Source organism: Maylandia zebra, linkage group LG11 (assembly GCF_041146795.1).
Source record: "Maylandia zebra isolate NMK-2024a linkage group LG11, Mzebra_GT3a, whole genome shotgun sequence".
In the NCBI taxonomy this organism is placed as follows: Eukaryota; Metazoa; Chordata; class Actinopteri; order Cichliformes; family Cichlidae; genus Maylandia; species Maylandia zebra.
This window is the reverse complement of record NC_135177.1, coordinates 17,719,554-17,861,323: the sequence shown is the minus strand read 5'-3', so window position 1 is coordinate 17,861,323 and position 141,770 is coordinate 17,719,554. Positions and strand designations below refer to the sequence as shown.

At 41.3% G+C, this 141,770-nt stretch overlaps 9 protein-coding genes across 23 annotated transcripts in view; 7 read left to right on the top strand and 2 right to left on the bottom strand.

The window, feature by feature from the left end:
* The first annotated feature begins 3,810 nt into the window (after positions 1 to 3,810).
* Positions 3,811 to 14,206, top strand: LOC106676493 (uncharacterized). 2 transcript variants are annotated; one of them, XM_076889897.1, is made up of 8 exons: positions 3,811 to 3,910; positions 5,658 to 5,776; positions 5,859 to 6,047; positions 8,377 to 8,520; positions 8,610 to 9,611; positions 12,763 to 12,921; positions 13,368 to 13,463; positions 13,542 to 14,206. In XM_076889897.1, exons 4-8 carry the CDS (start codon positions 8,518 to 8,520, stop codon positions 13,860 to 13,862), a joined length of 1,581 nt encoding a protein of 526 aa, XP_076746012.1. In that variant the 5' UTR covers positions 3,811 to 3,910; positions 5,658 to 5,776; positions 5,859 to 6,047; positions 8,377 to 8,517; the 3' UTR covers positions 13,863 to 14,206. The 2 variants fall into 2 exon arrangements, with proteins under 2 accessions (XP_076746012.1, XP_076746013.1); XM_076889898.1 differs by lacking the exon at positions 3,811 to 3,910 and adding an exon at positions 4,493 to 4,651.
* Positions 14,207 to 23,351: 9,145 nt separating this feature from the next.
* Positions 23,352 to 24,631, top strand: LOC101475788 (chemerin-like receptor 1). The gene has a single exon (XM_076889640.1). It carries the CDS (start codon positions 23,352 to 23,354, stop codon positions 24,405 to 24,407), a length of 1,056 nt encoding a protein of 351 aa, XP_076745755.1. The 3' UTR covers positions 24,408 to 24,631.
* Positions 24,632 to 27,364: 2,733 nt separating this feature from the next.
* On the top strand, positions 27,365 to 64,442 carry LOC101466766 (protein spire homolog 1). 4 transcript variants are annotated; one of them, XM_076889896.1, is made up of 18 exons: positions 27,365 to 27,979; positions 31,911 to 31,939; positions 41,061 to 41,294; positions 43,686 to 43,811; positions 50,233 to 50,304; positions 50,540 to 50,704; positions 51,721 to 51,807; positions 52,352 to 52,481; positions 53,100 to 53,141; positions 56,289 to 56,339; positions 57,317 to 57,480; positions 57,578 to 57,671; positions 57,910 to 58,052; positions 59,997 to 60,134; positions 60,351 to 60,421; positions 60,549 to 60,576; positions 60,849 to 61,150; positions 61,700 to 64,442. In XM_076889896.1, the coding sequence occupies exons 1-18, from the start codon at positions 27,637 to 27,639 to the stop codon at positions 61,953 to 61,955; spliced, it is 2,475 nt and encodes an 824-aa protein (XP_076746011.1). In that variant the 5' UTR covers positions 27,365 to 27,636; the 3' UTR covers positions 61,956 to 64,442. The 4 variants fall into 4 exon arrangements, with proteins under 4 accessions (XP_076746011.1, XP_004541651.2, XP_004541652.2 ...); XM_004541594.3 differs by lacking the exon at positions 53,100 to 53,141; XM_004541595.3 differs by lacking the exon at positions 56,289 to 56,339.
* Positions 64,443 to 64,897: 455 nt separating this feature from the next.
* drc9 (dynein regulatory complex subunit 9) lies at positions 64,898 to 72,492 on the top strand. 2 transcript variants are annotated; one of them, XM_004541597.3, is made up of 10 exons: positions 64,898 to 65,019; positions 65,258 to 65,378; positions 65,578 to 65,612; positions 65,707 to 65,813; positions 65,949 to 66,033; positions 66,144 to 66,290; positions 66,390 to 66,464; positions 71,648 to 71,779; positions 71,861 to 71,950; positions 72,318 to 72,492. In XM_004541597.3, the coding sequence occupies exons 1-10, from the start codon at positions 64,984 to 64,986 to the stop codon at positions 72,426 to 72,428; spliced, it is 939 nt and encodes a 312-aa protein (XP_004541654.1). In that variant the 5' UTR covers positions 64,898 to 64,983; the 3' UTR covers positions 72,429 to 72,492. The 2 variants fall into 2 exon arrangements, with proteins under 2 accessions (XP_004541654.1, XP_012779957.1); XM_012924503.2 differs by lacking the exon at positions 64,898 to 65,019 and having other exon boundaries at positions 65,283 to 65,378; positions 65,691 to 65,813.
* On the bottom strand, positions 72,489 to 74,993 carry LOC143421060 (uncharacterized). Its single transcript, XM_076889895.1, has 5 exons — positions 74,857 to 74,993; positions 74,291 to 74,432; positions 74,042 to 74,080; positions 73,643 to 73,786; positions 72,489 to 73,540 (listed from the first exon to the last, which is right to left on the bottom strand). Exons 1-5 carry the CDS (start codon positions 74,938 to 74,940, stop codon positions 73,362 to 73,364), a joined length of 588 nt encoding a protein of 195 aa, XP_076746010.1. The 5' UTR covers positions 74,941 to 74,993; the 3' UTR covers positions 72,489 to 73,361.
* A 2,428-nt stretch (positions 74,994 to 77,421) lies between these two features.
* rnf144b (ring finger protein 144B) lies at positions 77,422 to 90,593 on the top strand. Of its 2 annotated transcripts, XM_004541600.5 has the most exons (9): positions 77,422 to 77,505; positions 78,161 to 78,227; positions 82,892 to 83,158; positions 84,406 to 84,510; positions 85,255 to 85,315; positions 85,977 to 86,184; positions 87,346 to 87,490; positions 87,639 to 87,728; positions 89,501 to 90,593. In XM_004541600.5, exons 3-9 carry the CDS (start codon positions 82,994 to 82,996, stop codon positions 89,672 to 89,674), a joined length of 948 nt encoding a protein of 315 aa, XP_004541657.1. In that variant the 5' UTR covers positions 77,422 to 77,505; positions 78,161 to 78,227; positions 82,892 to 82,993; the 3' UTR covers positions 89,675 to 90,593. The 2 variants fall into 2 exon arrangements, with proteins under 2 accessions (XP_004541657.1, XP_076746009.1); XM_076889894.1 differs by lacking the exon at positions 77,422 to 77,505 and having other exon boundaries at positions 77,924 to 78,227.
* A 10,245-nt stretch (positions 90,594 to 100,838) lies between these two features.
* LOC101468749 (uncharacterized) lies at positions 100,839 to 107,894 on the top strand. 3 transcript variants are annotated; one of them, XM_076889890.1, is made up of 18 exons: positions 100,839 to 100,953; positions 101,288 to 101,407; positions 101,482 to 101,658; positions 101,926 to 101,997; positions 102,506 to 102,614; positions 103,186 to 103,262; positions 103,659 to 103,731; positions 103,895 to 104,007; positions 104,081 to 104,106; positions 104,926 to 105,063; positions 105,194 to 105,303; positions 105,392 to 105,484; positions 105,575 to 105,658; positions 105,743 to 105,857; positions 105,960 to 106,065; positions 107,217 to 107,399; positions 107,481 to 107,555; positions 107,638 to 107,894. In XM_076889890.1, exons 2-18 carry the CDS (start codon positions 101,405 to 101,407, stop codon positions 107,719 to 107,721), a joined length of 1,638 nt encoding a protein of 545 aa, XP_076746005.1. In that variant the 5' UTR covers positions 100,839 to 100,953; positions 101,288 to 101,404; the 3' UTR covers positions 107,722 to 107,894. The 3 variants fall into 3 exon arrangements, with proteins under 3 accessions (XP_076746005.1, XP_076746007.1, XP_076746008.1); XM_076889892.1 differs by having other exon boundaries at positions 101,468 to 101,658; XM_076889893.1 differs by lacking the exon at positions 103,186 to 103,262.
* A 1,300-nt stretch (positions 107,895 to 109,194) lies between these two features.
* On the top strand, positions 109,195 to 116,713 carry sqlea (squalene epoxidase a). Its single transcript, XM_004541603.6, has 11 exons — positions 109,195 to 109,706; positions 110,501 to 110,759; positions 111,980 to 112,157; positions 112,453 to 112,549; positions 112,674 to 112,787; positions 113,342 to 113,513; positions 114,001 to 114,096; positions 114,464 to 114,606; positions 114,876 to 114,972; positions 115,111 to 115,198; positions 115,662 to 116,713. Exons 1-11 carry the CDS (start codon positions 109,428 to 109,430, stop codon positions 115,852 to 115,854), a joined length of 1,716 nt encoding a protein of 571 aa, XP_004541660.1. The 5' UTR covers positions 109,195 to 109,427; the 3' UTR covers positions 115,855 to 116,713.
* A 635-nt stretch (positions 116,714 to 117,348) lies between these two features.
* oxr1a (oxidation resistance 1a) overlaps positions 117,349 to 141,770 on the bottom strand; it is a 182,430-nt gene continuing 158,008 nt past the window's right edge. For 5 of the 7 annotated variants that reach the window (XM_004541604.5, XM_076889886.1, XM_076889888.1 and 2 more), the window contains 11 exons: positions 136,630 to 136,782; positions 134,486 to 134,670; positions 132,456 to 133,132; positions 130,078 to 130,243; positions 127,864 to 128,029; positions 124,823 to 124,903; positions 123,315 to 123,437; positions 120,855 to 121,007; positions 120,661 to 120,756; positions 119,905 to 119,978; positions 117,349 to 119,473 (listed from right to left, as the gene is read on the bottom strand). In XM_004541604.5, coding sequence (XP_004541661.1) covers positions 119,338 to 119,473; positions 119,905 to 119,978; positions 120,661 to 120,756; positions 120,855 to 121,007; positions 123,315 to 123,437; positions 124,823 to 124,903; positions 127,864 to 128,029; positions 130,078 to 130,243; positions 132,456 to 133,132; positions 134,486 to 134,670; positions 136,630 to 136,782 — 2,010 coding nt within the window. In that variant the 3' untranslated portion in view covers positions 117,349 to 119,337. Of the gene's footprint in view, positions 119,474 to 119,904; positions 119,979 to 120,660; positions 120,757 to 120,854; positions 121,008 to 123,314; positions 123,438 to 124,822; positions 124,904 to 126,350; positions 127,836 to 127,863; positions 128,030 to 130,077; positions 130,244 to 132,455; positions 133,133 to 134,485; positions 134,671 to 136,629; positions 136,783 to 141,770 lie in introns of those variants that run through there. The other 2 variants (XM_076889887.1, XM_012924773.5) reach the window with 2 other exon arrangements.

Here is a 141,770-nt window from a genome sequence, read left to right as displayed (position 1 = left end):
GGCCCGGGCCGGGCCTCGGGGGCTTGGGTCCTGGTTGGTGTGTTGCCGGGGTTGTGGGCGGGTGGGTGCATGGGGGCCCAGCCCTGGAGCAGGGTGCCGCCGGTGCATCGAGCCACCTGGGGGGCTCTTCAACTGGTGGGGGAGATTGTCACATCTTGCAGGAGCTTTCCTCTCCTCGGGAGCTCTCCCTGCAGGAGGGGGAGATACAGGAGAGGTGGAGGAAGATCTCAGCCTGGGTGTTTATTGTCTTATGTAGTCTGGAAGATGAGTGGATGGTGGGGTGGGTGCAGTTTTCTCTGTGGTGGGGTTGGGTGGACTGTCCCGGGCTCTGTGGGGCCGGGAGGCGCTGCTGCGCTGGGCCCCGGTCTGGATGGGCCTGGGCCCCCTTTCCCTGGCAGGTCGCGGAGTATGGGGGTGCCTACTGGGGTCAGCGGGGGAGCTGGCCCCAGGGAGGGGTCACTTGCCCCTCCCTTCCTTCCCTCCCCATCTCAAGCTGCCTCCCTCTTCCCGCTCCACCACAACCACCCACACGTGCAGGACCTTGGAGTAGGGGTATGTCACCAGGGTGCAGAGGAGGCTACCCCCCCCCCCCCCCCCCCCTGTCCCCTTTTGGCTGCCTCTGCCTCAATTTTATCCCACAACTTAGACATTCACATTACTCACACTCTCATTACACATACATATAGGATCTTGGGGGTGGGCACGATACACGGAATCCAAAGTACCATCAGGGTGTACACCCCACCCCTGGCGTCATTGCCCACCTCTCAAGGTTACATACACGTAGACATTGAGGGCTAGCAGGAGGGACCATGCGCTTACCTGCTGCTCTCTGGCAGGTAGCTCCATGCACTCCTGGGTTTTAAATGCACCTTAGAACACACATGCATCAACACTACAATGAGCGGGTGGAGGGAGGTTTGGAGTCTTCTCTCACCCCCATTCTCTGCGACCTGCTGGAGCGGGGGGGCTAGGAGGAGGAGTTGGCCGTCCGACTGCGGTCTGGAGTGTGGGGCCTCCCTGCTGCTGCGGAGTCGGGGCGGTCTGCCTCCCCCCACCGCAGGGAAAAGGGTAACACCACCTGGGTCTGGGTGCAGTTCCCCCTCCAGGGGCAAGGGTACCTAGACCCGGTTTGTAGAGTACGCTTGGGGAGTGTGATCGTGTGTACAGCGTCTCTTTATGTCTGTCTCCACGTTGGTTGAGTGTGGAGTAAGTGCATATGAGAGCATGAGGGTGGGAATGGATGTTTGTATATGTGTGTGCCTGTATTTCTGTGTCTATATGTCAGGTTGGGTGTCAGGCGCCACCTCTCTGGGGACATCTTAGGCCCTCCAAGGTTTGGAGGCCTATCTCCCCCTACCACCACTTCCCTGCCAGTGGCGGACTCCCTCAGACATCGGTGCGTTGGCGGTTCTTTGTGTCCGGGGATGGGCGTCCAGGTACACACCGGCTCACTCCTTGGCGGCCGCTTATCGGGGCCTGGAGCCTGGGGCTCGCTCGGGCCACTTCGGAGGTGGGGTGCCCTCGGCCTCTCGGTCTGGGGCTCGGTCACTCAGGCACGGCTGGCTGCCGGCGGAGCTCACGGGCGCGTCACTGCAACTCCCCCTGGCTTCTGCTCCGCGGCTGCTGAGTGAGCCCTCATCTGGGACTCTCCTCAGCTCTTTCTGGGACAGTGGCGCGGCTGCCCCTCTGTTGGTCTTCCTTGGTCTCTTGTGTTCTGGGGGCCTCTGGATGTCTGGAGTTTTGATCTCCTCCATACCTGCTTCATGCCCTGGAGGACGGGGCTGTGGCCCCCCCACACCCTCTAGCAGATCATTACATGAAGGAACCTTTTAAAAAAACAAGCGCGTCCATGCTCACAGGTGTACACACGGGTGATCACACCCACAAACTACACCCTTTTTGGCTCCTACCTCAAAGCACACTGTGTTCTGTTGATCTTATGTGCTGCACAATAATGTTTAATATTTAGTATTTACTGTCATATTCCCATATATCATTGTGATGTTGTTTATTCTATTACTCTTGTTCTCTTCTGCTTGTTTTCTTTTTTCTTTCTCAGCAGGTGATCCAGGTGATCGATATATGCATTTTTTTTCTTTCTTTCTTTTTTTTTTCTCTGCTCATTCTGTTGGTTTTTGTTTTTTGCCCTTCTCCCCCGTCCCTCTTCTCAGCTGTTTCTCTTTCCCTCTTTCTTTCTCCCCTTCTTTCCCCCAGTCCAGTCTGTCCCGTATTCAGTAAGTGAAAATAAAATGAACAATAAAAGGTGAATCAAATGGACCATTACAGCAAGGCTGGGATGGTCAATTTGGTAAAGTAAATCCGTTGGGCATCTTTCTTTGCCTTTAGACAACAATTCTGATGGCAAAAGAGCCAAACGGGACAGGCAAACAAAAAACAAAAAAAACAAATCATCAAACATTGGATAATAATAATCACTTTTAAAAATAAATAATGTAGGACTATCTAGGTGAATAAATATTATATTTATTTATCAGCCGAATTGTGAAAAAAACTTTACAATACTTAACCGTGTGAAATAAAGTATAAACAAGTGTGTGATGCTAAATATTAAGCAGTTGTGAGATACGTAACAATGAGGTATATTTGTATTAAAGATTATTAAATTCCAACACTTGGCCTTATGTGTGAGTATAACATGGTGAATGCTGAAATCCTCCCAAGGTGGGGAATTCCCAGACTGGGAGACCGGGTGCTGATCAGACCAGCTTGACAGCAGTTTAGGTCGAAGGTCGAGCCACTTGGGTTCATGCCAGCTATTGCAAGAAGATTCCACAAACACAGTAATAACCCAAAGGGTGAAAAGATTTCCACATTGACGCTGAAGAAGACAACAATGGTGTACGACGTGCTCTGCCCTTTCAACCTATGGCTCCACTGGAACAAAAGAGTGAGAGGTGAAAGAGCGCCCTCCTCTAACAAGATTGTGCCAAGCTCCAACTCAATGGAGCACTTGTATCAGAGTTAAACAAATAAAAAAACTATGGTTTACACAGGTTCAGTTGCAGGCACTATCCCCTCATAGCAGGTTAGGGGCAGTGTTGAGCTTTTGTTACCTAGTGGCTACACAAGCCAGGAAGTACCAACGACATGATTTGGTGTGTGGTAGTAACAGGTAAATGAACTTTTTTTTAAATTATTTGAATATATATGATTGTTTGTGTATAGATACACAAACCACAATAGCTATGTCACTAGCGATCACCTAGCACATCATTATATACCAGCTAACAACGTCAGTGACCCTACAAAAGTCACTGCTGTTTAGTTTGTGTATAAATACACAGACAATACACATATGCTTTCAATTATGTAATTTAAGTGATCTAGGTAGCTTTGTACGTGCTTTGGAATTTGTACGTGTTTTGGAGTTTGTACGTGCTTTGTCTCTAGGGGCACGGTATATATTTATATATAAACATATATAAATAAAACCACAGGGTTTTTTTAACATTAGTCATTTCTTTTGTGCATAATTTTATATTGGTGTTGATAATAAATTAATTAAAGCAACAACACTGTAAAAAATCAAACTTGCAGTTGTTGAGCTTACAGTCATTTCTTTCACAATTCAACAATAAAAGTTCAGTTGGCCCATAAACTCAAATACATTAAGGGTTTCAACTAATCATTTAACGTTTTGGAGCAAAAGTTGGTCTCAGATGAAATTTATTGCTGGCAAAATGAATGAATTCAAGTTTTACATGAGTTGAAGCTATTGGCGCCTTTCTGTGCCTGAGTACGCATGCGCATCTCATATTTTTGGATGCTACGGGGTCTACTTTGCGCTTTTGCAAGGACTGAAAGCCACCTGGCCGTCTGCCTTAATGAGAACGTGAGGCTTTTTATACCAGGAGCTGGATAGATCGTTCATCTCAAGTTTCTAAAGGCAAGTAATGTTTCTTTTATTATATCAGACAGTATATGTTTGAACAGTCTCAATTTGTCTTTTAGAAATATCACAACTGAAGTTCTTCGTATTTTTCCGAAACTTAGCATAGCATTACTTTCTTGGCTAAGAGGCCTTGTGGCTTATGGGTATGTGTTTACTATATCATTTAAGATTCCATGTCACAAACTACGTGCCATGTCACAAAACAATGAAAATCCGACAAACTTCGCTACTAAAGAGGCGCGCTCATATCTGACAAGCCTCCGCGACACCCCCTATGCGTATTTCATGAAGTGCAGTCTGTGGCCGCCATACCACCTAACGAAACAAAATAGGCTGGCTCACTCATGACCAACGGCAGCAACCCCCCGCCGCTATTTAAATAAAATAAAATTCGGGGGCGCCTGCTGCTATGTCTTAATTTGTTCGAATCACATCTAGCCAATAAAATGTGTGCTTTAGTTTCTGTGTGAACGGGGTGGTGGAGTCCTCATGGCCAGCGAGCTCCACTAAATGAACTAAATGAAATATGAGATGTGACAATATCGTTTATATCGATATAGTCTGTTACATTATAATTATACTCGTGGAGCCGCAAGTTTGCCTCTCTTTCGTCCACTTTTGTCTCTACGCTGTGTTACTCCGCCTCTCTCCTTCACTGAACACAACTCCCCCTCCCCCATCGCTTCACCTGCAGGCAACGACAAGATGGACACGGCAGCTATCAAAGAGGAGCTGGTCGGTAAAAAGAAAACATTTGAAGATTACTATTTTAGTGCTGTCAGCGTAAAGTTAATGCCATAACTGCATTAACGGGGCAAATCTCCGTTAACTAGTTACCGCGGATCACCCCGTGCGTGGGGCTGGGTGGCGTTAGTGAGCTAACCGGGCTAACGCGTTGACGCACGGCCTAAAATCCTTTCATCTCAAAAATCGACAGTCTGCCTTATGTATGAATTCTGGTTGTGCTTACTGACCTCGAACCAATTTTATGTGGTACACAGCTTAAAAAAATGTCAAATGTTTTGGTACGACTTTGGTAAGCTATGAAGCTGCACTGCTTGATGGATTGTTGGAGCATTACGGCTACCGAGGAGCCTCGCAGAGTGATACGTACTCTGCTTCAACGTAATATTACCATATTATGTGTGTAAGGACCATAAATGGCACCTGTAAGAGACACGGTTACAAAGAGGATTTCAAACTCCAGGCTGTCAGTTGCGCAGTAGAACTTGGAAACAGAGCAGCTGCAAAATCTGTCTTTGTTATTATGCTCAGCATCTTTTATTTTACATTTTGACTGCACAATTGTGAGCTTTTTGTTATGCACAAAACAACATTGTTTTGGTTTATTTATTGAGCACCATTAATAAATGCACTGATAATTTAAACAGATGCTTCAGGAGTTTTATCCCACTCATACTCTCAATCCAATGTTTGTCATTCTAAGTTGTAAAACCAATCACACACAATTATCCTTTGCTTACATAATACATCCCAGTATACTGTTGGTGCATTCCATGTAGAATACAATTTGTTAATAATAAATTAAATAAATTAAACATTTGATGTAATGTATGTTTTGTAAATTATTTGTTTTACTGTGTTTCACATGGCATTTTACAAGGCAGAATCAGCTCACTTTAGTGAGCCAAAAAAATTAGGACAGGAGAAAAAAATTCTTAAGTAATGTCAGGAAGCTGGCATTTTATTTTAAAACTAATTGCTATTTTTATTTATTTAGAGAATTAAAAGCCAACTCCAGACCACTGCTTGTCCTGATTTATGAGGGACTGATGAGGAGTTGGTAAGGAGAGGAATCAGAACAGGAGTGCCTGCTCCCCGCCCCAAACACATTATCAGGTAATGTAACTTTGGTAATTTGAGATTAATTCAGGTTTCTTTTGAATTGTTGACACTGTCCTCTCCTCTCTTCTCATTATAGCTTTTGTATGCAGTGCCAGTTCTGCTCTTTTGTCTGTTCAAGCCAAGAAGTACTCTTAAGACATCACCAGCTACGACATAGAAGAGGATTTCATTTGCCCTGTGTTTACAGTGACTGCGTCTGTTCGTTCAGGACACGAGGGGCATTGAAGTCTCACCTCAGCAGATCACACAACAGGGCTAAGAAAAGGCAGGAGATCTCAACATTTTTTTGTGATTTTTGTGAATTTAAGGAAAACTGCTCACAGCATACATTTATTTCACATATTTTAAGGCACTTAAAAAAAAATCAGACTGTATCCTGTCCTTTCCAAAAATGTGACTATGCTACCAACAATTTATCAACCTTTACGTCACACACAAGCAGAAAGCACAAACTCAAAAGATATAAAAAACTGTATTAGACTGATTTCTCATGCAAATGCATGTCCTAGTGAAAGTAGCTCCCCTGATAAATCCTTAAATCCCTCTCAGGAGCCAGAGACATTACCAAGTGGTTCAGGTGTAGCATCAAGTGATAAAGAGGACAATGAGTTTGTAGATTACCAATGTCTTGAACATAAAATAGCTAGACTTTTTCTATGCATGCAAACATTGTTACATGTTTCTAAAAGTGCTTTGCAGAGAATTATTGAGGAAATTAGTGACATTTTAAAATTTTCTCAGGTTCATTCATTTCAAAGAATCAAACAGGTGCTTGCTGAACAGAACATTGAGGCAGATGATGATGTAATTAAAAATATAAATGATGCACTTTTCAAAACCAACCCATTAATTATCTCAACAGAACCAAAAGGTGCATTATCTACTGATTACAAGAGAAATATTTATTTCAAGAATAATTTTCATGTAATTGAGCCTACAGAGTACATCTACAAAGCGAGAACTAGAAATACATTTGTTTATGTCTCAGGTAAACCAGGTCTTGGAGAACTTATTGAAAGAGAAAAGTTTCTTTGAAAAGTTAGCATTTGATAAAGAAATTAGTGAAGGTTACAGATCATTTAGAGATGGGCAGTATTTCAAAAACAACAAGCTTTTAGGATTGCAAGATACTTGCATTAGTTTAGCTTTGTATATTGACGACTTTGAAATATGCAACCCTTTAGGAACATCTCGAAAAATTCATAAAATAACTGCTGTCTATTGGGTTGTACTCAACTTATCTGCAAGGTTTCGTTCTACATTACACTCAATACAGCTTGCTCTTCTTGGTAAAAGTGTAGACGTTAAACAGTTTGGGTATGATGCTTTTCTTTATCCACTCATTGAGGATTTAAAATGTCTTGAAAGCACAGGGGTGTATGTTGAATCTTTAAATAGTTTTTTTTAAAGGGAACTGTATTTTGTGTCTGTGCAGATAACCTTGGGGCTCACAGCCTTGCAGGCTTTTTGGAGTCCTTTAATGTCGACAAATTTTGTCGATTTTGTAGTATTGATAAACATCAGATTGCAGCTCTTGATCCTACAGAATTTCCATTAAGAACTGTGGAACAGCATAACATTTTTCTAGAAGAGCTTGAGGATGGTCAAAGACAAAGTGTGTGTGGTGTCAAAGGTTCCTGTGCCTTAAGTGCGTTGTCCTATTTTCATCCAGTCACTGGATTTCCTCCAGATATATTACATGATTTCTTTGAAGGTGTTGTCCCTGTGGAATTGTGTTTGTGTCTTCAAGATTTAATCAGAAAGGGTTTTATTACATTTGAAGGACTAAACAAACGTATAAAATCATTTCCATATAAATTCTCTGATAAGCTCAACAAGCCACAACGAATTACAAAAGCCAGTTTTGGAACAGGAAGAGTGAGTGGCAATGGACATGAAAACTGGACACTTTTGCGTTTGCTGCCTTTTATCATTGGGACCTGTATACCAGAACATGAGCCATCTTGGGAAGTATTGATGGACCTTAAGGAGCTTGTTGAAATTGTCTCGACAACTCTATCAGAAGAAATATTGTCATACTTGGACACCAAAATATTGGATCATCGACGATTACTAATAGAGACTTTTCCTGATTTTAATTTGAAGCCAAAACACCACTATATTGAACATTATAGTCATCTTGTGCGTTGTTTTGGTCCCTTAGTTGATTTGTGGACTATTCGATTTGAATCCAAGCACAACTTTTTCAAGAAAACTGTGCATGATGTCCAATGCTTTAAGAATATACTACTAACACTTTCTTCAAAGCATCAACAAATGATGGCATACTTCTTAGATGGTCACAGTCTTTTTAAACCAAGTGTGCATGTTGATAATATTGACACAGTTGACATCTGTTTCTTGAATGAAAATCTTCAGAAGTGCTTGAAACTGAAATATCCACAGGTAAAAGCTGTGTCATTTGCTAAATGTGTTTATCTGTATGGGACCCAGTATGTTAAAGGCATGATCATTTCATCAGGACAACTGAGTGGACTACCTGAATTCTACAAGATACTGAACATTTTGGTAGACTCTGGGAAAGTGTCATTTGTTGCTACAAAGCTCTCCTCTTGGTTTATGGAACACTACAGATCATATCGGCTTGACAGCAGCTACAAAGATCTGGAAATACTTGACCCAGAAGATTTGAATGATTACCACCCTTTAGCTGAATACTGCGTAGATGGACAACTGATGGTGACACCTGTTACGTGCCTCCTGCATTGAAAGTGATGGTATGTATTATTCTTAAATAGTTTTCAGTTGATTACTTTGAATTTGTCAATTATTTAGAATTGCGCCCTTTTTTGGTTTGTCTTCACAGGCCCTGTTACTGCGAGTCCACGTCAGTCCAAAACTTATCAGAAAAATCCAACTGTCCACTGTTCCAGAATCTGTGAAGCAGCTTCAAGATGAACTACAAGCAAAGCTTGGACTTGAAGGTGACTTTGCAATACAATATGAAGACCCAGATTTTGGGAACGCACTTTGCAACCTGATGGATATTAAGGAGCTACCTGCTGGACGGGCAGTGTTGCACCTCATTTGGGAGGAAAATGCATCAGCCTCGCCACCACAGACTCCATCTGATCATAGCGCTATCTCATCTATTGATACAGCCAGTGTGAGTTCAGCATCTTCTTTCAGCCCATCCTCATCCACAAAGACCTACATGCGTAGCACTTCACAGTGGCCAAATCCATTTCCTATCCCAACCTTTTCCTATGATGTAGCGTTAAAACTTCACAAGGGCAATGAGGTATATAAGAAAGCAGGGGCAAATTTAAGTGTAACAAGAGACATCAAGATGGAAATTCTAGACAAGCTGGCACAAGAAATGTTTGCAATCAAAGCGTACCCTGACAAGAATGAAATAACATCTGTTGCACAGGAGCTAGTTTCCAAACATCCCTGCCTCAAAGAGCCTGGCAATGGCACAGGATATGATGGTTGGGCAACAAGCATTAAGTTCAAGCTTGGCAACTACCGTTCCAAGCTAAGTCAAGCTGGATGTAGTGAAGTTGCAGTCAATCGAAAAAGAAGAGGGGAAGAAGATGACAGTTGCTCAAATAGATTTTCCTTAAAGAAACCAAAGCGAGGTGAAGTCAACTTTATCCCTGATGGCCCAGAAAACTACAATGATGAGTCTCTTGAAAATGAAAGATGCATTTTGGAAGATGAAATGAAGAAGAGGGATAAGAACATGGCACTCATCACCCAAAAGATGGACATCACATTCTCTCTCAGGAGGAAAGAAGTTGTGGAGATGCAGCCCTTGGTCAAGGAAATGCAGCTCAGATGGCCAGCTCTCTTCTTGAAAGAACAGGTAAGATAATCTCTTAAATATTTAAAGGAAAACTTCCGTTTTTTTTTTTCTTCCCTTTTTCCCCAGTGTGGTCTTATTTCTAGAATGGAAAACGTTCATTTATTCACCCAGAAAAATTTCAAGGCATTTGGAGTTGTTAGAAAGAAATTTTAATCCCAATGTTACGAGTCAGTCGTTTTGCAAGAGAGAGCTGAGCCACGGTTATGGGGAAAGGATTCACTGAGACAACTAAGAAATGCCTGAATTAAGCCAAAAACCACTCTGGAGGGTTTTTAATCTAAGGAAATAACATTAAAATGTGTTTAAAAGCTCCAAAAAGTTGATTTTACATGATATAGGACCTTTAAAATTCCTTCTGAACAACTCCAAATGCCTCGAAACTTGTCTGGGTGAGTAAATGAACGTGAGCTCCATTTCTTGTGCCCTTGAGAAGCATCTGTTTGTATCACTCCAATATCTTGTAGAAAAGGTTGAAGGCTACCGTTGAGCTAACAATGCTAGTGGTAAAATATAAAAAAATACTTGGCTCTAAAACTATGAAGCTAATTTTGGTATTACCAACAACTCTATTGAAGTGAAATCTATTTACTTGTCAACTTACTGTGTATAATAACGGATTGCTTTTATTTCGCTCTTCTCTGGGCACCCAAAGCGCTTTACAATTCCACTACTCACTCACTCACTCACTCACTCTCACACATCGGTGCAGGGAAACCACAGTTGTAGCCACAGCTGCCCTGGGGTAGACTGACAGAAGTGACGCTGCCATATCGCACCACTGGCCCCTCTGGCCAACACCAGTAAGCGGTAGGGTAAAGGGTCTTGCCCAAGGACACAACGACCAGGACAGAGAGAGCTGGGGATAGAACCAGCATCCTTCCGGTTACAGATGAGCTTCCCAACCCCCTGAACTAGGGCTGCTCAATTAATCGAATTTTAATCACGATTACGATCTGGGCTTTCAACGATCATTAAAAATGACTGAGCCGATTATTAGCCCCTCCCTCGTGCTTTACTCTCACGCTGCTCCGTGTGGCAAATCCAGCGCACCTCTCTGCATTTCGAACATGCGTCACAACAATTAAGAGCAGCGGTCCCCAACCCCTGGGCCTTGGTCCGTGAGTCGTTTGGTACCGGGCCGTGAGAGTTGAGGCTCAGGTGTGAAATGTATGGTTTCAGGGTTTTTATCGGTTTTCAGCGTTATTTTGTTATCGTTTTGATCGTTAACTCGGTTTTCCTTGGTCTTTTCACGTGTGTTATGAATAACTCTTCTTTTTTTCGGTACCGGTACTAGTTTTATTTTGTTGCATTTATCCGCGACACCTTAAAGGCCGGTCCGTGAAAATATTGTCGGGCATAAACCGGTCCGTGGCGCAAAAAAGGTTGGAGACCGCTGATTAAGAGGACCCGAGGGAAGCTCGGAAAGCTAAGCAGAAGTTATTTGGAGAGGAGAGTGACTGCTGTTGGTTGAAAAGAGAGGTAAAAAAAAGACTTCAGTGGTGTTGCACACTATTTTATATTATTTTTTAAAGTCATTATTCAATACATTCTTATTGTTAACCCTTTAAAGAGCCGCACGTTCAGTTTTGTGTAACTATTTTTAAATCCCTGTAGAACCTGAACCGCGTAAGCTAGTGCAATAATTTGTTTTGTATATGAAACCGGAGGAGTTGTACTTACATCTTATGCCATCAGCTTGTCCTCGGTCACGGTTTCCTTCCACATAAAACTTTGCAAAAATTGCATAAAAAGCGCTTGCAGGAACAAAAACATAATATTACAGAAACACGCGTTGCCACTTACCACAGTGAAACAGACGTCAGCACGAACTGTCGCATGTCCGCCATTTCCTGCCCTAAACCGGAAGTGACGTCATTTTCGCGGAAAATGTAGTTTTTTTTACTTGTAGGCCTTAAAAGCCTATACTGGTGTTTTTATAAGTCATGTTTGACTTTTCTGAATAGTTTCTGTGATGCTTAGAACTCGAATTACACTGCTGGAAATAGTTTATTTTGATGCACCTGCTGTTTTCTTTGCAAATTTGCATCATAGGATTGTTTTTCGTTTTTCCTGCAGTATATAAAAATTGGTGTATCTCAAAAATAAAACTATGAAGACACTCAAAATAAATTTCCTGTTGTTGTAAACTATTTTTTGCAACTTTTTTGTATTTAAAGTTTTGAGGGATAAGCCTCTTAAATTTCTCCAAGTAGAAATATATGTAACAAAAACGATTTTCAATTTATTTTTTTTGTAGTTTATTGCACTTTTATGCAATTAATGTAGTTACTATGGACTTAATGCATACATATTATTAAATTATGGGCTATAACAGTTGTATTGATGTATAGTAACTTGAAATGCTCCCAGAAATGGCACTACAGCATGTATTAAAAAAAAAAATATATATATATATATATATATATATATTAAAAAAAAAAAAAAGCAAGCAAGCTCTGGCGGACTTGGTTCTATGGTAGGTCTTAAAGGGTTAAATAAATATCGTCAAATAATCGAGATCTCAATTTCAGTGAAAATAATTGTGATTATCATTTTTGCCATAATCGAGCAGCCCTACCCTGAACCACGGTCGCCGCAATGACTTGTCTTCACTGGGCATCTAGAATCTTTTGGTGCTGACCCTTAGCAGGCAACAGCCATGAAACTCACAGAACAGGATTGAGAAAGTCACTTACGTGTTATGAAAGTATACAAATTTGACCACAGGATGTTATTCTTACTTCATTCTTACATAACTATAAAATTAATGGAATTTTTTCAATGAATTTAAAATACAATTTATTGATTTATTTCTTTTCTGCAATGCATCCTGTAACAATTGAAACCATTATTTTGTTTTATCAACATTTGATTAGGTATTCTATAGACTTACTGTAAAATCTGCCGATCAGATTTTTCTTTTTTTTTTTAATACGTCAGTTATAATTTGTACCACCACTACCACTAAAAGAAAAAAAATCCAATCAAGGCCTGACCAATAGATCAACTGAGACTAACTAAATGTTTTGAAATTAAGCTCTTTTAACCAAATTTGAAAACAATGTGATTTTTATATAATGTACCTTTAAAAGTTTTCTAATTTTTTTTTTTTTTTTTTTTTTTTTTTTTTTTTTTTTTTGTTGCTTTGTAGATTTGTGCGGAATTCTCACGCATTACCACCAAGGATCTCATGGGGACCTTCATGACTGCCCTCGACACTTACTCACTTCGGCTGATTAAGCTGTATCGAATTAGAAAAGCTGCTTTCCGCAATGACATGGATTCCCTGTTGCAGAAGTTTGATGAACAGGTAATATATAAAAATGTATTTGTGTCTGGTTTATGAGGAACCTGAAGTTCCCACTGTAACGAAAGATACTTTATTAAATATTTACTAAATTGATGTAAAAATTGTTAGTTTTCAAAAAGTGTGTCCTGAATGGGATTATAAGCTAACAAGTAGCGCTGTGTTTGGCAGATTGCAGGTCATGACAGACAGTTCAACTCTCATCCCACTCATGGCACTTTTTGTTATAAATGTTGAAATAAGTGTGCTACATTTGTTGCACATCAAAATTACTTAAAAAATAAATAAATAAAAAAAACTGACAAAAACATGACCAATTATCTGTAATAACTCATTTCAACATCTTATTTCTTAAGGCTGTATTTTGAGCAACAACACTTAATGTGTTTTAAAAACAAAATGGTAGGTTTATAAATGAGACTGAGTCTTATTTGATTTCCTTGTTTTAGGTCTCAAACATAGTCCAGCATCGACGAACCATCAGTTTGGAAGGGTTACCGATATTTGTTCGCGACGACGAGACCAAACTCTTCTTAACATGTCTGGTGAGTATGCAAATCTACTCAATCTTCATTTTTGGTTTTCAGAGACTTATATGTACTGTTGTTTTTTATTTTGCATAGGATACAGATCCAGTTGAGAGGGCAACCCGAGGTGTTACGGTGGGCATCCTCACTGTTCTGGAGGACTACGTGGGACCCAACTCGCAGTCCACAGTGGTCAACACTGCCATTGTTTTGGAAGAGGACATTATTCTTGATGATCTGCCAGACCTTCCCACTGCCTTTGCCTACTTGTTTGGCCTACTTTATGGGCTCAACATGGAGTTTCCCAAAGAACTCAAGTACACATTTGAAGCTGTGCAACACATTTTTATGGAGTTGACATCTACCTGTTCCCAGAGGATAAGAAGCTTCAAAACCAAGCTCTTAACCAAAGTCTAACCTATTTGACAACATGTTCAACTCAAATGCAACTTGTGTAAAACAGAATGGCAATTTGTTTTGATTTACAGTTTTTGGGTTTCATGGCAAGTTGCTCTGAAAAAAGTTAATTTCTGTCTTTAAGAAAACGGTATGGTGCAGAAAGTTCTGAATCAATGTCTTCTGTTCTAACTTTACCTAATGTAGCTTGCATGGCTGATTGCAGATTTCATGTCTAACATGTTATTATAAGATGTTGAAAGGTTTTATTCTAACTTGAGCTGTTTTAAAAAAAATTTATAATCTGGTTTTATGTACATTTGTACTAGTTTTATAACCAATGTGCCGCGATACTGAACTTCACAGGAAATTGGAGTGTTGATACCATTACTATTAAAAGACAAGCGGTGGAAACATTTGTTTGAAAGTTGTTTGCTGTATGGAAACCAGATAGAAGTTGTTCACATCCTGCCATCTGATGTTTTGAATCTGTTTGTTAGTGACTATCTATCAAGATAGGTTTGATATTCTGTCTGACAACACCACCTTTAAAATTGGATGAGTAACATTTGTTACAAAAAATTTTTTGTGTTTTTGGAAGGACTTTATTTGTGGCTGAATGTTGTCAGTATGTTAAAAATGGCTGATCTCAAAAGTCAACATTGTCAGTGGTGCAGTTGTGTTTGAACACAAAGTTATTTGAAAATCAACTGTGTAAACATTCATTGGTACAACAGGGAGCACCTCATGAAAACTATGAAAGATACTTTTTCTAAACTTTAGGAAATTGATTGGCAAAACAAAAAAAATATGTTGTGTAAACTTTAGGAAATACGTTGCCGAAACTAAAACTAATACCTTGTGTAAACTTTAGGAAATACGTTGCCGAAACTAAAACTAATACCTTGTGTAAACTTTAGGAAATACGTTGCAAAAACAATAAAATATGAGTTGAGAAAAAGGACAATTATTAATTTTGTCAACACAAAAACATTAGCTAAAGCAACTTATCTCCTAAACTTGAAATTATAAGTTATCCATCAGAACCTAAAAACGTAAATGCAGTCGGTTGCCTTGAGTTTTTAAGTTTTAGCAACGTTTTTTTTTTGTTTTTTTTGTTTTTTTAACAGTGAACCTGAAGAGCCGGTTGGGAGCCGAAAGAGCCGGCTCTTTCCAGTGAGCGGAGCCGAAAGAGGTGGTTCTCTAAAAAGAGACGGAATTCCCATCACTATATCCAAGTGTCTTCATCAGTTCACAAAAAGAATGCGTTGAATAAAGTTTGACTTATCTGACTGTTTTGTTTTGCTTAATGCACCTTGTAATCCGTTGTGCCTTATGATATATTGTGGTAATGTGAAGTTCTAGTATTTTTATTAGTTTGTCGTAGTTGAGTGTGGTCTAGTTTATGTTATCATCCATGTCTTCTTGTTTGAGTCTTTTCTTGTTTGTCATATGTTATGTTAACTCCGGGTCCAATAACAGGCACCACACCCGCAGTAGATGTGCTCGGTCTTGCAGCAAGCTATCAAATACGTGCATTTCTCGGCTTTTAACAAAATGCTATACGTCGCTAGGTGTTTCATCAGATTCGAGGTGTTACCTCTTTTGCACAGTATCACCCTAAAGCACTTATTGCAGGCTGCTGAGTTCGCATTTTTTGCTGTGAAGTACAGCCAGACTTTTGACCGCTTTGCCTTGGGCATTTTTAATCTGTAGCTCTGCTCTAAAAGAACTACGTTCCTGGCCCCGCCTACTATCCTTGGAAAGGTAAAATGATTGGCTAGAATCCAAAGTGTATGACATCTCAGGAAAAAAAAGCACCGAAATAAAGCACTGAAATGTGCGCTGTTTTTCAGTCTGGTTACTACTGTTATGGATACCGGTACCCATCCCTACTCTGGACATCTTCTGCTTACACATTTTATATGCTAAGTTATCGCTAAGCTAAGCTAAGATTGGCGAGGCCAAGCTAAGTTTTGGCTAAGCCAGTGTGGGCATTCTCAGTCTACGTAGGGTTGCCAACCGTCCCTTAAAAAACGGAATCGTCCCGTATTTCGAAACAAAAGTACACGTCCCGTATTGAGCTAATAAGGGACGCACTTTGTCCCGTAATACAGTGAGAATCAAAAGTAGTCTATAACTTTTAATGGAATTAACGCTTTGTTTGAAAACATAATTCCCAGCCCCTCTCCTGCTTTGTGACCAATGAGCTGACAGCACACTTTGACAATTCGAGTATGACAATTCAGATTACCGCTCATCTCATTGGTCGAGGAAAGGTCGCTTACGGAGAAAATACCGGAAGACAACAGATGACCACAACAAGAAGCATAGCCAACAGGGAAACAAATGCAGACACTGCGGTGCAAGTCTCGGATGACAGTACACCTAAAGCTGGGCAGACACTGTGCGATTTTTTTCAGTCACGTTATTCAGCTCCTGCTCAAACTGCACGATTGACTCGCAGGGGTTAGAAGTTCGTAGGTCACGATGCAGGTCTCACACTATACCGCCCGATGCTCTGATGTGACCTGAGTGCTCACACTGTGCCTCCATAAAATGAAGGTTATTGTCATGTATTGATATGGCTATGTCTTAAGGTGATGACCTTTGAACCGGATGTTGTTGTCCGGAGGAAGCCCCATTAAGTGGCTAGTTGTAAGATGGACAGTGTTCAATAAAGCAACATAAAGACATTATGTCCTGATTCAATTCGGAGTGCTCCGCCTAATTTAGTAATAAGGTGGGCACACAACAGTTATAACAGAAAATCTGTCGCTCGCTCTCCCTCTCTGTCTTTCACTCACACAGACACACACACCACCACCATCAACTTTGCTAAATTGCTAATGAAAAACATTGATCAGGCAGCTGTGATTGAGCAGCAGTGTAAATCCAACTATTTTCACGGTTGTTGTGGTCGTGATAATTTTGTGATGCCACATCGAAAAGGCTCGGATGAGCTTTCCAAAGTTCTACAAGTTGTGCCTCCATCGCCTGTGTCCAGATCACAGGCTGCACAGCTGTGCTGCTCCATCTTTTTCACCGACGTTTACGTGTTTGTGCGTGAGCAGTGTGAGCACCTGTGGTGACACCCTCACGAGCGATTGATGATCGGGAGCTGGTCGTGAGGTGTTAATCGCTTCTCGTTACCCCACGTATACTACACGATGCACGATGAAGGCCAAAATCGGGCCGATCACCAAATCGGTCGCACGACTCAAAAATCGTCTCAAAATGGGCCAAAAATCGCACAGTGTAAGCCCAGCATTAGAGCAGCAATGTTTGTTCCCCTCAGAGAAAGAAAAATAGGCTGCAAAAGTACAGGGAGGAATGGGAAAAGGAAAACACCTGGCTGGAAAAGTGCACGATAACACCTATAAAGCGCACTGCACTGTGTGCCGGCGCACTTTTTCCATAGGCATGCTTCTAGTGGTGGGCACATGAAGAACATGAGGGGCGTGAAAGCTCGGGGAACCCTTAACCAATTTTTTGTCCACCAGGCCACGGCAGAAGCAGATATGGTATGTAAACACTGGTTTATTTTTTTTAAACCCTCTGGTTAAGGTTAATATGGGCATGTGCAGTGAATATCAGCGCTATGTGGCCAGAAGTGTGATAATATAATTTATTTTGTGTAATAAACAACTGCAAGGATAGATGATTACAACAAATAGACGACTAATACATAAAAGTAATACATAGATGAATAATGATGATGAGTTATGATGCGTAATCATGGGAACAAGCGGGTTTACAAACAGGAGCAGCTGATTAGCATTAGAAAAGCTGAAATAATATCTCAACTGAAGCCAATTGTACTAAATGCACTATATGTGCACTGTTACAAGAATATTTTTGTTCTATTGCTTTCTATTAATTTATATAATTTTAAGTTAAGCAGGACAGAGTTCTTTTAAAGAAAGATTTACTTATATTCTCGAAGTTAAGCATGACAGGCTTCTGTTTAAGAAAGAGACCTGTTTTACTGTGTTAATGTTGTCATTTTGAGCTAAAAATAAATGGCTAAATGATCATCACACCTGAATCACATGATTAGTTCATTACCAGGCCTCTGGAGAACTTCAGGACATGTTGAGGAGCTAATTTAGCCATTTAAATCAGCTGTGTTGGTTTGAGGACACATCTAAAACCTACAGGGACACCAGCCCTCATGGACTGAGATTGCCCACCCCTGGGCTAGACTAAGCTAAGTTTTAGTTTGAGTTGGTGATTTTTATCATGTTTATTTGCCTCATTTTACTTTATTTAACATCATAAGTAATGGAAAGATGATTACATCTTTCCATTTCCATCCTACTACAAGCAAAGGCCATCAGCGTAGTAATAAGGTCCATAATAGAAGTATGTGGCTGTAATATGTTATGTAGCCTACTAACGTGATTATTGGTGTTTACATTAGATTGTAATCTGTGTTGTTTTCTTCATTCTGTTTTGTAGAACCCCACACACATACACTCACACACATTGTCGGCGTGCTGACGCCTCTCCCGATCCTTTGAATCTGACCTGGTGAAAGACCACAACGACTGACTCAACAAACGACTCGAGACAGACTCCTTCAATTCATCAACTTCTTTATTTCAACCCCTGCGCAGGAGGGAATCAGCTCAGCATGAAGCATCTTGCAGATTCGAAGGGCAGTTCTTCGAACCTTATTTACCTCCCACCTTTCCTGTTATTCTGTTATCACGTTCACCGATACGTCATGCACAGTTTCGATCAAAACAACTTCTTCCTCATCTCTCATCTTCTACCTTTTCTTTTAAGGTCTTGCCCTATCTTTAACCCCTTTCTTAATTGCATATCTTAATTGTGCATGTGTGTGTGTGATGTACATGTCTCTGCCTGCAATGTGTGTGTTCCTGTCTGTACTGTGGGAGTGTGCGTGGGTCATGTCAGTGTGCGATTCGTAGGTGTCAAGTGTGTGTTGCGCCAGGGGTTTATGCTCTCCTCCTTAGTTCTGCTTTTCTAGTCTATACTTATCCAAGGTGTTAAACTGTTCTTCACACTGCCCTTTTGCCCCCCTCTTGTCTACAACTTTTGTACTATAAGTATCCCGTCTGTGCATCTTGTTCCTGTAATGTTGCTTCAACTATTCTTGCTCCTAAGGTCACACAGAGGCCTGCTTAAACGTATAATGCTGAAAAGTATAATGCTAAAAAGCTATATAATGCTATATAATTCCACAACATACACACACATATGCCCACGTATGCAAGTGTTCCACTAAATCTGACAATTAAAGCAATGGAAGATCATCACCTGGCTTTGTCATTTGCTTTGAGGGTCATACTGGCATTTAACCAGTGTGATCACCACCACAGGAAACTGAGCTCTAGCATCAGAAATCAACATAACGGGATTATTTTCAAAATCAAGTACTTTCTTCTTAAAAATTTATTTTGGAATACTTTTTGAATTAGGGTTTGTAAAACAAATTGAATTAACCAGTATGTATTTTCTGTCTGAAAACTGAATTTTGACAGTGTAAGACTCAACAAATGAAGAAGACATTGAGAGACAGTACACATAGTCACAGAAAAATACCATTCGTGTTTTTTCAAAAAAAAAAGTTGAGAATACCGCCTGCAGAAAAAAACATTATATATCTACATCAGTAAATATCAAAACACTAATGCCATCATTCAAAGTACTATGCAGAGTTGCAGTGCAGCAAACCAAATGATACCAGACCAGCTCAAATGCCCCGCAGCTTTAGATATGATTTAGATAAGATGGGTGCTGCAAAAATGAAGGCTGTTGGTCTGTCTAATAACAGAGCTGCAAGGAAGTATAGAGGAAGTATAAGAGGGCAGAGAGTTGAGGGTTTGCCTCCCTTTTCCATATCCTATCTCTGTGACATACAATTTTGTGCTGTTTATGTCATTGAAGTCTATATCAGTAAAGATATAGACTGAACATTAAATATGATGTGAAAGTGCCAGTATAAAGCTGCAAGCTGTTTAGTTTGTCTCTGATTTTTGAAAGAGCGCTAATGAATCAATCAAGCATGTAAAATGTCAAAAAAAAAGTTTTGGGGAAGTCACAAGTGTTTATTTGGACAACAAAAAAGTTACTGAAAAAATTAATGTTAATCAGTTTGATGTTATTTTAGTGAAGTTAAACCTAGGCTATTTCTGATTCATTGGTGTAGAGGCAAAAGAGAAACTGACTCAGGACACAGCCCTAAAATCTAGTTATAAATAGTTCTAATAATAAGTAGCTATAAAAACTTTTACAAGAATTTTGCCCATGTGTTCGATTTATGTTACTAAGCAGGACATCACAACTGTGGTCTGAAACAGGAAATGGTTTTCAGTTTGCAAAGTAAACAGTACATTTGCATTATGACTGAAACTAGCACTGGCACAAAACAGACATCTCGACACAGTATAGACTCGACTATAAATACACTAAGAGTTTTCTGTGGAGAACAAGCACAACAAACAAAAGGTGAAAACATTGACACTGACATTAAAAAAATTAAAAATTAAAACAGAAAAAAAAAAGAGAGAAACCCAGGACGTCAGAGATATTGTAAACGACACTAAGATGTCAAGATGTTGATACAGAAATTAAACAAAAAGAGGCACAAACAGGAACACTTAGGTGACTATTGCTGGGAATAATAACACCTGACGTAAACCAAAGCAAGAAATATCATAAAAATTAAGATACAACACTAGAATAACGATAAAATAGACACACAGGAATCAAAGATTACAATCAAAACAAGAATATTAACATTTCAAATGGAAAAACAAAACAACAAAACGCCAATTATGAGGTATAAGCTATCTAAATACAAGCTATATAACGAAGAAGTCAAGACAATCTGAATTGCCCATGGTATCGATTCAAATTGTCCTCTGGCACAGTTATAGGTATTAGTTGCTACTAAAAACAAATAAAGCAGTTGGAAGCAACGGGCTGAACCATTTTTAAATTAAGTGGGGGGGGGGGGGGGGTATTATGCAATATATTAGAAAGATTATTTTATGACGACACATGCCACCACAGTAGATCCTCCCCTGATTAGTCTGAGTTATATTAACCAGTCAGTTTGATCAGTCATTTTTCTGTATTCATCAACAGCCAAACAGGAGCACTTCACCAAAGGTATGCAATCTTGTTATTTTGTACAACCGTAAAATCCATGGTTATTTTCTATTCAGGAAAACACTAATCTTGTAAAATAAGCTAATTAACTAATATTAGGTAAATTAGCTAAACTGCTTGAGAGCACTGATGTGAGGACTTCACTGTTTTTTTCTGTCATAAATACAACTTGTCTAAAAAGCCTCAGACAGTGGCAGTGCGGTATGTACTTGCTGTAAAACTCCAGATATTATCTGTTATGGTGCATTTAAACCAAATTTAGAAAGTGGTTTTAGTTACATACTATGTCTACCTAATGAGGAGAATTTATGCAAAATCGTGGTGAGTGAAATAAATATAAGCGAATGTTTGTATTAAAATAGTTCAGCTTTTGTTAAAAAAAATTGTTTGGGCTGTAACATCAAAAATGTCTGTCTGTTTTTATGTGAATTAAGCGCATACAATGCAAAGGTCCAAAATGACCAAGGTATTGTGCTTCTTCAAAGACTACAATGTACCTCCTCTACCATTTAAGGTGTCTTTATATTTTGAGATTAGGATGTAGTTTTTTGTTTTGTTTTAATTTTTTTAAGTAGTCTGTCAGGCTTCGTTGAAACACAGGTGTGTCAAACGAACTGCAAGCCGGCTATATACAATTACATCTGTAATGATAACAGCAAAGTATCATGTTTTATGTTGTTAATACTCCTAGACTGTAGGGGGAGCTAGAGAGCTAGAGGGAGTTACCTCTGGGCAGAATGTGATGGCAAAGCGTTGTTTTACATTTACAAATACCTTCTCTTCAAGTAATGGTGTCATTCTTGAGAACCCCCAACAACATAAAGAAACAAGACAGCATCCAGCCCATGAGATTATTTCATGTCAATTATTAATGGCCAGTTTGTATGTGGGACTGCTGAAACCATGCAGGCAGGGACGGGTATTTATTTTGATAAGCAAATCATGCAACCATTCACATACAAAGACAGAACAGACTCATACCATTTTGTGAAAAAAGGCAGGAAGGCAGACATTCCAAAGACAAGTGTAGTGGTACAGGCCAGGTACACAGAGAGAAGGGAATTTTTTTAAATCCAAGCACATCTGGAAAAAGTGAATATGCAGGACTGTGTGCATGTAGCATAGAGCCATGGCTCAGTGTCTGGGTGTCTGGCTTCTAAAAGGCCTGAATGAGCACTTGAAGCCATTTATAGTATTGACTTGTTTGAATACAGTTTAAAAAAAACCAAAAACAACAACAACAACTGGACAGTATGGGTAATGAGCTACCAGAAAGGTCTGAGCAGCATTTCCTGCTTTTTAAAGTACTGATGATGTCATATTTGACATGAGCAGGTTAAACCAAGAGGAGGGGTTTCTTTTACCATAGGAATGCTTCCTTTTGTTTGTTTCATGATACAAAGGGATTTGTTGAATATTTTTTCTTAGATAGAGCCATTTAGTTTTAGTTTTAGATTCCTCAGCTCAAGCTAGTGGTAGTGGCTACTTGAAGGGAAATTGATAGCCCTATATATAGTCAGTCTCTGATTCAGAGGAGGAAGGAAAGGTAAGCTGTGTCACTGAATCCATGTGCGTTTGATTTTTGTTAATTGAGTTAATTATGAAGGGTTTTAGCAAGTTTCACATGTGATGGAGGTCACTGTAAATATATTGCTCATTCCACTTTCCTTATCACTCGAGTCAGACTATCTTACAGTGACATAGAATTGGGTACTAATAAAGTACTGCATTTCTTTCATAGTTATAACTTGTCTACAAACTCTCAGAGAGTGACAGTGTATGTTTTTCTGCCTAATAGTTGAAAAAATGCAGGTGTACCGTTTAAGGTGTATTCAAACCAAACACAAAGGTCATTACAGTTCATTACAAGAACAGATGGTGATTCATTTGTGTCATGCTGCTTCATGAAAATCCATCATCTATGGATTTTTGTTTATTTACACCACTGATTATTTTCCTGCACCTTTTATTGATAACTTGAGTTAAAAACAAGCATGTCCCAGTCATCCCCATTACTTTTTTTTTGTAAGCCCTGTATCATAACTATAATTTAGTTTGAGATATGCAATCTTATAACAAATTGCTAATAATAAATTAGTTGGTATACCTCTTTTTTTCATGACTGCTCTTAAATTTCTTCAATTACTTCTTGGCTCACCTGAAATCTAGACCTTAATCTGCCTTAACGTTTAAATCTGTAAGTGAATTCATTACTGTTCATGTTGATTTAACTCTAAGGTCTGATATGGACAGTCTTCATTTGTGTCATAACTTCAGCTGTACTAGACTCAAGCAGAAATTTAAAACACACTTGTTCACTTGTTTTGTTTTTGTTCTGTTGCTGCAGGTCTCAAAGCAATGATTGCAATGACCCCAGAAAATTTCAGTCCAAGCAATACAAGTGCCGCACCTGATGTAGATGAGTCTTTGGATAACTTGCGTCAGTCTTTCAACATCATATCTATCGCTGTTTTCTCCCTGGTCTCTCTCCTCGGTCTGCTCGGGAATGGACTGGTTATCTGGGTGACCGGGTTCAGGATGAAGAAAACTGTTAACACAGTTTGGTACCTCAACCTTGCTGTGGCTGACTTCATCTTTGCAGCATTTCTGCCCTTTAGTGTAACATTCCTGGCTTTGCGGTTTCACTGGCCTTTCGGTAATTTCATGTGCAAGCTGGACGCCACTACAATCTCTCTGAACATGTTTGCCAGTGTCTACATTCTGGTGGTGATCAGTGTGGACAGGTGCATGTCTGTGGTGTGTCCTGTCTGGACTCAGAACCACCGAAATGTACGCAACGCATTCTATGTGAGTCTGTGTGTTTGGGTGTTGGCTTTGATTGTCAACATTCAATTTTTTTTTTTCATGCACACAGAGGAAGTGTCTAAAAACACAACTTACTGCTTCAGCAGTGTTGAGGATTTTAAATATGCAACACCATCTGTCTTTCATACCATTTCAATCACCCACTTCCTTTTAGGATTTGCAGTCCCCTTCACTGTCATTGTCGCTTGTTATGCTGTCATCATCCATCGTCTCAGGACAAACCGCAACCTGGCCAGCCAATCAAGTCGCCCCTTTAAAGTTATTGCTTCCATTATCGTCACTTTTTTTCTGTGCTGGGGGCCCTATTACATCATTGATCTAATTCAGCTGGTGGTATTTATTCCACCAAATGAAACATTTCACTATGCCTTCCGAATTGTGTTGTATGTCTCCGAGAATTTGGTCATTCTTCACTGCTGCTTGAATCCACTGCTGTATGTCTTCTTGAGACAAGATTTTAAGGCTGAAATACAAAAATCCATCCTGAATGTGCTGGAGAGTGCCTTCCAAGAAGAGGAGACACGCTCTCCCAGTGACATGAAGTCAGTGAACACCAGGCAGAGCAGAGAGAAGTCAGATTTGATTACTGAGGTATAAGGCTGTATATGATGTATTTTGGTTACTGTATTCTGTACTACTTATCCAGCCCTGGAAAAGTGGATGAAGATGGATGGATTATTTTACTTTAACTAACTCACAAAGTCTACCATTCATTTCTAGTTATTAATAATCATTTTGTTTTGTTAATATCTTATTATGAGCTCACCACTGAGTTCTTACCAATATTATGTAAACATTTACATTTTATATTAAATATTTGGCATTCCTACAGTTCACTCTATTCATTATTATTATATGTGAATATTATATAATTATCATGATGTTACTATGCTAAACAGTCTCTCTAATAGTTTCTTTCTGTCTTTCAACTTTTTTAGGAATGTCAATAAATAATGACAGTAGTGATCATTCTTGCTCATATAATCACTGTTCTTGTGTTGTGTTATAAATATACTTTGATATGTGTATCAGTAGTATTAAATGAACACACAAAGCATTGGATAATAATAACAATATTTAATCATATGCAAACAGCTAAAAGACATTACAATTATAATTTGTGATATATTGAGAATAGGAGACACATCAACAACACACCTCTTCCAATTAATGGCTAATTAATATTATGCTGAACACAGTCCAAAAGATTCAATAAGCCACATCTCAGTGGCTACTGTCAGTTTACTGTTTTACTATCATAGCCAAGTGGCTAAAGGTAAACAGAAATTTATCACTATCCCTACTAATGAATATTCTCTTGTTTCAGGATGCATAATAAGTGCCATTATCCAATGACACATCTGCTTAACTCTATCTTTTGCTCGTTTTTCCTCCTCTTCTTTTCTTTTTTTCTAAACTGAGGACCTGCTGGCTTTGACCTTTTCTTGTCCATCTTCCATTTGAATATTATGAATGAAATGTGCTCTATTTGGAAGCAGCCCGCCCCCTCCCCTTTTGGCAGGTTGTGTGTGAGACTTAAGCACAGCAGTAGCAAGAAGGCGCACCGAGGGATCTCACATTTACTTTTCGCGTATATGTGTGTGATAGAATTTAGAAAACACATCGGTGCCAATTATAAGTCTATATCATAATGTCTGTTATTTTTGTATTTGGTGGTTTGTTTTTATTTCCTTTTATTTTGCAAGCTGGTTTTTAGATGCCACTTCGGCCACCCAGAGAATCCCTGGCCGCTTCGCCCCTCTCCTCCCTGCACGGCAAGAGCTCCTCGCAAATGGAGGGAGCTCTTATTAGAAAACCGATCGGTGCCTATGCAATCCCCAAAATGCGCTGGCTTGATGTCAAGGCAGCATGGGTGCGAGCAACTTGTTTTGTTAATGCCCACCATGATGCCACCTTGATCAATAACCCATGTCGCCCATATCAAAAACTGCCACTGCATGAAGTAAGCCATAGTGAAGGGAGCAGTAAACAGTCTAGCGCAACCTAGAAGTGCAAGTGCCTGTTCGATTCTAATGAGAGGGCTAATCAGAAAAAGACCTGAGATGATACACAACAGCTAAAAGTAGGGCCTTTTAGACAAATAACTATAAGACGGTAATCATAGACTGCTAATCCAACTAAAATAAGAGCAGTGGATACACTTCGAAAGGGAAACAAAGACTTATGTTTGAATGAAGGTGTTGAATCTTTCCAGCCAATTGCTTCACCAAAGGGCAGATCACATGAAGCCCGGTTCAACAGCACAGTACTGACACCTGCTGCTCATTCGATTTACAGCAGCCCTGCTCTGATAATACATGTGGACTCGAGTGGATATGTAATGATGTATCACTTGTAGAATACCCATATGTGTATGTTTAATATAAATACACAAACAGACACACACACACACACATCTACCCATCCTCTCTGAGAATGATTAATGTTATTAGTAGGCGATAGCATGTCAAAATGTTCCTTAACTGCTGACATTATCCACCTTTTTGGTTAGAAGTAGAAATAAAAGGAACTAAGCCATGCTAGACACACTAAAAGGATAAAGAGAAGCACTGTTAAAGGACTGAGTGGGCTTATACACACACACACACACACACACACACACACACACACTGAAGAATGGTGCACACAATTCAAATAGCAGGTGACAAAGTAAATACCAAACACAGGAGACAACTAACTAGCAAACTAAAACAGGAAATGAATGGCAATAATTAAACAGGGAACTTGGATAAAAAAGTAAACATAACATGAGGAAATGGCATTGAAAGAAACAACAAAACCTTAAAAGTGGGAAAATACAGGGGAGAAAGGATATCACAAAACTCGTGGAATTAGGTACAAAATGAAACTAGACAGCAAAAAGGGACAGAATTTAAAAGAAAACCCATCTATATAAACATGGTGAACCAAACAGGGAATATCAACTAGAAAACAAAACACCATAAACACCAAACAATCAGCAACAATTCAAAACTTAGGCATAAAACCTAGTGCCCATGACAGACTCACTCTCCACCTGCATTTCTGCATTTCAGTTTTCCCCTTTTAAACTGTTGTATAAATGGTGTATAAAAGCACTGCTATTTATACACTGTTAGATGTATAAATAGCTGGGGGGGGAATGGCAGATATGCGTTCAAACGTTCTGTTCAGGCCAAACAGAAGAAAGTTATGAACTGGGAGTCTACTCCAAAAAGGATATTAAGAAAGCAGCAGTAAACGAGCAGAGTAGGTACATTTTATGTTTACATCAGTCACAGAGACCAACTTCAGAAAGGACTATTAGACCTCAGATTCTACAGGGACACATGTGAACACGTGTGAACAGGTAATAACGGAGAGCAGACATTAGTTTATATTGCAGACCCTTTGCGATTACTCAAAATACCAAACAACTCACTGTGTTACAGGGGCCACAGTTCTTTAACTTGATGCCAGTCCACACTCAGGACTTTGAGAGAAAAAGAAAGCGAGAGAGAGAGAGAGAGAGAGAGAGAGAGAGAGAGAGATCATGTGACAAATGACTGAGCCTAGCTTGCTGAATTGCGATGTGAGACAAACCCACACACACCGAGCCGGGCTTAATCGCATAAACACACCGTATCTTATGACTGCTGGTAGCAAAGCCTGAACATCAGGCGGGCGGGGAAAGATCCAGATCCAGTGCTGTGCTGATTGACTGGCTGCTGCTGCTGCTGTTACCTGGGGAGACAAGAGGGAAGCATCGATGCCTCCGGGTCAGTACTCGCTCATGAGACTGGACCTGTTCTCGCCATCGGGCCTCCTGCACTGAGATAATGAAAGGATGGATGGACGACGATGCGGCGGGGACAACAGAGGGCTGAAGGATGCTGCTGCAGCGACTCGCCGGGATGAGGAGCAGCATCACAACACGATGAACTCGCCGGAAGAAGCGGGAGCGGATGATCTGTCTCTGGAGGAGATACTGAGGCTTTATAACCAGCCCATCAACGAGGAACAGGCATGGGCGGTGTGCTACCAGTGCTGCAGAACACTGGCGACGGAGCACCGGGGCGCTGCCGCCACCGGAGCATCATCAGCGGCTACACCGAGGAGGATATCCGGACCGGGGGGTGTTAGGATACAGAAGGACGGGTCTGTGAGGGTGGACCACCAGGGCTGTGAAGGTAAAATATTATTGTGCCTAGAGCTACTCAGATCTAGGCCAAACCATCACTGGTCTTTTAAATAATATACGTGTGTTGTTCCAACACGTTCTAGTATAATGTTAACAATAAACCTAAAAGAAAGGGCCCCAGTGAGACTATTATAGAGGTGCGATGCAAAAATATCCTGTAAATAGCTCCGCACATGTTTTTGAGCTCACACGTGAAAGATTCATAAGTGTGTGTGTGTGTGTGTGTGTGTGTGTGTGTGTGTGTGTGTGTGTGTGTGTGTGTGTGTGTGTGTGTGTGTGTGTGTGTTTCCTGACCAGGTGCTCAGTTTGCATGTCAGGATTAGTCCATAATCTGCATCATGTAGCACCAAAACAACCAGTACTTAAGGCTCCATGACCTGATCTCATCTGCACAAAGACATACCATCACAAACCCCCGCCGCTCTCTCCCTCACATGGCTTCATGCGTCTCCGCTCATTTTCACTGTTTCCTCCTCAGCAAACACACGTGTGTGGGCATCATGTGGTTTCATCTCTTTTATTTATTTATTTTTATGAAGAGCCCGTCAGCCTGTTTTGTCACCTCGTATCAGATCAGTCTGTTCATCTCGCTTCATCTGATTAAAGCATGTGATTACGAGCCGAAATGCGGGCACTGATCAGATCAAGGCGTGGACTGTTGCCCTGCTTGTGCCTGAACAGAACAGGGACCATTAGTGATACATCACCCTTGTTTTTTTCATTTAGGTCTTGGTTATATTTAGTTGTTACTTCTACCTGTGGGAGCCACATTCATTGGCTACAATTAATGAGAGGCAATAAAACAAAAAGAGCTAGTTAGAGTTAAAGCAGTGTTAGTGCCATGCTGGAAATATAACAGAGTCAGAGAGAGAGTAGTAGCAGTGTGCCAACTGAAAAACCGCTGTAATATTCTCAAGCTACCCCTACGGGCCTTTAAAGTGTGTCTATAGTGTTGTAATCCTGATGTTATTGTACTTTATGGTGGGTCATGTGTAACATGAGGCAGAGTTAGTGTTTGTGGATATTTTTTCTAGCACGGTCGAGCTTTTAAATTGAGGGATAAGCCTGGAATCCAACCAAAACAAAACAGGTGACACTGCATGCTATGTGATATTTGTATTGCCTTATTCTGTGGGTGCGTCTGTGAACATTTGCTTAAACTAAGCACCTGATGTTGTTAGACTAAGAGCTGGTGTGTTCATGTTCGTCTATATTTACATTTGCCCAAAGAGTGCAGAGCAGACTGACTTAATGCCTATCCATCTCTGTCTTTGTAATTGACTACCTGAGGGCCTGAGGGAAGTGCTCTCAACTCAGCTCCGACGTACACACACTGTTACACAACCCTGCTGAGTCAGTGTTATGGCCTTTGATTCAATACATTTCACATCCTGCTTTGTCTTTGAGCAAATCTGAGAGGCTCAGCTGTGATGCTCATGCTGGTTTTGGCCTGTATGTCTATATGGTTATAGAATGAATGGGTTATTTTTAGGAACATGGATGTAACCACTGGAGAGGGGAGTCATCCTAGCCTTTATTCCTCTGTTGCCTGTGTACTGTGACATCATGCTGCAAATAGTGGCTGCATATCAATATGTTTTTTGGATTTGTTTGTTCTTGTACTATTTTTTAAGTTTGTCAGAGAAAAGTAGAGGGTTATTTTTTTAAATATATACCCCTATGGTTCTTCAGATGATCCCCAGACTGCTTTATTGGCTCCGCCTACATACATAACACACCAAATGCTTTCATATGAACAGATTTTGAACTTATCGAGTGCAATCGCATAAATATTATTATGTAACAGTTGTTAAACGGTTTTAAATGGTTAATGTAGGCTATACAGTATTCAGCATTCTACTTCTACTCAACTTCTACTGTTTGGAGTCATAGTTGGGATTTTCATTCAGTTATCCATTATATTCTGTAATTTTGAGAATGTGTTTGCATGTTTATTGATTAATAGAGCTAAACTGTTTTACTAAGTGCTGTGCTTTTGTCTTCCTAATGCACAAGCTTAATAATCAAAGCAATTCATGTAAATAATGAGATAAATGTGTGGTAAAGGTTTTAAAGGTTAAGGACTTTTGAAGCTATCATCTGCTAACATGGCTTCAAGTTAAATCCTAACACAGTTTGTTTTAGACTCCGTTGCCGTTTAACCCACATCATGTCTGCTATGTAATACAGCATTTAACCAGGCCACCTGACACTTTTTATTACATCTCAATGACTGTAAATGTTTTTGCTCATGCCTGTTAGAAATAGATGGAATTTCATGCCAGTACTCTCCTTGACTGATTCATCTTGAAGGCACATTTGATTGTCTGCTCATTTTAGATGCAGTTGACACATCTTCACCTCAGCAGCACGGCATTCAAATCTACTGATGCGAGTTAAAGTTGTGGGCTGATGTCAGTGGTGCCATGATGTTGCATTCCTGCGTATTACAATACAAAACAGGGGTTTGTTTAGAGGGTCATCTGTTTACAGGCTGTTTACTCATGATGTAAAAGCTCTGCTGATGTAGCCGGGAGAAATGTTACATTCTTCCTTTTGAAGGGAGCGCATTCATCCAACGCGGGTTCTCGACTGGAGAATTTTGTCGTCACTGGTCATGATACTCAAAGTGATAAATAAGTTACAGCTTAGAGATTTTGTTGAAATTGATTCCAGCTTGCATAATGATGGCAAGAACAAAGAGGGCCAAAATCAGTTTATTGAGAAATCAAACTTGTTATCACTGATAAATAGGAGGTGCTTGACCACAGAGGAACTGCATATAAGTCCCAAGTGCTACATATTAAAAATCCTGTGATGATACTTTACTCTACTGTAAAATGTGACATCTGAAACAATAACACTGGTGATTATTATGCCCCAAATCTATACAACAAATAAGAGTAAGACAGATGAATTAATATTATTGTCAAGCAGACTAACATCTCATCTCACCTGATGCTTGGACAGTTTGCCAGTCCATAGGGATGGAGAAAACTGTAATGCACGTATCTAATCAGTCAATCACTGGTCAGCAATCTAAAGTATTTAGACATGTAGATATGGTCAAGACAGCCTGCTGAAGTTCAAACTAAGCATCAGAATGTGGAAGATCACGGATACAAGCGGCGGGAATGAGCTTCCTCCAAAGGGTGGATGGCCTCTCCCTTAGAGATAGGGTGAGAAGTTCTGCCATCCGGGAAGAGCTCAGAATAGAGCTGCTGCTCCTCCACATCGAAAGGAGCTAGCTGAGGTAGTTTGTGGCATCTGACAAGGATGCCTCCTGGGTGAGGTGTTCCGGACATGTCCCACCGGGAGGAGGCCCTGGGGCAAACCCAGGACACGCTGGAGAGATTATATCTCTCGGCTGGCCTGGGAATGCCTTGGTGTTCCCCCGGATAAGCTAGAGGAGGTAGCTGGGGAGAGGGAGGTCTGGGCTTCTCTGCTTAGGCTGCTGCCCCCGCGACCCGGCCCCGGATAAAGTGGAAGAAGATGGATGGATGGATGGATGGATGGATGGATGGATGATGGATGGATGGATAGACGGATGGATGGATGGATGGATGGATGGATGGATGGATGGATGAATGGATGGATGGATGGATGGATGGATGGATGGATGGATGGATGGATGGATGGATGAAGCACTGTGAGATAAGAGCACTAACAACTACACCACTGTACCAGTAATATTATGTTCTCTGAGAATTTCTCATCCTTGATATTAAAGACGTAAATCAGTTTTCGTAGTTGGTTGGAAGTCCTGTCAGTGCTGTTTTATTCCTAGAAAAAGAACTTTTGTAGCTGAACCGGGATTTGTAGCTGAATAATATGCTACCTTTCATTTATGCATCAAAGTTCGAGTACCTCATGCTTCTTTGCTGCTCATGATAACAGTGCTTTCTTTTTTTAATCTGCAGGTAAATACAGCCCTTGCACAACAACAGAGGTGAGTAACTGCACTCTAATACTGCTGTTGTTGTTTTTATTTCATCATCACACACTTGCACATGTTTTGTATGTGGATGTATTTACTTGTTTATAGAGTAGCAGGTGAATAGAATTTGGTATCTATTTTTTTATTTGGTATTTATATATGTTGTGGAATCCGCTTGTTGAGTGGAAATAAATGATAAATAAATTTAATTTCAAACGTGTTTTAAATGAGCGTACTCACACAAAGTGATTACTTTGGGTGGAGTTGGTTTGTGAATATTGTTTGCAGTTGATTAAATCTGAGACTTGAGCAAATGCAGATTTTCTGGAACACAACCAATCATTCAATTAGCGAGTTACTTATGAAGAGAAATATGTGGCTGTACGTACAAATAATGGCTTCTTGTCCACAATAATGACATGATAATCTTTTTAAATATTTACTCTTTGTGAATGGTTTCATTAGCTACTTACAGTAAGCTAGCAGTCAGTCACAACAACAGAGATATCATTCAGATTACAGTGCGGACACCCTGTAGGATTATTTCAAGTGTCAGATAGTGCTATGGTTGAAACTGTCGTAAGCCCTGGGTGTGTGTTAATCCTAATGTTTGCACTGCCACTGCTCTGGCTCCCCTGCCTCTAAAACTAATACCTTTAACAAATGAAACAAGTTCAAAATGTGCTTTCATTTTCTCAGTAAGGAATGGATTTCACTTTAGGCTTTACAAAGACCTGAACAGTCCAACAAAGCAAATACCAGACTGTCTCCAGTCTGAGGTATTTACACATTTTTTGCATGTTCAGCAGCGAAATTGTGGTTAGTGTCCTGATGTCATGACAACCGCTGACAGCTGGGCATTTTTTGATACAGGAATGAGATGTGCTTTTTAATACCTTGAAGTAATTTCAGATTTACAAAACTATTTAAATTTTGAGAAGAATTCATACGGAAAAAAACGCACTGCGAAAAAAATGGAGTCGACATCATGCTATGATGAGCCGGTCCTGATAGAAAAAGGATGAAACTAAGATTCTGGGTTTATCCACTTGTCACGAGCAGGGAGAGTTTCGTGGTTTGTTGTTAGTTTATGAGAAATTAAGGAGAAAACTTCTGTGTTTCATTTGCATTTAATATCTCTGCTTCTAGGTATGTGACTGCAGAATTATTAAGGGTGGTCAAATCATCTTTTTCATTGTTAAAAAATCTATATAAACTTGTGAGGCCCAGTAACGCCATAAGCCCTGAAGGACAACTAAAGACTAAAGTAGATAGAAGAGCAGTGCTCTGTCATTGGTCTACCTTAGGGTGCAAACCACAGGTAACACTGAAAAAATAGTAGCCAGGTGGTGAAAACATAAACTAGGGTGTTGATCTTGGCCAGTGATGTTCTCTCCAAGTGTCCTTGTAGCTGATGATGAGACCTCAGCTCGAGGTATCAGGATGAACTCTTAATCGTATAGGTCCTTACTTTCTGTTCTTACTTTCTGTCAGTTGTTGAAAAGGCGTGCTGGACATGACATCACAGTACAGATGGATAATGAGCCTTGATCGCTGGTATTAAGAGGCAAAGTAATGAATTATGAACCAAGCGAACAGTTATCATCAGCTCTGATGTGGAGGAAAAACTGAACATTCCTCTAAATTAACCTTCAAGCAAAAGGAAACTGTAGTATTTCTTTAAACTTTAAAGTAAACTTTGTAGTATTTCTGTAAGGTATTACTCGACAAATGTACCATTACATAAATCTAGGTTTATTACAATGAAATAAAGAAACAAAAGCTAAAATAGCTTGATTTTTAGTCGCTATAGGTAAAGCTTGTGTAGCCTCACTGCTGCCTCACAAACTCCTGTAATTTTCCAAACTCTGGGGTCTGTGTACAGTTTTTTGTTCTAAATCTGCAGCCGTTAATCCAAAGCCAGGGGTTATTTTCTCAGGAACTGAAAATCTCCTGAAGATCGACAGGACATTTTACAGAACTGTTTTCACAGGCTGAGCAAGACTTACCGTGATGAGTCTTCCAAAGCTGATATGTAAACTGACCGTTTGAAACACAGAGCGGCTGTAGCAGTTATTCTGTTTTGGTTACTTTTACAGTTCATGCCAACAGCAGTTTGACTGTCAAATATGCACACATGATAAATACCTACAAACAAATGCATGTATATATATCATTCCCACTGCACTTAATGTACATGTAAAAAAAATATCTCTGTGACATGTCTTCCAGTGTATCATACTATGTGAAGTCAAATTTGTACACAGTAAAAATTACTATTATATAGTATTTTATTGATTCTGCATTTTTAGCAGTTTGGGGTTTTTATTACTTTATTTTTCTTACTTACTTTTTTATTTTATTATTTTCTAATATATCACTAATTCTCTTTTCCTTTCCTTTCCTTGTGCTGCTGTAATAAATTGAATATGGGATTAATAAAGTCTGTATCTACTGTATGTCTGTCTATTCTACCAACCTATTTCCTCTTTCGGCTGCAGAGTTCCCAGCTGGCTACTCTGATTGACTAGTTAAAATGTCACCCAGCAAGGCCTCCTCCTTTGATGAGCGCTCTGGGAGAATGTTCACCCTTAATTAAATGTCTTTGTAAAACTGACAGTGTGCACTCTCACTGCACTATTATCAGCTGCTCTTAATGATCGTGATAATAGCTTCTGGAAATGTCTTACAGTACGGAGGGGTTGGCGTCTCTGCTATTTAGTTTTAGGAACTGTTTTGTCACTGCAGTTACCACACTTTTTCGTCCCAGTTTATTAGAGATAGCGCGCAGTAGCTTTCAAGGCGTTGAGGACTTGGATTGCCGTGTAATAGAGCTGCAATAACAGATGGACTGTCAGGAAATAACCCGAGCACATACACATGCAGTCCGCTGTAGAAGCAGTGAATGGGAAACTGTATAGACAAATCCCCGCTAAGCAGCTTTGCACCACAAATGAGTTCTCACAATGCAGTGTGTGGCAGAATGGATCAGAAAGCTACTGCAAGTTGGTGGAGCTGCTTGATGCTTGACAGGACTGAAGGCGTTCTGCTATAGCATGCAGTGTGGAATTAGCCCAGAGCTAGCTGAACAAGAGCATATGTGTGATGGGCATTATCTGCACACGGCTTCAAACAGCAGGAACTCTTGCAAATGATCTGGCTGTGAATGTCAGATGATTTGCTTCTCTTCATAGCCAGTGAACTGGATTCACCGACACGGCATAAGGCAGCCTAACGCTGTTTGCCTGATAATCAGAATAGATGAGTTCACTAAAAATGGATCATTTTTTGTTTTGGAGTTGCAGATATTTTGACATAAATATGATGATTATGTGCGCCAGCTTTAGCAAAAAGGCTGTTGTTGACTCCTCAGTGGAGCATCCTAGTCCTGTGACTCTGTGTAACCTCAGGCATTTGTGGATTATGCTTCATCACATTCCCCTCTGCCAAAGTTTAACCGTGCATACCTTGTGCTCTTTCAAGTCCTGAGCTTTAACGCCATGAAAGGGATTAGAGTTTAACATCACATCCAGTGTTTAATGTAAACAGAAAATTCAGTCAGATGTTATGTGTCTTTTCTCTGCGAGTTTAATGTTCATTTGCATTTACTCTCCCATTAAGGCTTGTGCTGCCATGAAAGAAGAGAAACAGACAGCATAAAAGTAGAGGCAAACTACTAAGGGGGAAAGAATGTTGTGTGGTTCAAAGGTTTTCTCTGTTCTATATGTGAACTCACTGGGTTCTACATCTCCAAGAAAACCAAGGTAATTGTTCCCAGTCATATGATAGTCAGAGCCCAGAGCAGCGTGGCCAGGAAACTGGATAAAAATTATGCCTAAGAGGAAAAAGCCTATGCTTCGACATATGACGTTTTGTCATCTGCACTATTTCTTATTACTCAACTTTTATGTAATCATGTGAATTTCACTGAATTCACTTGTTTTAAAATAGGTTCGATGTAGAGAACTGCACTGACATATATTATTATTATTATGTTGGTCAGTATCAGAAGCAAAAAAAAGTTCAGATTTCTGTTGTCAGACTTTGCAGGTGTGGCAGACATGCTGCTGTGGTACAGCTTGGACATGCCACCTACAAACTAACAGTTTTAGTTTTCATCTGATTTCAGCCATGCCAATATATAATGTGTTTTACACATTATATATTTTGTGTTACTTTTTTGAAGTAATCTAGTTTGTTACTTAATTACTCACTGGAGAAAGTAATTTGTTACACTTTGCATCACGTTACTTTTGTGTTTGAATTACCTGAAACAAATTGTTAGTTAACAATATAAACCTTAGACTTCAGTTCCACATGCCAACACAAATCCTTATCCTGATGAGGACACATATATGATCTTTTGCTTTTAAATTTCTGTAATACGTAGATAAAGGTGAAAACAAGCCCAAGGAGACTGAAGTGATCGCCACTGCCACTGCTTTTGTTACCTGCTGAATTTGAGTGATGGCTGCTGCTTAAGTGTCTTACTCAGCTTAATAACAAGCTAGCTTTTTAAAAATCTATTTGCTAAGTGTGCAAATAACTGAAGAATGAATGTAGTACAGTAGTTACATTAGTCTGTTACTGAAAAATGTAAGGTGACCCAACACCGGTCTTGGAAGACCCGCAAGTGGTCTGAAAAGAAATAGAGGGATGTAACATCATTCAGTGAACCACTCATATTAAAACTGAAATACTCGATGACTATTGAAAAGGTTGCCATGGTCTGGCATGTTGATTTCCCTCGTATAATGAAGTATTACTATTTGGTTTCCCTCTGACCTTTTAAAACTAATATTAATAAAATAGATTAGACACATATTTTTCTTTCTGACAGCAGAAAGGATATTCCACTCAGCCCCGACTCTATATCACTAGCATGTCACTGGCATGTTGATGTTAGCAAGTTGCTCAAAATGTAGCCATTAAGAAAGGCGTTGTTGGCATCAAAATCATGATAAGTATATTTTTTCCAAAGAATGAGTAAAACATGTAAGCTTTAACATTTGATGTGCTATCTTAAGGCTTTTTAGGTGACACAGTTCCCTAACTTAGAAGGAAAACAGGACACTACAGCACAAAGCACCTGTTATCTTTGCATTTTGTGCTGTTCAGCAATTGTAATAATTCAGCAGCCAATAATAAAGGTAAACTCCTAAGAAAAAGACCCAAAATAAAGACACTCTCTTTTCCCCAACTTAAATATACAGTCTTCACTTGTGAAGTAGAAGTTGGTGCACATTGTGCATAGCATAACTTTATGAGGGAGTGATTAATGAGAGAAATGTTCGATTAAAAAATGAAATAGTGGACCCTATAGGAGATATGCCAGTAGGATGGGTAGAAGCCTCAGCTGAGGCTGTAGCTAATGTGAGCTAGCCCTGAGATCAGCTGGTGTGACTGTGACTTCCTGGCCTGGAACTAATGCTATACTTGATTTCAGTCATGACGATTATAACCAAAAGGAGACTGTTGTCTTTATTTGCAGTTATTTATTATTGAATGGTTTAGGTCTTTTTTGAAATGTTGTTGCTATTTCGCACTCATATGTGGGCCCTATGTTTGAAACCCTTGCCCTAAGAACACCATACCAGGCAAACCCACGATGGCTTTGTAAAATAAAATGACACCAGGTGGACTGTCACTGATCCTAAATTCCACCTGTCGTTGTCAAAAAGGTATATGAAATAAGCTTTTATGGTACAATTCCTAACACAATATTCTGAAAACACTGAAATCGACCGTAGTGCTAGTAATTAGTTTTTAAAAATAAAGGATTCCCAGTTCTTGTTTCCTGTTTACTGCCACAGACATGACCTAATTTCTCTGCTCCCTCTAATTAAGACATGTAAGTATTTAAAATCCCCACATTGTTCCTACAATCCTCCAAATTTCAAAGGCTTTACTAGGTAATTAGACTATGGCCCTTTGCTGAGTGCTTTTGCATATTAGAGAGCAGAGCTCGCACATTTCAGCCGTTGTTCAATTTGTAAAGCTGGAACTGGTGTTTGGCCACCCAAAGCCAAATATCTCAAGCTAGTGTGAGTCACTGTCTCTTACAGCTGTTATTCATTGCCACATTCATAGGCATTGTTACCGCCAGCCTCCTCTCCATCTGTGGTCCTTCCTAGCCTTCCTCAGTCAGACACTGTTGTCTGGAGTTTGTTTTTACCTGAACTGGTTATTCACACATACATGTCTAACTAAATTTGCTACATATTAATAAAATGGATTGAATTGTGTGTATTGATATATGGTGCTGAAAATATTAATTGGCTAAGTGGACTGTTAGTTAACTTTATTTTATCTCCAGATAGGAGATGTATGTTAACAAAAAGGAGTCATATTTCTAACAGAGACACAGATCATAGAAATGTAAGCAACTTTAACAAGTTAAGCTGTGATATACTGGACTCCAGACTGCAGGAACCTTTATGTTAAAACAGTGAAGAAGTGGCAGCAGAAACCTGGTCATATTCACAGACATACATCAATAATGTACTTAATTAGGACAGAGGCTAAATGTTTCATGATCCATGTAAATATAAGGGTCTGTGCTCGCATCATATCCTGCTAGATGTTTGGTGCTTGTATCTGAGGTCAGGTTCTATACAAAGCTGTAGCATTACTCCCCCTGCTTCCTCCTTTCCATCTCATCATTCCGCTTGGTCGCCCGAAAGCCTGGGAACCATTCAGGGAGACTTTAAAGTAGAATGGAGACATGTTTGCTTTAGCCTCACAGTCACAGGGACAGCTCAGGTTTGTCCATTAGTCGCAATTTGTAGTTTATTATTTGTCAAGAACGTGTTAGTCTCCTTTACCTTAAATGATGAGCTCATTTTGAAAGTTTTGTTTTTCAAGTTGCAATTCAAGGAAAAGTTCGAGAGAAATTACATAAATTTATAAACATATTATTTTTAATAAAGAGACGCTAGGATTGTAAAATACTGGAATATCTGTTTGCTCTGTAATGCCAATTTTATGCCAAGGATTGTTTAGATTATTTGTCATAATTCTCTGTAACCAAACTTCATTGCCTGGTTTTCTTACAGCCTATAAAGATGAGCCTTTTGTTCTTTAAATGAGCACCATTCTGGTCCTGATGCTGGTTTAAACTAAACACCCACTCCAGCAAAATACAGAATAATATATCTCAATGTGAGTCCCTCGATGCTCTTAATCTTTGCTGTGAAGAAAAAAGTGTGATTGAATCCGCTGTAGTCCGTCTTGTTCCATTTAATCTCATTTTGCAGATCAAATGCTGTTTCAGACCTTGACTTTAAGGCGTGGCTTTTTATGATGGAGGAGGAGGAGATAAGAAACAGGAGCCTAAAAATCCACAAACTGAACACGTACTGTTAAAACATTATTGAGTAAAACATACTGTGGGGTGAACTATGCATTGATAATTGGTTAAATCGGGGTGTGGGGTGTGTTCATCCTGGGTTGAATATGTCTCATCTGTCAGTGGGTGTGGGCCCAGGTGGAGCTGAGACAAAGAGGTCGCATTCATTTCCCCCTGAGAAAACTCAGCCATTACCCACTGATGGGGGGGGGATGTCTCATATGACTCCTCCTTCCATGAGCAATCATTGATTTGCCCTTGATCTTCATGTCTACACACACACACACTTGATCCTTGTGCCTGACCTTTCTACTGCCCCCTTTGACCTCTCAACATATCATTTTCTGTTTTTTTTATCTGTTTTTTTCCTCTTTTCCTGTCTCCTGATATTTGACCTCCCCTAATTCCCTCTGATTTCATCCCATGTCTTTCTTGCTGTCTTTTCTCTCAGTGTTTTGCTTTGGTTTTTGCCCCTCTCAGTCTTGTCTAAGTGCTCAGGGCTGCAGAATAATCCTCTCTGTGATTTCTCACTCTTTTATCTTGGCTTTGGCAATGTCTGCTTTATCCACCATGACTCCCCAATTCCAGGAAAACTCAAGCGCACCATCTCCTGACCTACATGCATCAGCCTGAGAAAAAGAAAATAATATATGATTTTTTAAAGTAATTTTCTGTGATTTTTTAAGCTTTTGCTGCTGTTGCCACTGTTGGTCTGACAAAAGCTATTCACCTAGTAAGAATTTTTTGTTTAATTTTGTTTAAACACTCTAATGTTTATCCTTTTTGTCAAGTGTGTATTATTGTTGAATGAGGTATGGTCACAACAGGCTGATTCTTGCTAAACCTGTTAAATATTAATGTGTGTTTATTGCTTGTGTTTACAACCCAAACATGTGATGAAGCCACAGAAAGTAGTATAGTGTCTTAAAAGTGTTTTGATTGGTTTGCATACAGCTGCATAAAGGTTATTGCTCTCTCATTCACAGAAACGTTCACGTAAATGACCAGCTGAAACTGCTCGAATCATTAATTTTACACTAATATACAATTATTGTACATAAAAGGTGTGACTCTTTATGAAAAAAGACAATTTATTGTTCTCGCTGACGTGGAGTATTTTACAGTCATTTCCAGCCAATAGAGATGGCTGTTTAAAGGAGATGAAGCCACTTTATGCTACACACACAAGACATGGTAAGAGGCAAGCAAGCAGCTAGTTACAGTCTTAGTGACTGATCATATATCATCTGCCTGACAAACATGAGGATACTGCAGGTTAAAATGGGAGGAGCTTAAAAAGTAGCCACACCCTAAATAAAGCCTGCTTTACTGTTCTTTTTCTTTACATGGGACCAGACTGGGACCTGACTGTATGCATATGATATTGATTGTGCATATGATCTTCATGAGGGAGTGTTTGTGTGGTGACAGAGGAAGCTGTCTCTGCAAAGAGCCGTGCAGTCAACACATCACACGTGTTCCGCTCAGGCCTGATACACTAGAGGGGATCATGTTGAATAACAAAGGGACAAATCTATATTTGTTTTTATTATGTGACAAATAGTTAACAGTTATAAAGAGTAAATGTATAATAAAGAGTATCATTTTTATTATGATCTTTATTATCAGATACAACATATTTATAGATGAATTTTATTTTAAATGATCGAGGCATGTTAGATGTACAAATGTTACATTTTATTTATTAATGAAAACAGATGATTCTAATAAACATATAGACATGAGTTAGTAATAGCATATAAACTAGTTGTTTTTGTCTTGCAGGTGATCGAGTCTCTGGGGATCATGATTTACAAGGCTCTGGACTACGGGCTGAAGGAGAATGAGGAAAGGGAGCTGAGTCCTCCTCTAGAGCAGCTCATTGATCTCATGACTAACATGGCTGAGGCTGAGAGGGAAGCATGCCTTGACGAAGGCTACGAGGCCACAGAGGAAGAGGACGAGGTGGAGGACTCTGATAACGTCTCTGGCATTCGTGGCTACAGAGATATTTTCAATGTAAGAAGCTGGTGGACGCTAATATGTATGTTCAGCCACTGATGGCTGGTGGTTAAAAAGGATACTGCCAAGAGATAAAGTAATTTTAGTTAATAAGTGTTAAGTATGTAAAAGTAATCCCCTCAAAAGCAGAGGCTTCCAGCTGCTCTGCATACTGATATACTAACAGTTTCTCTGAGCTGATATCTACTCCTCAAAGGTCATCTCTGCAAGGCACCAAACGGCTAAGAAACACAGGCACACAAGCACTATGTACAGACGTTGGCCAATTAAGAGAAAGCTGTCTTAAAGTGGGCTGATACTGTAAAAGACATGAGCTAAAACAGCTTTTTTAAATAGTGGACAAAGTGGTCACCCATGAAAACATTAATCCTATAGGGCAGAATGGAGGTGCAGTAGTTAGTGCTGGGTAAGAGCTAGAGGGTCCACCAATCAGCTATTATTGTTATTGTATCTTTATTTCACACATACACAGTATAAAACGACATATACAATTACACATACTTGCATTTACATCTACAAATATGAATATATATGTAAATACACACACGTATGTGCTCAGACAAAACAAAAAATGACTAAATGACTCGGGTAAAGTTTGTAGCATGCATGCTTGTTGTTTTTGTCTGCTTCCACTTGTCTTTGCACTAGGATGATGTCGGCGTAAATGTGCAGTCATATTCGTTGTGTTCCCACTAGTGTAAAATAGTAACGCGCATTTTCTTGTTAGTAACTGTAACGGCGTTGTAACGATAGGAATAGTAATTAATTAGATTACTCGTTACTGAAAAAAGTAACGCCGTTATTCCCATCACTGTCAGTCACATATAAAATATTTTTTGATCAAGGATTCCTGCAACAGCTGGGAGAAAACAGAACTTAATGATTCCAGTAATGGAAGACGTAGGCGATGTAATTCCCACTTAGAGCAGGTAATCACTCGTTTGCAAGTGAAAATCCATAATTCCAAATCTAAGGAAAGTGAAATAAAATAGTAATCTCTCCAAACAGACATGAGTGGTGTAAGTGTTTGGAACTATACACACTTATAAAACATTTTCTCTACTATGTGTGAAGCTAAAACAGTTCTCCAGTTCTTGAGGAAAACATCATCTACCAAGGTATTCCAGGAACAGATGCAAACAAAGAGGGCAAGTGTTTAGGAAAAATTAAACTATTAAATATTCAACATATTAAACTCAGCAGTGAAAGCAGAGCTCAGAACCACAGTGCACTCGGGCTGCCAGGCTCATCTTTGCTGGGAGGCATGCATCTCTGTTGTCCAATGGAGCAGAGTCACTGTGTCAGTCCTCGCATGCCTGTGCACTGTTTACGTAATAACTATGTACCCAGTCACACACACAAGTGCACACATGCACACCAACACTGCTCTCCAAGGAGATGCATGGGAGCGGTGTGGCAGTCTGGCCTGTGGCTTTCTAGCTGTCAGTTTGAATTGTTTTCCCCCTGAGACCATTCACCCCCTGTGCTCCTTGGTTTACCTTTTGTCCTACTGTACTAACCCCCGATGACACTATTTTAGATTAGAGCCATATTTATCCACTCAATGGAACTGTTTTGATTTTGTATTTAAAAAATATGAATTTTATGTACACTTAACTGAACCCATTATTTTCTGTTACTCCCACACTTATTGGCAGGTTAAAGTTTCTAAAATGAGACAGTTGTCTGGTGTTTTCCATGTTTAGTGAAATTTTTGCAGTCTGGACAAACGGATGCCAAGAGCATGCAGAGCGTTGGCCAAAGGTACCTTCTGTTCCTCTGAGAGAAACAAGGGCATATTTTGTCATCGCTGTGTGTGTGTTTGTGGAGCAGCAGTGTGGCTGACCTCAGGCAGAGCTGTCTTGTGAATTGTGTTCATCAGTCAATAACAGCTGTTTACAAGTGTCTTTTGGTTGGTATTTTGCTTTTATATAATGCCACTGAGCTCCATTAGCTAAGTGCTAGCTTGATACGACTATCTATACTTCATTTAAAGCCTAAACGCGTGCTGTTGTTGTAGCCGTGAAACCAGCAATCAAAATAGTCAGATTAATTATTGTCATTGTCATGCCAGCTTTTGTTAGATTGCTATACTTTAAATTATCTGATCTAATACAATGCTTTGCAAAATAATAGCTTGTTATTGTCTTAGCACAAAATCAATCAATTAATAAAGTCCTAAATGACCTGAAAACCTGATCAGGCTGTCAAATAAACAAACAAATCACAAAGAAAATCTTGAAACTTAATGAAGTGAATGTAAGAGCGTGAAATTTAGAAATGAATTGTGTGTCACCGAAAATGTATTGTTGATTGTTGTTTTTGATTTTCTTTCAGTGCAGCTGTGTGAAGTGTGAACTGAAAATCCTTTTGCTTCCTCTGTTTTAGCTGTGCACAGCTCATCTACCCAGTGTGTCAGATGCGCCCAGTCATTACCAGGCAGTGTGCCGAGCCCTGTACACAGAAACCAGAGAGCTGCGCACTTTCTTGGAGAAGATCAAGAGTGCCAAAGAGGTAGGGTCCTATGATAAAACAGATCAGGCATAACATTATGGCTATCTGCCTAATATTGTGTGAGTCCTTTTGCTGTCAAAACAGCCCTGACCCATCGAGTCTTGCTGTGGTATCTTCACCAAGATGTTAGCAACAGATTCTTTAACTCCTGCAAGTTGCAAGGTGGGACTTGTTTGTCCAGCACATCCCACACATGCTCAATTGGATTGAGATTTTGGAATTTGGAGGCCAAGATTTCAAATATCTCAACATCTCAAACGTGTGGTTGTGTTCCTCAAACCATTTCTGAACCATTACTGCTTTGTGTTACACATTATCCTGCTGAGAGAGGCCACAGCCATAAGGGAGTATTGTTTCCATTAAACAGTGTACATGGTCTGTAACGATGCTTAGGTAGGTGATACGTGTAAAAGTACCATCCACATGGACCCAGAAGAAACACTGCCCAAAGCATCACACTGCCTCTGCCAGCTTCCTTTCTTCCCATTGGTGCCAGGTGTTCCTCAGGTTAGCCACAGCCATGCACCCGGCCAGCCATGTGATGCAAAGGAAAACGTGATTCTTCAGACCAAACCTGTTACGGCCGAGAGGGCCAGGCAGTGGGTGTGGACTCAAATGCAGACACAGAGGGAGGCAAAACGGGCGTGAGCACAGAGTTTATTTACAGAGCTGAGCGAAGTTACAAAACAGAAAACTAAGAATGCTATAACCTATGCATGCTATGAACTGTGAAAGCTATGAGCGGAAAACTGTGAGGCAAAACTGTGAACGAGAAACTCTGAGGGCTGGATTCCACAGAGGGATCCAGGGAATGGAGAAAGGGGGCAGCGGCTTGGAGGGAGGTGTGAAGTCACTATGATGAGAGGAGGAAAGTAGTCAGTGGTAGTCTCAATGAATCACAGCTGGAGGATTAGGCTATGGTGGTTTGGGCTTACGCGTCGCAGATTTGGAGTGTCAATCGAGGAGGGAGTGTCCAGGGGGTTCCGAGTGAGGAGTGTCCAAAGCAGATCCAGAATAGGCTTGGAGTGGGGAGCTGAGCAGGGAGGCAGGCAGATGGGTCCTATGGCGAAAAAGGAAAGAAAACACGGTGAGGAGAAAAAACAGTAATCCAGAGTTCTCGCAAGGGCTTGGCGGCCTAGCACTAACATGTGTTAGCAGAAGATCTGGCAGGGGTCTGTCGTGAACGCTGGTCTTATATGCAGGTGACTTGATTGGAACCAGGTGTGGAAGCTGATTGGAGTCTCCGTCTGAAGGTGGAGCCCAGCAGAGTGGAAACACCCCGTATTCACCCGGACCATGACAAAACCACCTTCTTTGATTGCTCCGTGGTCCAGTTCTGATGCTCTCGCGCCCATTGTTGATGCTTTTGCTGGTGTACAGGGGTCAGCATGGGCACCCTGGCTGTTCTGCAGCTATGTAGCCTCATCTGTTACAGCCTAATTTGATGATGGACTGGCTCACAGATTTCTTCATGCTCGGAAGCTAGCTGTCTGCCTAAGATGACTGATGTCATTGACAAATTGTGCTGTGTCCAAATTAAACAAGAATTTCCGTCAGCCAAAAGTCAGAAAGGCAATAAAAGACAAAACGGAGGAAAATCTGCATAACTTAAATTTTTAATGATGGATAATAACGTTATGACTCACAGCTAATTATTTAGCTGACCACTTGGCTAGCCCTGAGAACAACTAACTAACTATTGACAGAGAAGACAATTTTTATGTAACAACCATAAATCTTATCTTAAGTATCAAAGATTCTTATAAACCACCTGAATGGTTTTTAGTTATATCACCATCACTAGGCTTGACTGTAGCTTACAATACACATGAATGTGACTCACAAAGACATGAAGACAGTATGTGTGTGAAAGCCCTGTTTACTGTGTGACAGCGCAGAAGGCAGTCAGCTGATGCAGAAAGGCATCCGTGGGAATGGCTGGGGAAAGAGCGAATGAATTAATATACATGCGTGCTCAACCTACATTACTCATACTGTGATATAACCACAAATGATTCTGACTCACAGCTTTAAAAATGAAGATTTTATTGTCTTCATTTTATGGGCCACTCATTAATTCTAATATACATGAATACATGGAATAGAATGAGAACAGAAATAAAACTACTGATTTCCTTATACAAGAACAAGCTATGAGGTTACAAAGTAGCAACACATTTATGGTGACAGTGATGATTAAGAGCAAAACACTTGCAGTAGCAATTTTGATATAAACTGGTAAGGCAAGGGTGCTGTGTGCGGGTGACATGCCATGTACTGACACCCTCCCAGCTGACAGGTTGAAGTGAGCCACCATGAAAAAAATAGTGACATGTTTGTCGTGCATGTCAGACATAGATGACTAAATCTGCAGACATGCTGACTCTCAGTCTTCCAAGAGTGCTGAGTTCAGGTTCTCATAGCTAGCCTTCAGCCTGGCATGATCATGAAAACAGTCCTATTGTAGTGGCTGGATGGTTTGCACCATAATATTTTAACAAGTTGTTCTCATACCACCGAAGATTAATTCTCTCCACAGCATTTTGTTGGTGTAATGCCTGTTGTAGGCAGGGATCCTGGCAGGTGATTTCTAATAATGTTCCCTAGAGATCGATGATTAGCAGGTTTGCACAGACACAATGCAGATCTTTCTAAATCTTTCTAAAGAAAAGTCTTTGAGAGCAAATGTAATGCCAGTTGACAACGTGATTCTTTTACCAAAGATGTCTTATTGACTCATTTTTTTATTTCAAGTCATGTCTCGTTGCTCTGTTTTTATTTTATTTTTCTACCCAACCATTAAGATCACAGGCAGGAGTCATTGTGGACTTTGTTTTCCTTGGGAGCATTTTGGAGCTCAGCTGTGGGTTGGAACAGTTTCCTTAAGGAGCTGTGTGCATGTGTTTGTACGTCTCACCTCAGGGTTCCTTCCTGCTATGCACTACTGCTGCTGCCCTTTCACTGCGTGTAATGCAGCTGAATGAATACAGGGGAGGATTAGGTCAGTTACGCAACTCTGAGGAAAGGAGAGTTTTATTGCAGAGTGGAACAGGCTAAGACAGAAACTTAAATTTGAGGAAAGTTGGGGGTTGCAGTAATTGTAAACTGAAGTTGTTACCATCGCTGTGTTTGTCATTTGTTAAAACTCAATAGCATACAGACGTATTTCTTGTAGTCAGTTTTTTTTACGTGCCAAAAGAACTAGAGTCCATTGTATAGCTTTGCGATGGTTCTTGTACCACATAAAATGTTGTACCATTTATACAGAACTCATGTGTGGAACCTATAATGCTAATGCTAATGAATGAGCTTTCCATCAGCCTCAGCTCTACTTTTTGTTTTGTGCTAATTAACAAGTTTAGTAATGCTAACACATATTTAAAATAGTTAAAACTATGAATAATATACCTGTTAAACATCACCTTAGCATTGTCATTGTGACCACCTATGCCATTCTTCTCATGCAATGTCAAAAGACCTTAGCATGCTAAAGTGCTAAAGCAAGATGGTAAACATAACATGCTAAACATCAAAATGTCACCACAAATAAATTAAAAAAGTTAACATGGTAAACAGATTTTATTAACAGTTATTTACCATAAGTAAGATTAACAATTCCAGTAGCAGTTATATTTTCAAACCCCATATATATGTGAGAGGCACTAGCAAGTGAAAATCTGCGAGCCACTTCAAGGTACACTCCTGTCTAATACCCATTATACTGTTTTTTGCTAAGACATTCCTTACTAGCAGTGTTGCCAACTTAGCGACTTTGTCGCTATATTTAGCGAGTTTTCAGACCCCCTTGGGCGACTTTTTTTTCCTAAAAAGCGACTAGCGACAAATCTGGCGACTTCTTCTGGTGTTATTGGAGCCTTATTTATGACTTTTTGACGTGAAAACGCGTATCGCTCTTACTCTCAATAAGCAGCGGGTGCTGCCATGGGCACCTTGCCCATGCCAAAGCGCTCACAGGCGGAGGATAGTCCTCCCCCAGCTGCTATCAGGGCAGGAGACGTTCAAACCTATGCGTCCAAACTGCAAATGAATCGCGCAGGAACGAACAGTAAAAGAACTGACTGTAATGCAGTCAGTTCTTTTACTGTTCAGTTGTTTTGTGGACCACAAGGTTTTAAAATATTTATAAACACACACACACACACACACACAAAGTAACTCCACCAGAGTGCCTATTTCGGGTCACTTTTGCCGGTCCAAGCCCGGATAAAGCAGCAGGGTTGGAATTGTGACATTAAAAAACAATAATTACTAAAAGATATAAATTATAAATGGATTTAAGACGTTTTTTACTGACTTTATCTCTCTTTCACGATGTTATTTCTCTCTCCAACAGCGTAGGTTGCAATTACATTAGCATGACCAATTATGCAAATTAGGCGATGATGTCATTTAGCGACTTCTAGCGACTGTTAGGACAGCCAATAGCGATTTTCCTTACTGAGGAGTTGGCAACACTGCTTACTAGTGTCCTTTGAGGCAAGAAAAATAGAATAGGATAGCCAACTGTGCAGGAATACAATCTAGGCTATTCAGCAAATGCAACAGAGGAAGTCAATAAGGGGCAGATTTAATAATGTGTTGCATTAAAAAAAAAAAATACTATCAGTACTTACAAAGAGAGCACAGTGACAAGTTTGCATGTAAAAGATGGGAACTCACAGATTTTTGTGCTGAAGCTGTTGCAAATGTTTTTTCAGGATTTTCTTTCTTAAGGCAAAAATGATGGATACATTTGCAATATGCACTTTACTGTTTATTGCTCAAACTTTTAGCACCAAAACAAAAGCATGTCTTATTTTGTTTGTGCTTGATGGTGAAATTAACTGTGATTAAGTAAAAATGATGCTATTTTAGCTATTTTGGCCCGTTAAAGAAATTTGGCCCTAAGAATTAATAGTAAGCTGATATAAGAAGCAGCAGCATAAAATGAGCGGCATCTGCCATTTCCCCTAATGACATATAGATTCATCCCTATTTAATCTAAACACATCAATCAGCGTTTAGTCCGTGTACAGACTCGTATACCTGCTACCTAACTGTAGACTCTCAGTAATTATTCTGTAAAGAACCAAATGTGCCTAAATTCCTTTCAAACCCATTGTCCTGTTTGTGTGTTTTGGTGTTCTTTGTTAAACACATTTCAGAAAAGTCCATCTTCATCCAACCACTGCTACCAGACATCGCTGCCAAATATCTTTCCACAGACATGCCTCCTGCTGCTGAACAGCAACTGAATTAGTGGTGATTCACAGACAACTTGTGCTCCTATTTGCTCAGGGTTGCGTGCTTCTTGTCAGCTGTTAAGAGAGAAAATGAATGAATAATATCAACAGAAGGCAGAATTACTAAGGTTTTACATGCAGTTGGCAAATGCCCTGAATATTTTATTTTGTGGCCCCTTTAGCAGCAAAAAGGTTTCGTTCACATTGTGGATTACTTTTCATGATTTAATTAATGCAGAACACGTGGAAGAAGCTGCTCAAGTGGAATGGAAAATATGTTGCTTTGATCTGATCTGGAGTTTTGCTGTCCATCCAAATGAGATAATGGTGTTTTACAGCAGTTGAACTAAGCTGTTGTTATGCTCTTCACTGGCTAGATTATCAGTTATTTATTTTGATGGGCTATCATAAAGCATCAGGGACCATCTTGTTATCTTTTGATTGGAGTACTGTACGCACTGTAGACATATTGACTTGTGATGCACCAAAAAGCCTGTTGCGAGTGATATTATGTAAGCAGTCAGTCAACACAGCTGTGCCCCCGTAGGATGATGGTGAATTCTAATTTCCCCTGTGGCCTGAGGTTTTAACTCGGCAGTCAGCTGGGCAAACTCCCGTGATTGTCTTACCAAACTTTCCCCTCCGGTGACATGATCAGGACAGCATCACTGCAAAGATTAACCAGAGGAAACACATTTTCAGTCTGTCTACTGCTTTTTACAAGCTTGTTATGGTCTCATCCTGTTAATATAAAAGTTAAAGGGGAGCATTAAAGGGGACTTGCTTCCATACTTCATACTTCTTGTCATAATGTCTCAAATTATTAAATTATTAAATTATAATGTCTTAAATTATTATTATTTTCCAATAATAATAATAATAAAGATATGCATTAAGCTTACAGTTCTTACAGCTTGAGTTTCTGTGAAACTTTCCAGTAAGAAAACTATGATTTTACAGAGGGGGATCTTTAAAAGTCTGGAACTAATAGTGATTGTTTGAAGCCAGAGACTAACATCAGGAGCTGCATAACAGGCAGCATGAGAGAAATAAAGATTTGTGTAGCTGTGAATTCAAAGCTATTTGAGTGAAGCCACTTAACAGCTTACATATGGGAACATGTCTTGTTATTTACCAAAACAGCACTTTTTATATTTGATCTTGTTCTTTTTCACCAGAACCTCCGTAAGATGGAGGAGTCATCAGAGGAGCCTGGCCGAGACCTGAACGAGTTACAGAATGCTGACTGGGTATGCAATGTTCAACCTTTGGCTGTAGCCTCAAATGTTCACGTGAAGATATCTCCATGAATTCATATATCACGGTAAACACACAGTAATCAAAGAACTTCTCAGGAACCATGCTGAGATTGATATGGCCACTGCACATGATGATGGCGCCCTGTTTCCCTGTTCTGTGTGCAAGCAGAGGCTAGCCTCTCTTTTCTACACTGGGTTCCTCTTTCACTAGTTCTTCTCCTCTCAGGCTCGATTCTGGGTTCAGGTGATGAGGGACCTGCGTGAAGGAGTCAAGCTGAAGAAGGTGCAGGAGCGTCAGTACAACCCTCTGCCTATTGAGTACCAGCTCACTCCCTATGAGATGCTCATGGATGACATCAGGTCCAAACGCTACAAACTACGTAAAGTCATGGTCAGTGTCAAAACACGTGTTGCAGCTTTGAAAATATTACTCGAATGCTGCACTCAGTGCTGCACTGTTGTTTTGATCCAGCAGGGAAACGCTTGCTTCATGAAAATCATAAGGTTGCATTGATTATTATTGGATACTGTATAACTGTGACTTTCACTAATGTGATGAAATGATGACTGCATACACTCATAAAATGCTATGTTACATTTAATGGCATCTAGTCAATGGAAATTTCACTTGATTGTTTTAGATTCTTTTTATACCAAACATATTTTCCTTAATGATTTAAATAAATAAACCTTTGATTTTATATATTTCAGCTGCATTTTACTCAAACATGGCTTCATGTTTACGAGGGCAAATAATCACTTTTTTAGTATACTGTTGACTTTTGTTTTTAGTCTTTTAAGGCTTCAGTGTGATACCTGAAGTTGTTGTGTAAGTCCACATCTAGAAAACACACCACCACAGTTCAAATCATTTAATGAAATGCTCCAGAAAACGGTACCATAACGGGTTGCTTTGGTGTAAACTTGCATATGCATGACTTTACTCTTCCATTTGGCATTATTCATAGCAAAACTGAAAACTTCAAATAATATTTTGTAACTATTGTGATCGCTGATTAAAGTCTTTCTATTTAGCAGTGAGGAGTTGCTGCTTTTATATTAGAACCATTATTGAATATTACTAGTTTTTTGACTGTCAGATGACCCAAGCATGATTAAACTTCTTGGGCTCTGAGAACAACGCTGGAAAATTTGACAGCCTTGATGATAATTAAAAATAATCATCAATCTCAGCCTTATGTATGTGGTCTTGGGTTTGGTTGTCTTGCAACAGAAAATTTAAAAATGTCCATATATACTTTTTTTGATATTGTGGTTTTTTTTTTATTTGAGTTTGGATTATTTAATTTTTCCGTCCATCATGTTCTCCATCTAGTAAATGACCTCCTGAAAGAAGCAGCGTTTGTCTGAGCTAATATAAGCAGACCAATTGTTCCTTTGCTTCAGGTCAATGGAGACATCCCACCAAGATTAAAGAAAAGTGCTCATGAAGTCATCCTGGAGTTCATCAGGTCCAGACCCCCTCTCAATCCTGTGAGTACTAACAAATCTGATTGATTTAAACATTAAAACTGAGATTAAACCCATAATCCCTCTACACATTTGCAAATTAGTAAACACTCTGAAAAAATAAGGATTTTTAACAAAGACATTTCCTGCTTCTAACCTGGTGTTATTTGTGGGAAACACTGTGACTCTCATGTCAGGAGATGGTTTATAGGTTGATTTGCTGTTGCTAAAGCCAAAATCATCCCGATGATTAGACTTGACTATTTCCACTACATGTGATCGACTGTAAATTCAGACTCTGTAAAGCACACGGGTGTTCACGTCTCACTGCAGCCTGAATTTGGAGAAATAATGGATTCTGTGCTGATATCAATCTTGCAGCAGGATTAGCAGGCTGCTTTTTCAGCAGTGCTCTCATCTCTCAGCAATCAGGTGAACAATCAGTCAAAGTAGACCCGAAGAGGCGAAGAGAAGCAGGCCTGCGGGCTACAGCCCTGTACATTTGTGTCAGTGTTGGTATGCTCCCTTTTTCACTCTGTGCCACCCATCATCAACCCACACTACTTAGGTGTCAGCTCGGAAGCTGAAGCCACAGACTCAGCCTCCTCCCACGCTGCACGAGCGGATCCTGGAGGAGATCAAAGCAGAGCGGAAACTTCGCCCGGTCTCTCCTGACGAGGTCCGCAGAGGAAGGCTGGGTAAGGAGGTGTCCCACTTCATTGTCCCTGCTCTTGGTATCTTTTAGTCCCGTTAGTGCACACTCACGTGCACACTCCCATACACATGCAACCATACTTCGCTCTAAAATTTTAAGACGTTTTAAGCTGAAGTATGGATCTGATGCCTGCACCTCAGAATCACATAAGAAGTGTGCACTAGCTTCATTACTTTGAGCTGTTTCTGTTCTTTTATATGTTCCTACTTTGTGCCTATGCTCTGTGCTATTGTAGCTGCTGCTGCCTAACCGTTCATATTTGTGTTGCAACTAATGCCTATTATTGTTTTGTGGCTTATATTGTTTGCAACAGAGTATAAGTCGTATGCCACAATAATGCTAAGTGTCTGCAACTTCTATTAACACACTGAACCCAGTACTGTGTTGTCTGCAGTGTCTCCCCATTGGCTGACTTATTCAAAAATCCTCTTATTGCTCGTCATGAAAGCAATGAAACCTTTGGGATCTGAAATAAGACAATAAGCATGCCATTTCAATTCTTTTCTCACTAAATACCAACTTCTTGTATGTACAGTAGTAAGTCTTGACTTGATGTGCCTCTATCACAAACAATAACTGTCCATGACGTTTCTCGTTGCAGTAATTCGGCCACTTAGCATGTCTTTCAGTTTTGACGCGTCAGGTAAAGTCTCCCTCGCTGCTTACCTGGCTTTTCATCACTTTCTGTTCCCCGCTTTGTTGTGGCTGCTCATCTGTTCTGTCAGCACGAACAAACACACAGACACAGATACACACTTTTAATGCATCAATCTGCATATTGTACACACATTTCATGTTGTGCTTCATCGTTTGGTGATTGCCTCCTTTGGAGGTGAAAAATGGACCCGTGGGACACTGGGCAGTAGGAGGATGCTGATGAGAGCGAGGTGACATGAGTGGCATGCTGAACTACATCCACAGGCCATGCTTTAAACTTGTTAACCTTAAAACCAGGGAAATCAAATGAACGTTCAGACCAATTTTTTGCACGTTGAAACCTGAGGCAAAGCTTGAACATGAAAATCTCGAAAACCTTTAAAGATAAAAACCTCCTGAACCTGTCTGAGTATTGGCTAGTTAAAATATGAGGAAAACAAACAATCGGTCCTGTAAAGTCTCATATTTTAGCACACACTGATCTCAATGTGATCTCAAATATTTAAAAAAAAAAGGTCTTCATGTTCAAACTTTGCCTTATATTTCAGTGTGCAAAACAAAAGAAAATTCAAAAAATAATAGAAAATATATGAACAGATCATTTAAAAGAAATCTTGAAAAGTATTTGATGTGACTTTATCCTACAGACCAGCAAAAAATGAGCTTATGTTCAAAACTCACTGCCTTTCATTTGTCATAAAAGGAATCTTTACTTTGTGTAATACATGTCTTCGATTGGAAGAGATTACATCGCCTCACAGCCAGACTGAGATATTTAAAGTGTTTAGAGGTGCTACAAAACAAGAAGAATTTTATTCACAATGTTGCTGTTTTTTTTTTTTTTTGCATGTAGCGTTCTGAAGGAAGGATGGTAAAATTACATCACTGCTTTCTATACAAACAACATCTTCTTCTTTTTTAAAAAGAAAAAATACTGTTGGCTGTTAAAATGATTGCAGCCTTGAGGAAACAGTTTATTCTAGTCAGTCTTCATGAAATTCCTGTACCTCCTGAAAAATATTCCTGCTGTTGCTTCTTGGGAAAAGTGTCACCTTTTCCAAGCACTTAGTTTCTTAAAGGTTCCTCTATAATGTGAAACTTCAGTAGAAATGAGCTGCCAGCTATCTAATCAAGGGTTGGCAAGGAACAGCCAAAAGCATACGTGACACCGTCAACGTCTCCAAGAATCTATACAAAAGAGTCTTTCGTGTGCAGCAGTGACTTTGCAGAATCGAGCCAGTGCGCAGGTGGACCGGTGCGCAGCCACATGCTCTGCACAGCATAGTAAAATATATAGTCTAAGATGACGAGCTACAGGCTACCAGCAGTGGAACATGCCCAACACTGTCTCCAAATTTGGAGATAGTGTTGTGATTGCGATGAGGGAATAGTGCTCAGGTGGCCAATTTAGAATAATCCTGTGCTCCACTTTCTCTCCTACTGAAGCCAGTGTCTCTCAAAACAGCTCCCTCATTTGTGTTGTCTGTTGACCTGTGTAAAACCTTCCCTGTATAATCACTCATTCCCATATGATGTGACCATATTGATAACTCTGTACTTTGTGGGGATTTTACATTCCCGCTGACAAATTAATGAGTATGGCTAAGGGGAAATAGATTTCATGAGATTAAATGCTGTGATCACAAGTCTCAGTGAGGTATCATGTCGCTGCGCGCAGCGTTGGGCCTTCGTGATAGCTTATTGTTTTAAAGGCAACGTGAGCAGGCGGTGCTGCTTGGTTCTAATTAAATTGTCATTAAAATGTGACATTAAGTATTTTGTTGTAGTTGTGCATTAGTTGAGAAGGTTGATGCCACTCTCTCTGTGCTTCTGTTTAATGCTAGAGTCAGCAGGTGATTAGATTAGCAACAAGGGTGTGACTTGGGTAATTTGATTGGCTCCCTGGGGTCCCCTACAAAAAATTGAAAGGAAAATGTCAACTTAATCGATCCGTAATGGGAGTGATGTTTCAAATTACATAACGCTAGAATAAATTACATAACGCTGGCAAAGACCTGACACAGAGGGTAGCTGTTAAGAAACCATTCTTAAAGAAGGGAAACTGGGAGAAATGGCAGGTAGGTTTGCCAAATTATACAAGGACTGGACTTAAAATCAGTAGAAATAAGTCTGATGAATGAAACTTGAAAATCTGACATTTTCAGGAGGAGGGACGTAAAACCGCGAGTGTTCATAGTTATCTGTAAAACACGTTGGAGGCTCTGTCATGGTTTTGTGCTGCATTCCAGACAGTGTTTTTAAAATCTTGTTAAAATTGATGGAATTACAAAGAAAAACACCACAAATTTTTGATCCACCATCCAATACCAGCTAGAAATTGGCTGACAGCATGACAATGATCCCAAACAAACCAAACTCTCAAATCAGAACTCTTGCATGGTATGCAATGCAAGTGTTTGTTCTATTTACTGCAAAACTACACAGCAGATGTGCTGCCCCTCCCCGAGCCTGGTTCTGCTGGAGGTCACTTCTTGTTAAAAGGAAGGTCTTTTACCCCTCTATCTCTGAGTGCCTGCTAGTAGGGGACCAGTCGATCACTGGAGTTCTCTCTCTCTGGAGCCTATTCCATCTACCATACAGCGAGAGCTGGGCTACACCCTGGTCATGTCGTTGATCTGAAGCATGGCTAAGATGCTTAAACATTAGACATAAAAAAATCAAATGAAACCTTAACTGAACTGAAAGCTGTGGCCTTTATGCTGAACTAAGCTGAACCATCTTGACTTAGCCAGGCAACATGAGAGTGATACTAAACTTCTTCTAACCCACACAAAGACAGATAATATGTTAAAAACCATGTCTATTTTAAATCATTTTATAGACAAAATAAAAACATTTAATATCAGATTTTGCACTAAATACTTTAGAATCAAAATGACTCCTTTGTAGGGTCAGTATTTTAACATTGAGCAGTTATACGTTTCATGATGTAATCCAGACAACAGACCATTTCCCTGTAGCTGTACACGTACACAAAGTATCCCAAAGTATTCTGTCAAACACAAATCTGTTTACTACTTCAGTCACTCCATTTTATTTGGATATAAACGGCAGGTGTACTGAGTGGTCAATTTACTTGTAGCCATCTTATTAAAGGAGGTCTCCCTTTTAGGTTTCGGCAAAACTCGCAGTATGCCGCAGGATTTATTCCGTACTGGAATAGGTAACGTATGAGCAATGCTGTGGTTTGGAAGGCCATGTTTGCATTTTAACCTAATGGTCTTGTCTGTTTTGTCTCCCCCCTGCCCGCCAGCTTTAAACTAATATCTCCTCTTTTTGAATATGTGAATGCTGAGACTTGGGTGAAACAAAGAAAGGGTTTAGAATGATGGCTGAATAGAGAAAAACTGGTGATGTAGGTTCTTAGGAATCTTTGGTCATAAAAAGACTGGGCAGCAGGAACAGAGCTCGTGTTGAGACGATGAGCTCATGTGGATGCTTTTCCCACAAACAAGAGGCTGAAGGGAGAAAGGAGAGTTTCAGGGTTCCCACCAATCCTATCAGCTGTGTTTTTTATCTGTCTCTTGCAGCACTCGCTTGTCTGCTTTTCCCATACTCCCTGCCTCCAAACCCTCTCATCAGGTTGTCTTTTTGCTTTACCCAGAAATTAGTCAGAATCAGGCAGCTTGGTATTGTAGGTGGTTGATTTTAATGTTGTCTTTTCTACTTTTAGACTTTAGCCAGTAAAGAGTGTCTGTTTAGTAAATTGGGAAATTTGGTTTCAAGGACTTAGCTTTCCCTAAAAACGTTCCCTGGGGGTTGATATGGGAGAGAAGCTTTTTTTTTTAGGAGTCCACAGTTTAAATATTTCATGAAGAAGGCATCCATGCTCTGCGTGTAACACCGCCCTGCTCCTATGCTTCCCCTTAGGAAAAACTTAACCTTCGCCAACCTCTTTAACCTTTCGGCGACTCTCAAAACTCAGTCCTCTGTAACATCATTCATTGCATCCTTTCACCTCACCACCCACTGAAACCCACTACAACTTGAAAAATCTGTTCCCCCATATAACAAATGGGATAGTAAAAGAAAGATGCAAAGTATAACCTGTTTGGATGCAAAGAATCCAGAGAGGATGTGTTTTGGGTTTCGTTTCAACTGCTGTGTCTGAATGACACTCTCCTGTGTGGCTCTATGCAGATGAGTTCAGCCCACGTATGGGCAGGAGGACATCCAGCTCTTTGTCTCTCACCAACGGATCTGGATCACCCAGAGTCGAATCCTCTGGATCTCAGTCAGTTCCTCAGAGAAAGCGGCTCCTGAAGGCTCCCAGCCTCGCTGAACTGGACAGCTCTGACTCTGAAGTGCGTTTCTGTGTATTAGAATTTTATTTTTCCTAGATGCATTTACTTTGTGCAGAAAAAGTGACGACTGAAGTGCATGTGTATTCTGTGCATTCAGGATGAGATTGTTGGACGCAAATCAGCGAGCAGCTCCAGCGTGGCGACATCTCTGATGGATGACACTTCCCCAGAATCTGTGCTGGGGAAGAAAAGTGAGTCAGGAAGCCTTTCGACGCCCCCTGCCTCCTTAACTAAGCTATCTGCTGGCAGTGATCGATGGCTTTTAATCTTGCAGCCTTGCCAGTCACGTTTCCCAAAGTCTTTTCATTTGAAAGATTATTTATAATCAGTAGGTCTTGAGCTAAAGATTAACCAATCAATTGCTTCTTTGCAGTTAAACTTGCTCTTTTTTTCTCTCTCTCTCTCTTACGTTCTATCTATGAACACCAGCTCCACCCATGTTCCTGCCCATCTCCTCTACACCTCAACCAGAGAGGCGTAAGACCCCCCAGAGAAGACACTCTATTGAGAAGGAAACGCCCACAAATGTCCGACCGTTTCAGCCGCCCTCCAAGCAGAGCTCCAAGTCCCTGGTGAGTCAGAGCTTCGTGTATCATTTAAAAATAAACATTTGGAAATAGGATTCAGTTCAGTTCAATTCAGTTTTATTTATATAGTGCCAAATCACAACAACAGTCACCTCAGGGCGCTTTATGTTATAAGTTAAATACACTACAGGGGCAGCCAACTGTCACGACTGATTGGGGGGTTAGGGGAGAAAGACAAGACAAACGACACACTTTGGAAGAGAGTCACAACTGGACCAGATTGAAATCAAAAACAAATCTACTAATGCGTTAGTTTCAAAGGATATTCCATCGATTGCTGTTTTGACTTGTTCCAGTGGCTGTCAGTGTCCAGTGTGGTCAAATAACTTAATAATCAAAAGAAGCAGAGGGAGAACGAGATAAGTACGTAGAGCATCAAGATCTGTAGGGAAATGAGGAAGGATTGAAACTAAACACACATGCTGTCATCTCTCTTCTGTTTGCCCCTTTCTCAGGATTTCTTCCCTCCTTCTTTTACCAGAACCATCGAGTCCCTGTATCTCTGTTAAATTGCAGGCTTTCTGTTCTTCCTCCCTCCCACACACACACACACACACACCTCCACCTTCTCTTGCTCAGGTTGGAATCGAAATCTCACATCACTCCTGGATTCCCTTCCTTCTCCACCCTTCTCCCTCTACTCTGTGCCCTTTGTGGAGCTCCAACCCTATCGAGGTGTTTGTGTTGGGGTTGGTGAAGACACTTTTTGCTCTGTGCAGGAAGGTTTACATCCTTCGAAGAGACTCGGCCGAGGTTTGCCCGTCTCCCATCAGTCTGTCCCGTCATAATAACTGTAGCTGCTCATCCTCCTAATTCTTCACTAGATATCATTCACCTAGAGCAGGCTGAGGACATTGCTTTGGATATCTAACACAGTGGCTCAAACGTATAGCAACATAGAACTAACAAAGAACTGTCAGAGCGTTTACAGGAAGTAACAGGAAAGACGAACATAGGATCAAAGATCTCTTTTTTTCATGTTTCTGAACACTAAAAAGTGAATTTGAAGTTTCCTCTCCTCTGTGTTTCTGGTAACAGAGAGAAATGGGAAGAACCACGGTGCGTTAACTTGTCCTTCAGCAGTCAATCAAGGATTCATAATGTGCGACTGTTACAAAGGCCCTGAGGATGCCCTGAGTAGCAGACAAACACACCTTGTGGCTACAAACATATACAGCCTCCCCTTACAATAAAACCACAGTCATCTAGGAGTTCCCCTTATTTAATATTGCTCTCTTTGTTCCTTGAGTTCCATGTAGACATGGTCAAGACCACATTAGGTGCCCCTCCTATGGGCTAAGAACAGGAAACTGAGGGCCCAATTCACACTGGCTCACCAAGATTGCACAATAGAAGAACAGGTTGGAAAAACGGCGCATGGTCTGACGAGTTTCTGTTTCTGCTGCCACAATGTCTGTATAAATACTTAAGCCTGCTGAGGGTGTAATGGTTTGGGGGATATTTTCTTGGCACACATTTTGCCCCTTAGGACCAACTGAGCATTGTTTTAATGCCACAGCCTGCCTGAGTATTGTTGCTGACCATGTCCATCCCTTATGCCCTTATGAGTGTATCATGTTCTGATGGCTGCTTCCAGCTGGATAACAAATATAAAAAGAAATTCTCTTTTTTTAGCCAGTTCTTGAAGACAATCATTGCACGCTTTGTGAACACTATTTCTCGGCACTGCTGCAGGAAAAAAGTGTTCACTGTTTTTCCCACATCACGATTCTACTCTGAGCTGCCGTTTCTTTCACTGAACAATGAGGATATTTTTATGACCCAATTGTAGCCTGGACCCACTCTCAGTGCTCTTAAAGGTGCAGGAGAGTTGTGCATGTGTATGCTGAATGAAAAACACTGAGTCCTGTGTTTTGAGTCTGCTGGGTCCACTGACTGCTGTGCGTATAATTCTTGTTGTTGCTGCAGGAGGAGTTTTGTTTTCCTGTGGAGTGTCTGTCTCTGACGGTGGAGGAAGTGATGCACATCAGACAGGTGCTGGTGAAGGCAGAGCTGGAGAAGTTCCAGCAGTACAAAGACATCTACAATGCCATGAAGAAGGGGAAGGTAATACATCTTTTTATTGCCTAGGCTAATTCTATTATAAAGAAGTAATCTCTCTTTAATAAACAGGGATTACTTACTCTTTCTAAATGAGCACAGTTAAATTATAACACCATAAGTGGGTTAGGGAAACAGTATAACTTTTATCCTGAGAAAAATGTTTTTTTGGTTCCAAATACCTTCTTTATATTTACTGCGATCTCTATATTTCTGTTGCAGCTTTGCTTCTGTTGTCGAGCCAAAAGGTTTTCCTTCTTCACCTGGTCCTACACCTGCCAGTTCTGCAAAAAGTAAACAATTTCAGATGATTATCTTCATCTTTTTCATTAATACTCTTCTGTTTATAATTATTTAAGGATCTATGGCTGCTTTCGTTTATTCCTTCTCCTGTAACTTCTGTCAATCGTCTCTTTGCAGGCCTGTGTGCGCACAGTGCTGCAAAAAGGTAAGGCACGTGGGATAAATAAGTCCTCTTCTGCAGTATCACATCTTTGTGCTGGTGACAATAAAGTGGACCTCTTTAAAATAAATAAGTAAATAGTGTAAGATACTTCCTAATGTGGCAAATGGTGGTCACTGATCTTTGGCTAATTGCTTCCCAATCAACCAAATTCAAACTGACGACACTCTTCTCTCTTGTTTTGCATCATTACTGTGCTTCCATACGCATTGTGAGGAAGTTTTATCTCTTTCATACATGCCTTCCATCTCTGACAGATGCGGCTGCCATCCAAACCTTATTCCAGCTTGCCCATCTACTCCATTGGCTCCACCAACACTCTCCCCAGGGAGAGAATAAGTGCCATGGCTTCTGTAGGACAAGGACTGTCAGTGGCTGGAGCCCCAGGTCCATCTAAACCAGGAGGGGCTGCTGCATCCCCCGCTTTGAAAGAACCTGCAAAAGGAGCATCTAAAGGTCCCAGAAAAGCTCCTGGGGCAGCGACAACAGCAGCAGCTGCTAAAACTGACAAGTCCTCCAGTAACCCACAGCGCCACAGCATCCAGAAGACTATGTCTAAGTAAGAGCTATGAACAACACTATTCAAACTAGAAATAGCAGTGCAATAATCAAAAGGAGGAGATCATACATCTCGTGTTCGTCATCACAAACTGCACACACAATGCAAAGTAAAGGCCTTGTTCATTGTAGCTACTACTGCTTGGTACAGCGTGTCCTCTTCAGTCAGAAGATTTGTTGGGTGTTGCTGACATCTAGTGGATAAAATTGCAACTACCACATCAGAAACTGCTTGGCTGATTGTCAAACTTTACCAAATTATTCAGCGTCCTTATCAGAAAAGCAGCAAGACAATCATGAAGTTTGGATTTAATTTACCTGTATTATCATGCATGACTGAACTTTTCATTAAGTCTTTTCAGGATGAGTTGTTTCATGTGTTTTTTTGTTTTTAAACACATTTAATTGATATCCCATGGATTAAGTTAGCTATGAATGCACATTTTAGATAATTTGAAACCAAAGCTAATTCACATTGTTAATATATCAAAACAATGTTGTGTTTCGCTCCCGTTCAAGCCGAGCTCCTCTGCTGTTTCTGTCTCTGTAGGTTTTCGAAGCACGGCTCTTTAAAGTCTCATGAAGAACTGGAGCTTCCCCCAGAGCTGACGGAGGACTGGGCTACCATGGAGGTCTGTGTGGACTGCAAGAAGTTCATCTGTGACATAATCGCCTCCAGCAAACACAGTCTGTCACTGGCCACCAAGAGGGCTCGCTTAAAACGCAAGACACAGTCATTCTACATGTCCTCCCCTAAAGATAGGGAGGAGTACCATCCCTCTGAACGAACAATCAGTGAAATCTGAAACTCTGTATCTCTCCTTCTGGCTGCTTCCAGCTCCAATGGCACAACACTGGATATGATCTTACTGTATTAGTGGACGTGAGTCGGAGAAGGCTGCCTGAATGGCTGTAAGAACCTTGGTGGTGGATAGTGAGGTTTCTGGCTGCTGTGTCCTGATCGTGATCAGCTTCTCTAGACAGTACTGTAGATCTGCCAGTCTTTTTTGTGTTTTTTTTTTTTTAATAATATCATCAATATATCAGAAATACCTTTAATGTGTGGACACAGGCATTTGACTCAACAGAGACAAAGTGCAAAGGGGACTGACTTCCTTCCTCCATGATGGTGCCACGGTCTGCTCCACCTAAACTCGCGTTCACATAAAAAGCACAAAACAGAAAAGCGATCGTATTGTAAACGAAGAGTGACGGTCATCAAAAAGAAGATAAAACTGTACATTTTGTATGGGCTATAATTTAGTTTTTTACATGTATGTACAGTAAATAATTACTCGATAAAATGTCACCCTCTGTTTTCAGTTCAGACTTTTGCTGATGATGCTCAGGGAGACTCTCACTCCTCTCTGCTATTGACAGCGCTCTTGAAACCATGCTTCCTTGAGGAATTCAAGCTAAATTACCCGTTTTATTTTCCTCCAAAGGTTGCTACACAAAGAGAAATATCACCTGCTTTTATGTTGACTATAGTGCCAAATAATAACTCCTTAAATAAATATGTCACCTGATGTAGTTATTGATTTATGCAGTGGTCTTGCTAATGGAGGAAGACCACCTCAAGCGCTCCAGTCTCTGTTAAAATGAAATATTCATGTGTAATTAGACAATGATCAAAGTTCTTTAAAACACTCCTGTCATGCTTTTTATTTTGCCATCTATAGATTGTTGTAATATATTAAACATTGCCACGCTTCAAATACTGATACCAGCCTATGTCTAAATAATCTCTCGGAGTCAAAAGCTCATGCAAACGTTGTGTTTGTGAGGGGCAGCCAATCAGAATAAAGTTGATCTGGCTCCATCAAGGCCCAGTATATGATAAACAAGGATTTTAACAAAAATATAGAGATTAAAATAAGCCCTCTGAAAAACAAAGAAAAACATTTATCAGTGTTTAATGCTAATAAATATTATAAATGTACTTGATCAGATCTGTGCAGGTGGTTTCGATCAGGGATAAGTGACAGCAGTGTGGTGCTCCAGTTATTTAGTTTTGCCTTTCTCAGAAATATCTTATCAAAGGTGCTTTAGGGGGAAAAAAGGTCAAAACACAGCTGAGGCTATGTTATTGAGATTTCTAGTCCCTACCATTAACTGGTAAATGCCTTTTAAAATCTCTTAAACTGCACACCACTTGGTATGCACAGATGTCTCTAAGGTGCTTTTTTTTGTTAATTTGTGTGGTATAAATAAAGCTGATTTGAACTTTTTCAAAAGACAAGTTATAACATTAATTAATTCTCCAATCAGTCTAAAATTATGATCTCACCACAATCTATCCCAGCTTACTTTTGTGATGAACCAGTTTTGATCAGTTGTGAAGTTACGCTTGCACCCTGACGAGCTTCTATAGGCAAAAATCTCCAACTATCATTAAATACCGACTTGGAAATGGAAGCATTTGAATGACATCACCTGTTTCTAGGCAGAAGCAAAAGCACAAGCAAAGTATCTTTGATTAAAGGGAATCAAAACATCTAACAAATGTTGAGTTCACCTGCGATCCCCTCACTCCTACTCAGAGGCTGACTGAGGAAAAACACAATTTTAGGACTGTAACAATAATAATAATAATAATAATTTCAGACATTACTATGACCCAGATGGTTCAGATTTGCCTTTAAGTATTTTACCTGAAATATGTCCATTACAGCATCTTTTCAAAACATACCTTAAACTGATGCAACGCTCTTGCTTTCCCATGAATCAAGTTAATGATTTGTTTCTGTATGTTTGCAAAGATGAATCATAATACATAAAATAACAGCACGCTGCCCAGCTTTCAGTCACTCAGAGTTAATGTTAATACAATGCCTTTATGATTTCTTTTTTGTCATTCATAGTCTCACTGGCAGAGAGATATAACTTCCTCATAGCCCGGATGTTTATTTTACACTTCATCGCATTCCACGTCTTTTCATATTTTGCCTTAAAAGATGCCTTTTGTTATCGCTCTCATCTGTTGAACAGTCGTCTGCTGTTACTGTACATACATCGTTTCAAAGGGTTTGTTCTAACGTTCAGGTGTGTTGCCTCAAAGATGACAGTGCTGACAATGAGACTGCTGTAGAGCTGAGAGGGAAATTGTCCATGTGTGAAGAACAGGAGGGCTGCGAAGTCTTCAGAAGAAACCTCTCGGTGTGACAGACAGCATCATGCATGTACTACAGTGTAGCTTGTACCTTCAGTCTGTATTACCTTCAAGCTGTAACTCCCTGCAGAGAGTGCAACAAATGACAAGTATAAACAATAAACTGTAATGCAATAGCTGACCACAGCCTCATCATTTATTTATCCTCATCATTTATTTATTCATCTTTTATTTTAAAGTATCCAAAAACATAATGCCTTGTTTTTTCAAGTGTCTCCAAGTGTCTAATAGAGTTGGTAGGAAGTCTTTATTCAGTCCTGGATCATAATTTGATACCCATGAGGGTTACTAACGAAAAGAATTCAATTTCTTTTTAACTATAAAACACCAAATCATAAAACACAACAACAACAATAATAATAATAGTAGTAGTAGTAGTAATGGTGTTGTAAATAGACAATCAGAAGAAGGGAATTGTGTATATTTTGTATAATTTTGTATGTTATAATCTTTTATAATGCCTGATTGACCGGGGAAAAACAAGTTGTTCCTTTAGATTTTATTTATTAATTAATACATCATTTGAAGTTAACAAAAGGAGTGTTAAACAGGTCTGTAAATGTTTTATTCTGTCAATAAAGTTACAAGGGGAAAAAAGTGGCATTGTTACCATAGTAACATAAAGCCTGAACTTTATCTCCGGCTCTGGTTTCGTGTTAGAAATGGTTACTGGTATTCACAAAGCGAGAAAGAGAGAAGTAAGCCACAGTTTTTGCCTGGTACCCCTGCCACGTTCTTTGTCGTGAAGCGGAAATGTTAGCTAGCGCCGAGCCTAACGTTTAGCCTTCAGACACCAGTGCCAATGTCTCCGAGGTTCAAAGAGCTTGTGGTTTATTTCCGCAAGCAAGCTCTTAGACAGCGCCATGCTAAAAATAACCCATCTTTAAGAGTGTAACTTTGAATCTATCTGTTCATCGCTGCCTTCATTTTCTACAGGATGTGTTTATCCAGGATTCAGAGTCTGAGACTGGTAGCAGTACTGGAGGACTGTTCACACCAGCTGGAAATACTGGGACATATTCTCGCAATGCGGATACGCAGGGAAAGACCTGCACAGGTGATTTCACAGTATTACCACGATAACATCTGTCAACAGCTGCCTGCTGCTTTGATCTAGCAGTGTTGTGAAAAACTGTGTTTTGGGCGTTATTACATGACTGTGTGTGTGTGTGTGTGTGTGTGTGTGTGTGTGTGTGTGTGTGTGTGTGTGTGTGTGTGTGTGTGTGTGTGTGTGTGTGTGTGTGTGTGTGGTGCAGGAGAAAGCCAAGCTCAGGAAGTTGACAAGGGATTGGTAAGAAGCACAGAACACACTGAAAACAAACAAATAAACAAAGCCATTATTTATTCTCAATAATTCATCTCACTGCAGTGAATACATCTCACAGCTGATGTCCAAGCTACATTTGGAGCTGGAGGAGAAACAGTGTTTTAGCTCTCTGCTGCAGGCTGTGGAGGAAGTCGAGCAGAGGAGAAGGGATACGAACATGAAAAGGTTCTTCTTTGAATGATTTGCCAGTAATCCTGACCTTGGTGGTAAAAAAGAAGGGGGTGTTCTAAATAGAGGACAAGGAGAAAAAACACATGGAGAAATAATCAGCATCTATAATGTAAGTCACTCTCCTTTCAGGGAGGAAATGAAACAAGTGGACAAGAGAAGACAGACTCTTCTGAAACAACAAGAGGAGCTCCAACAGAAAACTCTCAAACTGCAGGTAAGAAACTGACCCATAGGGAACAACTGTGAATGAATAGCTGTAAGGGTCGAAAAAATAAGAGTTCAGTAATCCCACTACTTGGTCTCCATCCGGACCTGTATCTGCAGGTCATACACCATGAAGCAAACAAGAAAGATCATTTGTTAAAGATGAGAAGCAAAGAGAACATTAAGGAGAACGACACTGGGCTGCAGCTCAGGAAGATCCAGAGTGAGACCAGTCAGGCTGAGGCACTGCTGGAAGGGCAGCTGGAGGTAGGTCCAAATATAAGACACGCTCGGCTCTACATTTTAGATTTAAAGTCAAATGTTTAATGACTAAATAATCACCTTCATTGGCTCATCCTGTCTCAGCTGCTGAAGAAACAGTTGAAGGAGGAGGTGAGAGTTCACGAGGAGTCTCAGAAATTCCTGCTGAAGCAGCATGAGGTTGGTGAAGTAATACTATATGCAGCGTTGTGCAGCTGTGTGGCTTAGAGGCTGTACTTCAAAAAGGAGTTTTTCCTTCCCACTTTTGCCAAGTGCGTGCTCATGGGCGGTCATGTAGTTGTTGGGGTTTTCTCTGTATTATTGTGGGGTCTTTACCATACTGTATAAAGCACCTTCAGACAACTGTGTTGGGATTTGGTGCTACATAAATAAAACTAAATTGAAATTAATTAAATTAGCTTTGGAGCAGTTCACTTGAGATCGCTCGCTATTCAAAAGAAGATTTCCATCTGCTGTAATTTTTTCCCTGGTATTTTATCTGTATCCATGGAGAGCACAAGGAAGTCGCTAGCACAGAACAGGGTAGGCATCGATGACAACAAATATGACATTTGTTATAGATAAAGTCAGAAATACTATCACAGAGAGACGCGGCGGCGGAGTTGGGTTGCAAAGCAGCTTTGAGATGAACTGTGTCAAGGCTAAAGCAGCTTGAATAACTTGAATTCGCCATGTGATTGGATTCATAAGCCATCAGGAGATTTAACTAAACCAACACGCGGCCACGTCCAGATGCCTTCCTGACCGCTCCGCTCCGACTATCCACTTTTCTTGTTTTTTACCTATTTTTTGCTCTGGTTTACATCCCAAAATCCTCTAGTCTTATAGTATACGACAGCGGATCACTTGTAAACATCGGTGCCAAGGTTGCACATCTAATCTTGGACACTTTTAATCCTGACCCTTCCTGGCCGCCAGAGATTCTACGCGGCGCGGAGAACAACAAAGGACGGGCCGCTCATCCGAGGCACAGAACAAAGAAGCGCCGGGGAAAACGCGCTGGTATTAGGAACAGACTGAGACAGCAGGCGCATCGCGCACCACTGCCCAGTATCCTACTGGCCAATGTACAATCCATGGAGAACAAGCTCGATGACCTAAGAGCAAGGGTCACCTTCCAACGTGACATGAGGGACTGCAACATTCTGTGCTTCACGGAGACATGGCTGACCCCCACCGTGCCGGACCAGGCCGTAACTCCGTCGGATTCATTCTTTGTGCTCCGCGCGGACAGAACGGCAGAGTCGAACAAAACCAAAGGTGGGGGAGTGTGTTTCATGATAAACAGAAAGTGGTGTGATGTCAGGAGCATTTCTACTCTCTCCAGCGGCTGCTCGCCACATCTGGAGTTCCTGAGCATTAAGTGCCGCCCTTTCTATCTGCCCCGTGAGTTCACCTCAGTCATCGCCACGGCGGTCTACATCCCACCCCAAGCGGACACAGGTATGGCTTTGTCCGAATTACATGATGTGCTGAGCTCGCTTCAAAACAAGGACCCGGGAGCAGCCCTCATTGTAGCAGGAGACTTTAACAAAGCGAACCTCAGACAAGTCATGCCAAACTTTTACCAGCATGTCTCGTGTCCAACGAGAGGGGATCGGATTTTGGATCACTGCTACACGCCATACAAGCAGGGCTACAAAGCTGTCTCACACCCGGCTTTTGGGAAGTCTGACCACAACGCCATCTTCCTCATTCCCCAGTATAAACAAAGCATACGGAGGGAAGACGTGACCAAGAGGGAGGTAAAACGGTGGACTGCCCAATCAGAAGCTACGCTACAGGACGCACTCAACGACGTAGACTGGGACATGTTCAGAGCATGCGCAGTCGACATCAACGAGTTTACGGAAGTAGCAGTATGCTTCGTCAATATGCTAGCGGAGGAGATTATCCCCACTGCGAGAGTCACCACATTCCCAAACCAGAAACCGTGGATGGACAGATCGATCCGCACTGCAGTAAACGCCAGGACCGCCTCCTACAACGCGGGTCTCGCCACTGGCGATATGAGCGCCTACAAAGCGGCATCATACGGCGTGCGGCGCGCGGTGAGAGATGCCAAACGCAGGTACCGGGAACGTGTGGAGTCCCGCTTCCACCAGGGCGACACACGGAGTATGTGGCACGGACTACGCACCATTACGGACTACAAAGCCAGGGACACTGCGCCGATCAACGCCGACTCTGCATTCACCAACAAGCTGAATCGGTTCTACGGCCGTTTCGAGGTTAGCCAGGCGGCTAATGCTATCTACCGCCTGACTACCGAGGACAGTGACGTCATCAGCGAGAGACCGGTGACCAGCATCGCGGAGCATGACGTCCGAGCGGCACTGAGGAGAGTGAACACAAGGAAAGCGGCGGGGCCAGACGGCATCACCGGCCGTCTGCTGCGCTGCTGTGCTGACCAGCTAGCAGGTGTGTTCACTTACATCTTCAACGAGTCCCTGGCGAAGTCTGTGGTCCCCACATGCTTCAAAAGATCCACCATCATCCCTGTGCCCAAGAACAGCAACCCCTCATCCCTGAACGATTACCGGCCAGTTGCACTGACCTCGGTAGTAATGAAGGTGTTTGAGAGGCTGCTGAAGAACATCATCTCCTCCTCCATCCCAGACACCACAGATCCGCTGCAGTTCGCCTACAGATCCGACAGATCCACAGAGGATGCCATCGCCCACGTCCTACACACCACTCTCAGCCACGTGGACAAGAAACAGGGTAACTATGTGCGAATGCTGTTTGTTGATTACAGTTCAGCGTTTAACACAATAGTGCCCTGCAGACTGTTCACAAAGCTGAGGGATCTGGGACTTAACAGCCGTCTGTGTGCATGGGTGTTGGACTTCCTCACTGGCAGAACTCAGGTGGTGAGGGTGGGCAGGTGCTTCTCCAACAGCATCACCATCAACACAGGAGCCCCTCAGGGATGTGTCCTCTCGCCACTGCTCTACTCCCTCTACACTTCAGACTGTGTGGCCACCCATGGCTCCAACACCATTGTGAAGTTTGCTGACGACACAGTGGTGTTGGGTGCCATCTCCAACAACGATGAGGCGGCCTACATGGATGAAGTGAAGAATCTGGCATCGTGGTGCCAGGACAACCACCTCCAGCTGAACGTCAGCAAGACCAAGGAGCTGGTGGTGGACTTCAGAAGGGGTCAGCACAGAGACTACAAGCCCATCATCATCAATGGAGCGCCAGTGGAGAGGGTGCAGTCCTTCAAGTATCTTGGTGTCCACATCTCCTCAGACCTGACATGGACTGCCCACATTCAGGTCCAGACCAAAAAGGCTAGGCAGCGCCTGTATCACCTACTAGGGCTGGGCGATATGACCCAAAATTCATATCTCGATATTTTTTAGCTGGATGGCGATATAAGATATATATCTCGATTTTTTTTTTTAAGCCATAAAGTAAGAACAAAAAGAGAGTTCTTAGTCAAAGCTGTGTCCCAGATGTCACACAGGCACTTTTATTAACATACAGCACAGATGTACATGAAAAATTACTCAAAATTAAATTATGAGAATTCATTAAATAATAATGCTCCATAAATAAAAGAAAACAAGGTTGTTTTTGTGCTAAACAAAGAGCTCACAATTGTGCAGTCAAAATGTAAACTAAAAGACACTGAGCGTAATAACAAAGACAGATTTCACAGCTGCTCTGTTCCCAAGTTTTACTGTGTGACTGATAGCCTGGAGTTTGAAATCCGCTTCATAACCACCTCTCTTACAGGTGCCATTTATGGTCCTTATACACACACAATACGGTAATATTACGTTGATGCACAGTACGTATCACTCCGCGAAGCTCCTCGGTAGCCGTAATGCGCCGACAATCTATCAAGCGGTGCAGCTCCGTAGCTTACCAAAGTCGTACTCAAACATTTTTGACAGATTGCTGAGCGCCGTGTACCACATAAAATCGGTTCGCGGCCATCAAGCACAACCAGAATTCATACATAAGGCGCGCTATCAACTTTTGAGAGAATGAAAGGATTTTAGGGTTAGCGCTGTTAGCTCGTTAGCATGTTTAGCTCGTTAGCACGTTGACGCCGTCCAGCCCCACGCATGGGGCGATGCGCAGTAACTCGTTAACGGAGATTTGCCGTGTCCGTCTTGTCGCTGCCTGCACGTGAAGCGATGGGGGAGGAGGGGGAGTTGTCTTCAGTGAAGGCGAGGCGGAGTAACGTTGTGTAGAGACAAAAGTGGACGAAAGAGAGGCAAACTTGCGGCTCCACAACTATAATTATAACGTAACATAGACTATATCGATATAAAGGATATTGTCACATCTTATATCTCGTATAAAAATATATCGATATGTTTTAAAAACTCGATATATCGCCCAGCTCTATCACCTACGACAACTGAGGAAGTTCAGGGTCTCTCCAAAGATCCTCAGGATTTTCTATACAGGCGCTGTGGAGAGCATCCTCACACAGAACATGACATCGTGGTTTGGGAACAGCTGTGTGAAGGACCAAAAAGCTCTCCAGAGAGTGATCCGTACAGCAGAACGCTGCTGCAGGATTGCTCTCCCCCCGCTTCAGGACACCTACACCAGGAGATGCCGGACTAGAGCAGCGCAGATACTGAAGGACCCGTCCCATCCTGGCAGCAAACTGTTCCAACTTCTGCAATCTGGTAGAAGGTTCCGCATCTTCCGGGCAAGGACAGAGAGACTCAAGAGGAGCTTCTATCCCCAAGCCATCCGTGCCCTAAACACACACACCCGCCCTCTCACATCATCTATAATTGACTGAGACAGGACTCTTCCAGACACTAAACCAAGGAACAATGTACATTTCAATTCCTTTAATTTTAAATATGTTTATATTGTCTATCCTGTAAAATAGTCAGATGTCTATTCATATTAATGTACAGAATTCACCTGCTTGCTGCTACTACTGCACATTCACCCAGTGTATATACTATATGTATGTATATATATATATATATATATATATATATAATGTTCTTCCTCTACAACCCCCCCCCCCCCAATTTTTGCACATGTCGAGGAGCGTGTCAGGCTACATTTCACTGTGTGTTATACTTGTATAACTATGCATGTGACAAATAAAGAACCTTGAACTTGAACACTGTGCTCAGTTTTGTGTGTGTGTGTGTGTGTCCTTTCAGTTTCTCTAAAACTAAAAAGCTCTTTCCTGGTTTGTCGCTTGTATGGATTCATAGTTTCTGTGGTTTGGGCTCATCTTTATCAAGTAGCTGATCTTTTTGTGTTTGTCATTCTCCAGAAGACTGTTTATCTCATTAATTTGATTGCTGATAATATGGTGAACCTAACTTTGCACTGTTGCTGATCAGGAGCTGCAGCAGCTGCTGCATGAGCTGCAGAAGCACACAGAGCAGATGGTGCAGGAGAAGAGCAAGCAGCTCCACAACATGTGCTTCAAAAAGGACCTGAACTTAGACAGGCTGGAGGACATGAAAATGAAGGTTGGCGGCTCACGGTGCTGAACAGATGCAGATGCTAATTAGTTCGTTATTAAGTGAATGTCAATTACTTCCTGATTTCAGTTCAAGGAGATGGAGCAGATGGTGATGGAGGACAGGGAGGAGCAAGAGAAACTGTACCAACAGCAGGCACGGATCAGAGCTGCCACCAAGGTAACAGTATCCAACACAGTTCATGCTCTTTAAGTTCGGTTGTTCTCGTATTCAAGAACAACGCTAAGGAATACGAGGGTATTCAGCAGGCAGAATGAACATGGACTGCGGCATATTCATTCCCAACCACGGCAGACGGCTGCCCCTCTCTGAGTCTGGTTCTGCTGGAGGTTTCTTCCTGTTAAAAGGGAGTTTTCCCTTTCCACTGTTGCCAAAGTGCTTGCTCATAGTGGGTCATATGACTGTTGGTTTTTGCTGTATGTATTATTGTACGGTCTACCTTACGATATAAAGCACCTTGAGGTGACTGTTGTTTTGATTTGCCGCTGTATAAATACAACTGAACTGAATCCCTGTTTCTGTGCAGCTGCAGGCCTGGTGGAGAGGCTGCATCGTACGCCGAGGACTCTGCGGTTTTAAAAAAGCTGAGAAAGGCAAGAAAGGGAACAAGAAGGAAAGAAGGAAAAAGAAGAAATGACTTTTTGATAGTGCTGCCGAATGTCATTGACATGATCATCTGAATAAAAACAAACACTAATGCAGTATGTGAAGTCTTTATTATAAATATAATAGCAGTTACCGTTACAACAGTTAAAACTCATTCATTCATAGTCCTCTTACTCAGTTTTATGTACATAACAAAGTCACAGTTATTTTATATTAAGCAATATCAAATATAGAGACACAGGAAATCAAAATCACCTCTGGTAATAAATACTACTAAATAGTCTACTTTTAATGACCATAGGCCATACATTTTAACCCAAGCCCATATCATGACGTGACAGACATAAGATAACATTTGGTAAATGGCCTGTATTTGTATAGCGCTTTACTAGTCCCTAAGGACCCCAAAGCACTTTACACAACCTGTCATCCACCCATTCACACACTGGTGATGGCAAGCTACATTGTAGCCACAGACACCCTGGGGCGCACTGACAGAAGCGAGGCTGCCGGACACTGGCGCAACCGGGCCCTCTGACCACCACCAGTAGGCAACGAGTGAAGTGTCTTGCTCAAGGACACAACGACCGAGACTGTCCAAGCTGGGGCTTGAACCAGCAACCTTCCGATTACAAGGCGAACTCCCAACTCTTGAGCCATGATTGCCCCCGATTAGAACATTTACATAACAAACAAAAAGCTTTCCCTCATGTCAACTAAAAGAGACCAGAGCGAAAAATCAACAGTCATGATGGTCAAAATGCCCACAAAACAGCTCTTTTTTGTGTTTTATAATAATAAACTGCTTATCTGGCAGAGTTTTTGATTAGCAGAGACATTGTTACCTCTCACCTCCAGACTGAAAATGTTTGCCCTGATACTAAGCTGAAGTTATAATCGTGGCTACAGTGTTTCTTGAGTCTGCATGTGTGTGTACATGTGGCACACTTGTGAATCTTCCGTTTTAGCTGGACGGCTGGCTCATATCAACATGCATGCTGTTGTTGTCTCCAATGATGGTGTAGCTGACGTGGGAGCTGTGGATGCTGACACTTGGATGCTCTTCTGATGGAGGAAGTGGTGGCAAAGCAGCATCCTGTGCTGACTCCTGTTTCCCACCGTAGCAGCTAAACCTCATCTGACCTGTAACACAACTCAAATTAAAAGCTTGCACTTCACATGAGTGCAGTCGGCATAGCGTATTTTAAAGAGATGTTCAGCTGGCCAGGCTTTGCTGTTACACACCTTTCATGTGGCGCTCAGTTTCCTGCATGAGAGGCTGACACTCGGCCACTGTATGGGTGCCGTTTCCAATGACGCAGTCAATCAACGTGGAGTTGCTGATGTTGACGATCAGTATTGTTGACGGCGGACTCTGAAGGGCCATTGCTGTGTGACGGGGAAAGCAGGAGAAAAGGGAAGAGAAAATGAGAAGTTGTTGATCCATAGTGATGTCACAGTTTTAAGTTCCTGAATGTGCGGCGAACGTCAAAAAAAAAACTTCCATCACGCAGTACGCCTCCAGGCTCGTGAAAAATAAGTAATGGAAAACATAAAGATGGGGAAAAGGGGAAGCAAAAGATTTTACCAAAAAAGATTTAAGGAAGCCAACGTTTTATTGAACATATAAAGTTAAAATGTTACCTTGAATGTTTTTATTCTCCTTGGGCTGATGAGTTTTAGCTGTAAAGGCAATAAGAGAGGGAAGGTTACTTTTTTACTAATGACACATTATCTTTCCAGCTTACACAGACAAACTGAAAGTTCATCGTGATTATAACGACAAAACACAAATAAACAGATGTATTCATGCAATTATAGTTATGTAAAGAATAAATGTAAAATCTACCTCCAATAAAGTCATTTTTGTTCGGTTTTGTTTTTGTTTTTTACCTGAGCAACATGTGACTTTTTCACACATCACAGGGTCAAAAGGCAGGCAGAGCAGCTGACAGGCCCTTATGCAGCTCTTCTGCACCGCTCTTTGCACCAATTGGATCACGGTGGCCACGGTGGAGGTTTTAGATGGCATCACCTGGAGGGAGGGGGCACAAAAAAATACATTAAAAAAATATGAGTATGGATGACATGACGTCTTTTAAAATGAAAACGTGTTTTTCTGCAGAGGCAACTGAGTCGGCGGTTTTTTCGTCTGCAAACCACATCCCACCCGGACAGGCCACCTGTGTATTATATCTAGGTCACGTGACGTCTTCCCTACAACAAGTCGATGAGAATTTTCTTTCTTCACGAACAAAACACGGAAACCGTGCTACATCCCAAAGAAGTTTTAAACTTAAGCAAAACTACTTTAAAAGTATTTCCCCCACATTACAAATAGTGAAATGAAATACATGGTATTCTACAATAGGACATGATAACTTAGAAGAGAGGCATACTCAGATTTCAGACATGACATCCCGCCCGTTATTGAAGCAGAAAGCTCTAAATAATCTCACCTGATTTAACAAGCTTCCTTCTTTCGTCTTTGCAAAGCTGTTGTTAATAAAAGGAGACAGTGGCAGAGGGTCAGTGCTATCCATCTTTCGCCAGTTTGTGATACTGTCCTTGTGAGACGCGCTCGTACTCACGCCGACTGATAAACCGTAGTTTGGGAAAAGCCCCTGCGCATGCGCACTTTAACTCGGGGTTTCCATGCAGTTAACTTCAGGTTCAGAGGGGTTTCTCTGTAATGTTTGTATTGCTGTGGACATTATTCTGTTACACTTTTGTGTTTTATGTGATTGTGATGAGACAGTAACATTAGAGATGCTGTTAAACACTAAGTTAAAGATTTCCTTCTTTATTTTCACGCAGATGCGACCTTCACTAAACCTCGGACTTTTTATTTTCCCCTTGAAATCCAAAACATGTCCTAATGATTTATTAACAAAAAAGACACGATCAAATCTAAATTACTTATATTTTGCACTGTAGCATCGAGGCCGATAGCATGAAATGATGCAACTTCGTGCAAGTAGGTTTTGGTTTGTGGTTAGCCTGCTGAGGCTGCTAGCAGGGTAGCCTAACAGAGAAATCTTTTCAATGTGTGAGTGAAATCTTTTTAAATGCGCCCAATAAAGTCAGATATCAACCATTTGTTCTTCTAAATTATGGTATTACATGAAATAAGTATAGTTATAGATGTATATAAAGCAGATAAAGACTGTTAACAAGATAAACAATAACCGGTCATTCTCATGAGGTAATGGGGCATCCCCGCACACGCATACTGTTTCAGTGGCGAGGCAAACTGTGGGCATCTACCGTAAGCTAATATGGCACACAGCAACAAAGACCCAGAAATTAGTGTAAAATCACGAATCAACTTTTAAAATGTTTTCTTGTAATGTATTAAAGCTTATTCTAGCCCCCATGTCCGATTATTATATAAGTAGCATTTACCTGTCGAAGCTGGGCGGGTTAGAGCAGATGTTTCACAATATGTCTGATTTCTAACCCCTTGAGAGTATAAAGCTACTATAAAAAGGAAATCTAATCATCATTGCCTTAAATATAAATCGATGCCTGCTACCCGTCATGTAACCTAACAATGACCACAAACCCCTTGTTTAGCTTTTGTCAGTTAAACATGGCTCATCATAAACTTGACCACAAAACTCTAAAATTGGTTATTGCATTACAAGTAAGATGATATCTTTCTTACATCTTTCTCCATTTCTGCACACCTGTATACATCCAGGACACAGACGGGCAAGGAAGATTACTGCAGGGGGCTGCAGTCCATCAGGAGGTTGCAATCTATCGGGACCAGAGATGGGCAGTAATGCGTTACAAGTAACGTGTTACTGTAATCTGATTACTTTTTTAGAGCAATAGAGCAACAGGACCGCTTAGTCTTTGACTTTATTTATTTTCTGCTGTGTTTTACTTGCATCTATTTGAAAGAGTGAGTGTAAACACAAAAAATATTTTATTTTATGTGCTGGAATGTGTAGAAAATAGGTTTAAATGTTAAACTAATTTATTCAAGTCAGAGAATGTTGCATATAATTAAATTTTTGCTTGATGCATAAAGTTAAAAGATTAAAACTGATAAAACAAGTTAAAAAAAGAGACTTTTCCATTTGATTACATTTTGTATGATGGATTATGTAGAAAAAGTAGAATTGGGCTGAAAGCTCTATCGCTTTATCACCTATTCAGGTTGAAAATCGTGTTTTTAAAAAGTAACTAAGTAAGTAAGTAATTAATTACTTTTGAAAATAAGTAATCAGTAAAGTAACGGGATTACTTTTTTGGGGACGTAATCAGTAATTAGTTACTGATTACTTTTTCAAGTAACTTGACCAACACTGATCGGGACCAGTACCTCAGGGCACTGAGCAGTTGGAGTAACAATCTTAACAAACTAACAGGCCTAATAATAATGTCATAAAGACAAGAAAATGCAAACAAAAATGCGTTTATAACCAAAAATGATATTGTTACTTATTAAGCAAATAACAAGCTGAAATAACAGTCCTTATTCACACATAATAATCGAAGAATATAATATTTCCTATAGCCTCCTTTGGCCTTGACAGCAGCTCGCATTCTTGCTGCCATTATTTTATGTACTTTTCACAAGTTTCTTTGCTTCCTTCTTTTGGATGAAACTTTTTTTGCGATCCATCTTTAAGACCACTAAATTCCAAATCTGTTCAATAGGATTTAAGTCCAGACTTTGACGTGCCCAATCCATCAGTTCCAGTACTCCAGATTCCGTTGAAGTATGCTTGGTGTCATTGTCTCGTTGGTGTACGACCCAATCAATTCCCTTATAGAAGGGTTTCCATGTTTCCAGAAACTTTCCAGAAATTTTCTGAACGGTAAATTTAAAAATAACATGGATAACAACAATAATTATATGTTATCATTAAACATATTGTTCTGATTAAAGAGCATCTGCATACAGGTGGATTTTGTATGTATTGAGCACCATAATCTGTTTTTCATTTTTGTACCACTGTTTGCACCACAACGCCAAGGCAACAGAGGCCATTCTGATTTGTTTTATGAGGCTGTGGTTGCTAGGTGAACCAGAACCCTAGAGGAAGTTGTTGCACTGTGAACTAAGTGTTTTTCTGTCTGGGGGGCTAGAAGAGGTAAGGATTTGTAGATATGCTGAATATTTATTCTAAGAGTAATCATTAAAACTGCATTTGTTTTCCTTTGTCTTCCTTTTTTAGCTAGAATTTGTTTCGTAAAGTCACAAGCTATGGCTCAGCTAGCTCGTGCACAAGTAGCTCCGAAAAATGTCCCAAAATGCAAATAGCCCCTTTACTCAAGTAATGCCCACATTTTAAGATTGTAAATTCTGATAGCCTGAGCTTGAATTGATGACATGAACTTGACATAGTTATTTCTACTACAGACAATAACCGTGCCATCAAAAATTTATGCTGCAGGAATATCGTTTATGTCAAGCCTTCTTTTTGTTCCTGCGGGATCATTTCCGACAGTACTTGAAAGCAGCATGAGTTTATTGAAGCAGCCAGCAGGCGCAGTCGAGAGTCCAGATAAGTGGAGAGCAAAGAGCGCTGCTTCCTGGATGGGGACGAGAGGCAGGAGAACCGAAACTCAGACACAAGCAGAGAGCAGGACAGGAGAGAGCAGGAGGGTTAAACATGATTTAGATTTTCTTTAATCCCGCAACGCACTTGGAGGAGGCGGTATCGAGACGGTCGCAGTGGCATTAGGCGTTGACAGCAGGTTATTACAGCACCAGACTGTGTTATAACACATGTGTCTGTACCACAGTAACAAGAGCACTGCGGCTGTGGATCTGGACTCAGACTGCTTCTACGCCCAGTGGTCCACAGGGAAGGTAGGTTCCGCACCATTTGTACCTGTACTGTCCACCCTCAAAGATGTTCATTAAGGTGGTATCATAGAAAAAAGCGTATGAAAAAAGCGCTCTGTGACCTGTGCTGGTCTACAACCTTGACACAGCTGCAGATGTCTCAGATTTCACGTGTGTGTTTGTGGTTGATCGCAGTGCAGAAAGACCAGATATCAGCAGTCTGGGAATATGCATGCACAAAGGCAGCCTTTAAATCATATCTGTACCGAGCACACTTGTGATTAACTGGTGTGCATTACCATCAAGGCTTGCATTTTCCCACACTGTCATTTCCTTCTGCTATGTTTCAACTTTATGTGCCATTTTATTCTATGCACCACCCACACACACACACACACACACAAACACAAACAAAACCCCCAAAAAGACACACACACACATGGTGTGATTGGAAACGTACAAATGATGCCATATAAATTCTACTACCCCAGTGCACACTCTCTGCTGTCTCCTTCCACAGAACAGTGACAGTCTGTGTGAAAGCAGCAGCAGCTTTTTACCAGGCAGATCTGGTTTTTCCGTTTCTGCCTCCCAGGTCAACAATGATGCTTTGATCCCCACCACCTCACCCCACTTCACCCTGCCCTCAATGTCTGGAATGCCATTTAGACCTTGATCCGTGAAGGGTTTTAATCGCTGAATGGCCAGCTTCCACACGGAAAAAGAAAGCAATTGCACACAAAAGCATTCTAATTAAGGAAGTGCTGCAACAGTGGAGATTCGAGGTTGAATGTGAGCTTTTGGATTACAATCAGAAAGGTTTTTTTGTGTGTTTTTTTGAAGGACAGTTCTGAAAGTAAAGGCTTTGGATTAAAGATTCCGGTTGTTAGGACTTTGCATTGATACTTATTTAAATTTAGGTGCAAAGTAATCATTTGTTCCACCGTACACTCGCTGTGTGTGCAGCACTGAAAACATCACAATTACTTTTTATCCATGATCTGAAAGGCAGATGACAATCACAAATGTGATTTATCAAATTTTCTAAGATATGAAGCCTTCCGCCTGATATGTTGACTGAAAGTTACCCAGGTAATCTTAAATTCTAAACTTTGAAGTTGCTTCGGGATGAAGGCTTCACTTTGTTAATAATGCTGGAGTTTCCATGAAGCAAGGCTAGCAGGCACGAAAGCTGTAATTTCCCATGCGAAACCACAGGGGTGGTTATGCTCAGGCAGGACAGGACAGGCTGACGGCATTGTGGGACGATGACTGCAGCCGGCTCAGCACGTCTGCCTGAAAGTAGTGCAGGAGAGCAGACTATGACTGTGCAAAAATAGCAACGTGCACAGAGCTCAGCATGCCCAGCTATCGTGTGTGTTACCAGGGAATGATCATTAACACACTACAAAGGAGGACACCAGTGGCGGAGTTTGCTATATTGATTGAACGGCTCCAAAGTTTCCAGCCAACATTGATAGGCTGCTGAAGCAGAGAACATCATGTACAAGATCATGTGTGATTTCAGCAGCTGCTCAGGCTGCACAGTGTGTTTTTTAACGCCACAGTTTCCTGTGTGACCCTGTTCTCTGTCCAACCACTGTTGTCCATGCGATTAATCTCAAATCCCAGATTATGGGGTTATTATTTCTCATGCTTTTTGGAACAGGGCTGAACCAAAAGGGATTTTTTGGAGGGTGACTTGAGTTTCCTTTAAGTTCAGACTAGAGTTTTACTCACCTTTGTCTTGCTGTCCTAAAATAAGTCGTCCATAATTATTTTTATTTTTTTCATAAGCAAAGAAGGTTTGCATTGTGGCTTTGTAGATGGTAATATGTTGGTATTGGCTGGTTAGCCAGTTCACTAATTTGGTCCAGACTGAAATCACTGGGAATCTCACATGTCATTTAGACTAATAATAATGATGTGATAATACACACACTGAAAGGCATTTCAGAGAATAAAATACATATTTCCTAGTTTTGTTTTGTTTTGTATTGGTTTTTTTTTTTTTGTCTTTCTCTCTTTGTTAGCTCGGAGAAAGCTCTCTCCCATTTGTGGCAGTGGGCGCTACAGAGGGTGTCACCATAAACGCAAAAACAAGGTCACCATGCTGCTCCTACAAAGCCCGATTCAGAGGTTCAGCTTCAACTAAATACTGAAGCAAAGACGACGTGAAGCATCACCATTCTCCATCCATCCCATCCATTCGCTTCCGCTTATCCTTTTTCAGGGTCGCGGGGGGCGCTGGAGCCTATCCCAGCTGTCATAGGGCGAGAGGCAGGCTACACCCTGGACAGGTCGCCAGTCTGTCGCAGGGCTAACACACAAGGACAGACAACCATTCACACTCATTCGCACATTCACACCTAGTGACAATTTGGATTATCCAATCAACCTATCCCCACAAGCGTGTGGGGCATCACCATTCTGTCTCGGCTAATTGCTTTTAATACTTTTTAAACTTAACTACAGTTCAGAGTGTTCAAAACCACCTTTCCCCTGATGTAATTTAGTCTCTTGAGGCATTATGTTCACAAAATCCCAACCTATAATTACACAAGACTTTGCCGTGTTTCTGTAAAGTGGACGTGACAGTCAGTAGCCAGTTCTTCCTGTCAGGATAAATGAAGCGCTGCTCAATAACTGCGGGCTTAGTAAACACACGCCTTGGACTCTGGACTTGAAAATGGCAAGAATATATGGAGACACAACAAAGGATAATGAGGCTGTTTTCATATTACTGTAGCAATAACACATACTGTAACTCAAATTTGCTTCGTACATCACGCAGCTTTAAGCTGTGAGTAATCGTCACTCCTTTAACAAAACAATCAAAGGCCTTGCTGCAGGCATAGCTGAAATCATCAGAGTTGCTACATCAGTTATCAGAATGGGATGGCGGTTTTTAGAAAGAGGGTGCAGTGTTGTCTGACAGGGAAGGGAAAGCAAAGAGTTACACCCAGAGGTGTGGACTCGAGTCATATGACTTGGACTCGAGTCAGACTCGAGTCATTAATTTTATGACTTTAGACTTGACTTGAAAAAATGTTCTAAGACTTGTGACTTGACTTGGACTTTTACACCAATGACTTGGGACTTGAATTGGACTTGAACCGGTTTACTTGAAAAGACTTGATATTTTACCCCAAATATAAAATTTAACATGCATATTATATGGAGATTGAAAATGTGACGTCATTCACGGGTAGAACCGCAAAGGATTCTGGGAACTCGTGGCAAGCGGTACTAGCTCACGCAGGCTTTCAATTAAAATCAGTCACACAGCGATAAAAAGAAACACAAAAATGTCAAGAAGCTGTTGTATTATTAACTGCAATAGCCGGTCGCATGACAGCCACGGGAAGCCGACGGGTAAAGAGATCGGTTGTTATCGGATTACGTCGTTGAAGAGAAATTGTTCGAGCCATGTTTCCGAAGTAACAAAGAGGCGACTGGATTGCAGCCATTCAAAGATCAAATATAACGTCCTAGAACACTCCAGCTCACAGGTTAGTCTGCTCCAAGCATTTACACAAAGGTCAGTCTGCTGTTGTAGTTAATGCGTCATTTTTTTAACATAATTGGTGATATAGGTTACAAGCAAGTCTGGCGCTGAACAGAAATTGTCGCGCTATGCTCCTTTGTTTATTGTGCATGAATAGTGAATTGTCCTGACACAATATTGCGTTTCGCCTCTGTTATTATGGTACACTGACAAAAACATATACTTTTATTCACAGGATAAAACAGTTGTTTTGTATCACTAATTGCCCAGTACGATTACAGCATACAGTATTATTGTCACTGCTACATTTCTGTGATGCTACCAGAAATTATTTCCACTACTAATTAATTACCGTTGAGCTCAAAGGTCCTATTAATAAACGGTTAACGAATGTGTATTTATGAAGACGATTTGTGAGACTGGTAAACTTATGATACGTACGATGGTCTTTCGTTCTACACGGTGCATTTCAAGGTCCTGCACCCATCCGTCGGTAAACTGTACCTGGGCTTGTTGCAGTGACCTGAAGTTACTAAACTTCATGAGTGTATGCACTCACTCCAAGAACCGTATAATTATAAATATGCATATAAATATGCTAAGATGAGATAGCTGACTTCATCTAACTAGCAAATGTTGTCCAGGCTACGTTGGTGATACAGTTTTTTTTAATGTGTATGATATTTTTGTCATGCGATTTTAAAGCTGGTCCTACAACCGCATCCAAGAATAACATGCAGCGTATCTCAGAACTGTCGGTGAAAATTATTCTTGGAGCTAGGTTTAATTGAGCTGCATTTTAAAGAGGTGCAATTTCACAATTTGTGTATATTTTCTAAGTTCACTATTTTGTCATGTGTTGAGAAAAACACAGATTTTAAAATTACATGGTCTAATATTTACATTTAGCATAACTGCAACATTATTTTTTCGTTTGTTTTTTTTAAAGACTCGAAAGGACTTGAAATTCAAAGTTTCAGACTTGTGACTTGACTCGGACTTTTACACCAGTGACTTGAGACTCGACTCTGACTTGCCTGACATTACTTGAGACTTGACTTGAGACTTGAGGATAAAGACTTGAGACTTACTTGAGACTTGCAAAACAATGACTTGGTCCCACCTCTGGTTACACCCATACTGAATAGACAAATAGATTAGTGCTGTTTCTGCTTTTTAGGAACATGGAGGCCATGGCTGCTCTCCGTTCCCAGCAGAAAGGCTAAGAGAGGCTTGATTCGTCCTCGTGACTTCTTTTCCTGCCGGCCGGCCTCGCCTCGTCATGGCCAGCGGGAGTCCCACCGTGAGCCGGGAAGCCCGGGAGTCAGCTCCGGAGACGCCCGAGGCTGCCGCCAACCTGCAGGTGTTCTGCAAACTGTGCCTCAGCGAGCAGCCATCGACAGCCACCACAGGACTGCAGAGCTGCAAGTGCATCTACTGCACAGCGGTAGGTACAGATGATGCATTCAGGTTTTTTCAGGAGCTGCTTCTCATCGTGTCCAGGTCTTCATTTGAGTCAGTGACTCAGAGTGCATGTGTCAAGCTATATAAATATATTTATTTCATTTCTCATGCGTTTAATCATTTCCTGCAGGTGCTGAAAATTTCAGGACAGTGATCCAAAACCAGCTTTTTACAATTTGGGCAATTTAGGCAAATGTCCGGCGTTTAAATTACTTGGAATGAGATTTTTTTTTTCTTTTATTATTACAACACCACTTCCTCCTTTATGACCGTATACAGTAATAGATCCTTTTATAGGCAAATCTATCACACTTCCATTCCAGTAAAATTATGCTGATTTCAACACAGGGCTGTCTGTCTTTCACATTTACCGTCTTTGAATTGTCCATGGAATTTTTTTTTCTCATGTGCTTTATCGCTTCTCTCTTTGTTTTTAAACTCACAAACTTATCCTGAGTTTCAGTTTCACTCCTTCATGTGAGATGATGAGAAGCGCTATCTTTAGATAACAGAGCTGTAATATTTATAACAGGAGTGCAAAGGTCCGCTGCTGCACTGTTCTGGTCTCAAGCGTGCCTGCCTGCATATCAAAACGGAGCCAGATAGTGGCAGGTGTTAATCTCTTTCCAAGCTCGCTGCATTTGTCAGAGCAGCACGCACAAGGTCGCACAGATAAACCTCACGTACATGCGCAGGGTACGACACAGCGAGGGAAATTGATACTGAAACACGTACTTATCTTTAGTATAAAAATGTGAACCATCTCCTTCTGTCTGCTTAAAGAGCACACCGTGTTCCTGGTGTTGTTCCAGCTCTGTTTGTGTGATCAGTGCTTCATGCTGTGTTAGGGCTGTATTCACACAGGAAGCACAGGTTTGTGCTCATGCAAAAGTTTTTCTTCTTTAAAGAATTTTTTAACTTTAATTTTTGAAAACAGCACTGCTTTTATGAACAGTGCTTCCACAGTTTCTCCTGCCTTACTCAATGTCATGGCTTGGGCAACACATGACTTTTGACTCTGTGAGCACTCGTGAGGAAGCTCTCTATCTGTGACATTTCAGCTGCCCGGTTTAACCCAACATCTTCCTTTCATTTCGTCCTGAGTAACATTGTGGCTCTCTGAGCTCCTGCACTTGTTTCAGATAAAATGCTGCTGGCGAGCATATGACAGTTCTCCCTGTCTGATTAAACGTCCAGTCTAATGCCCTATTGTCCTTCTTCCCTCTCCAGTGTTTGCAGCAGTATGTTCAGCTAGCCATAATGGAGGGTGGGGGGGCACCAATCACCTGCCCCGACATGGCGTGCCGAAAGACTGGAGTGCTGCTGGACTCAGAGGTACGGCCTGTGCAACAATGCACATAGCAGAAAAAATGATGAGAGGAGATAAAATGCAAACATGATCAGTGATCTGCGTTTTTGTTGTTGCACATTCCTCGAATGTCCCAGGTTGGTGGTTCAACCGGTTTGGTTTCAGACATAAAGGCCATTGCCGTACTTCTCAAGAAATAGGAAGCTGGACTTTCACGCTTGTCTTTTTACAGTGTGTAAATTGTGTAAATACTGCACATCCACCCTTAATCACAGTTCTGAAGAAACTAGTTTTGGTTTCAGGAGTGAATCGCTATAAATGAAATGACGTCAGATGGAAACATTAAAACAATACATAGTAAACGTTTCAGTGGGGAGGCTGAAAATGCTGACTCAAAACCACATGAAAAGTGCCCCTTCCTTAATCTTCTGCTAATCAGAATACAACTTTATTAAGACTCTTGTGCTAGGAAGTCCATCCTTTAGTAGTGTTTTTCTGGAAAATACTGCAAAGTGTGTCATTTTTAACAGCTTATGAGTTTTAGAAAATAATGCTGCAAATTGCAGATGACTTGAAGCGTCAGATTGTCAACTATGATGGTAAACAACCTCATTTTTATCTAGAGCACCATGAAAGATTTTGGTTTTGAACATGTTATCACAAGCTTCAGGAAGTCTAGTATCCAAAGTGCTGTTTTTTCCACATCTCTGAAATCTGCATCATAAAATCTGAGTCAGTAAAATAATTGAAGTACCTCTGTGTGATTGCAGATAGCTGCTTTGGCAGCAGCAGGTCAGGTGGAGCTGTATCTGCGTCTCAAGTTTGAGAGAGGTAAGCACTGTTGTGTTTACATGCTATTGTCTGATGACAGGCAGGTCACACAAACAGTCCCAGCCAGTATTTATCTTAACATGCCTGGCATATTGTGAGGCTTTTTTTGTGTTCTGTTTAATTCTGGTACAGTTTTAGCCTAGAGGTTACTTAAATTCTAGCTATCAAACAATAAAGGGGTTACTACTATAAGACACCCATGTTAATAATCTGTTAATCTGAAGAAAAGAGATTCTCAGTGGAGATAAATTGTGTACTACTGGTTAGGTAAATGTTTGTGAAGGCAAACAGCACCTCTGTGGGAAACACTGTTGACATTTATAAGCTGCAAACAAAGGGGTAGTTTGCTGTGCAGCTATATTGACATTTTCTATTTGCACAGCAATAATACACTGCAAATCCAATAACAGTTATTGTTTACTCCGTCCATAAATCATAAAACTCGTGTTATTGTAAGAACAAAAAAGTGCAAAGTGCAGTCGGTCTTACTACAGTTGTCCCTTTTGTTATGATTCATAGTGAAAGCATGTGCTGGGAGTGTAAAGGGTTTGAGTCAGCTCACAGTGATTGCTTTTGTTTTGTCTGCGACACGTCACGCTCATTTTCTTCAGAAAGGGAAAATCTTGACTATGTGCCTCATCCGTTCTTTTCCTCTCCACAGGAGTGAAGCTTGACCCCAGTAAAGCCTGGTGCCCGGTGCTTGAATGTCAGGCTGTGTGTAATGTGGAGCAGAGCACCGAAGGCCACCCCGCCGCTGTGCCCTGCCCGACCTGTCACACCGTCTTCTGCTCCGGCTGCAGAGGGCCCTGGCAGGATGGCCACGCTTGCCCCGAGCGGCAGGCCATGATGACGCCTTCTCATCAAAGCAGGTCAGTAAAGCCAGCCTCTTGGTCCGCTGCCCACTGCCTGCAGCCACAGAGCTGCACTTTGGAAATGATACTGGGCTAAAAGCTGGAGGAGGGTATTAGGTCAGGACACTGAGATAGACTTGCTGTAACCAAACTGGTGAGCAATGCATGATTGCACAAATCAGTTGCCATGCATGTGATGAAATGACAGAGGCAGATGAATTTTTCTCTGACATTACGTGGATTACATTTATTTTCAATTGTGGTGTTTTACACCATGAGGAAAATCCCAGACTTTCCTTTGACATAAAAGACCTAACTTTCACCGGTGTAGGATGTTCACAGCACACTGAATGAATCACATAAGTGATGGGTAGCTCCTCATCTCTCTGTAGAAACCCTTTGCTCTATAAAAACATTATTTCAGGATTAATAACTTAGTGTGCCTCAGAAGCGTCCCAGTTGAGCAGGGACATTACTGCGCTGCGCTGAGCTGTGACTCTGCCAGACTGACTGATGTCACTGGGGAGTCACTGAGTTATATCGGAATTCCATTGTCTCTGTGCCAAACAGAGGAGGAGGAGGATGGGCACCGATCCAATTACCTCACTGTACAGCAGTGAAGTGATGATCCCTGCGCTGGGGATGAGAAAGATGAGTTAAAATCCACTTTTGAGTCAAACGTGGCAGCATAATATCTGGGGGGTTTTCAGCCTGCAGAGGCTTTCAGTAGTTTTTACATTTGCATTTTATCTTATATCTTATAGTTTTATTTCCCAAAACAATGCTCAATTTCCTCTTTTAAAACAAGGAACTGGTCTCTGTCTCCTGCTGACTTTGTGTTTTTGAGCAGATTTGTTGTTTGTGTTTTTTGCAGTATTATTTTCTGACATCACATGAGCTGCGATAGCTTCTGCTATCTCGTATTAATCAAAAACAGGGTTTTTTGAGGGCTGCATGACATCTAGAATGAGAGAGATGTTACCTTTAGCGCGTTTAAAGAAACGGCCTTGAGAAATATGTATTTGTAAACTCTTAACCATAACTTCAAGACTCTGCTTCCCACTTTACATTGAATAACAACCCTTCACCTTTGCCTCTAAATAAAGATTGCACGCACTGCCTGGAGGGCCTCGCGGCATTAACGGCATTCCTCGTGTGTGCCTTTGTTCCAATTCACAGGACACGCTCAGACAGTGACTCTGACATGCCCATCAAGCAGTGTCCTATGTGTGGTATCTACATCGAGAGAAACCAAGGCTGTGCACAGATGCTGTGTAAAAGCTGCAAACACACCTTCTGCTGGTACTGTCTGCAGAATCTGGATGTAAGTCTCCCCTGCTAACTAAACAATAGCTGTGATGCATTTTTCTTTTTTTCTTTCTTTTTTTCCAAATTCAAATGGAATATTTCCTTTGCTGCATAGTCACCTGTTCACGTCTTTGCATGCATGTGTATGTTGTGTTTAAATGCAGGGTGATATCTTTTTGAGACATTATGATAAGGGGCCATGCAGAAACAAGCTGGGACACTCCAGGGCCTCGGTTATGTGGAACAGAACGCAGGTGAGCCCAGTTGTAAGGCAGCAGTGCGTGGCATTTTGTGATGTTGTTATTGTCTGAATGGATTAGACCACAGAACCACCTGGTTGTTGTATACAGGGACTGGATTTGAGTCAAATCATACCAGCACATAACCTGGATTTTGGACTTCAACCCAGCTCTCAATCACCATGAGACATGGGACATAATTACTGTCTTTCAGTTTATCAGCTGCTTGGTTTATTACTATATATCACTTTAAGAATATTAAAGCCTCACATAGTTTGCTGTTTACGACTTCTTGTTTTCCCACAGTTCATTGAAGAAATCCTTTAAACTCAGCAAATCCCTAAGCTAATCTCAAATTCCTGGCCCATAACGACACCAACTATGCAACAAAAAGATTACAACTGCCCACCAGACCTACTTTCCTTCTGCTTTCTCCTCCTCTAATGCCATTATCACATGATAAGTTTGCTTGGGATCTCCAGATTGCGTCTCGGTGTGTACAGGTCGCTAAGTATGTGAAGAGCTGAAGTACAGCAGCGAAGTTGTTTCGTGCAAAACAACTCATTATAGAGCTGGTTACACCCTTGCCTAACAGGTCCTCTAAGTATGTTCACCTTAAATTATTTTTCCACCGCTGCATTTAAGTACTTGAGTCTGTTAGATTTAACCTGCGATGTTTTTTGCCGACCCTTAGTGTAACTACATATCCAAAACAATGTTGACATCGGTATATGACATGTATCTGTGGTTATTTAACATGTCACATCCACTACCACAGCTATTACTGTCTGCCCTGCTACGGCAGCATACAGTCATCCAAAGAATTATTGAGGTAAGCTGCTGAGGTTGACTGATAAAGATTGAGTCACAGTTTGGCATTCCTGTTCATCTCAAATGTGCTGTATCTGATTAAGTGGAGGCCATGCCTTTTCACTCCAAAACATGTCTCCACGGACCTCAGCTTGTGCATGGGAGTGTTGTCAAAGGGAAACAGAAAACCAGGAAGTCCACGAAGATATGTAAATATATATGTGTGCCTTATTTGTTTACACATACAGGGATTATTCATATAATGGTATGTGTATCAAGTTTACTGAATGAATGATTTAACAATTTAACATGAATAAAGTCTATCAGGTTTTAACAGTTACAGTAATTTAAAACTACAGACTGTATATAAAAGAGGAACTTTGTTAAAACAACATCATTCGTTTCTTTTAGGCTTCACACTTTGAAACTTCAGCGTTGCATTTTAGCCGCCACCAGGTTGGTTTTATGGGGTCAAAAGTGAACTTAATGTGAATTAACGAGTGTTACGTTATCGGCAAAGTTAGCAAGCTTAGTTAGCAAAATACACTCATAAGCCACACAGCAAGCCCTAGTATTCGAAAAGCGACTGAGTTCTTTAGTCGCTTTTCTTGACAGTTGAAGTCCTGGTTCTGTCTTGCTGGTAAATGTAAGTTCACTTTCATTAATTTCATTTTTTTTAAGTCTCCATAGTTCCCAAAAGTTCAGTTGTGTTTACCAGCTGCCTGTTAATGTTTTCCGAATGTTTATTGCTGGGTAGGTGATGTAAAGAAGGTTTGCACCAGAACTGAATCTAAACAGAAAATGAAGACAGTAAAGTTACAAACTATAAAACCAAAACAGGGAACTGAACAACTTCTGTAGGGAGAGTCAGATGATGAATCTCTGATGCCATTATGACCAAGTCCTTTGACACAGTCATTTGACCCAGTGCTAATAAGAAGAGTAATTACAGTATTTATTGCTGTGTCTCTGCTCAGGTGGTGGGGATCCTGGTGGGAGTCAGTATCATTGTGCTGGTGACGTCACCTCTCCTCCTGCTGGCCTCGCCCTGCATCCTGTGCTGTGTTTGCAAGCCCTGCAAAGGGGACAAGAAGAAGAAGAAGAACAAGAGCAAGAAGGACCTCAGCCAGTCAGACACCTCCACATCATAGCAGCTCCCTGCTTTCATCTGTCCGCACAGGATCACTCTGCTAACCTCATGAATGCCAAGGAAAGTTTAAGCGCTGCATGATGGGAATAAAAAACACTCATGAACTAATGGATTACCTTTTTTTTCTTTTTTTTTTGGAAGCCCTCTAAGTGAGCGGGTTTTCCGGACTTTTACATTATGCCTCAGTGAGAGGGCTGCTCAAAAATCACTCTTGAATCACGAGAGTGCGTACTTTATATGGTGGGTGTGTAAATGTGAGGAGAATGAATGTAAGTCACTTGTCTAGCCAGTTTTCAGAGGCACAACAAGATAATTAGGAGACAGCAATAGGTGTGAATCTCCCTCGACAGGGCTCTCTTTTTCTCACCAACACACCTACACAAACACATACATGCAGTTTAAAGTGCAAAGCCACCCTCATGTGCCAAATGTCATGAAGCCAAACCAGAAGTGTTGGGCGCTCAAGTGCCTCGCTCTACAGTGCCTGGTGCTTGGTTCGATTTGCTTTGCCTTTCATTCTGTCTTATGCAAATAATTTTAGCGTTATGGAAATGGACAACCATCAGGATCCTGCATGGTTATAAACGCCGCAGTGATGCAAAACATTCTAAGGTGTTAGGAGAAGGCATCTGGAACCATGTGTGCACTGTATAATCTTTACTCATACGAAACACGATAAGGCTTCAATGGTGCACAGAGAGAACTCTTCTTCTGCAGATGCTTGTTGTTTCCACCTGGTGTATGTTCCAGACCAAAGGCTCTAAAGAGGACAGTGTGTACTTTTCTAAAGTGTGTTAATATGTATTCATGGGGAATGTGTGTATGGTGTCATTTCTACATTTGTTTTGATGTTTCGGCATCAAATATTTTATAAAAGCGCCATTGTAAATGGAAAATAAACACGATGAACTGAACATGCATTGGACAGTGACTTTGACGTTTATCATTTCTAGCCCAAACAACCCAAGGTTTCCTAGCAGAACACTGCACTGTAAGATGGTTTAAGTTATTCGCTTGTCAGTTTAATGGTATAAGTGTGTACCATAAGAACTTTGACCCATTATCTGGTCTTTTTACATCGTTGATATCTTGTAAATAGCATTATGTGGCTCTGCTCTTCAGCTGCTAAACATGCTGTGCATCTAGAGATGCTCTTCTGCTTCCTTTGGCTGCAACAACAAACGCAGATGCCTGATCAACCAGTCACATGGCAGCAACTTAATCCATGTAGTCATGTAGCCATTATCAAGACAACTTGCTGAATTCGAACTGAGCAACTGCTGGGATTTTCCTGAGAAACCGTTTTCAGGGTTTAGCCAAACTACTATTCTCTTAACAGTAACACAAATAACTACTTCTTACACCCAAGGTATGCTGAAGAGAGCATCTCTGAATAGACAACACATTGAACCTCGATAGGCTACAGCGGCTCACTAAAACTGGACAATAGAAGATTGAAAAAAACATTGCCTGGTCTCACGAGTCTCAATTTCTCCTGAGACATTCAGATGGTGGGGTCAGAATTCATATCACAAAGCGGACTTTTGATTGAACATAAGTAAGAATATCTGTGATTTCAACTTTGTACAATTGTAGTGTCACACACCAAAAGCAATGTCATGCAGTGTCAGGGGTTAAAAGACCACATGACTCGTGCAGTTAGAAACACAGTATATATTTCATATAAATGTAAATTCAAGAGGAAATGGGTCAAAGTTGTAAATTAAGTTACCCACAAAAGCAAAGCTAGGAGCTAGGAGAAACAGCGACTGACTTGGAAGTAGGAGTCACAAATGTTGGAGTGGACAAAACCACTCCAACATCCATGGCACTCAAAATGAAGGTGAGTGTGAAGATCACAGGTCACCCCACTCTAACCTTAGATAGAAGAATTTGCTACAAAGACCCAACTAGAATTAGAAAACAGCACAGGGAGTAATAAAGTGAGTTTAGCGGCGTATAAATGTGCGGGCAGTTCAGGGTCGACCCAAAGACCGAGGTAAATGTAGCAGAGGCTAAACAGGTTACCTTCAAAGGGATTTCAGTGGCACCCTGTGTGTGAACAAGAAACTGCACTCAGTTCAGTCTGAGAAGCTAAGTGGGCATTTCAGGCAGAACATTTCCACGTCACAAGACCAACAAGAGATGTAGAAAGACAGTTTGCTGTTAATGTCATATGATTGGGGGGGTCTGTGGTCAGAGGCGAACCCACAGAGAGGAGTCACTTGATGTTTTTGATTATTAGGCATAAACTGATGGGGAAACAATAGCATGGGGAAGGACATTTTTTTCACAAGATTAAAGCAAAGGCTGAGAAAGAAGAGCTACGGAGGATAGACAAAAGTCTAATGATGTCAAGACAGAGTTGGATCCATTTGATGTGGTGTCAGAGAAACCGAGCAGAAAGAAGGCAAATAATCATTTAAAAAGATTAGACTGCGTATATAAAGGAAATATGTTAGTCAGTCAGAGGCAAACAGTGGATCCTGAGAATAAAATTTATTGTTTAACATGAAAACCTGATTTTTCTCTTTAGTAGACAGATTTTCTTGTAAGTATAAAAACAACTTTTAGGACAGTCTGCAGACTTGATAAATGGATGTCTTTGTACGAAGCAGAGATGCTTTTTTGTTTTTCTATTTTTTGTCTGATTGACAAGTTGAGCGCACAGTAAGGAAAAACAGATGTAGTGTTTCTGGTGTTTATAAGAAGCAGACCGTGGTGGCAGCATAACTTTATTGCTGACTGCAGCACACAGACACATGTGACCATTGCATTGCTTCTCTGCCAATTATTTTTTATTCCTCTAGTGTCCACTAGGTAGTGTAATTTTTCACACAAGACACAACATTCTTGTGAATATAACGACAGATTATATGCCCATAAGATTATACCGACGCACTGACACACTTGCAACGACATTGCTACTTCAGAAACTGTTATGCTGCACAAAACTTCATGGTATTGTGTTGCAGAGTTCATTTCTCTTAATTAATCTTGAAAATTAATTAAACAGGAAAAGCAGCTGCTTGTTATTCCAGTACTTATTTGTGCACATGCAAGCTATAAATAAACACAAAATGCTTTGCCTCAATTATCATCTGTCACAACTGCTGTAAACTGAGACTCATTCTTCTGCACTGCTGCTTTCTTTGTGTGATCATCTAAAGGCGCAAAACAAGCACCACTAGGAGGCAACAGCTCAGCAGGTAGATCGTTTGGTAAATGGTCTGTATTTGTATAGCGCTTTTCTAGTCCCTAAGGGGGCCCAAAGTGCTTTACACAACCAGTCATCCACCCACTCACACACACATTCACTGTGAATGTGTGTGTGTCTGCAATTAATACAATACAAAATACTACATAGAGTGCACTATACAGGTCATCGGATGTTCAAGATGGGCTTTACATCTTCCAACAACTGCTCACACTGTCAAGGCAATACACCAGACAATTACATCCACGCTCTTTGGTTCTGTCCACCAGTGCAAAAGTTTTGGCGCGAGATATGTGAAGACTTATCAAAGTGTCTGAAATGTAACATTCCAACTTCCCCCTTAGTGTGTCTACTGGGCAGCTTAGATAATGTCACTTCAGAAAAGAATATAGCCCATATGATCTTCACTGCCCTATGCATAGCCAAGAAAACAGTCCTCATGAACTGGAAAAATAAAAATAATCTTAATTCTAACCAATATAGAAATTATCTATTAGATTACATTAGTCTTGACACAGCCTCTGCCACCACATTAGATCAATTGCTCTGGGCCCCTTTTATCAGCTCCATCACCTAGTGGGGGTGGGGGGTCATAGTTTGGTCCCGCCTTCACTGTTGTGATTGGTGAGGGGGTAGGGACAGGCTTAGGGCGTCGGGGGGTTCCCCGGAGGCATCTTCCTTGGGGGGCTCAACCCGGGGTAGCGGTCACGTCCGGTTGGGGGCTCTGTTGGCTCTCAGGTGACTGTTTCCTCGCGGCTGCGTGCAGCGGGGCTAGGGGAGGGTCTGTGCTGACGGACGTGGGTTACTGACCTGGCAACCTGGCTGCCCCTGGGTGGGTCCGGGATGGGCGTGAGGTTCTGGGGGCGCTCCGTCTCTGGGCTGGGGCCCGGGCCGGGCCTCGGGGGCTTGGGTCCTGGTTGGTGTGTTGCCGGGGTTGTGGGCGGGTGGGTGCATGGGGGCCCGGCCCTGGAGCAGGGTGCCGCCGGTGCGTCGAGCCGCCTGGGGGGCTCTTCAACTGGTGGGGGGGATGGTCACATCTTGCAGGAGCTTTCTTCTCTTCAGGAACTCTCTGCAGGAGGGGGAGATACAGGAGAGGTGGAGGAAGATCTCAGCCTGGGCGTTTACCGTCTTATGTAGTCTGGAAGATGTGTGGATGGTGGGGTGGGTGCAGTTTTCTCTGTGGTGGGGTTGGGTGGACTGTCCAGGGCTCTGTGGAGCCGGGGGGCGCTACTGCACTGGGCCCCGGTCTGATGGGCCTGGGCCCCCCTTCCCTGGCGGGTCGCGAAGGGTGGGAGTGCCTACTGGGGTCAGCGGGGGAGCTGGCCCCAGGGAGGGGTTACCTGCCCCTCCCTTCCTTCCCTCCCCATCTCCAGCTGCCTCCCTCTTCCCGCTCCTCCACAACCACTCACACATGCAGGGCCTTGGAGTGGGGGTATGTCACCAGGGTGCAGAGGAGGCTACCCCCCCCCGTCCCCTTCTGGCTGCCTCTGCCTCAATTTTATCCCACAACTTAGACATTCACATTATTCACACTCTCATTACACATACATATAGGATCTTGGGGGTGGGCACAATCACAGAGTCCAAATTACCATCAGGGTGTATACCTCACCCCTGACGTCGTTGCCCACCTCTCAATTTTAAATACACTTAGTCATTGAGGGCTAGCAGGAGGGACTATGCGCTTACCTGCTGCTCCTTGGCAGGTAGCTCCATGCCCTCCTGGGTTTTAATTGCACCTTAGAACACATATGCATCAACACTACAATGAGCGGGTGGAGGGAGGTTTGGAGTCTTCTCCCACCCCCATTCTCTGCGGCCTGCTGGAGCGGGAGGGCTAGTAGGAGGAGTTGGCCGTCCGACTGCGGTCTGGGGTGTGGGGCCTCCCTGCTGCTGCGGAGTCGGGGTGGTCTGCCTCTCCCCACCGCAGGGAAAAGGGTAACACCACCTGGGTCTGGGTGCAATTCCCCCCTCCAGGGGCAAGGGTACCTAGACCCGGTTTGTAGAGTACGCTTGGGGAGTGTGATTGTGTGTACAGCGTCTCTTTATGTCTGTCCCCACGTTGGTTGAGTGTGGAGTGAGTGCATATGAGAGCATGAGGGTGGGAATGGATGTTTGTGTCTGTGTGTGCCCGTATGTCTGTGTCTATATGTCAGGTTGGGTATCAGACGCCACCTCTCTGGGGACACCTCAGGCCCTCCAAGGTTTGGAGGCCTATCTCCACCCACCACCACTTCCCCTGCCGGTGGCGGACTCCCTCAGGTGTCGGTGTGTTGGTGGTTCTTTGTATCTGGGGATGGGCGTCCAGGTACACACCGGCTCACTCCTTGGCGGCCGCTTGTCGGGGCCTGGGGCTCGCTCGGGCCCCTTTGGAGGTGGGGTGCCCCCGGCCTCTCGGCCTGGGGCTCGGTCACTCAGGCACAGCTGGGGGCCGGCGGAGCTCACGGGCGCGTCACTGCAACTCCCCCTGACTTCTGCTCCGCGGCTGCTGGGCGAGCCCTCATCTGGGACTCTCCTCAGCTCTTACTGGAACAGTGGCGCGGCTGCCCCTCTGTTGGTCTTCCATGGTCTCTTGTGTTCTGGGGGCCTCTGGATGTCTGGAGTTTTGATCTCCTCCATACCCACTTCACACCCTGGAGGACGGGGCTGTGGCCCCCCCACACTCCCTAGCAGATCATTACATGGAGAAACCTTTGGAATGCAAGCATGCTGATCCACACAGGTATGCACACATGGGTATTCACAGACGCGGACTAAAGCTTTCTTGGCTGCTGCCTCAAAGCACACTGTGCGCTGTCTATCTTGCGTGCTGCACAATATCGTTTATTATTTAGTAAATACTGATATCTATGACTAGCTAGTTTATTATGATGGTGCTTTGTTTTCTCTATTATTATGTTGCTCTTTGTTGTTTGCTGTCTCCTCTGTTTGTTTTTTTTGTTTGTTTTTTTTTTTCTCCATACAGGTGACCCAGGAGTTCTTTTTTTTTTTTCTCTCTCTTCCCCCCCCTTCTCACCGTCTCTTCTCCCCTTTGGTTTTCTTTCTTTCTCTCCCCCTCTTTCTCTCATTCATTCCCCCTGTCCTATTTATTAAAAAAAAAAAAAAAAAAAAAATGACAAAGGATGAACTGAAGCTCTGCCATCACGTAATGTCGCATACTGCTGTTTCTGATGTCATTTAAAAAAAAAAACAAAAAAACAAAAAAAAACAAAAAAAAACAAAAGCAAAGCTAGGAGCTAGGAGAAACAGCGACTGACTTGGAAGTAGGAGTCACAAATGTTGGAGTGGACAAAACCACTCCAACATCCATGGCACTCAAAATGAAGGTGAGTGTGAAGATCACAGGTCACCCCACTCTAACCTTAGATAGAAGAATTTGCTACAAAGACCCAACTAGAATTAGAAAACAGCACAGGGAGTAATAAAGTGAGTTTAGCGGCGTATAAATGTGCGGGCAGTTCAGGGTCGACCCAAAGACCGAGGTAAATGTAGCAGAGGCTAAACAGGTTACCTTCAAAGGGATTTCAGTGGCACCCTGTGTGTGAACAAGAAACTGCACTCAGTTCAGTCTGAGAAGCTAAGTGGGCATTTCAGGCAGAACATTTCCACGTCACAAGACCAACAAGAGATGTAGAAAGACAGTTTGCTGTTAATGTCATATGATTGGGGGGGGTCTGTGGTCAGAGGCGAACCCACAGAGAGGAGTCACTTGATGTTTTTGATTATTAGGCATAAACTGATGGGGAAACAATAGCATGGGGAAGGACATTTTTTTCACAAGATTAAAGCAAAGGCTGAGAAAGAAGAGCTACGGAGGATAGACAAAAGTCTAATGATGTCAAGACAGAGTTGGATCCATTTGATGTGGTGTCAGAGAAACCGAGCAGAAAGAAGGCAAATAATCATTTAAAAAGATTAGACTGCGTATATAAAGGAAATATGTTAGTCAGTCAGAGGCAAACAGTGGATCCTGAGAATAAAATTTATTGTTTAACATGAAAACCTGATTTTTCTCTTTAGTAGACAGATTTTCTTGTAAGTATAAAAACAACTTTTAGGACAGTCTGCAGACTTGATAAATGGATGTCTTTGTACGAAGCAGAGATGCTTTTTTGTTTTTCTATTTTTTGTCTGATTGACAAGTTGAGCGCACAGTAAGGAAAAACAGATGTAGTGTTTCTGGTGTTTATAAGAAGCAGACCGTGGTGGCAGCATAACTTTATTGCTGACTGCAGCACACAGACACATGTGACCATTGCATTGCTTCTCTGCCAATTATTTTTTATTCCTCTAGTGTCCACTAGGTAGTGTAATTTTTCACACAAGACACAACATTCTTGTGAATATAACGACAGATTATATGCCCATAAGATTATACCGACGCACTGACACACTTGCAACGACATTGCTACTTCAGAAACTGTTATGCTGCACAAAACTTCATGGTATTGTGTTGCAGAGTTCATTTCTCTTAATTAATCTTGAAAATTAATTAAACAGGAAAAGCAGCTGCTTGTTATTCCAGTACTTATTTGTGCACATGCAAGCTATAAATAAACACAAAATGCTTTGCCTCAATTATCATCTGTCACAACTGCTGTAAACTGAGACTCATTCTTCTGCACTGCTGCTTTCTTTGTGTGATCATCTAAAGGCGCAAAACAAGCACCACTAGGAGGCAACAGCTCAGCAGGTAGATCGTTTGGTAAATGGTCTGTATTTGTATAGCGCTTTTCTAGTCCCTAAGGGGGCCCAAAGTGCTTTACACAACCAGTCATCCACCCACTCACACACACATTCACACACTGGTGATGGCAACCACCCTGGGGCACACTGACAGAGGCGAGGCTGCTAGACACTGGCGCCACCGGGCCCTCTGAACACCACCAGTAGGCAACGGGTGACGTGTCTTGCCCAAGGACACAACGACCGAGACTGTCCAAGCTGGGGCTCAAACCAGCAACCTTCTGATTACAAGGCGAACTCCCAACTCTTGAGCCATGATCGCCCCAATTTGTCCCATGATCGGAAGGTCCGGGGTTCAAATCTACCGAATGGCTACCCTGAGGTACCTGAGCAAGGTACTGTCCCTACACACACCGGGCGTTAGATTGGTGGCTGCCCACTCCTTAAATACAAAGAGTAAGTTAATAAACTATACAAAAAAGCACTTGTATTTCTGTCTGCTGCTACCATCAAGCATCACTCAGCAAAAAATAAAACAAATGAAAATCCATCAGGATTCTTCTAATATACTTCACTTTTGCCTTACAGTCAGTAACATTTTCTGCATCAGTTTTAAACAATCCAACTCTCAGATATGTACAGAAAACCCCAGGTGCAAGTCACTAACAAGTGCTTTATTAGCTCTGCCATACATAAGGCTACCAAATTTATACTAGCCCTGCCAGAAGCTAAGGCTACCAAATTTTAAACTATACCTTCACAGACAAAGGTGTCATAGTTTCTGTATCCTGCAGTAAACGGTGTTGTCAGGTACCAACAGGAGTTCCTGTCATTGTCCCACAATGAGCGCCCAAAAGACATCTTGCAGAGTCTTCTGTGAGGACTAAAAGTGGAGTTTAAACGTAAAGTTAAAGGAGCTGACTCGCTATGACTTTCCATTTCCATTCCTATGGAAGCTGATGCCTCATGTGGAGAATGCTAACTCCTAGTAGTTCCTGTCCACATTTCTCCTGGCTGAAGAGCTGAGCCCTGAAGTCGATGGTTAGAGACTTCTCGGGTTGTTCATCAGCTCTCTATATTTTTTCACACCTATTTACCTGCTCAGGACAGATCTCTTCCCTGTTCCTCTTTGTGGTGGTGCTGATGCCTGAGGTTGAGAGAGCAGCCTCTTCTAACCTCTGAGTGACTGAAGGTTCTTGGTGTAGAACATGTTGCCCATTATCCTTTACATGTTACATGTTGCAAGTAGAACAAGTACATGTGGAGCATCGACAAGATGGTCACAGCAATCTCATAACCCTGCCAAAAAATGTCTCATGCTAACTGCTGTATGAGAGAAGACCAAAATTAGATCTCTCATCCTCATTTAGTGAGTAATATCCAGAGTCCTCACTGAGCCAGACATCATAATTTATGACTTCATTGTCCGCATCTCTTTCCATTACGTGATCTTACTCAAAATTGTCATCAAGGAGTGGAAGGATACCCTCAGGTTCAGCTTCGATCTGGACTTTTCCATCCTCAACCTCAGCATCTTACTCGCCACCTGAAGAGATGTCGACTGATCAAGATCAATAATCCTGATGAATTCGATGAGGCTACCTTCTGCAGGATGATGTCGTTTCCTCAACCTGCAAGTAAACACACTCATCTGCTATTATTAGTTCGGGGATTTTCAATCATTGGCAAGTGCTAAAGCATGCCTAAATTTCATCAGAGTAATAGTAGGAATAAAACTACTGTAAACTTGTCTGTACAAACTTGTCTACTGATGACAGTATAGGTTACAACAAAAACAGGTTTAAATGTCCAGTTCTAGATGTTACAGTGCAGGCACACAAAGGTGTTGCATGCTTCAGCAGCGCTGCTCGTCATTAATGTATAAAACTTTTGTAGCTGTCCCTGAAAGAAGACAAAGAGGTAACTTCATGATACATATCTGTGGTGCTGATTTAAAACACATTTTACCTGAAACATTGGCAAGCAAATGTAAAAATTGCTCTGATAATGCGAGGTTATTTATGTGACTTAAAAAGCGTTTGCTTATCCACCTTTGTTCTCTCAACAGCACCAAGAACATAAGCTAATCACTGGAGAATATTAGCTTATTTTAGCTTTTTAGCTAATTCTAGCCACAAGTCAGGTGATACATCACTTGTTGGCAGCCAAGGAGCTGATGTACTTTATTAGTTTCCTATTTTGGTTGAATTCAGCGTCACTGTGTGTTTATAGTACAGCACAGTTCCACTGAGCAACAATGATGTTGGAGGTAAATGTCTATAAATATCTACCTGACTGTCATTATTTCTGTAGGAAATAGGGATGAGTAAAGCTACCATGGTGATAAAAACTAATATTTGACTGAATGGGATTTTAATCCAGTGACTGAGTCCACATCCCTCTGACAGAAATGAACATTAAACTTATTTCTGTAACCTGGTTGTTTTCTTAGCCAGTTTTTGTCTCTGATGCAGATTGTTTGGGGTTTTTTGTTGTTGTTTTGTTATGTTTTTTGAAGAAACTGCTTTTCAGATACATTTTTTTTCTGTGCACTCTGGCATTCTTCCTGCTGCTGCCATTTAATGGCATGCCGTTGGGCAAAAGTGTGCCACTTTCAGCAGCAGTGAGGGCGACCTGTCATGTCATATGTTTAGTCCACCAATGATTTCTCAAGTTTCATAGGATCTTCTCACTCTCCTGTTAGTTCTACGATATTTATGTTTTCTCTGCACTTTCAACACTGGCTGAACTGATGGTTACACACTCACTCATCCTTTATGTATGAGCAATGAACGTGTAAGGAAAGAAAAACAAGATTTGGAAGCACTGTGTTGCTTGGATTATATTTTTATTGTCTATTATTATATTACTATTGGCCTATGAATGTGTAAGCATTTGCGCTATAGTGGGCTTCAAGTAGCAGTGCTAAAAAGATGGACGATGGATACCTTGCAATTCTACCCCTCCGGGAAATGCAGATGTTGTAATGTTTCCAATTTAAGAGAATATGAACGCTTCTTGTTTGTTATTCCCACTCCCTGCCAGTTGGTGGCGGTAAAGCACCATTTCGTTTTAGCCATCAAAAAGAACAAGTGGTTTCTGTAGTTGTTCATGTAAAAAAAGGGACGGGCGGATATAGTAGAAAGAAAAATGAATGAATTTGTTTCACTAATTCTCTTTACAGGTTATAAAATTTACAACTGCCACTTAAAATGTGCAAACCTTCATCTGCAGCGATGATGCGGTTGTGTTCTGATAATCCATCCTACCCATTGCTTCTGCGCATGAGCTGCGCATGCGCACAACACAAAACCGGAATTTTCAGGGATAGCGTCCGCCTGTAATTTCATGCTACGTTTTTGATATTTGGAAAATAGGTAAGTATTGATACTTTATTGCCGTGGATACTTGGTTTTTTTAAGCCATTGTGAATGTTTGTTAATTTTAAAGTGAACGTGCTGTCTGCGTTTTCCACAAAATTATCGAATTTGCAGCTTCGGTTAAGTCTAGTTTCAAGTCATGATTTAAGCTTGTACACATATGATGTTATCTAGAAAGTTAGAAAGTTTGCAGTGCATTCTTGCTGAGTGATAAGACCGTTATATTCTGTTAAGTCTACTTAGGTAATGTGGTTATTTAATAGGTTAAATTGTATGCATTGTTTGCTGCACATATTGAAGCTCAAAAGAAAATGTCTGTTTACGTTTGTAGATATGGAGAAGAAATGGGAAGAGATATACTCGTTACTTTCTGCTGGGTCCTACCCTTCAGAATATGACAAGGCTCAGAGGCAAAACCTCAGAAGATATGCCTCAAAATTCAAACTGAATGGTCAGTAATTTTTTGTTAATATTAACAAATCACATATTTGATTAAATACATTGTAAATAGTTTTTTTTCTGTAGATGGAGAACTCTTTTTTTGGAACCAGAAGAGTAGTTAAAACCATGGACGATGCCAGGAGGATCTTTCATGAGTTTCATTCATGTCCAATAGGAGGACACACTGGCATACAGAAAACGCTAGCAGCAGTGTGTTCCGGATTTTACTGGTTTAGTATGACGGTTGACATTAAAAATTGGGTATGTATTAACTGTTTGTGTTGTAGTTAAATAGTGTTTAAAATCAGCAATTTTTTTATTAGCAACTAAAAGACAAACAGTACATTAGCAAAATAGAAATAAATATGTTTAAGTAATTACATTAATAACCTGTAGACCTGGCAGAGATTTTAAGACATCCATATCAAGTACTGTTGCTAGATTGATTGATTTTCAGAGAAAACGCCATTAAGTAATTTTATTACATAAGAATAAAAACTCATACTTTATAAATATTTTATCTTAAAGATTCTGGAATGGGACCAGTGTCAAAAAGATGGGAACCCACTGGCTGCTGTGCAGCCGTTGCAGTGTATTAAGGTAAATATTATGCCCCTTTTCCACTATAGTACTGTATACTTTATATAGGTAAAAGTTCATAGATGACATTATAAGTCTGTGTGACTAAAATGTGTTAGAACCTAAAGCCAGGTATATAATTGTTCAAGTAACCCTGACATTTGTCAGCATGCAGTCTCAAATGTCTTATTTTGTACAGATGTACAAGTGGCACTTAAAATGCACTCTATATCCAATAGTTGCATCACTTTGTGACCATTATGAAGTTTTTTTGACTCATTAAAGCTAGATCAAACCTTGACCAGTGAATGAAAAATAAATTGATGTCCAAATGAACAGTGTGCCCATTTTGCAGTGTGACTGTGAACAAGCAAAACATGTAGATTCAAATTCAAAGACGATACGGGTCGCCACATTCGGATGTAATTATATATATCACTGTTTTCAAATAATATGCACTGATAATAGTTAAGGTAATTTTGGTATTGCACGAACTTTTGCTGAATCTTGAAAACCTGTACATGTTCAGAGGCCGCGTAGTGGAACCAACGAGGGAGGAAGACAAAAGAAATTAGCGCCTGCTGGCAGGGCTCGTAGTGCGGACCGAAAAATGGCAGCGCAGGAGAAGTTCTTTGCAGGTAAACAGAGATTTTTGAAACGGTAAAGTGTGTGTGAGGGAGGGAGGCCAAAAGGGTTTATAGACCTTAAAGCTTAGTGTCCTGCTGCAGTCTGTGGTCTTTTACCACTCTTATATGATCTTCACTCTGAGTTAAATAACTTGTTTAAAAATGTATTTCTTCCCATCTTCCCAAGATGAATAATAATAATAATGAACTACCAGAACAGAGATCACAAAGTACTTTGGCAAACAGACAAAAGGAATACTCACAGGGAACAATTTAAACAAATAGACGATGCCTGCACACAGATTATTAAAAAAGAAAAAAACAATTAAAAATGTAAATAAATCAATGAAAGGTTAGATGCAGGCAATAAGAAAGGTAACTGAAATATGATAACAAGAAGATAAAAGATAAAATGGAATCATGTAAAAACAAGTCTGTAAAATGTGTTTTACATGTGATTTGATGGCAGTAACTAAATCTGTGAGCCTTTTTATCCTCAGGCTGGTCTTTCCAAAGTTAATATTGAAAGAGCTGTCACTCCTTAGGATGTTTTAAAACAAATATTAAAAAACATGTTGCACAGGAATTCCCAAAATCCAGTATAAACCCGATGCTGGACCTGGTGATGTCATGTGTTTTAAACACTACAGTGCAGAAGAGGTAGGTGAGAGACACACACACACTCACACACACACACAGATATGTCAAGCAGACTCAGGGGTAGAAAACCAAAGTGGGCAAATAATTGGAATTTGATGTAATTATTTCTTGTTTGTTATTAAAGTGCGACATTAATAATGGCATGCTCCAGGACACACTGTTTCAAAATCCAATTAACTGCACAGTACAACCTAAACTGCTTTATCTATGCAGATGTTTTTAGTCGTCTTAGTTTGATATTGGAAAAAACCATAATGTCAGCTGTACATTTTTGCTCCGGGGCCACTCAGGAGGTTAATACAATAACATGCTGACCTAACTCTGTTTGTGTCATGGTTTTGACTGCACAGTTAGAGTTGTGTAAGGCTGTGTGGAGCTCGGTGTTCCTGTGTGCAGGTGCTGATGGGGAGGACGATGGAGGACTGGTTGAGGTTTTCAGTCTGCTACTGGCACTCTTTCTGTGGACCGGGTAATGTTGCGATTTAGCCAACACTCGTGCAACTCATTAAACAGTCTGAAGGTCGATGGTTACAAATGTGTCCCGCAGGCTTTGACTCATGCACACATACAGTTTTACTTTTCTCAGATCAGCACATCTCCTTTGTAATATTGCCTTGTTTTCTGTTTGGTAGGTGCCGGTCCTTTTGGAGTTCCAACCCACCACCGGCTCTGGAATAAAGGGTCTCCTATGAAATCAGCCAGGAAGCGACTCTGTGCAGTCTTTGAGTTTTTCACCAAGCTTGGAGTGAGGCTTTTAATATCTCAGAGCTGACCAGATCACAGTATAATTCCTCATTGACGTCTGTTTGTTTTCACAGGTAAAATATTACACTTTCCATGACAGGTAAGAAAGCTGAAGTTATCTTGATTTCACCCTGACCTGAAAAAGTTCTGGTGGAATGTAGAAGAACATAATGTACCATGTTTATGGGGTGCATGTAGTTATACATTGAATTCATGAAAATAGCCAGTGCAGTCTGGGCTGTAGTTTTCTTCAGATATACTTAGAACTACCAGGATGCTTTGATTAGGCTCAAAATATGGTTGGAACTTCATCCATGTCACAATTATGGACAGACACAAACTCAGCTCTTACATGGCGTGGACATCTGAGTTTGGGAATGCGATAACTTGAGAATGAGGTGAGATAGGATTTTCACATTCATTCCAAAGCTGCATCTACTAACAATCAGAAGAGTTTCAGTCTCGGTGGCCTTGAATTCAAGGTCAGAGGTCAGGTTTTCTCAAAATGACCTAACATTATCTAATTTATACTGTAGGTGCATCTACGATGAGGCTGAGGGGTAGCACTGGCAGCCACCAGTATTTTTGTAGACCTGCTTCTGCACACTACCATCATGATTTTAAAATGAAAAGGTCCTGATGTGACTAAAGTGCAGACTTTCAGTTTTAATTGAAGGGTTTTAACAAAAGTATTGCATTAACTATATGAGGATTACGAACATTTTTATCCACATTCCCTGATTATCTACAGTATAATCACCTCATATGCTTTTATTTCTACATGTTTTCTGCGACAATTTTATGTATAATTGTACGGTCTGGGAGATAAGAGGGTATTTTCACTCAGTGGTAATAGTATCTGTATACTGTATTATTCTGGTGCTCTGAAATTGAGTGCTTAGCCCTGTGCCCCCGACAGAGACATTGCCCCTGAGGGCTCCACGCTGGAGGAGTCCAACCGCAATCTGGATGAAATAACAGACCTGGCTCTCAAGCTACAGAACCAGACTGGAGTGAAGTTGCTGTGGATCACCTGTAACCTCTTTACTCACTTAAGGTTAACACTGTAGTCATACCTTAAACCTCACTTTTTTCTTTTTTTGTTAAACCTGAGTTTCAGGAGCACAGAAAGTTATGAATGGTTCAGTCAGTTATGCAGATTTCTGTCTATAAACATCGTACTACAGGTACATGAATGGTGCAGCCACTAACCCTGACTGCCATGTGCTGGCCTATGCTGGTGCTCAGGTGAAAAAAAGTCTGGAAATCGCCAAGAAGCTGGGTGCAGAAAACTTTGGTATGATGGATTTGATGGTTACGATCTTGTAATGTTGTGACTCTTCTGTGTAAGTGGCGCTTTAATCGGCACATTTTTGGCTTTTTAGTTTTTTGGGGAGGAAGAGGTTTCCACTCCATCCATAACACTGATGTTGCTGTTGAACTCAATCACATGGCCATCTTCTTCAAAATGGCTGTCAGTAAGTGTGCACGTGAACAGCAGACAGGCTTTGAGTTTTGAGTTTGTCAGCTGTGTCTGTTCTGTTTCATGTCTGCGTGTTTGTCTGCAGACTACAAAGAGAAGATTGGGTTGAGTTGTCAGTTTCTGATTGCGCCCCAACAAAAGGAGCCCAGCAAACACCAGTATGATTACGGTGAGGCTTCCAAAGCTCATCATAAAGTAACCTAAGCCAATACGCTTCTTCAGTGTTGCATCTTATGTCTGTTGTTTTCTGTAGATGCAATGAGTCTTATAGGATTCCTAAAGCATTTTGGTTTGGACAGTGACTTTAAGTTAAAAATTGAGCCCAACCACACCACTCTAGGAGGACACGATATTGTCATGGCATCTGCGTGAGTCACTCTCTTGTGAAGTAACCGAAGTCTAACTTTGTAGCATGTTCATGCTTTTTGTTTGTTTTGTTTTTTTAATCATTCTTGCTTGCTGGTGCACAGTTTTGGGATGCTGGGATCGATTGACTCCAACACAGGCTATCCTTACCTGGGGTGGGACACAGATCAGTGCCCCCTGGACATCAGGAACACCACCTTGGTCATGAAAGTAAGCTAACTAAATATATAACGGTTTATTTAAAGTGATGTTAGTCAATATAAGTTAAGTTTGCTATATTTTAGGTGAAATTTACAAGATTTGGTAAACTGCAGCAGTTGGAATGATTAAATAGGTGGTTACACTTTCTTGATGCCTCGCATGTACAACAATATACAACAAATATAAATCCAGCGATCACTCTTCCTTTAGAGGTAGTGTAGGTTGGTTGGGGTCCAGTAAAAATATGTATTACTATTAGCTGAGTCCTCTGTTCACTAGCTAGCTGCTGACTGGAAATTTCTGTCAGGCAGGCACTTTTCTTCCTTCCTCATTAGGAAAGTGTAGAAAAAGTCTTTAGCAGCTAAGTGCTGTGGCATGTTTATTGTTAGCTAGGTAGTTGCTAGCTTTATAATCTGATTTGTGCTTGGGAGATGGCATACAGTAATGCTCATCAAAAGAATTGGTCTGCCTGCCTCTGATAAAATGAAATTCTAAGTAAATGTTGCAGACTGGACAGAAGATGACAGTAATTTGAGAGCTTATTAGGTTGGTTGTTGATTTGGCTACTTGGAGCAGTAGCCAGTGTTTTGTTTTTTTTTTAATCTCTTCCAGTGTTGCCTGGCTACAAGTGAATATCTGATGATTGCGATCCATATTGACCGTTTAGTGTGAAACTAAAGCCTACTCAAAGATGATTGGTCAACAGAACTCTGGTCACTTACAATAGTATATTATTAGAAAATGACCAGAAAGCTTCCAGTACCAGAGATTATCTAGTGCAGTCTGTGTTGAAGCTTGGCATGTGCATTACTGGCAGTGAGCCTTTTTCAGATAATACATTAGTACTGGACAACAAGTCAATACTTAACATTAGCTATGCATTGCTGGGTCCCCACAATATGACATGTACTCTTTATGTCTAAATCTATGTGAGCTCAAAACAATAAAAATTCTAAAACTGCACTTTATGAGTTACTATGGCTAGTTTAGATGAATCAATCATTAATCTAGCATCTGTTAGAATGATGCTAGATTAGATTAAAACAAAGCTTGGCTTGAATGAATTGGATGAAAAAGGATGAATTTTTAGATCAATGGTTTCACTGTTAATAACATTAGATGAGAGATAATCGAACTTCCTCGTTCCTCTGTGTGTCCAGGTGATTGTTGAACAAGGCGGCCTGCATCCAGGAGGATTGAACTTTGTTGCAAAGGCGCACATAGAGTCCACTGACCTCGAGGACCTGTTCATTAGTCACATCAGAGTCATGGACGCCTTTGCAAGAGGACTCAGGAACGCCGTTCACATCATTGAGGATGGGGTTATTGCTAGTATGATGCAGGTATGTGTGCAGCTACTTGAGTGTAAAGTATACGTTAATAATATTAATAGGAAAATGCAAGTTATGTGTAATGTTAAACAGGAGCGGTACTCAAGCTTTAGTCATGGCCTCGGACAGAAGGTGGAGAATGGTACTGCCACCTTAGAGGAGATGGAGGTAAGACTCAGCTTGAGCTTCTATTTAAACTGGAGTTTATATTTGTAGCAACTCTACATGATGTGTCTTTTTGTTATTTCAGGATTTCATCAAGCAGAACGGTGAGCCAGAAGTAACATCAGGGAAGCAAGAAAAGTATGACTCCGTCTTTAACCACTACATATGATCAAAACACCTCTGCATATGCAGCATTGGCCGTCAGGTGATGCCTTACTTGTAGGAAAGCCCACTCATTTTCAACACTGTACTTTATTTAGTCCTGTCATGCATTTGTAGTCACGCAAACTTTTGAAGTGACACTTAAATTCAATAAAAATGTTGTCAATATGTGTTTGAGGAGTTGTTGGCATGCGTTATTATTGTCATACACTGTTATTTCATGGTTTCTATAGCACAGTGTGTACCTGGTGAATTTACATTGCTCAGATATATTAATCATTGACTAACAATTTAGTCATTTTATAGATTCAACACTAGTGGAAGTAATATTCAGAGCGTTTAATCACACAAAAATACTAAAATCACACAACAAAAGTATTCATAAGTCTATAAAAACAAAGGCCCCTTCCAGAGCTGAAGCTAACAGCATAAATACCTCTTACCTGTTATGTGTTGGTGTAGTTTATGGACTGATCGAGTAGTTAGTTTCTTGATTAGTTTGAAATATTTAAGAAAAAAGGAGTGAAATAGACACTATTATTAGTCCCAAGTAACACCTTCAGACAGTTACAAGGACATGTTTTAATTAGCAGTGTTTAAAAAAACACTTCTAGTGAGAAATGCAGCAAATGATTTAGAGGCTGGAGTTATAAAATACTGCGCATTTCTGCATGAAAACAGACTTCAATAAAGATCTAATCTAACATATGCAGGCTGACTTAGGTGTTTACATGTGAGATGAAGGCATTTTAACTCAGACTGTGTCGTATGTATTAGAACATCACACTTTGTAACTCTTCATATATTTTTTCTATATAATTTGAACTCTTACAGACTGAAGCAGCTTTTTAATCCTACCCAAACAAACACGACTCATTATCACAGCTTCTCCAGCTGTGTGATATCGTCGATTTGATTGATCGATTGATTGGATGTGTATTACGTAAACAGCGCTGACAGCGCTGTCTTCAGTAAGAGCTCTCACTCTGCACCTTTTCCCGGATAACAGGGCGTGTGATTCAGGGTTTAAACCTGGACTGTGAAGTACCGCTTTGACGTGAAGACGGTCGACGTTAAAACTCTCACTATGGTGTGTTTTAGTCCAGGCTAGTTATATTTGTGATTTACTCCGTACTGGCGGCTTTTCTTATCTGCTCGGGTCAGAGCGCGTGGGCAGCGGTTATGAGTGACGCGGAGCAGGACTCCTGTCCCACATGAACACTCTTTGCTCCCACTCAGCCTCTGAACTGTAGAAAAGAAAGAAAGCGCACCTTTTCCACTGACATCAAATCATACTACCATCCTACTGGACCGCCGTCCAATCAGCAGGCCAGAAGAGGCCCGGTGCCGGCGTGATCAACCAATCAGCTCGTAGCGTGAGCTCTGCTCACCATCACGTCTGTCCTGATTGGAGGGCTGAGCAATGGGAGCGGCGGAATGTGAAAGCAGCCAATCGAAAGTGGTCCGTGTTTGTCATTGTCATAAAATATTCAGCAGCATCACTCCGGCTGTCTGTGACCCGGTGACCATGACTTACAAAGATACCTGCTGGTTCCGGGCTCACTAATTTACTCCAGAGGAACCTAAAAAAAATATACAATACAACAATTATTATTTGAACCTTTTTGTCAGCCTAAAACTTTTTTTTCTTCTTCCTACTTTTGAACTTTAGCCTTAATTTACTTTTTTGTAAATCAAAAAAAAAGAAAAAAGATGTGGACTTTCCTGGGAATAGCAAGCTTTACGTACCTTTATAAGAAGTCCAACATGGTGTTGAGTTTTGCTCAGAGAGACCTTGCGATGGTTGCAGCCTTATTCTTCACAGCCGGCCTGCTGCTCTCGTATATCGCCTATTTTCACGGCCAGAAGCTCCGAGTCTCTCGGGTGCTTAATTTCTTCCTGAGCAGCCTGTCTTTGTTACCTGTTATCAACCACTTAATCCCCCAAACTGCAACGCCGAGGAGCGAGAAAACAGAGAAGAGCTGCAAGAAGGTAAGACACCTCAGCTGGACTCCTCCAGGTTTAATTATGGGAACAAAGGGACACACGGGGTGATAACAGTCAGAAAACTAGATTCATTTTCTATTCAGGTCAACTTATGTTTTATAGAGAGAGTAAAAAAAAAATCACAGAGATTTAACACAAAGTCGGTTAAACTTGCTTTGGTACTCATGAAGAAGATCAGCAGGTGCCGGATAGGGAATAATCCACCCCCCACCCCACCCAAAATAGAAGAGTTTAAAGGTGGTGGCCCAAACCACTTCTCTTCTTCCTCTCCAGACTTGTTTGTTGCTAGTGTAATTGTCACTGCTGGCGGAATAATAGTGGGGTTGCACAGGTAGCCCAGAACCTTCAGGATGGCAAATTCATACGTGCCTCTACAAAAAGGTTCGCTGTGTCCCCCAGAACAGCCTCAAGAATGTGGATGAGGTACCAGGAGACAGCCGCTGTTGGGAGACTTTTGGCCTGAGTTTGAATCCAGCCCCCACTGTCGTGTCATTTTGTTCTCAACAGATTACACGGTGTGAAGATTTTCAGCCTGTTCACCAAGAGCTGGTGTTTAATTTAAGTGTCCCCCTCCTTCTTTTTTTTTGCCTCTTTTTTTGCCTCTTTTTTTGTTTTTTTGAGCAGCTGTATTGAACTCTTCTTCCCCCCCCCCCCCCCCCCCCCCTCTCTCTCTCTCTCTCTCTCTCTCGCTCTCCCGAAAGCCTGGAAGTTTTGAAGTGTGTCCGGTCAGAGCTTATATGACTGTTTTACACCTACATTGAAAGTGTGGTTGTTCTTAGGGCCGGAGAACAAGGAACAGAGTGGAAACGGGCTCCTCTGCCTCACTCGGTGCCTCAGCATCTGGCTCACCTGGGGAGCGGGACCCGGATGTGGTGATAGTTGGGGCAGGGGTTTTGGGCTCGGCGATGGCGGCCGTCCTGGCCCGGGATGGCAGGAGTGTTACGGTGGTGGAGAGGGACCTGAAGGAGCCGGACAGGATAGTGGGGGAGCTGCTGCAGCCTGGAGGATATAAAGCACTCAGAGAGCTCGGACTGGAAGGTCTGTTACTTCACAAGCACTCACCTGTATGACAGTTTAAGCCTTTCGCCTCGGAAACTATTTTTCAAAAGCAATGAGGTCAAAAGCCGATTATTATTTCTTTCTTTGTGGCTTTAAAATATTTATCATGCCCGTCATATATTTTTGCTTTGCTGTGTTCCCTGAGTGGGCCTCACTGAAAGGTGATATCGCGTATTTCCATACACCTATCAGAATTAAGCAGTAAATTTAAGGTAAAGTTAAATGAAGATAAAGTTTCACGTTATCATAAAATGTTTCATTTCTTAACCTCCTAAGACCGAACTCTTCCATGGCATGCATTTTTAATTTCTCTTTGATATTTGGGCTGATTGGGACCTGATGAATGTAAAAACAAAGAATTATCAGATTTTTTTAAACTTAATTTTTGTTTCTAAGATAAATGAGAGCCACATATGAGGATATTTGTTTAAAACTTCGATAGAACAGTAGTATAATGTCCTTGTAAGTGGATATCAGGCCCTTGTAAACAAAAATTGAGCATTTTTGAACCAAAATTGAGTATAAATAACCCAAAATGTGATGTCCTCATAGGGTCCTAGGAGGTTAAAGAAAAGAAAAACAAAGCATAACATGGTTCCAACACCAATACTAGCGCTGATACTAGCGATATTTGGCTCGATCCTCCCACCTTTTAGAGAATAACTGTTAAAGACAGAAGAAGATAAAGATAAAAAACTTTTCATATTTCCCATTTGATCTTCATTTAGTCGTTTTTTCAGCACTCAGCATGATGTTGGCTGGTTACTTTTTGCTGGGGGTCCGTCTAACGTTGTGTTTGGGGCTCCATCTTGCTGTAAATGATACTGTTAGAAACTTAAAGCTGCGGCAGATATTTAGAAAAAGCTGCTGCTTTCCCCTCTCTGTTCTAAACGCACTAGTGTAGAGTATGCATACATGATATGAACTTTTATTAATAAATATAATCCAGCAGCTCCCTCAAAGCTTTATGAAATTATACTTGGAGCAATACTTCTAGATCTCGATGTCACTCTTTAAGGACATCAAATGTATCCTGTCAGTAACTTTGGACTTTCAGTGCGCACCAGTCATTTCAACCTGATCCTGTGTTATTTGACCCACCGTAGCCACTTTTAACCTTTGCGCCGAGTCATCTGTGGACTAAATAAATAGCGAATATGCGATGTGTAATAGTTATCTGTTTCTGTGTTCGGCTTCAGGTTCAGTGGAGGGTCTGGATGCTCATCTGGTGCACGGCTATGTGATCCACGACATAGACAGTGGCGCCGAGGTGGAGATCCCCTACCCAGAGCAGGAGAAAAACATCCACTGTGGCCGAGCTTTTCATCACGGCCGATTCATCATGGGCCTGAGGAGAGCCGCCATGGCCGAGCCAAAGTAAGCAGAGTCACGAATAAGAAATATTTTAGGTGCCAAGTGGCTGATATGAACAGAAGAATATAGGACCTGCTCTTCTGTCCTACATGATTGCTCTGAGTAATAATAAGAATCTTGGTTTACTCACTGTATGTCTTTAAACACAATGACAGACTTTCAGTTAGAGAGATTTAACATTCAGCTAAATCAGAGACACATATTGCGCTTAAGGAGTCAGTCTTTACTTTTCTATGATCTCTCTGCTCTGTGGGCAGGAAAGTCCAGACGTTTCTAACTGTCTAATTGCGCCCCCTAGTGTCACATTCATAGAAGGCACCGTGACCAGTTTGCAGGAAGAGGACGGCTGCGTAACTGGAGTCCAGTACAAGGATAAAGAAACTGGAGACATCAAGGTGAGAAGAGGGAGCTCAGTGGTACCAGCAGAACTGTTAGACACCGCCTCGTGTTTCCCTCTTGCCTGCTGAAAGAAATACCATATTTACATCAGAGGGTGTGTGATGACTGTGTGTCCCGCAGGAGGTCCACGCGGCTTTGACTGTGGTGGCCGACGGCTGCTTCTCCAAATTCAGAAAGAGCTTGGTGTCCGGGAAGGCTCGCATCTCCTCTCACTTTGTTGGATGCCTGATGAAGGTACGTGGAGCTCAGGCTGAAAGAGTGACGCGCTGAAATGTGTTCTGTTACTGATGAATCCTATTCATTTTTTTCCCCAAGAGTATATTTTTCAATTTTAAAACAAGAATTACAAATCACACAAAGGTGCACAAAACTAGAAGAAGATGAAAAGCAGTCTGCAACCAGCTGTAAGAAACTGTTGTGACTGCCTTTCCATTAGAGCTCCCACAGAAAACTGAAAACAACGTCCCAGAACTGTAAAACTCATAACCAAAACTTTTAGGGGTGTAGGGTGGGGTCATGTTGGCAATCCATGAAAATATGGCATACATCCTCCCAAGGTCTTCAAGGTCAGCCCAATGATTTATTGGTTGAAAATCAATGCAAAGCCTTATTACTTCAAACCTTTTACATTTCATACCTGCCTTTCTTTCAAGTTCACCACAAAATATGTTATATTTTTAAAGACTGTATAGTAAAGAGAAATACCTAGTTAGTTAGCATTAATATGTAGTATAATAATAATATATGATAAACAATAATAATAATGAATCCACCACTTTTCTCTGCAGGACTGTCCGCAGTTTAAGGCAAACCACGCTGAGCTGGTCCTGGCCAATCCCAGCCCAGTGCTCATCTACCAGATCTCCTCCTCTCAAACCAGAGTTCTCGTGGATATCAGGGGGGAGATGCCTCGTAACCTGCCAGAGTACATGGCTGAGAAAATCTACCCACAGCTGCCAGGTGAATGATAAAGAATTTATTTATTCTTGAAGGGTTGTGTCTTTGTGTGACAATCCCTGATAAGCAGAGAGAGAAGAGAGAAAAAAACACTGCTGAGTGACAAATGAAGGTTATGTGGAGATCAGAACAGTCAGACCGTGGTGCCAGAAGCAGGAAACCATTCAGAGTGCTGCTGGTGAGGAGAAGGTGCGCACCTCCCAGGAAGCTGCAGTCGACAGAACTGACATTCACGGTGTGCTCTGCTATTCAGCTGAAATATCAAAGCCACAGTATTAAAGCAGCCACCCCAGTAACCTTGACACAGGTCCAGCTGGAATGCTGGAGTCAGGCTCACTGATGAATTGATAAATGTACATTCAGAAACCAAAAAAAAGCTTTTTCTTTTTTTTCCCCTGTGCATGTGCGCAGCGTGCACCTTTGGGCTTTCATCCACAGAGCTGGCTCACTGACCGACCTCCTGCATTCTCCCTTTCTCTCCTTCCTTCAGAGCATCTAAAGGAGCCTTTCATGATGGCGCTACAGAACGATCGACTCAGGTCCATGCCTGCCAGCTTCCTACCGCCCTCCCCTGTCAACAAGCCAGGTACTGAAGTCTTATTGACTGACTGATTTCTGCTGGAAGTGGCCCGAGGTGTGTTTGTGATTTTGTGATTATGTATGTTTCCATGTAAGGTGAAAGAAACAAAAGAAAAGAGCTCTTTGGACTAATTAACAGTTCATTTGTATTTGAGGTAAATAAGGATTTTATTGACCTTTTAGGAAACAAGTAGAATCCGGGGTAAGAAAGGCTTAACTTAGAGAAACCATTTTTTTGGAATGCGTCAAAGAGAGACAAGTATAACTCTTAAAGATGTGCTTCGCTTCCAGCTGAGATGTTTGCTAAAGTGCCGAAAATTAAAAAGACCATCTGGAGATAAGATTCGAGACAAACAGCTGTCTGTTGTTCGCAGGCGTGCTCCTCCTGGGTGATGCTTACAACATGAGGCACCCTCTGACGGGAGGAGGGATGAGTGTTGCTCTTAATGACGTTCGTATCTGGAGGAGTCTGCTGAAGAGCATTACCGATCTATATGACGACAGGGCCGTGCTGCAGGTGAGCACACATTTGCTTGCTGTAACTAGAACACCTTTCCCCAAATTCAAAGGATTATTAAAAACAAAACAAAACTGTGTAGTGTAAAAATAACAGAAAGCACATTCATTGATTTGTTTTTTCTAAGTCACATTTTGTGTGACTGCAAGCCGCAGCTATATTTATGCTGTCAGATTTTCTGTGTCCTTTTATTTCCTCTGCTGTTGGTAAGAAGCTGCAGCCCAATGTGTGCAATATCACACTTTTTTCCCCCCTCCTCTTCTCAACAGGCAAAGAAAAAATTCGACTGGGAACGCAAGTCATCACATTCTTTTGTGGTGAATGTGTTGGCCCAGGCGCTGTATGAGTTGTTTGCAGCCACTGACAGTGAGTGTCTGCCTGCCTCCGTCTAATGGCACATGAAAAGCACTGATGGAAGATAATAAATGTTGGCTTTTAGTACTAAATTCAAAATCTGCATTAATTGTACTTTGGATTCTCATCCATGTTTTTCCTGTTATTCAGATTCTCTTCATGAGCTGAGAAAGGCCTGCTTCCAGTACTTTAAGCTCGGTGGAGAGTGCGTTGCTGGGCCTATTGGACTCCTCTCAGTGTAAGTGCTAAACGCTTTCCTCCACAGCAAACCAAACTGAACAGAAGAGTTTGACATTTGCGGAAGTTTACCTGGTTGCCTTCACTATCCCTATTCAGTATAGGAATAGTGAGACTTGTGACATGTGACATTACAACAGGTACACTGCTAGCTTAGCCTAGCATAAAAGCTTGTTTCTGCTGTCAGATCCTCCAGAGCTCACACTGCATCTCTTTCAACTGCTGCTGGGAGGTAGTTAATGTCTGATCACATAAAGAGTTTCTCATGTAACACCCAGCAAGTGTTTACATATACTACACATTTATCAGTGAGCTTTAGAGGAATCTGTGTTCAGAGAGCCATGCTGGCTTTTTCCTCACTGCTTCAATTTTGTTTGTCTTTGATAATTTTCAAAATCTAAAAGCATTTTTAGATATACGATTTAGGGGGTTGTAAGTTTGACTTTTTTCTTTTTTTTGGACAGATTGTCGCCCAAACCCCTGACCCTTATTGGACACTTCTTTGCCGTGGCGCTGTATGCAATCTACTTCAACTTCAAGTCTGAATCCTGGAGCACCAAACCCCGAGCTTTATTTAAGAGCACAGCCATCCTGTACCGAGCCTGCACAGTCATGTTTCCTCTCATCTACTCTGAAGTCAAGTACCTGGTGTACTAGAAATAAACTGCGGGAACACTTAATGGGCTCAACTGGAAGAAAAAAAGTTGACTTCCTGCTGAAAATGGCACTTTTAGCCAGAATTGTTCTCTTGATGATTTTCTACAATATTCTTCTGCCTTACTGAAGATGGTTCTACATAATGCCTTTTTCAGCTCTGCGGTAGCTTCGTTTTGTGCTCACCCACAGTCTGCCCTGTCTCCCAAGAGGACCGGGGACTACATTAGTGACAGTTATTCCTGCCAAACCTGAATTTGATGAAAATACATTGCCTCTTTTTTTTTTGATGATGCGGTGTTTGGGTAATTTGGACAGTATTTAACGTGAGAATCATTCTGCTTCACTTGAGATCTACTGCACTGATGATGACAGTGTCCTACAGAGGATGTTGTGGAAATTGCCTGTAAATTGCACTTTAAGTGAATCTAGTGTTGTGCCTGTTTTCGTGGAGGAAAAAGTCTAAAGACTGTCAAACTTTGTCTTCTACTGTTTCCCCTTTAAACAAGACTGTTGCTTTAACCTTATTGTTGTAATGCAGGACGTTTTATAAGACATTTGTTTCTTTACTCTGACTGTGCAGCTATTTGCCAGAAGATTATAATTTCAGAACCCAATAATGATCCCCAAACTGTTTTACTCGTGCTGGATGTCCATAAAGACCTGACACAGCACGAATGAATGCCTCGGGGGACATTTGGATTGTGTGGGACCTGAAACATCAGGAACAAGTATGAAGCATGAAGCTCAGGCATTTGTTTCCTCTGAGCTGACGGACAAGGAACTCGAGAAGATTCAGCACTGCTGTTTACCCGTGTTTGCCCGTTTTGTTGAAATAAATCAGGACACAATTTTGTCAGTGTATCATTTTTACTGCAACTTAATTTGTTTGTCATTTTTTTTAATACTAAGATGTCTAATAACAAAAAGAGTGACTATACCAAGGACACAAATGGACACTATTAACTGTGATCAGTAGGTGAGGCTCACTCACAGCTGCAGGATCCATCGTAGCAGCACAGCACTTAATATCCATTAGAATATGATGAGGTTTTCAAAATTAAAATGGTGTCACATTTTATTTTATATATAAACGATGTATAAATATACAACTGTAGGGAGACCAAACCAAGTTTTGTTTATTAAACCAGATCGGAGGAGAGTCCCCTGTGATTTAAAAATACTTGATATGTAAAATTAAAAACTCAAAAACACAGAAATGAATATTGGATTGACTGAATTGGTCAGTCTAGTTGCATAACTTAGCTTTAAAAGTATTTCTCCCCGAGTAGCTGCACCAGGTAACACTGAAACACGATCATGACAAGACAAAGTTTATGATTTTGCATTCAACACGTAGCAAATAATAATCTGAAACTGCATGAGTGTCATTACCACAGTGGCACACTCCAGACAGCAAACACCTGCAACCTTATCCTTATCAATCGGTGCAGCCTTAACCACACGAAAGACAAAAAATTAAAACAGAAAACAAGGTTAGAACAATTACTTCAGCTTTATTGGTATTTATACATCACTGGTACATCATAGTCTGGTGAAAGAATTGGAAGAATTATCCATATTATTCTTTGTGACTTTCCACGAGGACACGAATACTGGCGTGGAAGACCAGAAAGGGGGCGGGAGAAAGCGTCACGGCAGGGGGAGGGTCATGTAATGTACACGTTCCTTCACCCGCCATCATCTGTCTGCATACCTACCTGTACCTACTGGGACTCACCTGGCGGCCAAACGTGAGGAGCAAAACCGAAGCCTGCTAACACATTTAACCACATTCAACCCTTCTTCCTTCTTCCATTGTGTCATTTTTCCTTTTAGACACAGTAAAAGGGCTTACCCCTGTTGATGTAGGTAGCAGCAAGCTTTCTATTAACAGTTAACATCTTAATGATCTATTTAATAATAATAAAAAAAACAAAAGGTACTGTACAACTACTGCTAAGAAAACCTAAGAACCTGGCCTTATCGCTTTTACACCAGATTAAAGTGCTAGAAGCAACCCATCAATCCACACTTTATTTTATATATATATATATATATATATTTATAGCAGTATGTATTTATAGATATCTATCTATCTATATATATATATATATATATATTAGGAACAAATCTACTATTTTAACATTAATTTACAGGGTAATATACATTATATAGTAACAGCTGAAATATCAGCACAAATATAATCACTGTCACACTCAACAGCAAAATATATATATATGATTATATAAACATATATAATCATATATACCAATATATAATTGTCATATATGCATGTAAAACAGTTAAACACGTCTCAGGCTCTTCAAACGATACCCAGAAAAAGCAAGTGTGTATCAAGACGTAAAAGCTTTACAAGTCTTCTCTCTTGAAAGAGCGACAGGCGGCGACGAAATTGCCACGACCTGCGGGTTATTTGAGGTCACAGGACAGTTATTTTGCATATTCCACAAATCTATTGCAACACGTTACTGTCTACAAACAGTACAGCCAGCATCCTGCGAGAGGAGCCGGTGTTAGCTGGACTCACACATACACCCACTGAACAGAACATTACGACGATGGGTGATCTGATTATAGCTATGTGCTTTCAGATGGTGTGCTATGACAGTGAACAACAGGAGGACTACAATACACGATACTCTATAAGTTTAGCCTCAGAGGACAACCAAAAACTGTACTGTACTGTGAAAACACTACCCCGCCCCAAAAAACTACACACACACAGCAAATATTCTCCCTTCTCTGAGTCGAGTGTCATCGTATCCTGCTGCTGATGTGTTTTGTATGCGCGTGTTTACCACAAATCACCACTTGTACTGTTGACAGTCCGCCATCGCCAAGAGGAATGGAATGTGTTCAGGTTGCGTCTCTCCTAACTTTGTCTCCCTTTGTCAAAACTGAGAGCACAGTGAGTAACGTCCTACCGAACCAAGGAGATTTTCGGGGGTCTGATAGGGTGCAGGGGGGTGGGGGACTCCTTGAGGTTCCGTAAAGGTCTAATGCACAATGTGGGGCACCTCTCTCTTCTTGCAGCAGTCCCAAACCTTAGCCACCATCATCTTCACCACCTCTGAATGGAGAGGAGCTCCGACGGTCCTCTTCAGTCATCCCCGCCCCGATTCCCTCCCGTCATTCCTCACATACAGCCTCATATTAGCGACACTTTATTCACTTCCCCCTACTCTGCAAAGATGCTGCACAAGGCTGTAACAAGATACACACAAAGGTCATTTTTCACAAAGAAAAAACAAAAAAGAAAAAGAAAGAAGAGAAAAAGCTCTGTAATAACTGCAGTAGTAACGCACAACAAGCATCCAATAGCTGGCTTCCAGCCTGGGGAGCCCTGGTGATGTGCAGTTAGGTTTGGGACGTTGCCATTGTTCTATAGGACTCCTACTCACTTTTTTTTTTTTTTGCCCTGTTCCAGGACTTGTTTTTCCCCCCCTGTGTTGCACGGTTTGATTATTCAAAAGCCCAAATCTCTATGTCCTGTACATAAAAATCCTCTTTTTTTGAGAGCATAGGGTTCCCAAATGTTTTACAGGAGTGGCTCCTGCCGTGGTAAAGGTCTCCGTCCAGCCACAGGCCAAACTCCCCACTACAGAAGAAAGAAGAAAATACATTAGACAACTTCAAGCCATTTCAGGATCAGCAGTAAAAAGCCTGCGTTTTATCTCAATTTATGCTTTTAACTTGCAGGTGTAAGTGTACTGGGCAAAGTACCAACTACTCAGTGTGATAGCTAACAAATGGCACATACATATACAAATACAACTTATATTACTGATCGTCACCATGACATCAATTATTTTAATCAAAACAAAAGAACGTTTTATATCTGCATGTGATCTTATGAGCTCCGCAAAAGTGCAAATATCTTAATAACACCATTCTTCTAATGCAGTCCACATTTCTGGACATCAGCAGGCTTGTGTCTACTTTATGTCAATCTGAATTTAAATTTGACATGCTGTCATATTTAATTATGACAAATATGTTGCACCAGTGGTCTGTAGATTTCTGGCTCACCTTCCTCCACCAAAAGCTAAGGAGTCCATATCCCCTTTGATAAAGAACATGTTGTCACCGGTCCACTTGTACACCTGCCCATGATACAACAGAGCACATATTAGAAGATACTGTATGACATATTCAGTGATGATATAAGAGAGAAAGAGAAAATGTAAACTAAAAAACACTTATACAGCATATACATCATATTTAATTCTGTGTCTGCTGCTGATGTATGAAATAATTTGTCTCACAAAGCTTTAAACACAACACAAAAGCATATAAAGGTTAAATACCCACCGTGCTAAGTCTCCTATATACACAGCAGGCAAACATGCCTGAGCGGTCCTTTGGAGTGGTTTTTACAGCCACTTCCCATATATAACACAACCATTCTCCTTCTAGGTCTTTGCCAACTCATGAGGGAAATATTTGGCTCCTTAGCTGCTAAATGCTTCTTTCTGTTCACCAACTACTTGCTGACTGACTGGTGCTGAACAGGGAGTGTACACTGGGTTTTAACAGGGCTTTTGCACCAAAAACAGCTGCCTGCTAAAACTGGGAGTGAAGTTACAGAGAACCAAAGCAGTAAAGCTGGTGGCCAGAGAGCTAAAACAAGCTGCTGAAAGCTCTGCAGAGGTGGGGAGAACTGCAGGGTGTGTCGCTATGAGCAAATGCAAACATTAGTTCTCCTCACTCCTCCATTATTGGAGAAGAATATTCATTCAGAAGTGCAAAAAAGTTACAAAATCTAACAGTGACAAAATGTTATACCTCAAACTCTGGATTAAAGGTGAAGAGGAAGGTCTCTCCGGTGCCATAAAAGCCATCGCTGACCTTAAAGGGCTCGGATGCCAGCGCACCAAACACCTGAAGTTATTAAAAAAAACAAAATGACAACAACAAAAAGGTGATCAGTACCATAACAATGTGCCACTGTGGTTAGCTTCTTAAATTTGGGCGCGTACCTGGCCGTCGCTGTCTTTAATGACCAGGAGCACCGGGGTGTCCTGGGCCTGCATGGATCTGTACAGCGTCTTAATGCTCATGCCGTGCTTTGCAGTGCCAAAGACCAGCGTCCATGGGTACCCGATGGTCCGCGGAGGGAGATTCCTGGCAAGCTGTGTGCGGGGAAAATAAATTTAAAAATACAGAGATGAAAAAGGAAGGGAAAAAAATGAAAGAAAGAAAATGAAACACAGAAAGGCCACAGCCACCAACGCTCAATTACATCTGCGGTGACCTTTTAACACTCTCTGGCGTTTAAGGAGGAGTAACAGGGCTGAAAACAGTGAGAGCAGTCTCAAGAGAAAGAGAGGCCCAGCAGACCCTGAGAGAGCACGCTGCCCTGCTGCTGACTGACTCGAGGATTAACGGCGGCTGTGGTGTATGGGGAGATAATGCCGACAAGGCGCCGGAGGAGCGGTACAACTTATGTCTCATTTTAATGGACAGATAAAACAGACACTGACTAAAACATGGAATTAAAGTGACAACTTTTTACTGCTATACAGAACAAGGACCTTTAAATGTTCTGTTCACGCTCAAACAATTCCTCAGTCCCTTTTGGCATTTTTCTTGTTGGATCAGCACTTGCTCCAGTGGTGGAGCTGCAGCAGTCATATAATCAGCAGGCTGGGAATGAAGCCACGATTAGGCGAGGCCTGACTCAGCTCACCTCTGCACTGCTTTGAGCCAGGCCTGAGCCCCGAGCTCTGTCCGCAGGGTGATTAAAGAAAGCTTGCATATTGGCACTCTATTGGTTAATAAGCCAAGTGGGACTAATTTGGAGCTCTGGGTGTGTGTTAACTTGCAGTGCCTGCAAGGCACACAGTACACCTAACAACAACATGAAAGGTTGGTGACTTGGATGTCTGTTTCATGCATTTCTCTTTCATCTTTGTCACCGCTTATTTCTAACTCCTTGCGTTGGCAGGATTAACAAACCAAATCTACCTGAAATCATCCGGAACACAATAAATAAAAGAGAACATGTTGATTCCTGCTTTGAATGAGCAAACTATCCAGTTCATGTTTCAGCGCCTAATGTAAAGCGTCCTGATTTTCAAGTGGCTGTCGTCCTGAGATCACAATTTGTAAGTTAGACCGCCATGAAACTTTACACACGTACTTTACAGCTTAATCAATACTATGATACTGATAACATTTATTAAATCAGCGTTTTTCATGGAAGGAATGTAACATTAACCTGAGGAATGGCCAGGTTATAACCAGTCAAAACTAATGAGATTTCACTGCTAAATCCTCACAATAACTTTTATGTTAAAATTCTTATCACCTGCACTAGGAGTCTGGACCTGTACTGACAATATATATTAAAGCCAGTCACCAGCTGGTCACCTGCTCATTTTTACTGGTTACCTAAATTTTAGCTTTAGCATTTTAGCTAGAGTTAAGAAAACATCATCTACTGTGGATCCAACAATTATTTTTTAGATTCTCATCTCTATATGATATTTAGAGAAACAACAATTGCAAGTTTATGTTACTAATGTCCAGGGTGGAAAGAAAGCTAATCTACAAAAGAAGTCAAAGCAGCAGTAGCTGACACCCAAAGGTATATTTTAAGGCTTTCGTGTTAGTGTTTAGTTTTCCACTAACTGACAAAGCTTTGAATGGACAGCAGTACTCTCTGTGATGACATCATAAACATTGTAACAGGGATATCGTACAAATGTTGGTCACTGAAAATAAGCACTTGACAAAAATCAGGCGATTTGTTTGTCGGTGCTGTTGCTTCTGCTCAGTGTATCCACCTACCCACCTAACAAATGCTACTAAACTTATTCAAGCAGTGAATGAATCCTTTTCCCCAAACACACAGTTGGAAATCAAGACTGCAAGGTAGCTCTATGAACTGATGACTTAATTTGTTTGGGTGCTACGACATTTTGAAAGTAAAACAAATCCTCAGTTTTTTACATGTCAGATTTCCAGCCTGACACAACACACAGGCGTCTCACAGAGATTTAAAGACTAAGATGAAGAAAAAAAACAAACAAAAACAAAAACATTTAATGCTAATCATTATCAAATCATAAGAAATTTCTAAATATTCTGTGGTTTCCATTTTGTATCTGTAAAAACAAAAACTAAAAAGCTTACTGCCAAGCCTACTGGGTTATAATGAAAACAGGGAATCTATTATATTCACTTTCAACATACACTAGACAGTGGGACTATTTTCATCAGTTGACACGCCTGTGTATTTACAGTAACAATTGCACAGGTAACACTAACATGGAATAAAAGACAGCATCAATGTTCATTATAACAAAGGAACAGGCTACCCGGATAACAAAAGAGGAACAGGCATGTGCTCTTAGTTTTGGATTGTTGTTGGAAAAATATTAAGTTTAGAATACCGTCAAGTTGCATGAGATGAGATTTTCAGCAGCAGCACTTACTTTCTCTATCTGGTCGGCCTCCAGGAGTTCGCTGGGTTCTCTGAGGTTGGGTTTGAACGTGTCGGGCTCCAGCTCAGTTTTGACCGCGCCATGTTTAGAGTTCACCTCTTCCTTGGTGGTAATCTACAAGCACAAATACTTGTTAGAGATGCACTGACAAGACGAGCTGCACTTCCAAAGAGCTCTGATACTGGATGCGTTCAAAATAGCTACGGTCTTCCAGTTGCTACTTTTCGTAAAAGGGCAATGACATGACCGGCTTTACTAGTCAGGCTGTCTACTAACTTCCAACAGACATCTGTGATCTGCTGAGGCTACAAAAAAATTGGACAGGAAAGTATTAAAAAAAGACAACAACGTAGAACTAGATAACCAACTCCACAAAGCATAACAAGTTCAGCTAAACAGGCTGGGCGATAGAGGAAAGATGGAGAAAAATAGCTTTTTAACTATAACTCAATCTCACTAACAAAATGTACATTTTTCCTCCATTTGGGGGCTTTTCATTGTAGCCGTTGTCCTGCCAAAATTACAAATGCAGTGTTTGCTAGCAACACACTGATAATCCAACAATGTGATGATGACAGCTGAATATCTTCCTGCCACTCTCTGATGCCAGATGACTAGGATCAGTTTGGCACAAGTGGGAGAAGCATTGCAGAGACACTGTCTGGGAGAAGAGAATGCTAAGTGAATAGGAAATCGACCCAATGAATAATTTGCACTCCTATGTTTGACATTTTCTCTGACCAGCCGACTGTTTGGGTTATTTATCTTTCTCAATAACAGAGGCTGATTGTGGAGCACTTCGCCACTGATGACTGGGATGCTATCATGTTTCGGTCCCCATTCAAATGAGGCCTGCCTGCATTGTCCTCAGAGAACATCATTCATCCTGTCAGGGGAGTCTTACTTCAACCCTCTTTCCAATTCGCCATCTCTTTGTTCTGCAGTCCTTCAATGTCTCTCGATTAGTCCTAAGGCAGGCTGCGCTCTTTACATTCAGCTCATTTGAGTAGTACAGGCAATTTGTATTTTCGAAAAAAGTTCTACAATAAAACCCCATCTGTGTGTTTCCTGTATACAATCTACATATCCATATAGAGCTAGCGACACTGATCTACCAGACTGATCTAGTGGAATGAAGACTAAAAATGTTCACCGAGTCTAAAAAGAAGCCTGACGCATGAAGATAAGGCTGCTGTGACGTGAAAACCTCATCGCTACGAACAACCTGTCTGTAATGGAATGATAAAAACTATTTTCAGTCGACTGCTCAACAAGTTATTGCCAATGTTTGGCGTCTAACAAGCTTTGAAGAGAATATGTGAGCTGAAAGTACTACATTTATGTTTATTTAAAGCAACAGGGGCATCAGGAACAGGAATAGCAGCAGCAGCAGCAGCAGCAAGTAAAGCTTCAGTGGGGAGTCTAAAATAGACCGTGTTGGTGCAGCAGATTTGGGCAGAGTGAAGAAAGAGGGGGCAGACGGGGTTTGGTCAGGGCACCTGGAGTCGTTTGCAGAGCGAGCGCAGATCTTCGCTGTTTAGCGCATCGATCCGACGGTGGTACTCCGTCAAAGACACTACCTGGTAGTACAAAAACAGGAACAGGTGGAACATAAAACTCTGCCACTTCTAATGCTGACCATGGGGAGAAAAAAAGTTGAGTTTTGGAAGTCAGTGTGCGCTCAATGTACACTCCTCTGTTCCAAGAAGGTTTGTGTTTGAGCTTTGAATAAACAAACTTAACAAAATGTTTACTTTGGGTAAAAGAGAAGGGGTTGGAGTCTTTCAGAGCACTCAGTCGTTTTGCATGTTTGTGTAACGTAATCAATAAAACTTTCCTACTAGATTGATTTGGTTATATTAAGTATTAACTTGAACCAAACATCGCTACACTGGAAAGGAAAGCACAAGCAAGAGAGAGACTGAGACAGAGCAGGAGTGAGAGGGCTCCTTAGAAGTTACACTAGATTTTGGATGTGTGAACATACAGTGATAACAACAGAAACAGCTGTGGTCTGACTGCTGCAACACGGTTTGCTGGAAATCACAATCCACCAAACTACAACTCAGACAGACCAACACAACACAGTGACCTACTAAGCATGGCTTCATTCCAACAAAGTTCCACCCAACAGACAGCTGCAGCCTCCAATAATCCACTATGTCTCAGCAGAGGGAAGAGACTCGTGTGTGAGATCACAAACAAACAGTCATCTAAACACTCTCAGAGATCTCTCTTACAATCATGAACACCGTGAGAGCCTCTTTTCATTAATTTTTCACACAGCTTAGATAATCTTCTAGTCACCTCGTTGCTACAAGTGTAAATAACTTTTTAGTAAGAGGCTACCTTTATACAAGTCTCAATAATGCAGCAGGAGTGGTAAAAGACAGCCCTCATAAAAAACGCATCTCTGCTAACCTTCACCTGCAGCTAAGGGCACTTTGGTAAGACTGAACCTGAAAACGGGCAAGCTAGTAGCACGTTAGCTTGGAGGGGCTGCGGCAGACTCAGACGTGACTGAAATGATGACCTGGAGCGATCAATGTCAGAGGAAACAATAATTAAAAAAAAAAAAAAAAAAAAAAAAAAAGACAGGTCAGTGATTGAATTTTACCAGTGTGATAAAACAAGTGGCTAAATGAAAGGCAGAAGTACGGTTTATGAAACTGAGGGAAAAAGTCAAATAGCGTAACTTTAAATAAACAGGGGTATGACTACAGAGCTGGATCCTCCATATGTCACCTGGGTCTGGAAACTTTCGCACCCCGTACAGAGCAGCGCACATCCTCGCTGGCCAAAAGAGACAGACAACGGATATGAGCTCTGTCCTGACTGCTAAACAGTGGTCACATAGTAGCCACTTTGTTAAACACCAGTCACTAAACTGCACCGGGTCAAGCTAAAGGGCTAGCAGGCTAGTTAGCCTTGCTAGCGACTTAGCGGCATGCTAATAATAATAACAACAATAACAGAAAGCAGGGATATACAATGGTGTAGACAGAAAACATGAAGTAAGCGACATACACAGGTGTACTTAGGGGTCAGCTGTTTCTCTTGCTCCTTCACCCTCCTAGAAAACATTTCCTGTCGAACTGGGCGAGGTTAAAGCTGGAAAGTCATATTAGTGATCCCTTAAGTTTTCCCAGTGTAGCCCCGAGTTGGTATTGAGCCTGACAGCCCGCTTGACTAAAATAGAAACACTTTTCCCCCCAAAGGGGTCTCTACTCCGTGTGAGTTGTGTGACACTGCTAACATCCAATAACAACACGGGTTGGGAGGAGACCCGGTTTCCTATTGGATAAAAAACGATGATGCCATCCCCTAACTGACAAAATTTAAAGATACAGTACAGCAATATTTCAGGAGGTATACACTTGTATATTTTAAAGATTTCTGAGTGATAACAAAAAGAAAACATTAAAGTGTATTACATATATTATAAAGTTAAAAAATATATATTTAACTAAAACAAATACAATTAAATGTAAAGCTGCTTTAAAAGTCTGTTTTGTCAGTCTTGCATTAAAAACAAACACAAAACTACTAGTTGAATATCCATAACATCGCGCTGTGAAAAAGACATTGCTCAGGTTCCTATTTACTGATTCTGTAATGGATCGTGTAGCCTCTGTTTGCCAGAAGCCCAGGGAGAAACAAATCAGTCCACTTTGTTTCCTACATCATTTATTTACATTCAAAGTTAAATGTACCCCCATGTATCAAATTCTTCACACAATGAATTCATCCTTTCATTATCCACAGGGCTGTCTGAAGTCTCATTTGACCAAATCTCATTCACTCTGCAGAGGCTAACAGCCCTCTCCTCTGCACTTTCTACTATCACTTCTGTAAATCTAGACTAAAGACACTATGAATAGCAAGTTTTGCAAAGAAGGAAGGACTAACATCTGTGCCACTTTTTTTTTTGATTGGGGGGGACTTTTAACAACTCAAACAGCACGAGCAACTCATAATGGTGTTTTTGCCATTCAGCAAAAGACATTGTGAAAGGCTGACAAACAGGAGTGACAGTCACACAACATGTGGTGAAGCTACAATACAGCGACTGAGAAGAATCAACAATTACACAAACATGCAAAACACTTTGGTTGGAAGTTCAGAGAAGCGCAATTCCAAGCAAAGCAAGTGTTCACACGTCTTGAAGAATTTACACGTGATAGAAAACAGACACAAAAAAATTTACAGTTAAACCAAGAAATGTGCAGTGGTACCCAGAGGTGCAAAATATAGAAGCAGAATACAAAACTGAGGCTCAACAAGTACACATCTCAAATGGTAGCACACATTACGTTTACACTATGCATTGCATAATGAAAGCAAATTAATGTTATTTAACATTTAATTTAACATATATAACAATAAAGAGCAATTTTAACACATACGATCGTTTGCTTCACAGGATATGGATTAAAGCACAGTGGAGAACTCACTTAATCCATGTCCGCTTGGCTCATGACAACACAACATGTGCACTTTTAGTAAAGTGAAGAAACTGTTTTAGCTGTGTTGACCTTACCTCCCACTCCTTGACGTTGAGATCGGTGATGGGCTCATGCTCATTTGTTTCCTTCACCTCATTCTTCTTGACAACCCTAAAGCCAGGCTCCTGTCCCATCCCTCCGACCCCCTCACCGTACATGTCTGGGCTCCACTGCATGAAGAATACATACAGGTGGTCTGACCTGCAAGAGACAGTCAACACAACATTCACATATTATTATCCTATATGGCAAATGTGTTTGCTAACAGCTACTTACTTTCATATTATGGGAACCGTGCTACACTAGAACTTATCTGACGTCCTTTTTTTTTTTTTTTAAGTGGCCACCATCTCTTGGAGAAGACGACTGGATTCTTAGCTGCTAAGAATCCGGTTAGTTGGTGTCTTTGCCATTCTACCATGTAGGGCAGGTAGTATGGAGCAGATTTATCGGAGTGGGTGGGGTGCTTTTTTAAGAGATCAATGTAAGCCATATGATTGAACCAAAAGACTAAAGTTACACGTGCCAAAATAAAGGAAAGCAAAACAAATCAAAAAGATAAGAGAACCTGCAGAAGTTGCAAAGTTTTTCATCTTTCACTTTACATGCAGTGACACTCGTCCACTCTACATAGACAGAGCAGCTTTAAGTAGAGACATCAGTGGTCAGTCTCTCAACAATGTGGCAACCATTGTGCCCCCTCCCCTCTCATGTTGGAGACAGAAGAGGAAATCGCTCGATGTCAACCATGCAAACAACTGAAAATATCAAATAACACATGAAGAAGTTGCAAACAAAAACAGGACACAGCCTTTGTTGTGCACTGCTCGGGTTGGTATAGAGAAAGAGCTGTGACAGAGACACGCTGTTGGGCTCTATTCAGTGCTATAGTTGTGTATGGTTCATTCAGTACCCTCCTTTTCTACCAACAGCTATGCAAAAACACTTAAAGACACATCATCCAGGTCGCAGCACATCTGGGTCAAACTACAAAGAGACTAGCAGCGTATAATGAAAAGCACAGTTGGCAGCTATTGTTGTTAATGAAGAACACAGCAACACCTTAGCCTGGTTTCAAAAATTAGTAAGTGGCATGTATTTTAATACTAGCTTTGAATCTGCCATATCCCTGGGCGATTAATCATGAAAGTAACGAGCATCACAGCAAACTTGTTGCTATCAGGTGGGGAATAGTGTAGCTAAGCATTAAAAAAACAAAACAAAACAGGGCTTTAACGGGCAAGATTTTACAAGTTCAGAACGAACAATGATGGCAGGGAAGTTTCTGCACTCAAGACACTCAACACATTGCATGATGAGGCCATGATTATGGTACCATGACTAAATAAAAGAGACAGGCCTGTTTATCTGACTCAAATGTGATTAGCAGCCTGGATGAGTGCCACGATGCTGCAGTAAAACTATAGAAAAATACTAAGAGCAGAAGTAGCTCTGTGCAGCATTTTTGTCTCCTTACTTTTAAAAGGAGTCCTAAAGTATCCACAAACCAGCGACTCTGCAGTCCAGTCTGTCAAAAAAATGACCCTTTTTTTTACATTTTAAAGAAAATTGACTTATTAAATGAAACTATTAGTTCAATTGGGATTAACACGCCAAATAAACCAATTACAAGGAATTGGACTGGAAGCACACAGTTTCTTGTGATATGTCGCCTTTCAGTGTGAACCGCTCTAATGTAATTACGACTACTGCTGACTTGGCAGGAACTGTACATCCACACTGATCTTGGAAAAACTCATCAACAAGCCGAGGCTATTTTCAGCTGACGTGAAACATTACAGATTTCGGGTCAGGAAAAGTTCATGAACACATTCATGGGTATTCTGAGAACACAAATCATGGGCTTTTGGAAAGAAATAAGACAATCAGTCGCGTGTGTGCCCCTGCGTTTCCCTGCAGAGTGAATAAATAATAAATCATCTTGCTGTCTAGCACAGGCGGCAAAGGGAAACGGGCACAAGCCACAGTGGGAGTTGGATCTGACACTGAAAGCATGTTTGATTGGTTTCAAATATTAAAGGCAGTGGAGGTTAGGTGGCTGAGCTATTGTTGTTTGTTAGGGATATAAAAGGATCATAAAGGCTCACTTTACATTGTTTCTATCTCAGATACTTCAGTATTAGCTGTACGGTTTTAAAACCTGTTATTTTGATTACTATAAACCTCATAAACTTGCACTGAAACACACTGTGCTAAGCAGTAGCAGGAGGTGTAGCAGAGATACTGACCTTTCCTGCGGCACAGCGAACCAGTACTCATGCTTCTTTCCCAGCTGGGCGTACTGCTGCATGGAGGCGCTGGCGTTGGAAACAAATGTCTTCTTCATAGGCTTCCCCACTCGCAGACACAAGAACTTGTGAGAACGATGCTTCCGCCTCTCAGCCGACCCTGTACCTGGACAAGGGATTGATCACATGGTCATAGCATACATATCTTAGCGTGGCTAAATGACTGTTTATTCTACCCTAGCTCTCATTCTTTACTTGAGTTTTAAATGGATCAAGCTGAAAAGAAATGTGTTAGCAAGAGTTAGAGTCAGGTCAGTTAGGCTTAGTTAAATATTCTGTATCCAATGACATCTTACAACAAAATACAGCTGCCTAACAAAGTCGCACACTCTTTTTATTAATGGCCTTATTTATGTGACCTAGTTTTCTGTCTTTTATTTACTGGTTACTTCAGCTGGCATTAGTGATTTTGTGGCAGAAACATAGCAGATGACAGAAATAAATAGAGTGGCACACTATAATTGATAGTGACACTGGGCTTCTGCTCATGGTGCATTATCATTGGCCTATTATGAGGCCACAGCCCTGCTAGCCCAATGAAAAGGGCCAGTGTAATATCACCACGGCAGTCATATGGTACGTGCTCCCGATCGGACAGTATGTAACTGGGAAATGATGACAGAAAATAAAGATACATTTTTCAAATGCATTAACTTGATTTGAATCTGCTTGTTTTGGTAGCCGCTGCTGTCACTTGTGTGGGCTGTGCTAATGCACACAGAATAAAAGGGCAGCCCTGCTGAGATGCCCGGGAATTAGAACTGCTTCTGCAGCTCAGCTCTGTGTGCGACAATAATTGCCAGGGAGAAAATGGTAAATCTTTCTCCCACTGTCTCGTCCGCCTTCCTCTCGGGGAGAGAAATCTGCTCGGAATCACAAGTACGTGTTCAGCCAGAGTGGGTTATGTGGACACATGTGAGTCAGTGATAGAGACAGACTCGAGGCCACTGTCGGATAACGAGACTGCTGCTGCAGTTTTTCAACTGATAATTGTCTACATTTTACAATCCATTTTCCAAATCACAGATGATTTTTTCCGAGGATCTCTTGAGCGCTTAATGTATTTCCCGACTGACATATTGCTGCAGCAAGGTAATCCATCACAGTGAACCCTCAGCTTCCTTTATAAAAAGTTACAGAAAGTCGAGCACTACATTTGCAAGCTGTCTCAAAATTGAACTCGAAAGCGAAAGCATAAGCCAGCGCAGACGCTTTAAAAACAATGATGTGTAGTCGTGAGTTGTTGCATTACAGTGGCTCCTGTTGAGCTGCCCGCACTCTAGACAATAACGTTAAATAAAAGCAACATTTTGTTTGCTTTTGAAGGCGAGGATACCATAATGAAACAAATGGAAAGCAGCGGCTGCCTGGAAGGTCATGCAGCATTGGAAAAACTAAGTGGGTAGGAATGTTACGTATTTCACTTCTTCAAGGCTGTTTTGTGTTGCACTTTATTATTTCTCTGGCATTTGTGGCCACAGAAAGAGATATTTTGTTTGGTGTGGGGAGACTTGAATGTAGGGAACAATGGCCCTGGAATTTTAGCTCAGTTATGGCACTAGCTACTTACAAAATATGAAAACCTAAACTTAAGAAAATGTATAAAATTGCAAGTATCATTAAAGCTTTTTTTTTTTTTTCTTTTTGACAGATGCTTTTTATAAGTTACCAAAAGGTATTTTTGATGTTTGACATTGTCAGAACATTAGTAACCTATTGTATTATGCTTTTATCATGCCACTGAACACAATCATATTGATTCCTCCTTGTGGAGTTTGTCTAAATGAATGTGAAAGAAAAACTAGAGAAGGAGGTGAAAATGAATAACGCCTCTGTGAATGCCATCTCAGAAGGTGTTTTGATGTTGGGGTTTAATCATCACTGTGTTTCCCCTTTGAGGGGGCAGGTGTGTTTGTGGCATTGTGCCGTTTGATAGGCTTTAGCTTATCGCCAAGGAGGAGTGGCCCGGACCACCAAAGCCAGAGATCAAAGAGCTGAATAAAGCCCCATAAAGCCTGGAAAGCTCCACCAAGCTGATACCAGCAGAGACGATGCCATTTCCCTTCGTCTTTATATTCCAATTACTAGCAGTGAGGCAGAGCAGAAACGGAAAGGTTATCAGGAACTAACACGAGAGAAGCGATTCAGAGGCAGGTATTGAGCAGACAAACTCACTTTGATAGTGTTAAAAAAACGTGGATGCAGAGGTGCAGCTAAAAGACAACATGAGGCCAGATTCATGGTCTGAAATGTCTTGCAGCTGCAGCCTCAGGTAGAAATGATTCGTTTCCTGACTGTAAGTCAGCATGTGTGTTTACCCTCTGCAGAGTTCTGCACACCGTCCCTTTGCGTCTGTTCTGCATCCTCCTTCTCCTCCTTGCCTTGTTGCATAGTGTCTGTTTGGGAGGCATCTGCACCCTGGTTGGCATCCACCTGTGGACTGGCTGAGACAGAGGTGGTTTCTGTGGCACCAGTGGTGGCTGAGCTTTGGGACCCTGGGCGAGAGTTGCTGCTGCTGGGACCCTGGGCCTGGCTAGTGGTGCTGCTGGTGGTGGTGTTATTGGTGGTAGTGGGTGTGCTTGGTGGCTTCTCTACGCTGTGTTGCTTGGATCCCATTGGGGACTGGTTATCGTTCTCTGTGGCAGTTTCTGATGGATTGTTCTCTGCTTTCGACACAGTAGGTTCTTCCGGCTGGCTGGCCGAGCCACGGGCACTGCCTGCGGTCTGGGAGCTGGCAGCCTCCACCTGGGTGATGGTTTGCACAGACTCTGTGGAAGCGCCAGACGATTTGTCTAAGCGCAGATCCTCACTGGATGCCTGCTCCTCCTCCCGAATGGGGGACAGCTCTGTCTCGGTGAAGACGTCTTCGGAGAACGAGCCCTCTGTGCTGCGTGGGGCTGTGCTGCCGCTGTCATTGGTCCCGGGCTCCTTCAGGCGCTGGTCTGGTTCCTTCTGCTGTGACGGATGTCTCTCTGCAGGCAGGGGCTCCAGGTCACTAGAAACATTAAGCAGAACATCACAAAGTTCAGCATGCAATCCACAGAGGGATCAAATCTTTACACAAATCCTGTTTGACAGACTGGGGCCATTACGTTTGAAATACGGGTGGCATTTCAAGTGTTTTGGAGACCCAGGCTAAGGAATGTCAACTTCTGCTGCGTCTTTTTGGTCAGTGTTTCTAAAGTTTGTGTCCTTTAGCCACTTCTTGATCAACGATTACTTAAAGTGAATCTACAATTTGATGTGTTTCCCAAATAAAATCTCACTGAAATCTAATATTCACACACCATATTAGTAAATTCAGCAACAGGTTTCCTATAACTGCTCTTGTTGTTATAGGTTGTAATGTACTAATGAATGAGATTGAACTCAACTGGATAGTAAATTATGATGTGATCTCCCATCATTAAACTGATTTTGTTCACCATATTTGTGTCATGAAAATTCCCAAAGAGACCCTTGGTTAATCGTTAGCCATATCCTGAATAAATAAATTGGTACAAATAAAAAAAAAAGTTCTGTGTCTCCTTTTTGGAGAGGTCAAGCGCAAACAAGAAACACTTGTGTGCAGCGTAACCAGCACAGTGTGCAGAAACCCTTGTTTCTGCACACTTGTTGCTCAGCTGTGTAGTAGAGAGGGGCAGAGGGAGAGGAGACAGAGGCGACAGGCCACAGCTGAGAAACAGCTGGGTCTGGCAGAAAAACCAGCCATTTGCCAGCATTATAACTGCTCCACGGGCAACAATCAACCAACTAAATACAGCTTTGCCCGGACCCTGCTACCACCAGAGGAAGCGTGGTGTTCAGGGTGGGAGAATAGCTCATCAGGGCTCATAACGCTGCAAAATATTTATCACTTAACTTCAGCAACACTAAACAACCAAAGTAAAGAAAAAAACCCAAAACAGATTAATCTGTGGGAGGAAACACAAGTGAATCGTTTGAAGTGGCTGCTTCCTCCCTGCACTGAGAGGTGAGCAATCACAATGTAGGAGGGCAAAGGCACACTTCATTAACCCCGCTGTAATTGCCGTTTCCTTTTTATTTTGGCGTGTAGGGGAAAGGAATTAAACTGTCGGTTGGCTGCTGATGCAATCTGACTATGGGTGCAGCAGAGGAAAAAACATTGATTACAGCGAGGCTGCTGCATTTCTGTCAGGGTGAAAGTAAGAGACGGACGCGTGGAAGATATTAACTCAGAGTAAATGAACAGGGATTTATGTAGGAGGAAATCAGAGTTAGAGGCATTTATGGCTGCATATGCTTTAAATAATGACATCTGTAGTCCACAAGTCAGCTTCTAGTACAGCACAGCCTGCGCATACTGTACGTCTGTGTTTTCTCTTACTCAGGGACGGTCTCTCTGATCTTGGGGTCAGTGATCTCCTTGCAGATGGCAGCAGACTGCACCTCCTCCAGGGGACACATGATGCCGTACTCCTCGCACCCGTGGGCCTGTACCAGGGGGTCCATGCGGTGAGGGTCGAACATAATGTTGTTGGGCGTCACCAGCAACACCCCACTAACTGCGCCCTGAAAGCAACACAGAAAATAAAGGGAAAAAAGAGGGGTGGGTGAGGAGATCCATCACACCCTTTTTTTTATACATCAAAGGAAGCACTTAGCATGTTATCCAGCATGAAAGATAATCAAAAAGCACTCTGCAATACAAACAACCAGAGGCCGAATCCATTTTAGACCACAAATGTCCTAAATCAAGTAGAATTATTGACTGCCAGCGCTGACCACTTCAGTGCTTTCATTTGGTACCTGGGAGTGAATCAGCTGCAGTTCGATACAATGGATCTGTGTGTGTGTGACAGGCTGTGTGTATTTCATACTACTGACCAGGGGGTGTGGGTGTTCTTAAAGGTGAAATTTTTCTTCCCTGCTGTTCAGTTGTTTTTATTCACACTAATATCACAGCTCAATTTAGTCAGAAGAACTGCAAACACTAATTAAATTTGCCTCCATCACATTTAGAGCAGGGGCCTGGAATGTGAGGCAGGATTTGGGCTTTAGTAACGTTACTTCTAGATGAGCCACGGTGCTGCATACCTGCATACCCAATCACGTTTTACAAAGGTACCACCTGCTGACCAATCATCACCTGACCTGGAAGACCCCTCTATAGTTTCTAGAGACTGTCAACAAGTTTTATGCTTTTCCCTGATGCAATGTTAAAGCGTTTTTGCCCTATAAGCCTTCATACAGTGATATAAACCTAAAAGAGAACAGCTAAACCTTGATCATGTTGAATGCACTTTTTTTTTTACACATTTTAAAACCACCAGAGATGCAGGTGAATACCGAAAGGCTGTCTTACACAGTATAAAACACAATAATTGACAGAATAGTCAGTTGTAATCATAGTCAGATCTTCAGTGTTGTCAGCTTTTCTTCCTAGCTTTAAATAGCCTTAAATAGTGGCTTGCACTTTTCCACTCAAATGTCTCTTAAGCATTTAGCCTGTGTCGTGTGTTTAACCTCTTTATATTTTTCTAATGTTGCAGTTTTCTCTCTTGATAACAACCTTGCATGTGGCTGCTTAGCCTGATTGCTGATGTTAGGGGTAAGTGAGCACAGATAATGGAAAGATATTCTGGGTATGTGGAACTTGCTTCGTAATCCCGGCCCCAGAAGACAAAGAAGACATAAACACACTATTTAACCGTACTGGAGACCTTTTAAGAGCTTGAATTTAGAGAACACAGTTTACAGCCCTTCAAGGAGCCGCAAACTCCCTGCTTATAGACCTTCTGAGCAACATTAGCCATTATCAGCTGAATTAAACTACAGTGAGCAGGAGAGACACTTGGCCTAATGTGCTGCTCCACAGGGTTATTCATATCTGCCCACACATGTGCCCACATCATCAGTATTTTCTATACTTTTTTATGTGCTTTTATTACAATTCATCTGTTTTTTTATGTTGGAAATAATAACAATAATAATAATAATCATAATGGAAACAACCAGGGAAAATGTAAGTAAATGCAAACACATTTTGGTGTAATGACTCTGATGTTGCTGAGGTTGTTAAGAAGGGCACAGCAAAAGCAACTAGAAGAGCAAAAGAATATTAAAATGGACACAATGACTCACAGACAGAATTGCACATTTATTTGATTCTGGTATGTTCAAGGGAAGGATTTGATATTTTCTTTGCTTAGTTCTTGTATAATTCTCAATTGTTGGCTTGAACTCTTAAAAAAAGCACTTGACCCTTGCACTGAGTAACTATACAATGGTGGTGATTAACAACAACTTCACTGAACATCATTTTCTTTAAAATCGTCTGATACTTTTGACATCTTCTGCTATTTTCTTTCTGAAGTACTGACCTCCTGCATCTGGCAGCTTGCAAATTTAACTTCTCGCCAGCACACCCACTTCAGACCTCTCGCTTCCTACTTATACTTTTGCTGTCAGCAATTGTGAAGTTGTGAACACTTTTAAATGGATGCACTGCTCTTTATATTCATAGCTCACCTTGCCATCAGTGATGTACTTGCAGTTGATCTTGAGGAACTTCTCTGTGAGGGCTTCTTCCTCCTCAGACGTGGATGACACCACTCTGGACTGGCGCAGGGCTGAAAACACTGGAGGGTGAATGGCTTCTGGTTTGGGAGGGCCATCAGAGTCCTAAAGGAAAGATGGGTGGTGGCACAGAGGGGAAATATCATGCGTTAGACTGCTTCTCTGATTATAATGTGACCTTAAAGCAGAACTCTTCGGGCTTAGCGCAAAGACCTGGGACCAGATTAGCAAAAAAAGGTGTTGTCCTCTATTGATTGTTTTCCACTTTATAAGCAGAGTTGTATCTGTTTAAAATGTGCTAAGACTTAAAAATAGGGGTGTGGCCTCTTCAGTTGGTAGATGTGCCAATACAAGGTGCTGTAGCTGACTGCTGTCTGCTAGCCTTCACCTCAGCTAATCTGCTTAACTGGACCTCTTGACTCTTTGCTGCCTTTTGAAGACTATTAGTGAAATGATCTGCTGTGTGGTACAGACTATGAAATTGGTGGTTTTTATGAGTTACTAAGCACTACATAGCAGACATGCATGCCCCTGTGTGGCACAAGTTAGTCGATAAATTAACACTCCACTCTCTTGTCCATATACGGTCACCTTTGATTCCAGCCTAAAAAAAACCAAAACCAAAACCTGGTGATGGCCAAAATGACAACGCTGAGGCTTAAAAATCCAGATATTTGTAGTTGACATCATGGTGGCTTCGCCAATCTTTTATATAAAGCTTGGACTGGTATACATGAATACGATCTCTTTCATCAGGACTGTAATCATGTTGTCCAAATCTCTAAATAGGTTTCAACCAAGGAGACCATAAATGAAGAACAAGCATAGCTCGCTTCACTTGGAAATACATGGTGTAACTAATCTGTGCTTCGTTTCATCAAACTAATGTGTTTGAGTCCCTAAATGTATTATCTATATATAAACGGATATTTTCTGCACAGCGGGACAATCAGGTTAAAAGAAACCCAGCGATGAGTCAAATGAAAGCACCTCCTGTGTGCCTTCACATCACACGGGGTAATTATTTAAAAAACATCAATACGAGACTAGAGCTTTAATTACACACAACCTGATGTTTAGTTAGTGTAATTTTTATTAAAGACTAACATGCCCTTGGGTTAAGAGTGATGGTTACTTTTGTACAGTGGGGCGCAGTTTTAAAGAGAGCAAAGAGAGGCTCTTATTTTATTTATAAATAGATGGCAAAAACTTAAAAATACCCTTCACGTGAAATAAAATCAGCATTCAGCTCTTAATATTGTACAGTCATGAAGTGATTATCAGACAGTAGGCCTTTCACCTTTACTAGAAAGGAGCAGCTGTGTTTTGAGCTTCTTGACAATTTAGCATTTCTAGGCTGTCTCTTTGTGCCTGTTTGCAGTGATCTTTGAGCGCTCTGTCATCTTTCTCATTCCTGTGTGTAGTACTTTTGCACATCTTTATCTCTCATAAGTAGTTTTGTATCCATTCAGAGTGATTCTATGTATCTCAGCATCCTTTGATTCATTCATTCATTTCATTAAAGTAAAATGTAAAAAGCTAAATGTCAGCCAATACAGAAGTTTAGTCCAGGGCTGTGTGCAGGCTGTGCACAGTAGTCTTGTTTAGTAATCCATAAATGACTCCAATACCCATCACCTTCTCCACAGCAGCTTCTTTACTCGTGCAATTAAGCCGAGGCAGTTCATGTGTAAAAGAGTCTACGAGAAGTAGAAAGTGGTTGTCTGTGGAGTGGAAAGTAAACTGAAGTTACCAAGTCTCAGAAAAACAAGACACCAAGCATGTATTTCAACATATACCCGCCTCCTGCATCCAGCCCCAACTGTAATAAAAAGGGATAAAATGTATAAAGGTAAAGACAGGGCTTTAATGCTAACCAGCAGACACGCGGAGCAATACATTAATGAAGCATTTGCAGACGTGCGGACGTAATTAAATAAATATATTTTCCTCATAACCGCACATTATTCTGGAGCCTGCCAGATGGCACGCAACCAAGAAGGAATTTCAGTTATGTCTCAGCTACATTGGTCCTTTATGTAGTACAACGACATATACATTCTAAGGCAATTTTATTAGTGTTCTTTATTTACACCATGGTTAATGCAAACCACCACAGATGGCGTGTGTGTTCGGCCGGAAACACGAGGTGAGGTGGGATTGGTGAGTCTACCAGCTGCCTGTTGCCATGCAATGACCGAGCCATGGGGAGAGAGTAACCGGCGTGAGTCCACAGGGACAACTGTTAGTTTGATTAACCCCATATCATTGTCTGCAGGAAGGACTGTCTGAGCTGGGCAGAAAACAGCAGCAGAAGCAGTGGACACAGTAGCTGCTGTGGAGAAATAAAAAGGCGAGGAGGTAAAGAATGCTGAAGGCAATGAGGGGCGCGATTGGAGTGAGGACGAACAAAAAAAGAAGAGCTGGACGTAAGAGGAGTGTGTGGGCGTTATCATCAAGGGCGGATTTTGACCACGAGGGGAGGGCGTTTAGAGCCGGTGGCGAAGTGAAGAGCGATGAAGAGCTACAGTAGCAGCGAAGTGAAGAGCTTAGAAGAAGAGAGAACCCGGGCCTGGAACAACTGTCTGCTGTCCTCCTGACATCCACCCCCACACCTCTCCGTCTCCCAGTGCAGTCGACAAACAGCCTGCAGCTACTGACCCACACCAACACAAGCAGCCCAGACACTGGCAGCCAGGGGACGGCTGAGGGGGCCGGCCAATCTGTTACAGCCAAAACAAGCATCTCTGAAAGAGGAGAGGATGAGAGGGACTGAAAAATTTTAAAAGAGACATAAACAGTAGAGGTCGGAGCTGAAAATGAAAAAACGACATCAAAACAGCAAATAAATCGGATTCTCCGATCTGCGGGAGCTTCTGTTGTGGAATTTAAGATCTGAAGCGCAGCTGTTGAAATGAAGGAAACGTGTGGGAATTTAACCAGCTTGTCATCCACTTCAACTCAACACACCTACACCTACACAACTGCACTTCATCGCTCCACTTTCCAGGCAAGTCACTTCCTAGTGACTCATTCAATCTGGCCTTCCTGTTTCAAGGTTAAATATGAAAAGAGTAGGAGGCATTTCCACTAAAATAGACCAACTAGAACACACCTGAGCGTACATGTGGTGCACACCTGGGCTAAAATGAGCAGATGCAGATGTCAAAACATGTCCTCCTGCACAGAAATGCGTAAAACAAACAGTCTCGCATAGCCCGTCATTAACTCTGGCACGTCTCAAAAAGGGGTGTTATGTGTCGGTAACAAAATTAACACCCATCGCACATCCCACACAGTCCACATGAGACTGAGGAATGAGAAGGCATGCTCGCTGTCCAACAGCTGAGACCAGTTGCTCACCAGGCAATATGAGGACAGATAATTAAGCTTTTGTGCTAATTTGAGAAATGTTTACTCATTTGAGGTGAACAACAAGCAAGCAAATACATATAAATATCATAAATGCAATAAAACAGTAAATAGTTGCTTGCTGTTGCTGGTGTGAGGATGTGTCCTTAAAAGTAAGCAGGACTTTTTTTCTCTCCTTTCCTACAAGTCTGTACAGTGATTAAACATCGGGAAACGATCATGTGATCCAAGCATCCAATCATGTTTGATCACATCTAACCAAACTGCCAACTTCTCCTTTCTTCCCTGTGGTTCCTCCACGACTACCTGCACTGCTCATTCCTTCCTGCAGCATGCTGCTACTGGCTGCATGTTCCGCCTTCTCGCTCCAACACCCCACCTCCAGCTGTCTGCTTCCTTATAAACAAAACTTGTGATAGCACCTCTTAATTTGTAAAATGCACTCGTTCATGACATAATTGTAACCACCACAGATACTGTATTTACAGTGAAATTCAACCCGATAACTAGTCATATAATATTATTTGCAGTTATTGGGGAAAAACAGTGTATTAAAAAATAAATACACACACAGGAAATAAGAGGATACCACCTGGGGGCTGCTTATTAAATCTACTTAACTGATCATCAGGAAGTGCATGCACCTCTATAAAAGCAGATGTTTTAGCAGTTTGCTGGTCAGGAGCATTTAGGTATGTGTTAACACAATACCAAGGAGGAAAGAGAGCAAGAGAGCAATGCGAATTTCCAAGGAAATTTAAAGTTCATCATTCTACAGAAAAAAAGATTTTCACAAGTGGAAAAAAATTCAAGACAGCTGCCGATCTTTGCAGGAGTGTTCCCAGTGAAATTCACCTCATTGTCAGACCGTGCAGGGAGCTACATGAGAGCTACACGTGAGACTCTACAAGCCTCAGTTAGCATTAAATGTTAAAACTCATGACAGTACAATTAGAAAATGACTGAATAAGTAACGAAGGGTTGCGAGAACGTTTCTTTTCTTTAAAAAAAGAACATGGCAGCACAACTTACAAAGTTAGATCTGAACAATCCACAAGATTTTAGGACAAAGTTGATGCTTTGTTGGTGCTTGGTCCAAATGCACAGCACAACATTTGGCATAAACCAAACACAGCATATCAGTACAAACACCTCACACCAGGAGGGGTGAAGACTTGGGCGTTTTGCATCCACAGGACCTGGGAACCTTGCAGTCAGTGAAATGACCATTAACTTCTCTGTATACCAAATTTTAGAGTCAAATATGGGGCCATCTGTCTGACAAATAACGATTGGCAAAAATTAGATCATGCAGCAGGATACCAAGCACACCAGGAAACAGAGACACTGAAAGTACTAAGGTGTTGAAATCGTCCAGTCAAAATTCAGATCTCAACATAAATGAAATGTTGTGCTGAGAAAATTAGCAAACAATTTCATCAGTTTATCAATTAAATTTAGCTTTTAAACAATTTGCCTCATATTTATAGCTAACTATTTCAACTGTTTCCAGATATATGGCTGTTTCAAGCACTTTCAAGCACTACTTCAGGCTAAATATGGGTATCATTTCATTTAAACAGATTACTATTCTGTTCCTAGTAAATGTTCAGATGTTACAGTTTAATATGTGGATATATATTTTAAAACGATCCATCACTTTTTTCTTTTAGGCAAGTTCAAGTTGCATTTTCAGGTTACTCATTTCAAATAAACACTGA

Coding starts and splice junctions, on each gene's coding strand:
- LOC106676493 (XM_076889897.1), top strand. Junction 9,612..12,762: donor CTCTCTTCTTGAAAGAACAG/GTAAGATAATCT, acceptor GTTGCTTTGTAG/ATTTGTGCGGAATTCTCACG. Junction 12,922..13,367: donor TGCAGAAGTTTGATGAACAG/GTAATATATAAA, acceptor TCCTTGTTTTAG/GTCTCAAACATAGTCCAGCA.
- rnf144b (XM_004541600.5), top strand. CDS start 82,994: ATGGCCAGCGGGAGTCCCACCGTGAGCCGGGAAGCCCGGGAGTCAGCT. Junction 86,185..87,345: donor ACGCCTTCTCATCAAAGCAG/GTCAGTAAAGCC, acceptor TCCAATTCACAG/GACACGCTCAGACAGTGACT. Junction 87,491..87,638: donor ACTGTCTGCAGAATCTGGAT/GTAAGTCTCCCC, acceptor GTTTAAATGCAG/GGTGATATCTTTTTGAGACA.
- LOC143421060 (XM_076889895.1), bottom strand. CDS start 74,940: ATGGATAGCACTGACCCTCTGCCACTGTCTCCTTTTATTAACAACAGC. Junction 73,787..74,041: donor GGAGAATAAAAACATTCAAG/GTAACATTTTAA, acceptor CCCGTCACACAG/CAATGGCCCTTCAGAGTCCG. Junction 73,541..73,642: donor AACTGAGCGCCACATGAAAG/GTGTGTAACAGC, acceptor GTTGTGTTACAG/GTCAGATGAGGTTTAGCTGC.
- drc9 (XM_004541597.3), top strand. CDS start 64,984: ATGGTTACTGGTATTCACAAAGCGAGAAAGAGAGAA. Junction 66,034..66,143: donor AGAAAACTCTCAAACTGCAG/GTAAGAAACTGA, acceptor CTGTATCTGCAG/GTCATACACCATGAAGCAAA. Junction 66,291..66,389: donor TGCTGGAAGGGCAGCTGGAG/GTAGGTCCAAAT, acceptor ATCCTGTCTCAG/CTGCTGAAGAAACAGTTGAA.
- sqlea (XM_004541603.6), top strand. CDS start 109,428: ATGTGGACTTTCCTGGGAATAGCAAGCTTTACGTACCTTTATAAGAAG. Junction 112,550..112,673: donor AAGAAACTGGAGACATCAAG/GTGAGAAGAGGG, acceptor TGTGTCCCGCAG/GAGGTCCACGCGGCTTTGAC. Junction 113,514..114,000: donor AATCTACCCACAGCTGCCAG/GTGAATGATAAA, acceptor TCCTTCCTTCAG/AGCATCTAAAGGAGCCTTTC.
- LOC101468749 (XM_076889890.1), top strand. Junction 103,732..103,894: donor GCACTCTTTCTGTGGACCGG/GTAATGTTGCGA, acceptor TCTGTTTGGTAG/GTGCCGGTCCTTTTGGAGTT. Junction 105,064..105,193: donor AACCTCTTTACTCACTTAAG/GTTAACACTGTA, acceptor ATCGTACTACAG/GTACATGAATGGTGCAGCCA.
- LOC101466766 (XM_076889896.1), top strand. CDS start 27,637: ATGGATGGACGACGATGCGGCGGGGACAACAGAGGGCTGAAGGATGCT. Junction 52,482..53,099: donor GGTCCGCAGAGGAAGGCTGG/GTAAGGAGGTGT, acceptor TTCTCGTTGCAG/TAATTCGGCCACTTAGCATG. Junction 60,422..60,548: donor ACCTGCCAGTTCTGCAAAAA/GTAAACAATTTC, acceptor GTCTCTTTGCAG/GCCTGTGTGCGCACAGTGCT.
- LOC101475788 (XM_076889640.1), top strand. CDS start 23,352: ATGACCCCAGAAAATTTCAGTCCAAGCAATACAAGTGCCGCACCTGAT.